This window comes from Pinus tabuliformis, chromosome J (assembly GCF_031772625.1).
Source record: "Pinus tabuliformis cultivar Carrire ecotype Pingquan chromosome J, CPIR1, whole genome shotgun sequence".
Classification (NCBI taxonomy): domain Eukaryota; kingdom Viridiplantae; phylum Streptophyta; class Pinopsida; order Pinales; family Pinaceae; genus Pinus; species Pinus tabuliformis.
In genome coordinates, this window is record NC_142295.1 from 1,272,304,579 (window position 1) to 1,272,448,757 (window position 144,179).

Sequence of the window (144,179 nt, forward strand, 5' to 3'; positions counted from 1 at the left end):
TGGCTCCACTGGCTATATGCGCTAAATGTCAAAGCCAACATTGGCTACCTGCGCTGAATGTCAAAGCCAACACTGGCTACCTGCGCTGAGCGAGAGTGGACATGTGGCAAGCTCATTTCTCAAGGTGTCAAAACCCAGGAAGCTTCCGAAATGACACTTGCCTCAGGGAATTCGACTGGTGATGAGTAAGAGGTTCCAAATCTCCAAGTGGAAGCAAGAACCTCCAAGTGGAATCAAGAAGTGACAGAGGCAGAGGACACTAGTCAGATCTCAAGCTGACTCATCCTCTCTCCAAGACATCTATAAATGGATCTCTCCTCCATGAGATCTAGAGGCTGGAATTTTGTTATTGCAAAGAATTACTGTTGGTTTGAGACTGGAATCATTGGGTGCTTAATGCTTTGAAGGGAGGTGAAGATAGGAATTCCATTTTGCTGGGAAGGAGATGCTGGATTGGAGCCCTCTGGGTTGTATCTCTTCCTGAACCTTGTTATTCATCAATAAAGCTATCTTGGTTTCTCCTATATACTGATGTATCTTTGATGTATGATTGCATTAGTATGTTTAGTTTACTTCTAATCCTGAACTAGTTATGATTATGAATCTATGTCTTTGTGTAGTGTTCTTCTCTTGTGATCTTGCAGAGACCTATTGAAGCTGGGCGAGCGAGAAGGCAAGTAGATGTGAACACCCAAAGAGAAGAGAAACCGGGTCGAGGGACAAACGGAAGACACCGGTTAGTCCATCCATCTCTCTTCATTCTTAATTCGTAAAGGAAGAATACTAGAATAGCCGTCTCTGTTTGTTGCTAAGGCACTGTCACACCTTAGGTGGATAGGATCGTCCTGCATAGGCATTTTTCCCCACAACAAATTGGTGACTCTGCTGGGGATATTTGTTTTAGTCATTTTATTTGTGTCTCTATCATTGTTTGTTTCATAGACTCAACGGCAACAATTGAACTGCTTCTGCTATTCTCAGTTGCAAAGTAGATAGTTGCTGCCTTGATCCAATCACTGAATTTGTCTATGATCTGAACAATGGACTCACAAATGATTTGATGATCCTTTGTGATAGATCTTAGTACCCCTCAAAGCATCCCTTCGATTGTACCTTGCTTGTTTCTTTTATTTGGCTTGAAACCGTTGATTAATTAGCAATCTATGACCCAGAACCCAGAGAGAAACTCTCGTTTCTCCTTCAGCGCGACCACTGTGAAGGCATTCTACATTTCAACACAGGTCACGTGAAGGCCACCTGCGCTGAATGTCAAAACCCCAGTGTTGAGGTTGCGCTGAACCAGTTTTGCCTTGTGCAGCTGGGGTTCTCTGCTCTCTGTTGCCCTGTTTTGATCTCTGTTTTTTGTAGCCTGTAACCAGCATAGGTACCAGTCTGATAACTCCTTTTCGCTGCTTAAATTCCGCCTCCTTTTGTACAAAAATACTGTGAGTGTTTTTATGTGTTTGTGGCGTCATTTACAGTTTTCCTTTGCATGAGTGAAATAATCATCCTGTAGCCCTTGATTCAGATCTGTTGATTGTGATCTTAGGAGAGAGTTCATTGGCTCTTTACAGTTGATTATACATTTACTTTTGCTTATTGGTTTGAGTTTGTCTCTTTTAAGTGTTGAAACAAGTGTTCATTTCGAAAGTTGCAAAGTGTTGTAATCTCTCCTACCCTTGTTGATTTCGAAAAAGTAAACTTGTTTGTACTTGTCATTTAAAAGCAAATTCAAAGTTGTACAAAAAGCTTTCTTTGTAGGCATCAATACTAAGGAAGTGGAAAACAAACACCTGCATTGTGCATTTGCATTTTGATAGTTTGCATGCTTGATTTAGGAAAAGTGCATTAGAGTGTGCTGATTGCTCTTTGAGAAACGATGGTGTCTTTCTTTTCCCTTAGTAGCTAGGATTTTCAAAGTTGAAAAGATATAAAGCTTGCTTATCATCTTAGACTGCATTTAGGAATTGTACCATACATCTCGTGGTGATCGAGAAAGGAAAATTTCTAAAAATATCAACTTAAAATAAACTGAATGAACTTAACAACGCTTTGCAACATAACGCACAACATAGAGGTCTAGGTTAGAGACGTGTTCTGGCGTCGTTAAGCCTGGTGACTGTCGATCTCGTGGAAGGTGGGTGATTCCTCCTGAGGGACGATAGCGCCAGTACGGATTGTGCTCCCACGTACCATCGCGTATATATTGGGAGACCCCTATAGGAATATAAAATTTATCCTTAGTAAGCCGTGTCGGCCGCTCTACTGATCGCAATGCACTGAACAAAACATTAAGGAAGATCGACCGCCCGTACCTTAAAAAGTATTATGCGGTTTTGTGAAAAGTTTGGCACACCCTCTGCCTAGAACTCCAAGGCAGTTCCTTTTGGCCTTTTTCAGACTCTATAACAGAAAAAGTCCATCCGAGAATTTGTCACTTCGGGCTCGTTAAAACATCGAAGGAGACTAGAGTCATCTTTAGCGTTTTCTCGACTCTTTAAAAGTGAAAAAGAAAGTTGTGTCTAAGGCGTCGTTAACAATTTATTTTAAACGGAACAATCACCCTTTATTCCCGCGTTGATCTTTAGGTTGAAAAGATGGAGCACACCAACCAAGGAATTCCCCTTGGTGGAAATCCTAGTCCCTTCTCCTCTTGGGGAGATGTTGATGCGCCCCACATGGCCACTTTGTCACTTCCAGGATTGACAATTGGCCTACCGATCTGGCTCTTTTCAACCAATGTCGTTCAGAACACCACTATTCCTGAACAGTCGAGTCAACAGTTAGATCAAACCAGAATTGCCCACCAGCCTTCTACTTCATCTTCCTCTCCTCCTTCCTCTTCGCTTGACGGAACTGGTAAAAAGAAAAACAGAGTTCCTAAGGAGAAGAAGGAGAAGAAGAAGAAAGAGAAGAAGAAGAAGGAGCCAAAGGCGACTGGGGGCAAACAAGCGTCGTCTGACAAAAATCCACACACAGCACTCACTAGGTCTAAATCGCCATCTTTCATATGCAAGGGAGACCACTTCCACAGAGATTGTCCCTGCATCCCTCAGATACTGAGGGACTCGTCTCCCCATTTGCACAATTCGGTAGCGTTGACCTCTGATAGCCATGTTGACTGCTCACCGTCAACTAGCGGGAGTGAAGCCCCAGGACAGAGAGGGAAAGCTAAATTTCCCTGCAGACTGTGTGAAGGCGATCATGCCATCCACCGTTGTCCCTTCTTAGACGAGGAAAAAAGAGTTTTGGAAGATCACCTGATTTTACGAGCGCAACTTCCTCCTGGATATCAAAGACTCCTGCCAAGTCCTTTCCCAGTTGAGAACCCGGCTGGCCCACTCAGGTGGTCAGCCGAAGCACCTATCATTGCAGATGAACCGTCTGAATCCATACCTGACGAAAGTCTAAAGGTTGAAATGGCAGTTGACCCGGTTTTGCCTTCAGAGGCTTTATCTTCGAATGATACCATCACAGAGGAGAATAAAGATGACACCGTCCAAATTCTCTTCATCAGCACTGACTCCGATGAACAAGGGGGAAATGCTCCCATTCCTTTATCGCAGGAAGGAAGTTCGTCAGAGCGATATCCGGCCGTCTATTCGGTCCCACTACCAAGCAACCTAGTTGTCTCGTTCGACTGGAACCAACTAGGCAGACCCCGGTTGCCAGCAAGTATACCATTCAGAATTATCGTCCAAATATACAGAATGGTAATGGCTGGCACAATCATTGATGAGGGGGCATCTGTGAGTATCCTTTCCTCTATTTCTTGGAAAGCGCTTGGTTCGCCAGCGCTTTTGCCTGAAATGAGAAATCTGTCGGGCTTCGATAAAGGAACCAGTCGACCTTTAGAGATTCTCCCCAATGTTCCCATCACATTGAAAGGGAACACCGTTCAAATGAACGTGATGGTTGTTCAAGGACCCTTGGATTATAACCTACTCCTTGGACGAGACTATATATATTGCATGGGAGCCATCGTCTCCTCACTCTTTAGAGTAATGTGTTTTCCGCATGAAGGAAGAGTGGTCAAGCTCGTGGACCAACTTTCATTTCCCAGATCACGCATCGCAAATAGTCATGTACCATCCCTAAATGGTCTCTTCACGTAAGAAGTGTCTCAACCCACGGTCCGTCCTCCTGATGAGCGCGAGTAATCCAGGAGGATATGACTGGAACCCAGGGGGCATGCGTCCTGGTCTGCTTCGGCAGGAAAACTTTGGGTATAGGGTAGGTTTCCGCGGGAGAATATGACTAGTCCGTACCCCGTCCGGCAGGGAAGAGGGGTTGTTCTAGAATAAGATTCTTTTGTCAAAGTTATGTGAGTTGACAGACGGAGTCTCTCACCTTTGTCTATTTCGGTAGACATCGCCGAAGAAGTGTTTTATTCGTAGCCGCGAACGAGACAATCTTTGGGTAACCTGAAAGAGGTAAGCCTCTCTCGTTAAAACAAATGTTTTGACGGAAGAGAAGTAGAGGTAACCTTGAAACTCTGTTTTATACCTGGGGGCATGCAAACCTTTTTGAATGCAAGCAAGGAGCGGCTATTTATTTTTTAAATTTTTAGGTCCTTCCCTTTAAACCTGTAGGTCTAACCCTTTAAACTCGTAGGATTAGTCGTTTCCGAACTTGCATAACGAAAGGATCCGGAGCAAAGCTTTGTGAGATCTAAGCTCCCTAAAAAATAGCATCTTCAATGAGACACTCTTATCATATGACTGGATAAACGAGCAGTTTTAGCACACAGTTCATGCTCGTTAAAAAATAAACGCAAGATCCGAGCAGTTTTAGCACATAGTTCATGCTCGTTAAAAAATAAACATAAGTTTGAGCAGTGTTTTTCCGCGTTCAAGCTCGTTAAAAAATGAACCTATCCCGGTAAATAACCACTGTGATTGTAACTTTATCAGCCATTAAAGCCTTGGTCGTGTTTGCACCATCACCTCCACTTTTCATTTGGCCGATCGTTCACCTCCATATGATTGTTTACCCATTTTGAGGAACAGCTGCGAAGAGTGCTTTCACCTAGCCATCCTTGTGACACTGCCGTGATTGGAAAATTCCAACCTATACCTGGAATCAGCTGCTAACCCTGTTTATCACTTGTTCCTCAAAAGACGAGTCTTCTTTAAGCTCTTTTCAACTGACTTGTAAAATATGAAAAGATTGCCGAGTTTTGGCCTTCCAGCTCGTTAAAGCGACATGAAGTGCTATCCCTCCTCTAGATTTTAATCTTTTTGGACCTGAGGGATTATTGCACAAAAAGATCGAGCACTTGTTTTGTTCGGCTCGTTAAAACTATCGAAAACTCATCCCTTCTGTATTGTTTTATACTTTTTCAGACTTAAGGGATTAGATGACGAAAAAGGACTTTTGGAGTTAACTTTATGTACCTTTTCAGACTCTCTAAAAATGAAAAGGACCGAGTTATCTTTGTCGTTAGACTCGTTAAAATCACTAAATAACGACAAACTTGTCTTTAGACGAGAACGAGTTTCACTATCGCTAGGCTCGTTAAAACATAGCGATGGGCTTGCCCGAAGGGCAGGTTATAGAACAACCATATGTTATCCTCCTCAAGTTTGACAAAAATAAAGAGGTACTGGTCAGCAATGACTGGGGAAAAATTGGGAGAAACTCAAGAAAACTTTGATGGTAGCAAGTCGCTCTTGAACATGACACTTTTCCTCCGTACCACAATCGGGTTGGGTTGTTTCATTCACCGGTCACATCACCATGGTCTCGCCATACCATCCATAATTGGGGTAATGCTACCGATCCATCACATCAGTGTCGCCATATGTTCAAGAGAAGTTGTTCAGAAAGAGTCAACCGTGTCCCATCCACTGCCATACATTATCCTTCATCCATTCATGACCGCCACCCTGAATCATATGTCACAGATAGTTTTCACCTCCATCAAAATCATTAGCTCCGTTCCGTGTCACTGATGTGGGATACATTAAGGCCCTCCTTTGACAGATCACTTCTTGTCAACATCAGCTCATTATCCAAGAAGTTGATCTAGGAACAACCCCTTCAGTACTTTGAAGCTTGCATGCCTCAATGGCAAGTTTCTCACTTCCGGCGACAGGTATACATCAATGACCTTCGACCAGAAGGTTTTGCGTGGTGTTCGACGCCAAGTCCTTTATTCACACCACGTGAATTTTACTGCAGTACCTTGAGGGTCATTATCATTATCGGTGATTCCTCTCACGCTTGTTAACGATTTACCTCATTGACCGGTAATCAAGCGATGTCCTTCCATGTTCGACTTCAGAACAATTCTCACATGGATCGACTTGTACTTAGAGTGAAGATCGAACGAGTTTGAAGACCCCAGATCTAGTTTCATCCATCCGGGCTGCGATATATATTCAGGAAAGATAAAGACATTTGACATGTACATCCTTGCAGCAGATGATCATCCTACTCAAAGGATGATAATTTCACATAAATTATCAGTCTACCATCAGACGATTGTCTGTTCTATGTACAAAAAATGAATTTATAAAGCTGAGCATGGGAATGCCCGCCTCAGCTAGATCATGAAAGCAGTATGAAAAATAATGTATTGTTTTGTATCTTATTACAGGTCTCCTCCCAGCATTGGATGAACTTCGGACCCTTCTGGATAAAGCATTTCACCCGATAAATAGCCTCATACTTTAGGGGGCAACTGTTATAGACATTTTTGTGCCTTACAAAATTGAGCATGAAATGTCCATAATCTAAGGGATCCAAAGTCCCTAAACATGTTGTTCCTACCCCTAGAGGAACAAGGCTAACAAACCACAGCAATTCAGAGAAGTTCTCCACCAGAAACTGCTCAAAAACAAGTCCATTCTGGATCATCTCAATGGCTCCACTGCCTATCTGCGCTAAATGTCAAAGCCAACACTGGCTACCTGCGCTGAATGTCAAAGCCAACACTGGCTACCTGCGCTGAGCGAGAGTGGACATGTGGCAAGCTCATTTCTCAGGGTGTCAAAACCCAGGAAGCTTCCAAAATGACACTTGCCTCAGGGAATTCGACTGGTGATGAGTAAGAGGTTCCAAATCTCCAAGTGGAAGCAAGAACCTCCAAGTGGAATCAAGAACTGACAGAGGGAGAAGACACTAGTCAGATCTCAAGATGACTCATCCTCTCTCCAAAACATCTATAAATGGATCTCTCCTCCATGAGATCTAGAGGCTGGAATTTTGTTATTGCAAAGAATTGATGTTGGTTTGAGACTGGAATCATTGGGTGCTTAATGCTTTGAAGGGAGGTGAAGATAGGAATTCCATTTTGCTGGGAAGGAGATGCTGGATTGGAGCCCTCTGGGTTGTATCTCTTCCTGAACCTTGTTATTCATCAATAAAGCTATCTTGGTTTCTCCTATATACTGATGTATCTTTGATGTATGATTGCATTAGTATGTTTAGTTTACTTCTAATCGTGAACTAGTTATGATTATGAATCTATGTCTTTGTGTAGTGTTCTTCTCTTGTGATCTTGCAGAGACCTGTTGAAGCTGGACGAACGAGAAGGCAAGTAGCTGTGAACACCCAAAGAGAAGAGAAACTGGATCGAGGGACAAACGGAAGACACCGGTTAGTCCATCCATCTCTCTTCATTCTTAATTCATAAAGGAAGAATACTAGAATAGCTGTCTCTGTTTGTTGCTAAGGCGCTGTCACACCTTAGGTGGATAGGATTGTCCTGCATAGGCATTTTTCCCCACAACACCTGTAAGATCACAGAAGAAGGAAACTATACAAAAACATGGGTTTATATTCACAAATAACTTAGGATCAGATTTAAGTTAACCATACAAATGTAACAAGCATCAATGAAACACAAGCATGGAGAAGAAACTCAAATAGTTTTATTGATATACAAGAAGATCCAGGAGGAGTTACAATCGATGATTCCTGACCCAGCATCAACCTCCCAGCAAAGAAATCCCTTCTTCAACTGCAACAAAGCATAGATCTCCCAATTCTCTGATATGTATCTCAAAACCAACAACAATTCCTTACAATGTCCAAAATTCCAGCCCTTGGATCTCTGGGATGAGGGATCCATATATAGATGTATGCAAGGAGGATGAGTCAGCCCATGATTTGATTAGCTGCTTCTCTCTGTCAGTTCTTGCTTCCACTTGGAGACTGAAAGCCTCTTACTCATCCTTGGTCGAATTCAGTGAGGCAAGTGTCATTGGAGAAGATTCTGGAAGCTTCCATTGTCCCTCCACCTCGTGGAATGACTCTGCCACTTGTCATTTCCTGCTCAACGCACCCTGGTAGTGCATTTAGGTTCGTTGCAACACACCTAGCTAGTGGACTTAGGTGCTATGCAACACACTTTGCTAGTGGAGCAGCTGAAATGATCCTGATTTGGCTTATTTTGAGCAGTTTCTGGTCGAGAACTTCGGGGAGAAGCTGTAATTTATTGACCTTGTTCCTTTAGGAGTTAGAACAACACTTTTAGGGACTTAGGAGCCCTTGGTTTATGTACATTTCATGCTTAGAGCTATAAGGCACAAAAATGTCTATAACAACAGGAGTATCAAAGATTAATGTGGATTAGGTTTGGTCTAGTAGATATAAAAATAAAGGTGAAATATGATGGTAAAACTAACCCTACGGAGAAAATTCACCAATGCACTATATTATGGGAATATATTCCACGAAAATAGTTGGTACATGGGTTTATCCACACATTAGAGACAATTCCTGTGAACTGGTACCTAGAGACAAAATTGTGACATTGTATTTAAATTGGGCAGAATTGGTTAATGGATTTATATTAACATTAAGTTTTAATATGATTTCCCATTTGTAGACTCATCTCTTCAGGTAGTCAAAACAAATATCTTTGGGAATGTAACTTTGCAGACGTGGCAGTGGTCGGATTAGACTGTGCCACTAGAACATGCACTGGAATTCTATAAATTTATTGTGGAAGAAGATGAAGATCCATGGAATATTGAGATACCATAATAAGAAGGACACCATGAAGTAACTGGACCTCATCTATAAATACCAGATATAGTGAATCTAGTAAAAACTAAGAAGGTATATATAGGATCATAGAAAGAACCGAAGTTCACAATGATTGGAGACTATTGGGATGAGGACACGATTAGTAATGTTACAGAGCTGCTACGTGAATACCAAGAGCTATTCCCTACAAAATTTTTAGAAATGAAGGGAATATTAGGGGATATTGGAGTAATGAAGATTCCATCAAAGACTGATGCAAACCTAGTTAAGAAAAGAACCTACAGATTGAACCCAAAATATAACGAAAACGTGAAAGATGAGTTAGATTTCTTTCCACTGGAAAAATCGTAATCTTTCATTAATGATTGAAAAATTACATGTTGTAGATGCCTCTTGGCATATGCTGATTAACAGATTATCAAAAATGCTGCTCTAATGATGCATAGATCCTTGCACACCACGCAGGGTGTATGGATTTCATGAATAAACTGGTATATGCAAAATATTTGTATAGTTGGGGAAAAGTCAGGCTTTTCTCCCTTTTTTCTTCTCAACCTTTCTCCAATTCCCCTGTGACTCTGTGGGAGTTATGAGTGCTAATGCATTTTCAGCCACAGGTTGTGGGTTATCAGAATCTGATGTGTCTGATGTGTGTATGCGTTTATTTCTGCCCATGTCCATTTCTGCTCTTCTTGCCAATACTGTCTCTATATTGTCCTGTGGACCTGTGTCTTCTACAACTGATTCTTTATTCATCTGATTGTTCTCATTTGGGTTGTCATATTCCATCTCTTCTTCCTCCTCATCATCCGGGGGAGGTGGTGGAATGTACCAACCTTTTGCTTGTTTTTCCGTTTTCTTTTTTCTGCGGCTGTCTTTTTTGACTGCTGGGCACGTGCTTTGTAAGTGTCCTGTTTGCCTACATGTTCGACATCTGAATGCAGTGTTTTCATAATCTAATACTTGGGTCCAGCTGCTCTGTCTATGCTTCAGCTGGATTTGGTCTGGTAGGCCTTTGCTAAGGTCTACTTCCACACATATTCGTGCAAAAGTATATATTCTTTCCTCCACTCGCTGGGTGTCCATTTTAATGTAGCGCCCAATTGTGTTTCCAATTCCAGTGAGTACTTGCTGGTTCCAGAGATGTATTGGGAGGTTGTGTAGCCTCACCCAAACTGGCATTTTCGAGACAACCATTGTGTTTGCGTCAAATCCTGGGAACCATGGTGTAATGAAGAGTCCAGTGGATCCCCAAAACCAAGGCCCTTCCTGCATTACTATATCTCTGTCTGCTGCTGATAAAAATTTCACAATAAAAAACCCCTTGGAGCATAGGTGTACTTCGCATTCCGTGGTCCAGTTCGTATAGATCCAAATGAAAAGATCCGCTGGTTTGGGCCAATAGCAGTTAAATCTGCATATTATTGCCTGACTTTCATATATGGTGCATTGCTCGTCTATTTCTGGTGTATTTATGTTGTATTCTGGAGTGTGTTCCAGCTGTTCCACTATGTATGGCCTTGCGTCCATACCTGTTTGGTTCGGTGCTGTTCCTTCTGTGTTTTTCCCCTGTAAGGCGTTTTTGAAGGAAATGTTGCCTGGTTTTTTCCCAATTGAACCAGTGCCACTTCCTCCCGCCCTGTCTGAATTCTTGTTGTTGTTAGTTGCTCCTCCTCTTAGCCTCAGATTGAGGATGATTGTTGACAGAGGTATTATTCTATATTCCCAGAGGTATTTTGTTTCTTGTAACACTTTGCCCCCATGTATCAAGCTTTGGATTCTGATGGGGTAACCCAGCTGTTGCATAATAATTTCCTGCATTTTCTCAACTGTATCTGTGCCTTTTACCCAAATTAATTTCGATTTTCCTTCTAGGTTTTTTATAAAAACTTGAAATCTGTGATCTCTTACCAGGTTTCCAGGAGTTGCTTTTTGCAGATCTAACCCTGTAGTTCTGCTCAGCTCCTTTTGCTTGCCTTGATACAGCTTAATTGGTGTGGTAGCTTCCCGATCTGACCTGTTAGAGGGTCGATCTACCACGAGAGGGTCTGAATCTATAAGTCTGGGACGCTGTCTGTTCGCCATACCGCGGATCGGTGGATTTAATGCCCCTTCGGGGTTCCACGGCATTTTGCTTTCTAGATCTGCATCATAATAAAACGGATCCACGTTTTGATAAGCCGTGATCTTGGGGTTTTCTTCATACCTTTGATAGTGTCGGCGGAGGGCTCCATTATTGCTCCAGGCCGTTCCCTTATCATGCATTTTCTCGCGAGCAGCTACGGACTTTGGGCTGTTTGTCAAGTGCTCGATCTGAATACTTTTCCTCTGCTCCTCCAAACCCTTTATGCCGCTCAGGAGCTTTCCAACTGTCTTCGCCGCCTGTGGGAGTCCTGTATTCCCCAGATCTGGGCCGGATCGCGCCTCTGATTTCCTTGAGCGCCCTGGCTTCTGCAGATAGCATAGGGGCCTTGTTCTCTGCGCGCCACTGAAGACCCACGCAGGATGCACCGCTTCCAGCTTTCTGAGCTCTCCAGAGTGTTTGCCGCTGCGTGAAAGCGCCATTGCCGTTCGTGACCTCCGCTCCAGAACCCTCGCCCTATTGTTAAACACTATCACAATCACAAAGTCGTGAAAGATGAGTTAGATAAAATCATAGTGGCTAGAATAATTGAACTTGTGGAGGAATCTGAGTGGTTAAGTCCTATCACGGTCCTAGAAAATAAGAATAAAGGAGAAATCAATATGTGTGTGGATCTAAGGAAATTAAATGATGCATGTGTACATGATCCTTTCCCTACACCTTTTATAGATGAGGTGGTAGATAATGTAGGAGGACAGGAGGCCTACACATCTAAAGATGGATTTTTTGGATATCATGAGATCAGGGTTTCACGAGAGGATAGGCATAACACAACATTTGCAATAGAGTGGGGCTCATATTAGCATACAATGATTCATTTTGGATTGAAGAATTCCCTTCTTATATTTTGAATATTTGTGATCATAACATTCAAGGAGTACATACACAAATTCACAGAGGTGTACTTTGATGATTAGACAGTATTTGGCCTGTTGAAAAAACATGTTGTGATATTAAGGCTTACATTGGACACATGTAGGTAGTACCTTATCTCATTGAACTTAAGGAAATGTATATTTTTTGTGCCTTTTGGCATACTATTGGCGCATGTGATGAGAAAACAGGGTCGGATGGTGGACCACATGAAGATAGCTATCATTGTGCACTTAACTCCACTCAAAATACTGAGACAAATGTGCACTACATTAGGAAGAACTATATATTACAAAAAAATCATTAAGCAATATGTGTAGATAAATCCACCACTTGAGAAACTATTCAAGAAAGATCTGACTTTTCAATGGAATGAGGAATACTAGAAAATTCTAGATATATTAAAATGAAATATGGTAACTTCACCTATATTGATTTTCCCGAATGGGAATAAGGAATTTCATGCTCATGTAGATGTATATTTGATAGCTTTGGGAGTGGTATTGGCACAACATGGTGGAGGATAAACTAATCACCCTATAGCTTTTGAAAGAAGGAAGTTGCCTAAAGTAGAGAAGAACTACATTACCATAGAAAGATAAGGCTTGTCTATGGTATATGCATTGCAGAAATTCATAAATTATTTGTTGGGATCACATTTTAAGATGTTCACAAATCATTTTGAATTCAAATATCTAGTGAATAAGCCTATCCTAGGAGGGAAAATTTGTAGATGGATGTTGTTATTTCAAGAGTATGATTTTGAAGTTGTTGTTAAACTAGGAAGATTCGATGTCACGCCTGATCATCTATCAAGGTTGGAAATAGGGAATAACCAATGAACATTGAAGATAATCTTTTTGACATGTAATTGTTTGCAATCATGATTACAGATGATCACTTCACATACATTACTTAGTTTTTGGCTATAAGAATGGCCCCTACAAAATACACTACATATCGAAAGATAAACTATTTTTGTAGAAGTTCATGGAGGCATAGATGGTGACAATTATGCAGGGAAGGCTACTGCGCAGAATGTTTTAAGAGTAGGGTTATGGTGGCCCAAACTAAAAAAGGGTGTGAAGGAGTATTATCAAATATGTGATGTATTCCAGCGAAATGGGAAGCCATAGAGAAGGGATGAAATTTCATTAGTACCATAAGTTAACTTGTAGGCCTTCGACAAATGGGCCATTCATTTTTTTAGACCTATCATCCCACTAGGGAAGAAGAGTGGTGCGAGGTATATAATCATAGCAATAGAGCATTTGACAAGGTGCACTAAGGCACAAGCAGTAAGGGATTATGATGCATAAGCTCCTGTGAAGTTCATTTTTTAGTATACTTTGTCCAAATTTGGGTGTCCAAAGGTATTAATGAGTGATAAAGGATCACATTTCCTATATAATACCATTCAGGTGTTGACTGAAGAATTCCATGTGCATCATTAGAAGAGAACTCCTACCACCTTCAGGAAAATTGCACAGTCGAAGCTTTTAACAATATTTTGGAAAATGCACTAATCAAAGTATGTAATGTGAATAGGGATGAATGGGATCTAAGAATTCCAACAATGTTATGGACTTATCGAATTACATGCAAGAAGATGAGAGGCCAAACACCTTTCAAGTTGGTTTATGGGCAAGAAGTTGTGATGCCCATGGAGGATATTGTGTCAAGCCTAAGGGTTGCAGCCTTTACAAATATGGTCAACTCCAGCATAATAGAGAAAATAATGGCATAGTTTCTCACATTAGATGAAGATAGATTGGAAGCAAGATTTCATTAGCAAGTATAGAAAGAAAGAGAAAAATATTGACATGATTGTCATATCAAGCAAAAGACATTCGTGGAAGGAGATCTTGTCCTTCTATATGCCGGTAAATTCGTGAATTTCCCATGAAAGTTTAAGATGCATTGGTTGGGCCACTATATGATCAATAATATCATGAATGGAGGCATAGTGTAGTTGGTGAAGTTGAATGGATAATTGATACCAGGGAGGGTGAATAGCAGCAAGTTGAAACCAAGGAAAATTTTAGGGGCTAATATTCACCCATGGGCTAATTTTCTATACTTTGTCCAAAATAAAGATTCGCTAATTTCTAGTTTTTTGTAAAAATGATTGGCCAAATTTTATAGAGTGAAATTATTTTACCCTGAAAATAGCCAAAAAACTATATATAGACTATATAAAAATATTATAAATTTGAATATTTTTACAAAAATATCTCCAAACATTTTATAGATTCCATATGATTGACTAGTGGGATTCGCCAAGGTTTCTAAACTTTGAGACAAATTTCCATCCTTATAATTTTCCCTGGTTGAAACTATATAGGGACAACCCTGCCATGGAAGCTTCGCTCTAAAAAGAAAGGAGGAAAGCCTTAGTGCCACCCGTACTTGAAAGTGAGAACTGTACCGTAAACAACGATGTAGACAAGATCATCAACAAGGTTACTTCGTGATAGACAGGAGTATATCAAAGGTCGCACGAACCACAACACAAGAAGAATTGTTCGCTACAATGAAAGGTGCATTAAATTTTGCTGGAAATATGACCGTTAAAAGGGAAACTGGCCCTTAGAGGAGCGTAAAATTGCATTTATGGAGACATGGTGGTAAAATCTAGGTATAGATCTCTAGTTAATGAACAAAATCTGAGCAATATCTAAGATAATAATGGGGTTAGAAGATTCAGAGCACTACAAAGGCTATGTTCTACAATGATTTTGTCACTTTGTTGTCTAAGAGTTCAAAACTCATTAAGTGTTAAGAAATTACAAAATTTGTGCTACTATATGAACATTGAAGAGCTCATCCATATATTGGAATTGAAAGGTATCAAGGGTGTTATGTAAACTACAACACCATCTGGTCCATTCGTAACATCACCCCTCACGCAGAGAAGGTTTCCAAGAAAGAAACCAACTCTGGAGCAGAGAACAAAGAAGAATCAATATAACAAGCTGAAAATCCAGTTGATGCACAACAAGTTGATGAGAACCAGTATTGCAGCAAGAATGCTACAACTCTTGGGGCTACCAAATTTACTTTATCAACTAGGGGTTCATAAAAACTTGGAGGTGATAGTGTTGTATACACAAGTAGATGAAATGGGTCCACTCTTTGTCACTATTAAGATGGTGATAGACCACTATGGTTTCTCAAACAAACCTTCTATTGATTCAGAAGAAGCTTGATTACCAATGAGGAAAAGGGGAATTTGCACTAAAGAAAATCTTCTCTACTGTAGTAAGGAAAAGACTGAAATCAAATGCCTAAACACACTATTCATCTAACTAACTTCTAAGAGGCTTTTCTTCAAAAGAATGATAAGTTAACCTACTATCCTAGGCATGTAATTTTAAACATCAAACATTATACTATTGTGCATGCAAATGAACAAAACAACTCCTTTCCTTTTTGCATTTTTTTTTTGAAAATGTGAATGCTAACTTCTCTTGCTAATGTGGTAGGTGGATTAGGGATGATGGTGGATGGTGGATGTCTTGCGAGGCAAGTAGGGGCTTTATCCTACCTTCCTAGGTACTCTTTCCACAATTCGGCCTCAAAACCAGCCACTACAGCTCAACCTACATGATGTCCTAATGCCTCCTACACGATGTCCTAATGCTCCTACAAGATTCCCTGTATTTCTATAGGATACAACCGAGAGCAAGAGGAGGGATTTTGAATGTGGTGTAAGGCTTAGGGAAGGTGAATGGTGAGAGAAATAAAATAGAGTTTTTGAGATGGTTGGATTTTCTCAATAAGCTTGGAGAAGTATTCTTATGGAATGATGAATTTGGTGAAGGCTTTAGTGGAAAAGGTGATGATCATGGATGGATGAGGTTAGGGTGGGGTTGTTGGTCATTGTTAAGAAACCAGCTCACAAAAAAATAGAAAAGATAGATGAACGCCTTAGAATTTAGCCTCTTCGAGGGGGAAGCCTCCTTTACATTACATAAATGAACAATTCTTTGATGATACAAATGAAAAGACCTCCTTTCTATATATAGGAGTCTAAGGGGTCATAATATAATCAAAGCCGAAATAACAATAATAATGTAAGGGCACAATAATAACAATAGTGGGCTTCTATGGGGCACAATAATAAAAATATGGGGACTACATGGGTACAAAAATATAATAAGGGGGTTGTACTAATAACAATAAGGGGTTACACTAGTAATATTGTGGCTTAACAGTCATGAAATTTCTATGTACTACTAAAAATCCTCGACTGCATCAATCATTAACATTTATCCATAAACCATGTAAACAAGAAGGATTTCAATTAACTAAGGAAACATAGAATTTCATTATCTAGCTACCTATATCATGCATGGAAAACTTGTTTAATAATTTGAAACCTTTAGGAGATCTAATTCAAGGATGAAAATATCAGAAATGACACCTAAACCCTATTCTTGAAAACTAGTAAAGTGCTGGCCTAAATAATAGAAAACCTTAAATTTCATGAGAAATCAAAATGTTGTCTTTTTGGGGCTGTATAGGAGTTATTTCCTCAAACCATTGTCCCTGAAGGGAGGAGAGAGGCCAAATCCACCTAATAACATCCTTTTATATTCCTTTATCTTCCTAAGATACTATTGAAACAATGGACAAATGTAAGCAAACTAATCAAATCCATAACTACTTGCAATTAAATAATGTTAACAACAATTCAACCATTAATCTACGAAATCAACTAAGCATATAAATACAAGAGGAGAATTTGCTGCCAGGGTTGGGTTATAACCCAAGAGATTCAATCATCTGATTCAACTCAGCACTAGATCAAGGAAATGTTCATTCTCATTATCATATCACAAAATTACATAAAAATGTCTCGCACAAGTCTTGAACTCGAAAATTGGTTAGTGCTTTTACATAAAAAAATTAAAATCCTAATGAGGCTCTAGGCCTCCTTATTTATACAACTGAAGTCTCCAATGAATTCCTTAAATCTAGGGAGGCTCAGCTCCCAAACTCAAGATGAACTGGCTCTTTAACTGTCACTGCCTTGACTACCTTTTGACCTTCATGGCTTGACTTCATGCAAATCCGATCTAGTTTGATTTGATGGAAGAATATTCAAATGAGTGAGAAGTAAATGAGGATGATCTACCTCCTACAGTCTCTTTTCCTTATCTCATTTGAGTTTCTGCCATTAATTAGCCAAAATTTCCATGATTTTCTCTCAAAAACTTGCAATCAATGCACATTATTCCACTAGGCATAATATCTCACTTTTACTCATCTCACTAAGCAAAATATAATCAAAATATGTAAAGAATTATGAGAAGAGTTGATTTAAATAAGCTAGCAGGTGCATTAAGGTCCATATAGTTACCCAATGATGAGGCTCATCATCACCTCCCTACTGAAAGTGTTGGTCATCCTCTGAGCAACTCAATCTATATCCATGTCTTTCATTGCTCTATTGGCCTCACTGACATCCCATGCTTTTGTTGTAGTTTCCTCTTCCTGTGCATAGAATCCTACCTTCTTCTATATCTCCTCCCATTGCTTTCTTTCTTCCTCTTATTTCAATCCTTCCAACATTCCTAAGATTAGTAGTGGATTGAGCCTGAAGCCAATCCAATTGACTTTTAGCCTTTGGAGAGCTTACTTGTACGTGGGTGTTCTGTTTAGTGCCTCTCTCATTCTTTGAGGAGAATGGTACTCTCTAATTTTCAGATTGTAGGGAAAAGTGTTGCATCTCCTTTAGAAATATTGCATGCTTTCATCCCCTAACAACCTAAACATGTCCTTAAAGTGTGTGATTTCTTGCTCTTGGGCAATAAGGTACCTAGGTGCAATTTTAGGATCATTTGCGATCAAGTTGTGGGAGCTAATGACAACCATTGGATTAGATTGCTCAACTCTTATCATGAGGGGTTCTATTTATTCTCTTGTCATTGCTTGCTTCATCTTTGTAGCTCTTACCTCCTCATGATTCATCGACGATGCCAAAGATATCAATTGCAAGTCCCCTAGTTTTAACTAGTGTCACACACATTCAGTTTTGTCAAGGCCAAGTTATGTAGGTAATGCTCAAACATTTTAGCATCATCCTCCAAGGTTCTTTGATCACAGAGATCAATGAATTGTATATACTATTGGAAGGGCATAGTGCCTCTTTGTGATAAAGTCTTGATTTGGAACTTTAGCCACTATTACTTAAGATACAATGCATAGGACTTTGCTGGCATCCTGCACTTGATTGCCTTTAAGGATATACTAGCCATGGATGCCAATTGACTTTCTCTCTCTTGTAACTATCCCCTTAGCCATGCATTCTCTGCATCCAACTAAGATTTCATCATTACCTCTCTGTCCCATAAGCCACTCACTTCTCTGCCCATCTCCTTTGCCTTATCCTCAATGTGGTCTATATCCTCCACTCCTTTATATTTGGTAATTTTCATCCACCTATGTGTTCTTGTGCTTTCTTTTTCAACCACAAAGAAAAAGGGGATGTCAAGTTTCTGAGGAATGACCCTACCCCCTTCAATGAACCTATAGTAAGAGCCAAGTTTGGGTTGAGGACCAGGTTCCCTCAGTTTTGGATCCTCCTTCTTTGTTTCTTACTGCATGATCCCTTCTTTGTCCATTTTCTAAGTTTCTTGTAGGATGGCCTCTACTTCCTGTAGGTCCTTCTGTGCCTCCTCTAGGATACCTTTTCCTTTGGATGAGGAAGATCTAGTGACAGACCTCCTAAGATAAGTGATAGGGGATTTGGGAGAGGCCTGTCCCAATGATCCTTCTCCTTTGATTTTTCATAAGAGGAGCTATATTTTCCTGCTCCTTTGGGGAGTCTTCAATGACAATAGGAAATTTTGTGGGTGTTTGAGGTTTTCCTTGCTTGATCCTTGTACTCTTTATTGTCCTAAATTACAATGGCGTTTTTCTCTATCTCTTCCCTTTTTACTTAATAGGGGTACTTAGGGAAGTGAGGGCATTTGGTGCCTCTTTCTCACTAGGTTCATGAGATACCCTAGGTGAGTCCTGCCCTTCTCTACCTTGAATTATAGACCTCTATTCTTCCTTGTCTTTTTTTACTATTTTCTATTTTCCTTATCATCCTTATCTTTCTCTTCTTCTTCTCCCTCAAGTTCTTCACATTGTTCATCAGTTTCTTCTTTAGCATCTTCTTCCATCTCTTCATCACTTTCATCCTCATTTTCTTCCTCTTATTCCTCCTTTATTTATTCTTCATCCCTCTTTGTTTCCTCTTCGTCCCTTTCACTAGCGGTGGGGATTTTTTCATAATCAAGAGCTTTTACATCTCTCTCTAACTGCATGTCTCTAAAAGTTTTCCATGTAATAGGGAGTCTTAGGCTTTCGAGGGCATCTTCTAGGATAAGTTTTATTTACCCATGATGGGCTAGTTGTTGATGTTTTCCTTCCTACAACTTGATGCTCATATCTATCATTCATTGAAAACGAAAGTAGGGTATGCTTAAACAATTTTGAGGAGGTGTGTCTGCTTCGAACCTCAGCTCTTGGAGAAGCCTGAAATGGTACCCATATACCACATTGTACCTACCTTCACATGATATATACATAATGAGGTGATAGCTAATTTCATTCCAAGGATATGGAAGTGTTATAGCTCTATTTGGGCACATCACTATTGATGATCAGATTAGTACAATTAGGCCTCATCAAACCCTAATTCAATTGCTACATGCCCTAGAAAAGTCACCAAATTGAATGCTTCCATCCATGAAAATCTCCTAGCTTGAAACCCTACTAAAATTCCTTTTTGGGACACCAACGCAGCTTTGGTCAAGGATAACTACATTGTAGAGTAGGTGGGCCCATTCAGGCCTGCACTACAATCCACTTAGGCCCACTTTGACCTGCGCTGAGCGAGAATGAGTGAAATTGATATAGGATTCTAGGAATATTCCTTGATTCTAGAGAATTATAGAAGGATGCCCAGGTCTTATCTCATCCTATGAGCTCAACTTTGGATAGGTTATGTATCAATTAGCCCTTTATCCTCACATCCCTTTCTTCATGGAAACTAACTCTAATTTTGGGAAACCATTCAATGCCAAATTTATGACAAAATCACCTACATTACCCTCTAAATTGACCACTCATCATAGTGATCAGGGGCTGTTATGGGGAAAAATGCCTATGCAGGACGATCCTATCCACCTAAGGTGTGACAGTGCCTTAGCAACAAACAGAGACAGCTATTCTAGTATTCTTCCTTTATGAATTAAGAATGAAGAGAAATAGATGGACTAACCGGTGTCTTCCGTTTGTCCCTCAATCTGGTTTCTCTTCTCTTTGAGAGTTCCCAGCTACTTGCCTTCTCGCTCGCCCAGCTTCAATAGGTCGCTGCAAGATCACAAGAAGAGAACACTACACAAAGACATAGATTCATATTCATAACTAGTTCAGGATTAGAAATAAACTAAACATACTAATGCAATCATACATCAAAGATACACCAATATATAGGAGAAACCAAGATAGCTTTATTGATGAATAACAAGGTTCAGGAAGAGATACAACCAAGAAGGCTCCAATCCAGCATCTCCTTCCCAGCAAATGGAATTCCTATCTTCACCTCCCTTCAAAGAATTAAGCACCCAATGATTCCAATCACAAACCAACAACAATTCTTTGCAATAACAAAATTCCAGCCTTCTAGATCTCATGGAGGAGAGATCCATATATAGATGTTTGGAGAGAGGATGAGTCAGCTTGAGATCTGACTAGTGTCCTCTCCCTCTGTCAGTTCTTGATTCCACTTGGAGGTTCTTGCTTCCACTTGGAGATTGGGAACCTCTTACTCATCACCAGTCGAATTCACTGAGGCAAGTGTCATTGAGGAAGATTCTGGAAGCTTCCTGCGTCTTGACACCTCTTGGAATGAACTTGCCATTTGTCAATTCCCACTAAGCGCACCCTGGTAGTGCTTCTACCTGCGTTGCAGTGTAGGTAGCCAATGCAGACTTTGCATTTCAGCGTGGACAGCTAGTGGAGCCACTGAATTGATCCAGAATTGACTTGTTTTTGAGCAGTTTCTGGTGGAGAACTTCTGTGAATTGTTGTGGTTTGTTAGCCTTGTTCCTCTAGGGGTAGGAAAAACATGTTTGGGGACTTTGGATCCCTTAGATTATGGACATTTCATGCTTATAGCTGTAAGGCACAAAAATGTCTATAACAGTTTCCCCCTAAAGTATGAGGGCGTTTATTGGGTGAAATGATTTATCAGGAGGATCCGAAGTTCATCCAATGCTGGGAGGAGACCTGTAATAAGATACAATACAATACATTATTTTTCATACTGCTTTCATGATCTAGCTGAGGCGGGCATTCCCATGCTCAGCTTTATAAATTCATTTTTCTGTACATAGAACAGACAATCGTCTGATGGTAGACTGATAATTTTGATGAAATTATCATCCTTTGGGTAGGATGATTATCTGCTACAATGATGTACATGTCAATGTCTTTATCTTTCCTGAATATATATCGCAGCCCGGATGGATGAAACTAGATCCAGGGTCTTCAAACTCGTTCGATCTTCACTCTAAGTACAAGTCGATCCATGTGAGAAATGTTCTGAAGTCGAACATGGAAAGACATCGCTTGATTACCGGTCAATGAGGTAAACCGTTAACAAGAGCGAGAGGAATCACCGATAATGATAATGACCCTCAAGGTACTGCAGTACAATTCACGTGGTGTGAATAAAGGACTTGGTGTCGAACACCACGCAAAATCTTTCGGTCGAAGGCCATTGATGTATACTTGTCGCCGGAAGTGAGAAACTTGCCATTGAGGCATGCAAGCTTCAAAGTACTGAAGGGGTTGTTCCTAGATCCACTTCTTGGATAATGAGCTGATGTCGACAAGAAGCGATCCGTCAAAGGAGAGCCTTTATGAATCCCACATCAGTGACACGGAACGGAGCTAATGATAGATATGGAGGTGAAAACGATTTGTGACATATGATTCAGGGTGGCGGTCATGAAAGGATGAAGGATAATGTACGACAGTGGATGGGACACGGTTGACTTCTCTGAATGACTTCTCTTGAACATATGGCGATACTTATGCGATGGATCGGTAGCATTACCCAAAATATGGATGGTATGGCGAGACCATGGTGATGTGACCGGTGAATGAAACAACCCAACCCGATTGTGGTACGGAGGAAAAGTGTCATGTTCAAGAGCGACTTGCTACCATCAAAGTTTTCTTGAGTTTCTCCCAATTTTTCCCCAGTCATTGCTGACCAGTACCTCTTTATTTTTGTCAAGCTTGAGGAGGATAACATATGCTTGTTCTATAACTTGCCCTTCGGGCAAGCCCATCGCTATGTTTTAACGAGCCTAGCAATAGTGAAACTCGTTCTCGTCTAAAGACAAGTTTGTCGCTATTTAATGATTTTAACGAGTCTAACGACAAAGATAACTCGGTCCTTTTCATTTTTAGAGAGTCTAAAAAGGTACGTAAAGTCAACTTCGAAAGTCCTTTTTCGTCATCTAATCCCTTTAGTCCGAAAAAGTATAAAACAATACAGAAGGGATGAGTTTTCGATAGTTTTAACGAGCTGAATAAAACAAGCACTCGATCTTTTTGTGCAATAATCCCTCAGGTCCAAAAAGATTAAAATCTAGAGGAGGGATAGCACTTCCAGTCGCTTTAACGAGCTGGAAGGCCAAAACTCGGCAATCTTTTCATTTTTTACGAGTCAGATCAAAAGAGCTTAAAGAAGACTCGTCTTTTGAGGAACGAGTGATAAAACGGGTTAGCAGCTGATTCCAGGTACATGTTGGAATTTTCCAATCACGACAGTGTCACAAGGATGGCTAGTGAAATCACTCTTCGCAGTTGTTCCTCAAAATGGGTAAACAATCAAATGGAGGTGAACGATCAACCAATGGAAAAGTGGAGGTGACGGTGCAAACACGACCAAGGCTTTAATGGCTGATAATGTTACATTCACAGTGGTTATTTACCGGAATAGTTCATTTCTTAACGAGCTTAAATGCAGGTTGAAACATTTTCTCGATCTTATGTTTATTTTTTAACAAGCATGAACTATGTGCTAAAACTACTTGGATCTTGCGTTTATTTTTTAACGAGCATGAACTGTGTGCTAAAACTGCTCGATGATAAGTTTGCATGCCCCCAGCATAATAACGCAACTCGAGGTGCATGCCCCCCAAGCTTCATTGCATTCAACTCGGTGGTTGGAATGAAGGTTTACCTTTGAGATTTGAAAAGGGGATTTGTTTCATTTTTTAATGAGGTTGATACAGTAAAAGAACTGTCCTCATGACTCCTTGTTTCATTTTTTAACGAGGTTGACATGAGATAAGAACCGTCCTTGGAGTCCAAATCCATTAGATATAGAAGGTTTCATATTCCACTGTGGCCACTTCCGCCAGATTACTCGGAGGCGGTGGGGCAAAAGTACCCATTAAGGCAGGGTCTTTTAGGAGACCTACTCCGATATTTTGGAGCGAATGATTGCTTCCATGGATCATCGGAATGCTTCCCGTAACTTGCGAACTGTTGGGGAGAAAAGTTTGTGGTCGATGATTGTAATTCCTCCTTGGAAGGGAAATGCAATATTCCTGAAGTAGGTCGACACAACTACGGCCATGGCATAGATCCACTGTCTTCCTAGTAGGATTTTGTAATCAAGATTCCCATCGATGACTTCAACATCTATTTCTACTGTTTTCCCTCCTAGTTCAACTTTCAAGTTACTTAGGATACCATATGGGGTATATGTCCTTCTGTCGAATGCTTTTAATGTCTTCGAAGATCGCGACAAGGTTGGAGATCCTAAAGTTTTCCAGCAACTCATCGACATAATGCATGTAGATGCCCCCTCATCAATAATTGTTCGATGAACAGTTTTGTTGAGGGCTTTCACTTGAATAAGGAAAGCTAGTTGAGCTGGTAACTGAGGGTCATATCCTTTATGATCAAAGGCCACAAGATTGGAATCCATTGGGTCAATCCCACCTATTGCTGATAATAAAGCTTGCTCTTGGGAGAAGCAATTTTGCGGTACCTCAAGTGTCGACATAGCGGACGGCGATTGGGCCAGGTCCTCTATTATATTATAATTCTGTGCTATTTTTGCACGAGGATTAAATGTCGATTTGTGCACTACTCCCTTTGGCGACTTTATCATTTGTTCAGGAATGATGGGTGGCACAACTTTGGTTAAAGTTTTTGTCGAACTACTAGGTTGTTCATTAGCCTTGTTGTTCGACAGCTTTGGATTCCTGTAATCTTTATTCCTTGTCAAAGCATCATTTTGCTGCTTTGATATAGACAACATAAGCACTTGTGATCGGGAAGAATTTTGATTAGCAACCAGTTCGGTTCCCGGGCTTGGAAACGGATCAGTCAACACAACTGAGGTTTTCGAACTCTTAAAGAATCTTTTAAGCTCAGCTTTGTATGGACAATTTGCTGTCCAATGATCCTCATCGCATATATGACACCCCACAAGGGGTTTCCTTTTTCTCCCTTTCTTTTTCTTCTTGCCCCCTGGTTGCTTCAGTTGTTTTCCCTTGTCGGTCGACACAGCATTTACTTCCGAGGCAAGAAGTTCCTCATTCGCATTTTGATCTGAAATCTTATGGGCCTTCTTGGATGTGGCCTTTGTCGATTTCGCATTTGTCGTGCCAATCACACCATCGCCAGCATGAGAGTCATTGTTTGATTTAGGAGGAGGAGGAATTGAGAATTCCGGTCTAGGGGCGTCAGGTATTTTGTCGTAGAGCGTGCCAGACTTAGTATAGACCAAGTCCAGATATTGTGCATGAGCGATAACTTGCTCTTCCGTTACGACTCCCCCCTTTGCCACATCTTCCGTGATGGAAAGAAGTAATGACTTGATAAACCATTCAGCTAATAGCTGATCGGGAACGTACGTTTTTACCATCCTACGACGACGTCGCCACTCATGTATATGATTAGATATGTGAGTGGCCGTTGTCTGTTTGAAGTTGGTAAGAAGTTCGGTTCCCATTTCGTACCTTATCGGTAACTGAAAATGGGTTAAAAAGGTTGTGGCTAGGGTACTGAAGTTGTCGAATGAAGCTCTAGGCAATTCGATATACCATTTTTCTGCCGGACCAGTTAACGTCCTCTGAAAAAGGCGAAGCCTAATCGAATCATCATTTAGGGTGTTTGATGAACACCACAGATGAAAGGTCATCACATGATTCGACAGATCTTCGCTCGGATTTCCATTAAATTTAGGAATATCTGACGGAAGTTTATGCGGAATCGCTGGCCACCAAGGGGCATAAGCAATTGGATCATTCGTAAGCCGGTTTAGATCTGGTAATTCTAGAATTGCTACAAAGGGCAACTGTTGATTCAGGTTAGGCGAAGCATACCCAGGATAAGATGGAATCGCCTGAGCAGTGGGTCTTTGCATACCAGCATAATGAAGTTGATGCTGGCAACTTTGACAAGGTTGATGGGCATAACCATTATAATATGGTGGTTGGTAACCACTTTGTAAATGCGATTGCCCATTACTTACAAAGACTTGTTGTTCAGGTCCTCGATATGATTGTTGGAATGGGGGTTGATGAGTTTGAACCAGCTCTGGTTGTTGGACCATTTGCTGTTGTCCAATACTGGATGATTGACCAAGAAGAGGAGTCATAGTACTTGTTTGAGCCTGATTCACTCCAGATAAGGAGGCACTAACCGGAGGTTGTGATTGAATTGTCGAGACAAGAGGCTGTTGTATGGCAACCTGAGAAACTTGGGGTTGACATACAACAAGTAGTGCTTGTACTTGCGACGCAATCACCATACCAGGTATAGTGGCAACATTCGACACAGGGTGGATTCAATGCAACCCTTGGTTGCTGAGGTAGTATCGGTACACATCCACTGGATGTAATTCCAGTTTGACCTGAACTTTGTTGTAAACTCCCATATGGTTGTTCTCCGTGGGGGAACAATGAAAAGGCATACTGCCCTCCATATGGTGGCAATCTAGTACTTAAAGTGTAGATTGGCCTTTGAAGACACATTGGATCAATTTGTTGAGTTTCAACATAATAAATACCAGATGATAAACTGGATGAAGAAATAGGAACTAACCATGTCGTCGAAACAGTCTCTGATTGGACTCCAGCTTGTTGTTGACAATTTGCTGGGACAGATGGTATACCAGCGAACATCATTGGAGTAGCAACAGGAGGCTCTGTCGCTGCTGTGTCGGATGACACAGTCCTGGATGTCGACGGTTGTTCAGACATATTTAGTCTATCCAAAAGATTTCCTAGCGATTCTACAAGAACTTTGTGATGAAGGTAGACTAACCTCGAAGATCAACGATGGAAAGGTGATGATTATTCCGTTTAAAATAAATTTTAACGACGCTTGGACATAACTTGATTTTTCAATTTTAAAGAGTCGAGAAAAAGCTAAAGATGACTCTAGTCTCCTTCGATGTTTTAACGAGCCCGAAGTGACAAATGCTCGGATGGACTTTTTCTGTTATAGAGTCTGAAAAAGGCCAAAAGGAACTGCTCTGGAGTTCTAGGCAGAGGGTGTGCCAAACTTTTCGCAAAACCGCAGAATACTTTTTAAGGTACGGGCGGTCGATCTTCCTGAATGCTGTGTTCAGTGCATTGCGATCAGTAGGGCGGCCGACACGGCTTCCTAAGGATAAAGGTTGTATGCATGTAGGGGTCTCCCAATATATACGCGATGGTAGATGGGAGCACAATCCATACTGGCGCTATCGTCTCTCAGGAGGAATCACCCACCATCAATGAGATCGATAGTCACCAGGCTTTACGACGCCGGAACACGTCTCTAGCCTAGACCTCTATGTTGTGGGTTATGTTGCAAAGCGTTGTTAAGTTTATTCAATTTATTTTAGGTTGATCTTTTTAGAAGTTTTCCTTTCTGGATCACCACGAGATGTATGATACACTTCCTAAATGTAGTCTAAAGATGATAAGCAAGCTTTATATCTTTTCAACTATGAAAATCCTAGCTACGAAGGGAAAAGAAAGACACCATCTTTTCTGAAAGAGCAATTAGCACACTCTAATGCACTTTTCCTAAATCAAGCATGCAAACTATCAAGATGCAAATGCACAATGCAAGTGTTTGTTTTCCGCTTTCTTAATATTGATGCCTAAAAAGAAAGCTTTTTGTACATCTTTGAATTTGATTTTAAATGACAAATACAAACAAGTTTACTTTTTCGAAATCAAAAAGGGTAGAAGAGAATGCAACACTTTACGACTTTCGAAATGAACACTTGTTTCGACACTTAAAAGAGACAAACTCAAACCAAAACCAAAAGTAAGTGTATAATCAACTGTAAATAGCCAATGAATTCTCTCCTAAGATCACAATCAACAGATCTGAATCAAGGGCTACAGGATGATTATTTCACTCTTACAAAGGAAAACTGCGAATGATGCCAAAAATACATAAAAACACTCACAGTCTTTTTGTACAAAAAGAGGTGGAATTTAAGCAGAGAAAAGGAGTTATCAGACTGGTACCTATGCTGGTTACAGGCTGCAAAAATCAGATATCAAAACAAGGCAAAACAGAGCAGAGAACCCCAGCTGCACAAGGCCTAACTGGATCAACGCACCATCAACACAGGGGTTTTGACATTCAACGCAGGTAGCCTTCATGGGACCTGCGCTGAAATGCAGAACCTCTTCATAGGGTCTGCGCTGAAGGAGAAACGAGAGTTTCTCACTGGGTTCTGGGTCACAGTTTGCTGATTAATCTACAATTTCAGGCCAAATAAAAGCAACAAGCAAGGTACAACCAAAGGGATGCTTTGAGGGAGTACTAAGATCTATCACAAAGGATCATCAAATCATTTGTGAGTCCATTGTTTAGATCATAGACAAATCCAGTGATTGGATCAAAGCAGCAGTTGTCTACTTTGCATCAGAGAATAGCAGATGCAGTTCGATTGTTGCTATTGAGTCTATGAAACAAACAATGATAGAGACACAAATAAAATGACTAAACAGATCTCCCCAGCAGATTTGCCAATTTGTTGTCGGGAAAAATGCCTATGCAGGACGATCCTATCCACCTAAGGTGTGACAGTGCCTTAGCAACAAACAGAGACAGCTATTCTAGTATTCTTCCTTTATGAATTAAGAATGAAGAGAGATGGATGGACTAACCGGTGTCTTCCGTTTGTCCCTCGATCCGGTTTCCCTTCTCTTTGAGAGTTCCCAGCTACTTGCCTTCTCACTCGCCCAACTTCAACAGGTCGCTGCAAGATCACAAGAAGAGAACACTACACAAAGACATAGATTCATATTCATAACTAGTTCAGGATTAGAAATAAACTAAACATACTAATGCAATCATACATCAAAGATACACCAGTATATAGGAGAAACCAAGATAGCTTTATTGATGAATAACAAGGTTCAGGAAGAGATACAACCAAGAAGGCTCCAATCCATCATCTCCTTCCCAGCAAATGGAATTCCTATCTTCACCTCCCTTCAAAGAATTAAGCACCCAAAGATTCCAATCTCAAACCGACAACAATTTTTTGCAATAACAACATTCCAGCCTTCTAGATCTCATGGAGGAGAGATCCATATATAGATGTTTGGAGAGAGGATGAGTCAGCTTGAGATCTGACTAGTGTCCTCTCCCTCTGTCAGTTCTTGATTCCACTTGGAGGTTCTTGCTTCCACTTGGAGATTGGGAACCTCTTACTCATCACCAGTCGAATTCACTGAGGCAAGTGTCATTGAGGAAGATTCTGGAAGCTTCCTGGGTCTTGACACCTCTTGGAATGAACTTGCCATTTGTCAATTCCTGCTCAGCGCACACTAGTAGTGCTTCTACCTGCGTTGCGGTGTAGGTAGCCAGTGCAGACTTTTCATTTCAGCGCAGATAGCTAGTGGAGCCACTGAATTGATCCAGAATTGACTTGTTTTTGAGCAGTTTCTGGTGCAGAACTTCTGTGAATTGTTGTGGTTTGTTAGCCTTGTTCCTCTAGGGGTAGGAACAACATGTTTAGGGACTTTGGATCCCTTAGATTATGGACATTTCATGCTTATAGCTGTAAGGCACAAAAATTTCTATAACAGGGGCTGGAATTTGAATATTGTAGAGAAATACTGTTGGTTTGAGATTTGAGTTCATGTCAAGTAATGTTATGCTATTGGATTGATGTGCTTTTAGTGTGATTAGATTTGGGACTAAGATGGATGAGTGACACGGGATTGAACCGCATTGGATGTAACTCTTCATTCTACATCAATAAAGTTTTTTGCTCCTTTTCCCATATTCTTGTTCATATCTATGATGTGTATATCTTTAAATGTCATCGATTCCACTTGTTTATATTAGATAGATCATGTACTTTGATCGTTGTTATCTTCTGTTTCTATTGACAGGTACCAATTGAGTGGATTCAGTTCAAGTGGGAGCAACAGGAGAAATTCAAAGGAGATCAAAAGAAGCAAAATATAACAAGTAACTTACTTCATCTCATCTATCTGTTATAGGAAAAGGTTAAACCAATTTCTTTCTATTGTTCTAAGTGTAACTACTGACTTATGGAAAATGTAATTATCCCTAGGTATAAATTCCATATAACAAATTGGTGACCATATTAGGGAAAAACTATCATTCCCGGTAGTTTATCCTCATCATATTACAGCCTAGTAGACTTTACTTGAATTAATTGATCTCTTTTTTGTCATTCTGAAGTGTTTTTTGGTCAAAAAGTGTGCTTGAATGTTTTTTGATTGGACACTTTAGCACCAATGTCGTGTTGGTCTTGACACAGTCCACTACAAAGCATCCTTAGCTTAGAGAGAGTGCACTGGAGTGCACTCTCTCCCACTCAGAGTTTGTTTTGATCCCCGTCAAGATGAAAAACCCACCTTTGGCTTGGTTTTTTCCAAATTTTCTTCTGATTTTGTTTGCTGAAAGGTCAATGTTTTCTATGGTTCTGAAATCAATTTGCATTTCTTCTCCTAGCACTACTTTGGCCTTGATTGTTTAGTGTTTCTTAAGAGATTTATTTATCATTATTAATTCGTTGTCAAAGTTAGCTTACATCAATTAGTCTTTTCTGAAAATTACGTGTCGTAAACTATTCATTTCTTTGAAAAATAAATTGTCGTAAAGTCTCCATTTCTTATGAAAAGCATTGATTGATCGTTTGTGCATTTTCTTTCCTTATGTTCATCTAAACGTTAAAGGAATGAAAATAAAAACATGCATAATGCATTTATAATTTTGTGTGTGCTTGTATGAATAGTATAGTGAAAATTACATTAGATGTGCTCTATGCTCTTTGTTTAGATATTTTGATTGTTCTATCCCATTTAGTTACAATTTTCATTGTTCAAATCAAATGAAAAGAATGTTTCTCATCTTAGTTGCCTTCTAGGAGTTTCAGAAACATCATGCGGTGAACCTGAAAGGAAAAATTTTAAACAAGACCAACTAAAATTTATCTCAATTAACCTAATGGAGCATTGTAACTTAATGCATAACATTTGGAGGTCTAGGCTAGAGATGTGTTTCAACGTCATTAAACATAGCAATTGTTGCTAATGGTCCACGATACATTCCGAGTGTGATACATCATTCCATGTACATAAGTATATCGTAGCTCGTCCATGTACTTTCAGGTATATAGGGTGGTGTTATAGTATGAAAAGTATAAAGGAATGCTCTCACTATGCGGTTTCGCATTAGACAACACTAACATAGATTGGGCCTCCACATACTTTTGGGTATATATGGGAGGACTACATTAGGTTTCTATCCATCTGTAGGTAACCGATTCAGCCACCTTGTATACTGTGATACACCGAAAACAACATTCGGGGAGATTGCCTGTATGTGTGTTAAGTCCTTGGTTTATTGAGGAAGTATATTGCAGTTCACAGTTACTTGGTAATTCTTTTGCCTAGGTTATCTGTCTTTTGTTTTGTTATGTTATTTTGATTAAAATAAAATTAATTGATCAAGGATAACATCCTCCACATCACTCCTTAGTTGATCTTAAGTTGAGACATATGGCAACAATTCTGGACTCCACTGATCAAGGAATTCCTTTTTATGGGAATCTTAGTCCTTTTCCTCCTTTTGGGAATATTAGTGCTCCTTATATGGCTACATTGTCCCTTCTGGGACTTACCATCAGCTTGCTAGTATGGTTTTTCTCAACCTCCTTGGCCCCGCAACTGAATATTCCTACAACTGGAAAAAATCAACCTCCAGTTGATCTTAAAGTTGACACTTTACCTCTTCATTGGTTGTTTCTTCCTCCCATTCTTCCTCTTCGACTGGTGAAAGGTATTGACACTAGTAACTAGGTGGATAATAAGAAGAAGAAAGGGAAGAATAAGAAAATTCAGCAAGGGGGCAACTAAGCAACCATTGCTTTGAATGAAAGTTCTGATGAGAAACCATCCAATAAGCCTCAAAAACTTCGATATCCTTACAAAATTTGTACGGAAGACAATCTTCTTCAAAATTGTTCTGGTATTCCTCAAATCTTTGAAGAATGGTCTTCCGTTCAGATTATCCTATGTCATCAACTTCTATAGATCATGCTAGTGACACACCATCAACTAGTGGTAGTAAATTTCATGGAAAGAAGGGTAAAGTTAAGTTTCCATGTAGGTTATGCGAAGGGAATCACCCCATTCACATTTCTCCCTATCCGGATGAAGCACAAAAAGTGTTGGATAACCATCCTACTTCTTCGCAGCGACTTCCATTTGGTTACATGAGACTCTCCCTTAATCCTTCACTAGTTGATGAACTGACTGACCCAAATCAACCATCAGCCAGACCCACTCTGTCTGAATGTGAATCCAATGAGTCTATACCTAAACAACCACAGGTCGAGGAAACAACTGACCTAATTTTACCTTTAGTTAATCGTACCTTTCCCATAGAGAGTGAGTATGATACCACTCAGGCTTTTTTTGTTTCTTCAGATTCCAATGAGCTTGGAGGAAACCATCTTGTTCCATCAAGACATGAGGAAAATCCTCCCATTCTCGTAACTCAAGTGGGTAATTCTCATATTATTATGGTACCCCCTCCAGGTAGTCTGGTCACTTCCTTTGATTGGAATCGATTGGCAAGATTTTGTCTTCCTTCTTATGTGCCTTTCGAGATCATACTACAAGTTTATAATACGATTGTATCTGGCACTATTATGGATAAAGGTGCATCTGTGAGAATCCTTTCCTCTACTACTTGGAAAGCGCTCATTTCGTCACCACTTGTGCCTTTTACAAAGAATCTGTTGGCTCTTAATAGAGGAACCAATCAACCATTATGGATCCTTCCTCAGTTGCCTATTACTTTGGCAAGAAAAATGTTTATGTCAATGTGATGGTAGTCCCAAGCCCTTTAGATTACAATTTACTTCTTGGGTGTGACTGTGTTTATGACATGGGAGCTATTGTTTCAACACTCTTTTGAGTGATGTGTTTCTCGCATGAAGGCAGAATTGTCATCGTTGACCAGCTTTCATTTCCCAGTCCAAATATGGCCTCCAGTCAACCATCTTCCCTAAATGGTGCTTTTGTCCCAATGGTATCTTCCTTGCCATGGGTCAATTATGTGGATACCCATTCCATGTGTACATCAACTAACAATCAATTCCATGATCTTGTGCATTATGTACTCGGGGCATTGGAACGAGATCTCTCTAATGGATTCCTTGCTATGCATCCCTTTGAGAGCATTGTTCTCCCATTTGATGAAAACCTCTTGGAAGTCATGACCTCTAATGGGTTGTGATCAAGGAATAATGAGGATAGTTCCTGGTCATTTATAAACCTCGTTAAAAAATGGAACAAGGAATATGAGCATAGTTCCTTGTCTTGTGTCAAGCTCGTTAAAAAATGAAACAAGGAATATGAGGATAGTTCCTGGTCTTGTGTCAACCTCATTAAAACATGAAACAAGGAATATGAGCATAGTTCCTTGTCTTGTGTCAAGATCATTAAAAAATGAAACAAGGAATATGAGGATAGTTCTTTTACTACGTCAACCTCATTAAAAAAATGAAACATGTCCTAGAGAATAGTTCCTTGTATTGTGTTAAGCTCGTTAAAAAATGAAACAAGGAATATGAGCATAGTTCCTTGTCTTCTGTCAAGCTCGTTAAAAAATCAAATAAGGGATATGAGGGTAGTTCTTTTACTGTGTCAACCTTGTTAAAAAATGAAACAGGTCCCATGAGCATAGTTCCTTGTCTTGTGTCAAGATTTATAAAAAATGAAACAAGGTCCCCTGGAGCAAAGTTCCAATTCGATACTTTGATTAGATCTCATAAAATCCCAATCGAGTCTTTCACTTGATATTGTAAATGAACCTTCATTCCATCCACCTGATAGCCATAGGTAGTCTACTTAGATGAATGTAAGGAAGCTTGGGGGACATGAACCTAGAATCGAGTCATCATGTTGGTGCCATGTAAACCAATCTCAAGCATAGTTTTTCGTTTCAAGCTTGTGTAAACATGAAACTGAATCCAAGCATAGTTTTTCATTTCAAGCTTGTGTAAACATGAAACTGAATCCAAGCATAGTTCTTTATGGTTCAAGCTTGTATAAAATGAACCCATCTCCATTTTAACCCTCGTGATTTCCATTCTATTAGCCTCTTCCATCAGATGAGCCTTGGTTTTTCTCCTTCCATTGTCACTATCTACCTGGCCGATGATACAATTTCACTTGGTTGTTTTACCCATTTTGAGGAATAGTTGCAACAAGTGGTCTTATTATCCAACCTCTTCACATAAATCGACATGTTTTGAGAAGATCCCACATCACCGAAACTAGTTTCTATCCTAGACACCACCTGTTCGTCGAAGTGGAGTCCTCTTTAAGTTCTCTTCAGACTCGAAATATGAAAATATTACTGAGCACTTGTCCTTCTCAGGTCATAAACGGATTGGAAATGACATTTACTCAGTATAAGTTTAACCCTTTTCCGGATTGAGATAGATTATTTACAGAAAAGGAATTCTTTGATCGAACATGGTCAATAGGTTCTTTATTGTATTATTTTATGCTTTTTCGGACTTGAGAGACAAATTTTGGAAAAATAACTCGTGGATTTTTCTTCTTGTCCCTTTTCAAACTCTCTACACATCAAAAGGAGCAAGTTATCATTGTCGTTTAACTCATTAACTCATCAAATAGTGACAAACGTGTCCATCATGGCAAGACCGAGTTTCACCTTTACTAGACTCGTTAAAGCATCACACAGTGATGGATTCACTCGAAGTGTGGAATTATACTACAAGCATATGTTATCTTCCTCAATCTTGTTTAAAAAAAAATAAAGAGGTACTGGTCAGCAATGACTAGGGAAAATGGGAAAAGGGATAAATCACCTTATGGTAGCAAGTCACTCTTGAACATGACACTTTCATTTCATCTCTGTGACTATTTGGGTTGGGTTATCTACTTGATGGTTATCATACCTATGGTCTATCACACCATCCATCACTTTCATTTTGGGTCAATGCTTCAAATTCATTCAGTGTCGTCGACATGTTCAAGGGAAGTCACTCAGTAAAATTCATCCTTTGCAATACTCATAAACCTTCATTTTCATGACCACCATTCCTGAAAATTATGTAGTCAGTCACATTCTGTATTGGAAATGATTACACTCATTTCGTGTCATTGATGGGGGATACATCAAGGCCCTCCTCCGATGAGTCGCTTCTTGTCAATATCAGCACATTATCCAGGAAGTTGACTTAGAAACACCCTTCCAGTGCCTTGAGGCTTACATACATCAATGGAAAGTTTCTTGCTTCTGATGATAGGTTCACATCATAGGCCTTCAACCAAAATACTTTGTATGGTGTTCGACATCAAAAAAACAATTCACACCATGCAGAGTGTCTTGTAGTACCTTAAGAATCATTATCATTATGAGTTATTTCTCTCATGTATGTTAACATCTTACATCATTAGCTGGTAATAAGATGGTGTCTTCCCATGTTTGACTTCATATACATTTTCACATGGTTAGACTCGTACTTGAGCAAATGATTGGATGAGATAGAAGACCTCAGATCTAGTTTCATCCATCCAAGATGTGATTTCAGGAGAGTAATAAATCATCTCTATGATGGCTTTACATAGATGGTCATCCTATCATGGGTCTATATCTTTAGACAACTATCTGATTTAAGTACATCTAATGAAAATTTTATATGCTGAGTATGGGTATGCCTTCGCTAAGAAATTCATGAAAAAATTAAAAAAATCATGATATTATGTATTGTAAATGATGCAGGTCACTGTCCGCTTCAGATCATCCTCATCACATCATAAACCATATCACTCAACATTATCATTTTCGACTTCATGCTTGAAGGGTTAGTTGTTATAGTTTTATTTGGGTACATCACTCTCGATGATCAGATCAGTACAATTAGGGCTCATAAAACCCTAATTCAGTTGCTAGATGCCCTAGACATGTCACTAAATCGAATGCTTCCATCCATAAAAGTTTCCTAGCTTGAAACCTTGCTGAAATGCCTCCTTGGGACACCAGCGCAACCTTGGTCAAGAGTAACTGTGCTTTAGCGTAGCGTGGCCCATTTAGGCCTACACTTCAGTTCACTTAGGCCCACTTTGACCTGTGCTGGGTGACAATGAGCGAAATTGACATAGGATTCTAGGAATATTCCTTTATTCTAGAGAATTCTAGAAGGATGCCCAACTCTTATGTTATCCTATGAGATCGACTTTGGATAGGATATGGATCAATTATCCCTCTATCCTCTCATCTATTTATCCATGGAAACTCACTCCAATTTTGGAAAACCATTCAATGCCCAATTTATGACAAAACCACCTACATTTCCCTATAAATTGACAACTCATCATAGTGATCAGGGGTTGGAATCTGAAGATTGTAGAGAAAACTGTTGGTTTGAGATTTGAGTTCATGTCAAGTAATGTTATGTTGTTGGATTGATGTGTTTTTGGTGTGATGAGGGTTGGGACTAAGCTATCTAACTGCATTTGGTGTAACTCTTCCTTCTACATCAATAAAGTTGTTTGTTCCTTTTCCCATATTCTTGTTCATGTCTATGATGTGTATATGTTTAAATGTTGTTGAATCCATTTTTTATAGTAGATAGATCATGTACTTTTATTGTTGTCATCTTTTGTTTATGTTGACAAGTACCAATTGAGCAGATTCAGTTCGAGTGGGAGTGAAAAGAGCAATTCAAAGGAGATCAAAGGAAGCAAAAGATCACAAGTAAGTTCCTTCATCCCATCTATCTATTATAGGAAAAGGTTAAACCACTTTCTTTCTATTGTTCTAAGTGTAACTATTAGCACTAAGAATGAACCTCAAGGTTGAGAAGAGGTAATCCCGAGGTAACCACAGAACAAGCTTTTGATCTGGAATCTAGCCCTACTAGACCAGAGAGGGCTCTCTCGTTTCCAACAAAATGTGGTTGCCATAAGCGAATCTTAGGCTAGTTATGAAGAATGATTTGGTTGAAATTTTTGGCTCGAAAATGGCAAGAGAATGGACCATTGGGCTATGGAATTGAGGCTAGTTTCTGTCGGAAAACATGGGGCAAAGTAAGTGCAATGTTTAGCCATATTAAAGACATAATGAGAGAAGAAAAGAGGAAAAAGACTACTACCTTGCAGGCATCAATTAGGGGATGGATCTATAGTGGCAACTTAAGGAGAAAGAGAAGCACATGATTAATCAATAGAGCATTTAACAGGGGATGGATTCTAAAAATATAACTACTACATTAAACAACATAATCCTTGTGAAAGGAGCATCGTGCATGGATGGATTCCTAACACTTCCCTTAGAGAATTTTGTAATGAAATTAGAAGAAAAAACAAAGCATGGAAATGAATTTACAAGAAAAACATGTTGCACATTAAACACCGTGATGGATCCCAAATCTAAAGGGCAGAAACTACTCCATTAAAAATAATATTCAGAAAAAAATTTACACAGTCCAAAGAAACATTCCTCTACTAAAAAATTCAAACCCTTTACACTCTGAAATTCATAAAAAATATACAATTATCTTATCCCTATACTAAGGGAGTTGAGCTCAACCATCTCCCTCAAGATAGAATTGGTTACATTAGATTTGGACCGAAGTTATGAAAATAGGGCTCAAAGATGAACTTGTATCTTTTGAACCATAATACCTATTTCCAAACTGAAAGAGATTCTTATAGATGAGGTCATGTTTGAGAAAAATGTCTCTCAAATTTTGGAAATTCGTTTCCAGTTTCTCAGAATCTGTGCCACAAAATAATCTCTAAAAGAGGAAATCATTAAATATTTAAATATGTAACAATAGGCTGTAAATATCTATTCAAATATTCCAATTCACGACACCTGTAAATAAATGAAATGAGGTTCTTTTTATATGGATTGTGGTTGAGAAAAACCTCCTTGGGTTTCTCGAAATTACTTTCCATATGTTGTAAAATGGTGCCGCACTACAATGACAAAAATAGTAAAACAAATGCAAAATTTGTTTTGTTTTAATGTAGGCTTCGAATATCACTACATATCTCCAACATAGTAACACCTGTGTGTAAACTGAAGGAGGTTTTTGTTATTTGGTATGTGGTTGACAAAAATATCTTTCACATTTGTAAAATTTATGTCCATTACTTCAGAAATTGATTTTGTAGTAAACTTGTCTCTGTGTGCAGCAAATGACCTCAAAACATGCATAACCAAGAATCAATCATTCATTTCGATCATATCTTGTGATCCAAAAATTGGTTATGGGAGTGTGATATACCATTGGAAATATTGTCTAAGATGATTATAATGGACATAATTAAGATATGATTTGCATTGAAACTCATGTGCAAAACATCTCTGAAAACCAAACATAGTAAGAGCTCATTTTGATCCCTGGTGATAGGCTGCGAAGACTGGAACTAACATTGGCCTTATTGGGGATGGAAACTCCTTGGAGGTGTCAAGAACACCATAGAAAAATGCCTCATCCATTGGGAAATATGCTCACAAACAACTGTAAACCCAAAAAACTCATACCAATCCAAAAACATATACATACTGCAATATGTACATAAACAAATACCAAAAACTGATATGCTACTCTGGGTAGCTTATTTATTTACAAATCTACCCTACTCTGATGCAAAATTGATAGATCAATTAATGCTATAATGCTAGACCAACCAAACAAGTAGTTGTGGCAATGATGATTCTAGGGAGTGCTTGAACCAAGACACAATTGGAAATGTTGACAACCATACATGCACAAAATGAGTCTAGCTATGTAAGAGACAATCTGGTTTGTCATTCAAACTAAAAAGATACTCCATATATGCAACAAAAAGATCATAGAAACTAGACCATTTCTGCTGCCCTAACTCCTCAATATATGCTTCTAGCTGAAAACTATCAATGCAAACTTCCAAGTGCAGCCTTACCTTTGCTTCCTTCTGCTGGAAAAGGTACCCAAAGAATGGGACTTCACAATCCAGATCCCGGGATTGTATTTGGGTCTCCAATTAAGTTATATATTCTTCAATTTTGATGGTAAACTCTTGAAAAAAATTGATCTTAACTTCATGGCTACATCGACAAGACTTCAAGTAAGAACAAAGAAATGAAGCAGAGTTCTCATCTACCTCATCATCCATGCACATATCTTCCCATTCTCTAAAGCCTTGAATAGAGGCCGCCTCTATTTCGAATTCTTCCTCTTTCTCGATTAGGGTCCAACCTTAACCCCCTTATTTATTGAATGGGGTTGATTCATAGTTATAGTTAGCTAAAGAGTCAATAAATCCCATATTAATAATTGTAAGTGGTTGACCCACATTTAAAGAAGAGACCACAATTAGCTGCAAATGGGCCATGTAATTAGATAGATGCTATTAATAAGAACCATAGTATTGACCCATGGTATTGCATGTACGAATCCTATATAAAGGATAGAGACTCCCCTCGAGGAGCACCGTGTCTTATTTTGTACTTGAGCCTAGCTTTATTGGAGGTTGCCCCCTCGAAGAGGTAAGTAAATATTACTTTCCTTTTTTAATAATAAAATACATGTCGTTATTTCTTATTATTCTGTGTTCTGGGTATATTTCTTCACATATTTGGTATTTTGATATCTTCTCATAGTTCAAGAGCATAAAAAATGGTATCAGAGAACTCTCTAGGGCCAGTGGGATCTCCATTTTTAGCAAACAAAATTTTGGCTAGAGACATGTTTCGACGTCTTTAAACCACGAGATCTATCATTGAGTGCATAAACCTGCGGATTTGGGGAGACATGCACACAAGAAATACAAGAGGTGGTCATGCTTGTTGGACTCCCTTGTAACCCCTGTGGTACCCCTTCGAGTAGTAGCACATTAGACAAAACCACACACGGACTGTCTTCCAAGTACCTTCTCAGTATATGGGAAGCCCCCTAGGCTCTCTTGAAACCTCACCATAGATAAACCGTTGGCCACCTTGCTGCTACAGTACACCGATAACAATACTCAGGGAGATTACCCGCGCATTAGATAGGGTAGTTGCGTTGTATGGCTAAGGCTATGGTTGATCCTCCTTGGTTAGTGCCCTAAGAGATTGGGCCAAGTACTACTATGGGACCCTTATGTATATTGTGATCTGTAGCACTTGACACTCATTGAGACCATAGTTCCCTTGTCTCTCTCTAGATCATGCATCATCTTTGCAAGATGAGATCAAGTAGGTTGGGTTCTATCGCAACTACAACAATCAATCCACTATTTAGATCTATTAGATCCACCATTCAGATCTATGAGATCTGCCAATCAGATCTACTAGATCTGCCATTCAAATCTAGCAGTTTGGGTTCTATAACAGTCCCAACAATTAGATTAACCATTCAGATCTAATAGCTAGGGTTCGATCCTTGCGACATTCCCACTCATACTCTGCAGTTGAGGGTTTCACCGACAGATCTGACTATTTGTGTGGCTCCTATACCTGGGTGTGATTCTTGTAGGACATTGGGTAGAATTAAATTTTTTGGGAATCGGCTACTGCAACATTCCTAAGCGAGGAGTAAAACTCCTTTTGGAAAAAGAAATAAATAAATAAATAAAAAATAAATAAAATAAAAAATTTTGAGACCCTCCTAGGACGCTTATAGGAGACAGCCCATAAGAATCAGGTCGACAAGCTGAGTAAGGTGCTACCATTCACTTGTAAGCATAAAACATTTTGGGTGGTGCCAAATATTTTTTCAGTAACGATAAAGTGCATCGTATCTACGCATGGTGGAAACCAGAGCTCAAGCGATGGCCAATGAGAAGATAGAAACCTTTGAACACAAATTGGAGGCATTAATGAAGCAGATCCAGAACTTATAGGACACACTCACAAAGGGAAAATCATGGGAATAATCAGACGCTTATGATTTTAATGAAAACTTTGAGGTCGAGTGTAGCCATTCTCTTCACTTCTATGGAAACCACCAAGAGTCCGAGCCTCGACTACCCAATCTGGACCTACATAAATTTGATGGCTCTCATTCGGCCACATGGCTATCACAAATGGAGAAATATTTCACATTGAATCACATCATAGATGATGCAACTAAGCTAAGTGTGGGAAGCTTGTACTTGGACCAAGAATGATGGCAATGGTGGTAGTGGCATCAACCCTACTATGTAAGGCCAGTGACTTGGTCGATATTCTCAAAATCCCTTTCTGATTGCTTTGACCATGAATCTAACTTTTTGGGTTGTCTTACTAAGCTTTGATAGATAGGCATAGTGCAAGAATATATTAAATCTTTTGAATCATTAGCCTTCCACACGGGAGGTCTAGGAGATTAATTCTACTTGGAATGTTTGGTCAGTGGCCTCAAAGATGCCATATAAACCCATGTCCAACTACAATACCCAATCTCATGGCTGGCAGATTGCATGATAGCTCATGAAGTAGAACGCACATTAGTGGCCCAATCGACTCGTCCAAATTTCATAGCCAAGGGTAGCCCCACCCAGGCTCTGATCACTACCCAACCACTTAATGTTCAAAAGGTGTCACCAGCGGAAATGGCAGAAAGAAGAATGCAAGGATTGTGTTACTACTGTGATGACAAATACTCCATGGGGCATAAATGCAAGGAACCAAAATTCTTTCAAATTGATGCTACTAATCACAGCTCATCTGAGGAAACCCCACCATTTGAGGGACCAAAGGAGGAAGATGAGGACAAGTAGCTGGACAATGAGCTCCCAGCTACACCTGAAGAACCAGTTATCTTGCTTCATGCTTTGGTAGGGATTTCTTCTGCCCTATAGTAGTCTTGATTGATAGTGGTAGTACGCATAACTTTATCCATCAAAGAGTTGCTAAAGCAGTGCATTGTTGTTTTAGAGCCATCTCTAACTTCCAGGTCCAGATTGATGATGGGGTGACAATGAAATGTGAAGGCCGCTGTGAAAATGTCAAACTTCAAATGGATGAATTATCACTTAAAGACCCACATGTTTTCCATCAACATGGGTGGATGTGACATTGTCTTGGGCGCTGAATGGCTCCGCACACTCAGCCCAACCACAATGGATTTCTAGGAGTTATATATGAGCTTTAAGTAGAGTAACCACACACATACCCTCTATGGACTCCAGGTAGGTGCTTCCTCTATCATCAGCTTTCATAGAATGGAAAAATTGTTAAAAAGGACCACCATGGAGTTATAGCTGAATTTAATGCCATCCGGGCCTTCGAACCCACTTCTCTTCATATTCATCATGAGATGCAAGAGGTCTTAAACAAGCATCTACTAGCCTTTGACAAACCTCGAGAGCTTCCACCCTCGAGAGGGGAACATGATCATAGCATTACTTTGGTCCTAGGGGAACAACCACCAAATTTGCACCCATATAGATATCCTTTCCCCCAAAAGAATGAAATTGAAAAAATCATCAAGGAACTCCTGGAAGCAGGTGTCATTCATCCTAGTATTAGTCCTTATTCATCGCCTATGGTCATGGTGCTCAAGAAAGATGAGGAATGGCATATGTGTCTGGACTTAAGGGCCCTCAACAAGCTGACAGAAAAAGATAAATTTCCCATCCCAGTTGTTGATGATTTGCTGGATGAACTAAATGGTGCTTAATTCTTTACTAAGCTCAACCTTCACTCGGGCTATCACCAAATTCACATGAAAGAAGTAGACATTCCAAATACTACTTTCCGAACTCATGAAGGCCATTATGAATTCCTGGTCATGCCATTTGGTCCCTCTAATGCCCCATCCACTTTTTAGAGCCTCATGAATCACTTGCTCAAACCATATCTCAGAAAATTTGTCCTTGTTTTCTTTGATCACATCCTCATCTATAGCCTCACCTGGGAAAAATATCTTCATCATGTAGATCTGCTCTTGCAACTGCTACAGAAGCTTAAATTATTTGTCAAGATGTCCAAGTGTTCTTTTGGAATGGAAGAAGTTGAGTATTTGGGCCAAATTCTGGGGCGTGAAGGTGTTAGGGTGGACCCCAAAAAGATCCAGGCAATGCAAGATTAGCCTCAACCAAAGACCTTTAAGAGCTTAAGAGAATTTTTGGGTCTCGCCGGCTACTATCACAAATTTGTCTGCAATTATGGTCGCATTGCTAGACCCCTCACTCACCTTCTCAAGAAAAATTCATTCCTCTGGAATGATGAAGTGCAACAAACATTTATATCTCTCAAACATGCCATGTGTTCCACTCCAGTATTGGAACTACCAGACTTCACCAAATGTTTTGTGATTGAATGTGATGCTTCAAGTACGGGTATTGGGGCTGTCTTAATGCAGGAAGGTTGACCCTTGGCCTTCACTAGACAATAACTAAGTGGGACAAATCTGGGACAATCTACCTATGAGAAGGAGATGATGGCTATCTTACATGAAGTGGATACCTCACGACCACACTTATTAGGGCAGTGTTTCCAAATCTGCATAGACCATCAAAGCCTTAAATATTTTTTGGAGCAACGCCTATCCTTGCCACAACAAAATAAATGGCTAGTAAAAATGTTGGGATATGATTATGAGATAATTTACAAGAAAGGGCATGACAATGTCTTAGCGGACGCTTTATCATGCCAATTTGAGGAGGAAAGCACCCTGCTAGCAATCTCTCTTCCAATTCCAGAGTGGATTGAAGAGGCTCGCAAGGAATGGTTTTCACATCCTGTGCTCTCCCAACTCATTAATAAATTGCAGGCGGATCCAAATTCCACAGCGGGCTACTCTTGGCAGGATTATATTCTTCACTACAAGGAAAAAATAGTGATATAACCAACATCCACCCTCAAAAGTCACATTTTGGTGGAGTTCCACTCATCTCCCACTGTAGGCCATTCCAGCTTTCAGAAGACTTATGCTCGCACTCGACGTTCATTCTTTTGGACAGGAATGGAAAATGACATTCTTACTTTTGTAGTTGACTGTGATGTGTGTCAGTGCCACAAAGGAGAAACAGTCAAATCCCCAGGCACATTATAGCTATTGCCCATCTCGGCCTCAATCTAGATGGAGGTTTCTATGGATTTCATTACGGGTCTTCTGAAGTCAGGCAACAAGTTAATCATCATGGTGGTTGTGGAAAAACTTTATAAGTATTCTCATTTTTGCACCATACACCACCCTTTTACACTAGCTTTGGTTTCTCAATCTTTCATGGACTAGACCTTCAAATTACATGGCATGCCCACTTCCATTATGTTTGATCATGACCCGATCTTCACCAATAACTTTTGGCAGGAACTCTTCAGGCTACAAGGTACCCAACTACAACTCAATACTTCCTATCTTCCCCAAACTAATGGTCAAACTGAAGCAGTCAACAAATTTCTGGAGACCTACCTTAGGTGTTTCACTTTAGAAAAGAAACAGCTATGGGTACAGTGGTTACCTCTAGCCTAATGGTCGTATAATACTAACTATCATGCCACCACCAAAATGACTCCATATGAAGAAGTTTATGGTTAACTCCCTCCTTTAGCTATCTTTCATATCCAAGGATGCTGTAAGGTACAAGCAGTGGATCAACTCCTACAAAACCGTGCAACCATGCTAGCGCACCTCAAAAAAAATCTCCATCAAGCTCAAAATGGAATGAAGCAATAGGAAAACCAACATCGTTCAGAGTGAAAATTTCAAGAAGGGGATCAGTTATTCTTGAGGCTGAAACCATATAAGCAAACATCACTCAAAGACAAGGGTTGTCAGAAATTATCTCCAAAATTCTACGGACCGTATCAAATACTTCAGCGCATCAGAGAAGTAGCCTACAAGCTAGACTTGCCACCCACTACAAAAATCCATCCTGTCTTCCATCTCTCATGCCTCAAGAAAGTGGTGGGGAACCATTGCAGAATTTAGACCAGTCTACAGGAATTGGATGAAGAAGGTTCAATCTGGCTCCAACTGGAATAGGTTCTTGACACACGAGAAAGGCACCTGTGTGACCACACGATCAAGGAAACCCTCATCAAATGGAAAGACACTTCTCCAAAAGATGCGATTTGGGAACCAGCCACTATTCTTCAGTAGTTTCAGCAACTTCAGCCTTGAGGACAAGGCTATTTTTATGGGGGAGGGCATGTTAGGGTCCAAACCTAACCCCCTTATTTATGTAATAGGGTTTATCCCATATTAATAATTGTAAGTGGTTGACCCGCATTTAAAGAAGGGACCACAATTAGCTGCAAATGGGCCATGGTATTAGATAGATGGTATTAATAAGAACCATGGTACTAACCCATGGTATTGCATGTACGAATCTTATATAAAGGATAGAGGCTCCCCTCTAGGAGCATCGTGTCTTACTTTGTAATTGATCCCATCTCTATTCCAGGTTGCCCCCTCGAAGAGGTAAGTGAACATTGCTTTCCTTTCTGAATAATAAAATACATGTTGTTATTTCTTATTTTTTTGTGTTCTAGGTATACTTCTTTGCATATTTGGTATTTTGGTATCTTCTCACAAGTCCAGAGCATAACATTCTCCATCCATGTTTCAAGAAATATATGCCAAAAATCTGCAAATGATTTAATATATATGATGGGAAAACTTTTGATCCATTGTCTACATTTCCCTTGAAATGAATCATAGAACAATTTTATAAAAATCCTCTTTTTTGACTCTAAGAGTTTCTCTAAATGTTTTGAAATTTGCTACATGTTCAAGATTCAAAGTTAGATCTTCCCCATTGAATTTAGGTCCATTGCTAAAAAAATATGCATCTTTTGGTAATTGATTAAGAAAACTAGGAAGATTAGAAAAAATGATGCGTGAATACCTTGAACAAATAGAATGAGCATCTAAGTCCTTCATTTAGCCAGTGGAGCCACCATCAATACTTTGAAACTCGTGATTTCAAACAATGGATTCATCAGGTAGATGATTTCAGCCTTCATCTATGTCTAACTGCTATCCACCATCAGCACTCAGATCTAGAACATGAACGATCTTTCCTGGACAAGATTTGTCACCTCGTCCCCAGCAACAACACCAACATGTTAGCACTCAAAATGAACCTCAAGGCTGAGAAGAGGCAATTTCAAGGTAACCATAGACCACACTTTTGATCTGGCATCTAGCCTTGCTAGATCAAAGAGGGCTCTACCTTTTCCAACAAAAATTGGTTGCCATAACTAAATCTTAGGCTAGCTATGAAGTACGGGGATTTGGTTGAAATTTGTGGGTCGAAAAAAACAAGAGAAGGGACCATTGGGCTCTGGAATCAAGGCTAGTTTATGCTGGCAAAAGTGGGGCAAAGAAAGTGCAATGTTCAGCCAGATTAAAGATATAATGAGAGAAGAAAAGAGGAAAGATATTGCTGCCTTTCAGGCATCAGTAAGGGGATGGATCTACAGTGGCAACTTTAGGAGAAAGAGAAGCACAAGATTACTCAACAAAGCATCCAACAGGGGATGGATTCTAAGAAGATAAACACTACATTAAGCAACATAATCATTGTGAAAGGAGCATCATGCATGGATGGATTCCTAACACATCCCTTAGAGAATGTTGTAACAAAGTTGGCAGAAAAAACAAAGCATGTAAATGAATTTACAAGAAAAACATGCTACACATTAAACACCGTGATGGATCCCAAATCTAAAGCACAGAAACTACTCCATTAAAAATAATATTCAGAAAAAGGTTTACACATTCTAAAGCAACTTCCTCTGCTGAAAATTTTGAACCCTTTACACTCTAAAATTCATAAAATATATACAATTAGCTCATCCCTATACTAAGGGAGTTGATCTCAACCACCTCCCTCAAGATGGAATCAATTACATTAGATTTGGACCGAATTTCTGAAAATATGGCTCAAAGATGAACTCACATCTCTTGAACCATAACAGCTGTTACAAAAATGAAAGAGGTAGAAAAGGTCATTTTTAAGAAAAACCTCTCTCAAAGTTTGGAAATTTGTTTCTAGTTGCTCGGAATCTACGCCACAAAATAATCTCTAAAACAAAAAAAATCATTAAATATTTAAATTTGTAACAATAGACTATAAAGATCTAGTCAAATATTCCAATTCATGACACTTGTGAATAAACTGAAAGATGTTTTTGTTATATGGCTCGTGTTTGACAAAAAAATACTTGGGTTTCTCAAAATTACTTTCTTGATGTTGTAAAATGGTGCCGCACTACAATGACTAAAACAGTAAAACAAATGCAAAATTTGTTTTGTTTTAATGTAGGCTTCAAATATCACTTCATATCTCCCACATAGTAACATCTATGCATAAACTGAAGGAGTCTTTTCTTATTTTTTATGTGATGGACAAACACTTCTTTCACTTTTGTAAAATTCATGTCCATTACTTCAGAAACTGATTTTTTTTGTAAACTTTTCCCTGTGTGCAACAAATGACCTCAAAACATGCATAACCAAGAATGAATCATTCATTTTGATCATATCTTCTGATCTAGAAACTGGTTACGGGAGTGTGATATAGAGTTGGAAATATTTTTTTGAGCTTCTTCTGATGGACATACTTAGGATATGATTTTCACTAAAACTCATTTGCAAAACATCTCTGAAAACCGGACATAGTAAGAGCCCATTTTGATCCGTGGTGACAGGCTATGAGGACTGGAACTAACAGTAACTACCCACTTATGGAAAATGTAGTTATCCGTAGGTATAAATCCAATATAATAGGGAGACTTTCTCTTATGACCCCATTTTTCTCTTCCATTGCCTCCCCTTCTTCCAAAACGAATTTCTTATTTTCAAATTGGCTCTTACCCTTATCTTCCTTTCTCCAAGGCAACCCTAAAGGAAGTGTGTTGATTCTGCCTATGACCTCATGGGTTAGTTCTACTAAGAGGCCTTTCACCAAAATAGTGGCATGGGTCCTAGTTAGTGTTATGAGTGAAATAACAAAGTCTCTAGCCACCTCATCATCATGTCCCCTCATTTTTTCAAAGAAACCCATATGATTGTGTCTTTTGAAGATCTCTACAATAGGAGGGTGTTGATGAATTCTCATTGCGTTGGTGGGCTCCCTCTTGTTAAACCCCCTTGTCATTTTATGTCGTGAATGTGGAGACTTGTGTGGCTTTAATTGCAAATTATAATGGGTAAGAGATTTTAAGTGACAATTCAGTATATAATTTCCCTAGACTACAATCTCATTAACACAATAGAAGGTTTTTTAATATATTTTTAACTTGGAAAATGTGGAAAGGTATAGCTCTGTTGTGCCTAGCAAAAACCCCCATTCTTATTTGGTGTTATTTAAATAAGTGGGGAACCTTATTCAATAATTTAAAAAATCAATTAGTGCTTGTATTTCCTTTTTAATAAAACTTACCATCATAAACTTAAGAAAATACCCTTGAAAAATATAAAAAAGCTTAAGTTTTATGACAAAGTAGAATTATTCCTTAGGAAATATCGCATCGCAAAAGGATAATAGGATACCTCCTTGCAAGCCGAATTCTAAGACTACGAGATCACGATACAGGACTACAAACATATATCACATCGCATGCATTAAAGACCGCTTACGTTGAAAAACTTTAAACTACCGATATGCGATGGCACATATCGTAAATCGCATTTTGCATAAAACAAATTAATGAAAATTGTCATATGTCACATTCCCGCGATATTGCGATATTGCGATATTGCATCAGAGTGGCAAAGCGATAATGTGATAATGCGATATAGCGAGATAGCAACCTTGCAATGTTGCAATTCTACGATGTTGCAATCTGCGATATTACGAAGCAAATCACAAAATCACTTCATCACAGATCTTTCAGGCTCGTTGTTCAAAAAGAAGTATTTTCCATAAACCGACACCTGGTTATGCGCTTCAATGCTAATTAATGAGTTAGTTGTCAGTTATTAATGGAATATGGTGTCGTGCTTATCGAAAAGTCATTTCATGTAAGGTGGTATATTTTATACGTATGCAACATTTAAGACTTTCCCATCACCTTCTCCATATCATTATTCTCACTTCACTTGTAAATTGCAGGAACAAAGAGTAGAGAAATATATGAAGTAATACGCAAGATATCACGGGAAAGAAAGGCAAAGCCCCGAGCTCTGAAGAGAAGGAAATGGTGCCCTTGTATACAAACACCGCCCGTAATAGAGATGATGGTATTTCTACATGGGAAGGCATGTATAATCTACTTGAGGAAGAGAATCTGAGAGTAATGGAGGTTGAGGCTGCTGCAGGCTCACATAGTTTTCTGAGGCGTCCATTACAGATCTAGCTTGTTCATTTTCACACCAGATAGCGGCGAGGCCCAATATTCTTCCATACACAGACCTGATTAAATGGATACTGGACAACACAGATATCAGAGATAGACACTTTAATACTTAGGGTCAAGAGCTTATGGATTCATTATTTTCACAAAATTTGAGCTTTATATTCGCTAAAAGAAAACGTGCAAAGGGTAAAAAAATGCATCAAGGAAGCCCGGATCAAGAAATAGAGGCAGTTTCTGATGCGTGATTAGCGCTAATCATGCATTACTGGGAAAAAATTATTGAAAAGGAAAGCTTCTAAGTGCTCAGTCACCTGTAAGCCCAGAAATTTGTAAAAAAGAACACTAGAGGTAAAGCAAGTAAAACTTAAATCCTAAAACCAGTGATATTTATCAAAAATATCTTCAATGTAGTATGTATCTTTGCACAACAACTGTAGGCAGGCTGGAGACAAAAGGCTCAAGAAAAGGCAGAAGCAATCCAAGGGTTAACCAAGTTGAATTAGGATTATTACTGGGCATACTTGGTAAAGCCGCACAGCCAGTGGATGACTCTCAAGTGTATCATCAATTCTGTTGAGAAGATGGTGCTAGCTCTTGTCTATTCTATTTTCGCAGCACAACTAAAATTGAAATTCAGCCAGCCAACTCTTCTCAAACAGATTCTAAATGCGTGCGACTTCAAGGAGCAGATACAGAAATAGTTAGTAATTTTAGTCTTAGATTTAGTTTTAGTTTTAAATTTTGTTTTATTTTTGGCCAAAATGAGGACGGTCATTTAAACTGTATCCTACATTTTTGTAATAAGTTATTTTTAGATTTATTTAGTACTATTTAAACCCTTCTCATGCATTTAGAGAAGGGTCCTGAAATTTATCAAAAACTTATCCCCAGAACATGCACTTTTGTACCCTCTAAGGAGGTTTTGATGAATGAATGGAACAAGATTTATTGACATCTGTATTTAATATATGCTATTGATGTTGCACTTCTATACTCTTAGTGGATATTGGATTACGAAGAGATAAATCATTATCGCTTGAAACTTATGAGTAGGACTAGCTATAAATGGTACTTCTATCTCTTAACTATTTCTACCTTTGTGTTAAAAGTGATATTCAATTTTAGTTGTTTATATATTGATGTGCGAATGCTTGAGTTATCATTTGGCACTTTTGTACAGTGATAACTATTTATTTATGCTTAATGTATGAATAGCTTATTATGTGATATGCCTTTCATGACTGTTTCGTCTAACTTTTTATATGAAGTGATTTATCTGTATTAATTTATTTTCTCATAACAATTGAATGATCTTCATTACCAATTGTTATCTGAAATCATTTTAGATCGCATAAAAGAAAAATTAAACCCTGGGTTAGTGTAGACCTAGATATTTTTTCTTATTAGAATACAATTTACATGTTATTAGATTAGAGTTAGAATTAGAGCATCTCACTTAGGAACTTTTAGAAGAAAAATATCAATTTTTCACATAGACCCAATCTTCGGGGCTTCAACGTATTTGGTGCTAGAAGGAGGGCCTCGAACTATGAATGGCAAGTAAATCCAAATCTAAATACCATTCTGAGAGTAAATCACCCTCACCATCTCCCTTGGCTTCTCCATCACATTTAGAATCTTTAAATCCAGAGCAAGAAGTCGTAGGAGCAACAGCTGCTGCTACAAACCCTGACATTTCAGAACAATCTATTATTGAACCTCCCGAAGTTGAATCTTTGATTCATAAAATTCAGCAATTTTCTATATCTCCTTAAAAAACTGATAAATATCAAGGCAGCATGACTTCGCAATATAACCTTGTTCATCCTCTTACCAGATTAAAGAGCGAAAAATTTGGCGTTCAGCGAACCGAATTACCTCTACCTACAAGGAAGAGAGCAAGGAAATCTCCTAAAGGGTCCGTTAGTGAGACTCTTTCATCATCATCATCCATCTCAACCTCTTCACCGTGAAGTCAACCAGCCACTCCTCCACTTCATATCATTGTCCATCAGTCCACCGGTACTCCCACATCTCCTTCTCAATCATCTCGAGTCATAATATCCTCATCTTCTCAACCGCGGGGATCATCTTCTCCACTTTCCTCTGTTAGTAGTTCAACGATGGCCCAATCTCCAGGGAATAAACTAGGGGTAGTCTTAATGCCTACACCCTTGAGTCAGTTACGAGCCCATCCTAAAAAATGGTTGCCTAAGTTTAATCCTGAGGCAGGCATGCCAGTGGAAGAACATATAAATAACTTTATGCTGTCCATAAATCTCAATGGAGTTACCAATGAAGATGTTGTTGTTCGACCTTTTCCTTATACTCTACAAGGAACGGACGGATCATGGTATTTCGCATTACCATATGGATCTATTACTAGTTGGGAGATTTTCCAAGAATAATTCCTGACTAAGTTTGGTGATGATAGGTCTACGGCAACATTGATCAACGACGTGTCTAACCTTAGGGCTGAGTCAAAAGAACCTATCAAAGATCTCAATTTACGTTTCAATAAAATCTTAAACAAAATTCCTACTGCTTCCAAGCCTAGTGAAGAAGTGCGAAGTGAATGGTACATTATTGCTTTACCATCAAACATAGCAATCTTTGTTGATAGGGCTAACAAAACAACTTTAGTTCAAAATATGAAAGAAGCAATAGTAGTAGAGAAACGTATTATGGCCTTAGAAAAGAAAAATGCGATAGAAGAACAAAAATTGAAGAAGGTTACTTTCAAGGAATATCCCAAGAAAAAACAATCGAAAGATCCATTCGATTTAGAAGGATTACAAAAAATTTTGAAGACCATGTCTAACGAGATGGTCAACATTAAAAAACAAGTGGCAGAAAATTCTTCTAAAAAGCCATACAGACCTTTTAAAAGGAACCCTTCATCGATTCCAAACCCCCTAACGCTATTACAAGTGACGAATCCGAAGAAGAAGAGGAAATCACTACTGAAGAACATATCGATGAAGAAGAAGTTGTAGAGTAACAAGGTATGTGGGATTTCATCCTCCCAGATGAAGAGGATCAAGAGGCATCCCCTGTCAGTACTCGCAATAGAAATCAACTTGATCCTCCTCAGCCTATACCTAAGCCAAAGAGCGCAAGATCGATGACGAAGGATAAAGTCGCAGTCAAGAAAATGACACCTAAAGCGACTCAAACTAGCCCAGTGCAAACAGACTCATCAATTCCATCTAAAACGTTGATCATTTTGGATGAAATGGAGTATAACATCATCGAAGACATGAAAAAGACTAGGGCCAATATCAGTTTTTATGGATTGATCAAGTTAAAAGACCAGCAAAAGATACTTTTGAAAGAATTACATGTTGTACCAGTTGCACCTTTACTCGTCATTGTAATCTCTCAAGCTTCCCATGACATGGGAAGACCTCTAACTAATGTGATCAATAAAGTAGATCCAAATGATATCGCCTTAATTGGAGGAAGATCAAGATCTCATACTCCCCCATTTCTTCTTACCTATGAAATTTTCAATAAAAATGTTCACAATTGCTTAGTGGATTCTGGAGCTTCATCGAATATCTTGCCAAAGTCAATATGTGAAAAATTGAATGTTCAACCATAAAAATCTGTTGTGCTCATTGTCCAATTAGAGCAATCGCAAGTCGAAGTGATCGGTGAATTGAATCAAGTTACCATAAGGCTGTCATCCAACCCAAAGGTATGTCAAGTTATTGACATTTTAGTTGCCAATATTCCATAATTTTATGGCTTAATTCTTAGCAGGTATTGGTCAGAAAAACTTCATGGACATTTTGCAACTGACTGGTCACACATGTGGCTCCCGTACAATGGTAAGCCAAATCAAATAAAATTTGAGCGGGAAAGACATCATAAATACATAGTAACAGAACTGGAGGGAGAAAATGAACCAGTAGCATACATCAATAACATCATTGGCAACTACTCAGTAGATTCTTTCCTAGGAAATTTTAGTGCTCATACCTCACCTTACTTAGAACATTTTGTTTTATCTCAATTAGAAAATTTCTCCCAAACAGATAGTTCTAAATGTATTAGTTTTATAGATAGTCCAGTAAATAAAAATTTATTTTGGAAATTATTTTTTGACCGTTCTAAGTCTAACAAAGGAGCAGGAGCAGGATGCATGTTAATAATTCCAAAGGGAGATAAAAATATGCTAACTTGCAGACTCGAATTTGATTTCACCAACAATAACGTAGAATATGAGGCTTTAGTCCAAGGGTTATACAAAGCAATCAAATTACACTTCAAATACCTTCAAGTTTTCGAAGATTCTGAAATTGTAATCAGACAGGTACGTAATACTATACATTTTTTATCAAGTCATTTAAAACATTACCAATCTTTAGTTCAAGATCTGACTGAATACTTTATAGCATTTAATATTTCATCAATTCCTAGACTCGAGAATTCTAGTGCAGACCTCTTAGCCAACGTAGCTTCCAAGCTCATTCCTTTAGAAGATTTTAGCCCTGATCGACTTTCAATTGAATTAATTTTTAGATCATCTATTCCTAATAACATTACCAATTAGAGGATTTTCAACGAAGATCCTGATATTGTGAGTTTCCCCACATCTAAAGGATCTTATACCAATCAAATAATTGACGAAGACAAACATGACCAACAATTGCAACAAGATAGCACTAATAATGCTATACCAAAATTTGTAGTCAAGTTAGAAGATCTTTATGATTTGAATGATCGGCTTAAAAGATCTACCAATTAAAAACCCCAAAGTTCAGCTTCGAACTATGAATTAGTAAATCTAGGAACTGATACCAAACCACATAATATCGATCTAGGCCTTGGTCTAGCTCCTGAAGACAAATTAGCGTATATTCGTCTCTTGAGACAATACAAAAGTGTCTTTGCTTAGAATTACGATGAAATCAAAATGTACAACACCTCCATCATCCATCATACTATTCCAATGATAGACAATGAAAAACATGTCCAACAAAAGTTGAGAAAGATCCATCCCAATCTAGAAAACTAGATCAAATTTGAACTCAATAAGTTATTGAAAGCCAAAATTATTTTTCCCGTTCGACATTCCAAATGGGTTTCCAATATGGTCCCTGTTAGAAAGAAAAATGGAGACATTAGAATCTGCATTGACTTTAGAAATCTTAACAGAGCCTACCAAAAGGATAATTTTCCTTTGCCTCCCATGGAACAAATATTGTAGGCGGTCATGGGCTCAAAATTTATGTCCTTCTTGGATGGATTTTTAGGATACAATCAAGTGTTGGTACATTCCGATGATCAATTAAAAACCACATTTACAACTAAATGGGGCACATACGCATATCAAAAGATGCCATTTGGTCTGATTAACGCTGGTGCCACATTTCAGAGAGCCATGGACATCGCATTCAAAGGGTTAGTTAATAAATAAGTGGTACTCTATTTGGATGATATAACTGTATATTCCAAGAAACGAAACAATCATCTTAAAGATTTAAAATAAATCTTCCAACGTTGTCAAAGGTATGGAATTTCACTTAACCCGAAAAAATCCTTTTTCGCATTAAGTGAAGGAAAACTTCTTGGATTCATAGTGTCAAAATCTGGAATTCACATTGATCTTGATAGAATAAAGGAGATCTCCGGAGTTCCTCTACCGCACAACAAGAAAGCCATGCAATCTTTTCTTGGGAAGATTAACTTTGTAAAGAGATTTGTTCCAGATATTTCAAGAATTGTGGCTCCTTTACAAGCAATGATTAAAAAGAACTCAAACTTTAAATGGGACCAAGATGAACATGAGGCATTCAATCTGATCAAACAAGCAATTGTTAATGCTCCATCTTTAACAACTCCAAATTTTTTTGATCCTTTTATTTTATGTACATTTTCCTCTGATAGATCATATGCTACGATACTCACTCAAGCAAATCAAGAAAATGAAGAAGCCCCAATTCCTTTTTCTAGTTCCAATTTACAAGGGGTTGATTGAATTATTCAGATGTTTAGAAACAAGCTTATGCTGTTTTCAAAGAAATTAAGTATTTCAGACCTTTTTTACTCAAAACACATACAAAAATCATGTACCATTTCCAGCGGTAAGAAATCTTCTAGTACAGAAGGATGTGGGTGAGAAAAGAGCCAATTGGGTTACTGCGTTATAGGAATATGACGTAAAAACCAAACCAACAAGTATTGTAAAAGTTCAAGGCTTTTGCAAAATGCTGGTCGGCGCATTGCTTATATCTGAAATTCCATCTGTAGAGATACAAATGTACGACGTAAGCCTAAAAAATGCTGAGTCATTATATGCTGATATCATTTATTATCTAAAGAATGGATATGCTCCTTCAAACCTCGATCATACCAACAAAAGAGCTCTAAGGTTGAAAGCCAAACAATATCAGCTCGTAAATGATGTTCTTTTTAGAATAAATTATTATTTTGTTCTCCTTAGACGTCTTGAGAAATATGAAGATGAAAAAGTCTTGCAGGAGCTCCATGATGGGCCAACAGGCGAACACTATGCTGGAGATGCTACTGCTCATAAAATCTTACGCGCAGGCTATTACTGGCCCACATTATTCAAAGACTCACATAACTACGTGGGGAAATGTCAAGTCTGTCAAACTGCTGCTGGGAGACAAAAGAAACCATCCTTGCCACTACAACCAGTTAATATTGAGCAGCCTTTTGACCAATGGGGTTTGGACGTAATAGGTGAGATCGTTACTCACTCTTCTAAACAGCATAGATATATTATTACAGCAATAGATTACTTTACTAAATGGGTACAAGCAATTCTACTCAAGATGGCTAATGCTAAAAATATCATCGAATTCATAGATCAGTTCATCATCACCAGGTTTGGGTTTCCTTCTGCTTTAATGTTTGATAATGCATCATATTTTTCTGGTAATGCAATGGCTGAATTTGCACTCAAAAGGGGTTTCAAGCTTAAATACTCTGCCAATTATTACCCACAGGGGAATAGATTAGCTAAATCTACAAATAAAAACTTAATCAGAATTATTAAGCGAACCATTGACAAAAATCATAAAAAATGGCACAAGTATTTAATATATGCTTTATGGGTAGACTGGATAACGCAAAAAGCCTCCATCGACACTTCTCCCTTCAATTTAGTTTATGGGAAAGAAGTGGTTCTTCCAACTCATTTGGCAATTCCCTCTTTAGCCTTAGTTCAATATATCGATGAAGCACCAACTTCTTCCTTACAACTAAGGCAGCTGGAAATAATTAAGTTAGAAGAACAACGAGAACAGGCTAAAATAACTCATGCTCATCACCAAGCATTAGTGAAGGCTTCTTTTGATTCAAACATGATATTCAGAAAATATTTTTAGATGGGAGATATAGTTTTAAAATGCGACAAGGCTCATGAGTAAAAGGGGAAACATACAAAATCTCAAAGAATGTGGCTTGGCCCTTTTCAAATCATAGAAGTCATAGGTCCATCTAATTTTATGTTACAGGATTTAACAGGAAAAAGAGATTCTTTACCTATTAATGGACAAATCCTCAAAAATATTTTCCATAGGAGATCATTCCTCTATTTTGTAGAGTAGTTGTTTTAGTTTCCTAATAAAACCGGTTGTAAATGGTTACATTTGAGATTTACAAAAAAGACACAAATTCTCTTTTAGATTTTGTTTTTTTCACTTGTATAAATAGAATTCTTTTAGAAAATTGATCGTTATTATTGAACGATACAGTTAAAGTCTCTAGGTGTAGAAATGATACTAGTTTCGACTTTGTAAATTTTGATTAAAAAATGACTTTTAGTGGGAAATTGTTTTGTATCAGTCCAATGAAAGGTATCAATAACAAAAATGAAGATTCTCTGTAGAAAATCTCTTTCCAAAAACTCTACTATTGTCGTCCAGAGCTATCTTAAGGAAACAATGACTTCCTCCCCACCTAGGAAACTACAATGTTCATAGAATGATCCAAAGGTACGCTTTAACTTAAAGAGTAAGAGGTCTCATCACGAGCTGACTTATCATGATCATAGATATTATAGCTTGCTGACTTTGCCAATACTACATACCACAACAGGGCAATGACTCAAGATTGTTACAATCAAAAGACGAGGGGTCTCATCACGAGCCAGATTGTTCAGCAAAGCTATAAATTAGTGAATGACTGTGTCATAAATTGGCTACCAAACGAAGACATTGTTCTTTAAAGGTAAAAAGAAAATGAAATCAATAAGTGTGTATATGGATTTCTCTTTGAAAATCGTAAATTTCTCTAAGTAGGATACAGGATCATTGTTGGGTAACAGGTAACCCTGTCGATGCTATAAATGCTTACTGGTAGCAGAGGATTTACCTAGAACAAATGAGCATATTCAAAACTGATTTGCAGAGAAGGCTTTGTTTTTATCTTTATAAACCAAGTAATGACTGATGTAGATACAAGCAATAGCTCAAGGGAGTAAATAATCAAAGTTGAAAAATATAAGAAACAAAATATCATTGATAGGTAAAAGCATGATGTACTTTGTCTTTCTATAATAAAGTTTAATTTTTTGGAAAAATTTTTGTTTTAAAAGTTTAGAAAATTCAAAAGAAAATCAGACATAACTAGGTCTTCCAAGTGAATCACCAATTGTTGTGGCCAGTAACAACCCTCCTTCTTATTTGGTGTTATTACTAATACTAAATAAGTGGGGACCCTTAGTCAAAAATTTAAAAAATCAACTAGTGCTTCTATTTCCTTTTTAATAAAACTTACCATCATACAATTAAGAAAATACCCTTGAAAAATCTAAAAAAGCTTAAGCTTTATGATAAAGTAGAATTATTCCTTAGGAAATATCACATCGCAAAAGGATAATAGGGTACCTCCTTGCAAGCCGAATTCTAAGACTGCGAGATCACGATATGGGACTACAAACATATATCGCATCGAATGCATCAAAGACCGCTTACGTTGAAAAAATTTAAACTTCTGATATGCGATGGCGCATATCGCAAATCGCATTTCGTCGAAAACCGATTAATGAAAATTGTCATATGTCACGTTCCTACGATATTGTGATATTGCGATAGAGTGGCAAAGCAATATTGCGATAATGTGATATAGCAAGCTAGCAACCTTGCAATGTTGCAATTCTGCAATGTTGCGATCTGCGATATTGAAAAGCAAATCACAAAATTGCTTCATCGCAGATCTTTCGGGCTCGTTGTTCAAAAAGAACTATTTTCCATAAACTGACACCTGGTTATGCGCTTTAATGCTAATTAATGAGTTAGTTGCCAGTTATTAATGGAATATGTTTTCGTGCTTATCGAGAAGTCATTTCATGTAAGGTGGTATATTTTATACATCTGCAGCATTTAAGACTTTCCTGTCACCTTTTCGATATCATTATTCTCACTTCACTTGTATATTGCAGGAATGAAGAGCAGAGAAATATACGAAGCAGTACACAGGATATCATGGGAAAGAAAGGCAAAGCCCCAAGCTCTGAAGGGAAGGAAATGGAGCCCTTGTATACAGGCACTTCCTGTAACAGAGATGCTGGTATTTCTACTTGGGAAGGCATGTATAATCTACTTGATGAAGAGAATCCAAGAGTAATGGAGTTTGAGGCTATTGCAGGCTCACATAGTTCTTCTGAGGCATCCATTACAGAGATGGCTTGTTTTTTTTCACACTGGATAGCAGCGAGGCCCAAAATGCTTCCATACGCTGACCTGGTTAAATAGAAACTGGATAGGACGGATATCAGAGATGGATAGTTTAAGACTCAGGGTCAAGAGCTTATGGATTCGTTATTTTCACAAAATTTGAGCTTTATATCTGCTAAAAGAAAACGCGCAAAGGGTAAAAAATCGCATCAAGGAAGCCCGAATCAAGAAATGGAGGAAGTTTCTGATGCACGATTGGCACCTAATCGTGCATCGCTAGGCAAAACTTCTTGAAAACGAAAGCTTCTAAGTGCTCAATCACCTGTAAGCCCAGAAATTTGTAAAAAAGAACGCTAGAGGTAAAGCAAGTAAAACTTAAATCCTAAAACAAGTGGTATTTATCATAAATATCTTCAAAGTAGTACGTATCTATGCATAGAAACTACATGGAGGCTGGAGACAAAAGACTCAAGAAAAGGCAGAATGAATCCAAAGGTTAACCAAGTTGAATTGGGACTATTATTGGGCATACTTGGTAAATCCACACAACCAATGGATGACTCCCAAGTGTATCATCACTTCTACCGAGAAGATGGCGCCAGCTCTTGCCGATTCAGTTTTCGTAGCACAACTAAAATCGGAAGTCATCCAACCAACTCTTCTCAAACAGATGCTGAATGCGTGCTACTTCAAGGAGCAGATACAGAAATAGTTAGTAATTTTAGTGTTAGATTCAATTTTAGTTTTAAATTTTGTTTTATTTTTACCCAAAATGAGGACGGTCATTTAAACTGTATCCTAAATTTTTGTAATAAGTTATTTTTATATCTAGTTAGTAGTATTTAAACCCTTCTCACGCATTTAGAGAAGGGTCCTGAAATTTATCAAAAACTTATCCCAAGAACATGCACTTTTGTACCCCTTGAGGAGGTTTTGATGAATGAATGGAATAGGATTTATTGACATCTGTATTTAATATCTGCTACTGATGTTGCACTTCTGTACTCTTACTGGATATTGGATTATGAAGAGATAAATCATTATCGCTTGAAGCTCATGAGTAGGACTAGTTATAAATGGTACTTCTATCCTTAACTATTTCTGCCTTTGTGTTAAAAGTGATATTCAAGTTTAGTTGTTTATATATTGATGCGCAAATGCTTGAGTTACCATTTGGCACTTTTGTACGATGATAGCTATTTATTTATGCTTAATGTTTGAATAGCTTATTATGCAATATGCCTTTCACAATTGTTTCGTCTAACTTTTTATACGAAGCGGTTTATCTATATTGAATTCTTTTCTCATAATAGTTGAATGATCTTTATTACGAATTGCTATCTGAAATCATTTTAGATCGCATAACAGTAGAATTACACCCTGGGTTAGTGTAGACTTAGATATTTCTGCTTATTAGAATACAATTTACATGTTATTAGATTAGAGTTAGAATTAGAGCATCGCACTTAGGAACTTTTAGAAGGGAAATATCAATTTTTCACACAGACACACATAAATTGGGAAACTTGTCCCATATCCCCAGTCGAACCCACTATACCAAATGAAAGGAGCTGCTAACCAAGGTCCGAACTGGGTGGGTATCCCCTTTGTTGCAGACCCAATTTTTGGGGCTTCAACAAGCTCCTACCTCCTTGTCACTACCTGATGAAGCCAAGATTTAGTTCTTTCCTTCCAAAATTCTCACTGTCAATCCTGTAGATGACTGTTTTGTATCCTATAGGATCTCCTATAGGATCCTATAGGTTGTTCTAGTAGGATCCCGTAGGTGTTGCTGCGCTGAAAAAACTTCTCACTGTCTTTCTTGTAGACTTCTTTAGGGGATGAAAGCAAGCTAGCTTTGATGTATCCTCGAGATTGAGAATTCCTCCTACGCATGGGAATCGGCAATTTATTTCCTCATATGGGTTATTGAGTGGGATGGTGTGCTGGAAACCGAAGTACGAGCTCCCACTTTTGGACCATTGGTCCCACTACCACATCATCATTCCTACCTTCCTCATAATCATCTCACACTTCGGGCATCCGTAACTTAATCAATTTTGGCAATCCTCTTTCTCCTAATTTGATTGCTACCACGTGTGTAGTGAACTAAATTTATTCTCCTCATTGACTGATTGAAGGTGGCCAAGTTAACTCGCCACCTTTTGCTTATAAAACCAACTCTTTAAGAAATCAACATTATTTATCATATTATTCTAATGAGAGAGTTGAAGCGAGATAACATACCTCTGGTAAGATGCCTTGATGATTCTTGTTGGAGAGTGATGTCCTTGATGTGTATTTGTTGCATGTGTTTTTCTCTTTTTTGATTGTCCTCCTTTGATGTTTTTTCTTTGGTGTGTAGGTACTTGATGGTGATGCTGATGATCCTGTTGCTACTGCTAATCTCTGGAGGAGCTTCTTTGACATTTGGATTTCCATGCTGAAGATAACTGCAAGTTGTGAATTTTGTTTTGTGGGATAGGTTGCTACAAGATGTCTCATAGCTACCTCTCCCCAAAATTTTTATTCATTCCTTAACTTCTGGAGCATGAGGATGGTTGTCACGGGTAGAGAATTTAGGATTGTTGGATGAGAGAGCCTTCAGATGTTGTCCCCTTCTTCTTTGTTCTTATCCTTTTTTTTATTTTTTCTAAAAACTATATTTTTTTGAAACTAACTTATTGCATGAATGTTGGGGTAATCATGGTGGAGAGAGGCACGACGATGAGGTGGTGAGGTAAAAAAAATAATTTTTTTGACATAAGCAGGCCATCACCTTGCTCTAGGGTCACTTTCCTTGGGATTCCCAAGCCACTGTAATTCGTACAGGATCATCCTGTAGGTTTTCAGGGAATCTTGTAGGTTTATAGGGAATTCTGGAGAAAACACAGAACCCTTGCAAACTAAGCTATATGAGTCCATAAATGGGAGGAACGATGGGATGATGAATGATATGGAATGGAGGAATTAAAATATGAACTATATAGGTCATTTTGATCCTCTTAGTGATCTAATCCTCCTCCTGTTGACCTGTAAACAACATTTTCAAACTTTTATTTTCTCTCCTTTTTTTTATCTTTTTTTTTTCTCTTTTTTTGAAAACATCTAGTCTACCTCCACGAGTTTTTCATCCTATTTGCTTGCCCTCGGTGCCTCAGAAGAGGTTTCTGCCCAGAGATATTTTTGTTCTTTTTTTTTACACCATTGAGCTACCTTAAGAGGTTTTCAACTCAACAATGGGAGTCAAGTGCTTCGTGGAAGTTTTCGCCTGAGTCTCTTTATTTTTTCTCTTTTTTTATTTTTCTTTTTTTTCACTTTTTGTATCTATTTTATTTTTCAGTGACGTGATGGGTTAGAAGTTGAGACTTGGTCCACTACCATCACTATCTTGCTGATACCATTAAATAATTCTTGATTTGACAAGGGATTCTTGTATACCTTGAATTTGTGCCCATTGACAAGTAAAATAATAGCCTATGCATCAATGGTTCTTATCTACATTGAATAATTATCATGAAATTTCTCTATGACATAAGTTCCTAACCATCTAGTCCTTAACTTTCCTTTAAAATCCTTATATTTGGAATCATACAATAAATCCCAATCACCTTCTTGAAATTGTTTGTCCTTTATGTTCTTGTCACGCCAGAACTTTATTTGAACTTGAGTCACCTCTGTGTGTAGGAGGGCCTACATTCTAAACTCATCTAACCCATTCAGCTAGAGCAACCTCTCTTGTTGTGCCCTGGTGATATCTAGATCTAGTTGTGTTGCCATTCTTAATGTGTTGTACTCAAATTTAGTGGACAACAAGGCCTTCTTCCCATAAACCATATCATAAGGATTGAATCTAGTGGTGGTCTTCCAGGTGATGTTGTAGGCCCAAGTGGCCCCAACTAATCTATCTACCAAGCCCTTTCTGCTATTGTTAATCACTTTGGTCAAAATGCCCTCCAGTGCTCTATTGGTAACCTCCACTTGTGCATTAACTTGTTGGCGGTAAGGAGTGGATGTTTTATGCTTAATCTTGTCTTCACTTAACAAATTTTCAATCATGTGAGATGTAAACTGCATGCCTTGATCAACAAATAGCTCTTTAGGGTACCCAAATTTATAAAATACTTTTTCCCTTAAGAACTCAGCCACTTTCTCCTCTATTGCTGCCTTGATTGCCTTGGTGTTAGCCCACTTGGTCAAATATTCAGTGCACACAATGATGTAATGCCTTTTGCTAGATGGAGGGTCAATGGGTACAATGAAATCCATGACCCACTTGTTAAATGGCTCGAAAGTCACTTGAGGTTGTAGAGGCATTTCATCCCTTGGAGTAGGTTTTCCCATCCTTTGGCATCGATCACACTGACTAGTACAACTCCTCACATCCTGGTGAAGACTGGACCAGTAATAACCAGCTTGTAACACCTTCAATGTTGTCCTCTTGGCTACAAAGTGACCTCTGTAAGGCCCATCATGACAAGTCAGAAGGATGTCAAAAAATTCCTCCTCCTTGACACATCTTCTCAGAATTTGATCCAGGCCTAGTTTGAAGAGGTTGCCCCCAAACCAAGTGAATGGGGCACTCTTCTTCACAATCTTTCTTTTCTCTTTGGATGACAGGTTCAGTGGAAACTGTGCAGACACCAAGTAGTTTGCTATGTCAGCAAACCATGGAGAGAGAACTAAAATGGCAAATAAGTGTTCATCTAGTAATTTATCATCAACCATTCGTTCCTTCCCTGTAGGAAAAGTTAATCTCGATAAAAAATATGCAACAACATTCTCCTTGCTAGGCGTATCAATAATAGTGAGATCAAACTATTGTAATAAACGTAACCATATAATAATCTGGGCATTCACATCAAGCTTATTCATTAAGTATCTGATTGCAGCATGGTTAATATGTACAAATGTTTGGTATCCTGTAATGTAATGCCTAAATTCGTTCAATGAATGTACAACATCTAAGAGCTCCTCTTCAGTGACTATGTAGTTTAGTTTGGCCTTTGATAGATTCTTACTGATGAAGTAAATGGAATAAGGTAACTTGTCATCTATCTGGCCTAGAGCTGCTTCTATGGCTTTATGAGAGGCATCAACATGTATATGTAAAGGAAGGGCCCAATTTGGGCCTTGGAGGATAGGTGTAGTGGTCAAATTGTCCTTCAGGATGTCTAAGGCTTCTTGACAACTTTTTGACCCTAAAAATTTAGTCTTTAGCCAATAACCCAAATAAAGGAGAAGCTAACTTGCCGGAATCGTTTAAAAACCTCCAATAGTATCCATGTAAATGTAGAAAACTTCAGACATCCCTCTATTTTTGCCAAGGTGGGACCCTATGTATGATGGCAATCATATTTGGGTCCACTTCCATTCTTTTCTGGGATATTCAATGACCTAGAACAGTCCCTGTAGTCATCAAGAACTCACATTTTTTGGGACTGTTGGATACCTATACCAATAGGTTTCATATTTCATGATTGGCAAGAGAAAGTCCAAATATGCTCTGCTTTGATATCACAAAGATCCCATATTTCCTAGAGAGCAAGAGGTGTGTAAAATGTTTCAATGTTGATGACCTTATTTCAATTTTGATGGATGATCCAACAGTTTAATCTGGGTCATGCCATGTTTTCAATTTTCTGTTATAGAATAGAGAAAGAAGTCTGTCCAAACTGCTTAATCTTGGCAGACAACTAGTTTAGGTAGAGAAGAAAAGGTTCCCAACAGCTTAATCTGGGGCCTTGGAAGAGACAAGGGTAGAAGTAGATAGAAAAAGCAAAAGAAAAAGCCAAAGAAAAGAAAAGGCAAGTAAGGGTTTGCAAGTCAAAATGCACCCTCCAAGAAGAAATAAAAATGCTAGGTAAGTAGCTGGGTAGGTAGTTGAGGTTGCAGAAAGGTTATCCCTATCATTGCAAGAATGGTGATGGTGGGCATCAAAGCAAAAGATACAGCAGGAAGCATGACTAATTTCCCTCATTCCCCTCCAATTTCATTTCTAACATTCCCCCATCAGCTTAGATTCATGGAAAAGACTAAGGTTTCATGGTGGTTCTTAATCTTTAGAAGCCACATTTCTTGGCTAAACATCTTTTCATTTTGATCTACTCTCAAAACCAAGTTTGTTTCACATAAAGTTAATGGTTTCCCCTCCACTTACCCTCTCATCCATGCTAACACTAACCCTATTGTATAAATACCTTATAACACCTTTTTCCCTATTATTACTAACACCACGGTGTATAAACCCCAAAATCTTATAAATACCCACCCCATTGGCATTATAGCCAATAAAGTCTCGAGTCAGGGATCAAATGACACCAGGTCATGTTGATGAACCTATGCCAGCTACCCCTTCCCCTTCATGAGCTAATTCCTCTATTTTAACCCCTTTTGCACATAAAAAACCCCTAAAAGGCCTAAATTCCCACCTTCACCCGCTTCAAAGAGCAAAAAACATGAGAAACCCACTTTCTGCTATATAACCAAGGTTAGCACATGCAAATTGTTTTTTTTGAAATACATTGGAAATTCGTTCAAAACATGTTTATATGCCTCCGCCCGATTCCGTATACACTGCCCATGTCACCTCCCCGATGACCGTTAGATCAGGCCCTCCAGATCCGACGGCCCTGAACGCGTCGGAGTCCTTCCGACGTCCGACAGTTATGTGTACTATCCCCCTGTCACGTCAGTCATCCGACCACCGTCCGATTAACCTCTGCAGATCCAACGGCCGCCATGACGTCGGAGCTCATCCAATGCCCGAAACTTACCTCCCGACGGCCGTATTTTGAGTACGTCACTCCGCTGCCACGCGCCCTCACTACAGCGCGTCGGAGGTACAACTACGGCAAACCACCACCGTACCGTAAGCGGTGCGATACGAAACCACTGCCGGTTTCTGGTTTCCTCATCCCGCTCGCTTACGCCCTCGCCACGTCAGCAACCTGTCAGCGCTCCGTCACCCAGGTACGCTGTCTCGTCATTCCCTTGTCCTGCCATTGGTCCACCTGTCCTGCCATCTCACTGCCCCTGTGGACCAACCAGACTCCGCCACGTCACCCGATGACGTCAGCATGACGTCATCCGACCTTGACCCCACCAATGACGTCATGCTGACGTCATCGCAAAAAGGCGCCAAAGTATTAAAAATCTATATTATGGCCAAAAGTCGCGTTTTTACATTCTTTTTCACTCATTCGTCGTTATTTCTGCCTCATGCGCTCGCGTCCAAGTTTGCTGTCAACCTGCTAAATCGACCAGGAGACCTCCGGAGTACGAGTTCAACCTGTATATACGACCTTTTGCTCACTATTTTACCAGGTATTCTTCATCGTTTGTCCTCTGTGCGCCTGCAATTCTCTGAACTCACTCTGAAAGTTTAAAGAAAGTTAAAACTTAGAAATTCACCAGTGAATTCCTCGGCAGAGCCTTAAATTTCCAACTACCACCTCGAAAAACACCAGCCGAGCTTTGTTCTACCTACATTCTGTTGAAAAACTAGGTTCTGTCTGCGCAATCGCGGCAGGCTCAGTTAAACCAAATTTCACCATTGAGAGAGACAAGGAAAAGCCAAACATTGGTCCTAGTTGCTATAATTAGTGTTTAAACTGTTGTAGACTCTGCATTCACCCTTTTCCTCAGACATTTTCATTCTTTGCAAAGAGAACTCTGGTTGTGTTACTCTGCATAGTAACACAGTCCTTGAAGAAACAGAAATCCTAAAGGAGAACGATGGACCCCCCTGTAGCTCCTATAGCTCTCAATGTAGCTCCCCTGAATGCCCCTAATAGAACATTGGACACAAGAGCATTAGCAGACCTGGACTACAAGATATCAGAGGAAATGTTGGACAAAAGTAGGTTCCATTTACAAATCCTAAATGAAATAAAGATCAAACATGAGAGGGGGACAGACATCCTGGGAATTTGGGATTCATTTCTCCCAATATTCAAGCTTCCTCAGGTTAATCAATTCCCTGAGCTTATCCACTTAGTTGCTGACCACTATGATGCATCCCAGAGGGCAGTGCTGGACTCTTCAGGCTCAATTCTGTTCCTCATTACCCCTGAAGCCATCAGGGAGATGTTGCAGTTCGAGACAGATCAAAAGTTGGTTCCTCTATCATTAGCTGATTTAATAGTACAGGGAGCCAGGATAACAGAGGCACAAATCACAAAGCTTAATCAGATTTTCATCAAAGCTGATACTGTGCAAATTCCTCCCATCCATTATGTCTACCTCAACCAGTTGGGCTTAGACCTTGTTGACATGATCAGTCCCATCTTGGGATATGATTCAGTGGAGTATGTGGATGAAACTGTTCTACAGATGATGCTTATGTTTTCCCCAGGAAAGAAACCAATCTACTATGATTATGCCACATACATATCAGATAAGATGCATGAGCAGTTGATGAATCTGTCAAGAGAAAGGGTATTTAAATACACCTCTTACCTATATCATCTGCTCCTATACTTCCAGCACGATAAGTTCTCCTTCCCAAAGAAGAGAGAAGATGCACAGGGTAATCTGAGATCAGTAGTGTATTGGACATCCGTTTTTCACATAGTAAGCTGCTCTCCATACACCTACTGCGAGTTTATTGATCTTTTCATCCATCCAGCCTTGACTCTACTGTTGGGTTCACCTCCTCCCAGATTGACAGATGAAATGCAAAGACTCCTGCATTTATCAAAAGTATACAATATTGGGGATTGGTATTTCTACCAACACCACACCATCATCAGACTATATGGGTGTGAGTTGCCCCCATTTAAACTACCTAGATTTGTGCCTATGAGGTTACTTGCCTTGGAATACTTCAGGCAGTTTGGTTATGTGGATATGCTCCACTTTTCAGGAAAAGGTAAGAAGGCACAGTTAAAAATCAGAAATCAACTTGGCCATTTACTTCTCAATGAGAGGGATGAAGGGTGGAGAGAGGCAGATAGAATACTTGGGTGCCTTGGTCTCAAATACAGCTTCATATGGAAACCCTATGACCCCAACAACTTCATTACAATGAGGAGGCTCAAATACAAATTATCTGCTTATGGTCATTATAGCCTTCCTAACTTAGAAAAATATGCCAACCAAAGCAAGTGGAGAAGAGGAACTTTAGAAGAAGATGTGACCCAAGAAGATCTTAATCAAAGAGCTCTAAGAAACCTCAAGAAGATGGCTGACCTTGAGTTTTATTCACAGGTCGCCTCACTGCCAAGCACACAAACTGGAGCAGCAGTGTCCTCCTCAACTGCCCAACATCAAGCTACAAGAACTGGTGAAAACATCGCAGAAAAAGGCAAAGAGATGGAGCAGGAACAGCAGGAACAGCAACTAAAACAACAGCAGCAAGCAGAAGGGCTGCAGCAAGGGCAGCAAGAAGAATCAGAACAGCAAGAGCGTCAACATCAAGAAGAACAAAGGCAGGAGCAGTCTGCCCAGCAAAAGGAAACAGTGGAGACTCCTCAGACCACTGAAAGAACGGTGCCTACAAGACAAGACACTACCTTTGATGCCTCGGTCCTCCAAACCCCTCAAAAGGAGGATACATTTGTCTTCAGAAAAAGGGACAGAGAAACTCCCCTGACATCCTCTATAAACCAGGGAGAGAAAAGGCAGAGACTAAATGATTTTCCAGAGGAGGATATAGCAATAAGAGAGGCATTGGGCATGGGCCCACCCAGCAGAGAAGCTTCAGCAAGTTCCTTCCAGCAGGAACAGGACATGACCATGGGAGGGGAGGTCAGCTCCTCCAGCCAGCAGAAAGAAGGACAAGTAAGCATCAAGCAGCAATTTATAGACATCAAGAGGAGGAGTGATCCTATCAAAGTACAACTGTACAATCACCTGCTAAACATGGCTCCTTCCAATCAGCAGAGACTTATGTCTGCTTTTGATGTAAGTGAAGGCAAAATGATAATGAGTCACTTTATGCCTACGGCGCTCCAGCCACAATCTACTGCTGACTATCTTAGGACTAACCTAGAGGTCCTCGCCAAGGACATACACCCTATGGACAAAATTGAGCTGCATAAGCAAACTGGCGAAATGGTGTATGCTTCATTGGCTGACAAAACTTTGGAGAATTATAAATTAACAAGCAGTCTGAATGCCACAGCTTCCCAGCTAGAATTGGAGAGGGCCTCTTCTCAGGCCAAAGACAACAGGATAAAATCCCTGGAGGAAATCATTATAGAAATTGGGCACAATCCCAATGACATCAAAGGGATACAAGAGATCCTGAAACTTAGAGATGCTGACATGGCTGCACTAAGAAAGAAGATCAAAATTCCAGCCACTATCCATCCACAGACTGATGAGGTAGCAAAGCAAAGGCATGAGCAGGATTCTACTGCCCTGCTAGTTTCCATTTACAAAGAGCTTGTGAAAGCACAAGAAAAATTGGGGCAATATGAAGCTACACAAGCAGCTCAACAAGCACCATTAAAACAAGCACAAGAAGGGCAGACATCTCAGCCCCCTCCTCAAGTCATCAATCTTGAGGAGACTGCTCCTACTACGGTGCCCCCACCTCAGCAAGCTGAACAAACAGCCACATCTACTTCAGCAGCACCCATCAGCACAGATCAGAGCCTAGATATGCAGAAGCTAAAGAATGAAATACAAATTTTGGAAGCACAGATGACAGAGCTGAATGAAACTAAGGAAAAGCTGGCCAAGGTAAATGAAAGGCATGATAAGACAAAAAGAGAGGTGGGAGAAAAGGCCAGGGAAATCAAAGCCCTTAAAGACAGGATCAAGGAGCTTGAGAATGAGCTCAAGTTAGACAAAATCATATCTGAGATTAGAGCAATGATATGGTCCAATATTGGTCAATCCATCAACAACCAATGGCCATACATCGAGACAATCCATGAGCAACTAGAGCTCATCCCAAAGGCACTGAAGGAAATCCAAACATCAAGGGCCTTATTAGGAAATATGCCTGAAGTTGCTACAAGAATGATCAATGTGCTTAACCACAAAACAAGTTCTCAGTTAGCCACCATTGGAATCACAAATAGAACTGAGACCATTCAAATGATCGAGAGGGTTCTTACTCTTAGAAATCTGGTGCAGACATTGGACAGAAGAACCCAGGATATGCAGACAGAGGTAAATAGGTTCATGGAGAAGTTTCAGGTGTTGCAGAGTAGAGGACTCCCTAGCTTACTGAACAGCGGAGGGAGATTATTCACCCATGAACAGTATGCTAAAAGAATAAATGTTTTTGCCTCAGCACAGGTCAATGAGAAGGCCAGCACTTCAGAAGACACAGGGCCTATTACAGGACAGATTTTCTATAGTAAGATAGAAAATCTACTTTTTATAATGAATGAAATTAATCATTTGTTTGATGTAGCCCCAAATTTTTTCAAATATACAGAAGCTGAAGAGACAATGGAGGCCATCCTCAAGCATCAGCTCCCTACACAGGAATGGTGGACAGATGCAATCCAGAGAATATGGTAAACAGTAACTCATGCACCAACTTCTATTTTTCCTACAAATTTTGATGAAAAGAAAAGTCAACAAAGTCAGCAGGCATCATAAAATCAAAGCTGAGCCAACTCAGCGGATGTAGCGGCCAACAAAGCAAAAAAGAGAACCACAGCTGGCAAATCCGAAAACTCACTGCACAGGCAAAAGTAAATGCGTACCTCCAGAATTAATACAGAGTAATGCAACCGACTCAGTGACTCCTAAAAGTCAAAACAATCCTCTGACAGACATGAAGGGCATTTACGCTGCATTTAACATTGTAATAACTTCTTGCCTACTTTCTGAACACTACTGAAGATATTTTCTCTCTCTCAGATGACTCAATACCTGAGATATTTTGTATACATATTTCTATATAAACCCCTTCGCATGATATAGCAAGGGTTGTTGTGATTTTCTCCTGAAGAGTCTCTTATGCTGTAATTGTTTTCTGAAAGTTAATAAAGGAAGCAATGGAATTTCGTGGATGCTTGATGTGTTGAAGATGTTCTGTGCCTGCTCATGACTACTGGATCCCTGCGTATCTTACCATGCAATAAGTCTCTGTAACTTTCTCCATGTTTAGTTTGTTTTGTTATAAATCCATATACGCTATCTGATTTCCAATATTAAGCAACAGAGAAAAAGAATAACTCCCAGGATTTGCTCACTGAGCACCCTGAGTTCAGTCTGTGTTGTTTATAAATGTTTTCTTCGGGTGTAATCTATATAAAGTGTGATTCTTAAGCTGCTGCACTTTCAGAATACATCTTTCACATTGACCACTGTCACAGGAATTCATACTTTGCTCCTGTGCTCTGCGTTCATTTTCATTTCACCAACATAACAGAAAATTCTTAACAGATTTCTGCTGGTTGACATATATCATCACTTAAGTCTAAACTTGTCTGTTAAATACACAATAGGCCTTGCAGTTAGAACACTACTCAACATATAAGATCATCTCACAGCATCTAGACTCCATTGCCCAATGGAAACTCACCATCAAAGTATTACATCATAAGACCTGAAGGAGATCCTTCAACCAAAACATAAACAAAATCTAAGCATCATAGCTAGCCTAAAAACACAACTATAACAAAGATAAATCATAAAGAGAGAGCCCTCTCTGGTTGCAGTTGGGCTAGGAACTGTAACCCAAAGATTGGTTAGTGGTTACCCCGGCCGTATTCCCTTGGGAGTCATAGGGAACAACCTGGGTGTTAACATAATTGGCGACTCCACTGGGGAACTTTAGATTTTGTTATTACTATCTATCTTCCAAAGCCATCATCAAGCCCGAAACCAGCCAAGAGGCCTTAGAACTGTTTCTGTACCACAGTCACAGCTTTAGGGAAGAGCTAGATAGGGAATCTTCATCTTAACTTTGAAACATATATAGCCATTTCAAAATCTTTATCCAGTCCTTGCATACATAAAAAACTTCCTATAAAATTCCTGAAAAAATAGTTGGAAACTGGCTCCTAAGAAAAATCCTCGGCACACTAGGGCAAATCCTGACCCTAATCCACCCATCGTTGTTGATAACCCAAATACCATCCGAAAAAACATCAGGAAGCAACAAAAACAGGACCAGCCTGCCATTTCCACCTCGATTGCAGACTTTCCTAACCTTTCTACTCCACTTAAAGTCCTCTTTAGGTCTGTCCCAGGTTCTCCTAGTTCACCATCAACATCTCAAAGTCCTCCTCATTCACCTTCATCCACTGCACATACTCCTTTAACCACTTTCCCACTAGCCATTCATCCCCTTAATCCTGTTATACCAGTGATCCCTGTTGTCCCGCTTGTTCCTATCAACCCTCTAAATCCCATAAACATGGCCAACAGGTATGCACCTCTGCAGATACCAGCTAATGCTGCAACTTTACCTCAAGATTATCAAAGTAAAATCTCATATTTTGACTCAAATGGCTCTCTAACAGCTATCCAGCATGCCAAGAAGATGCAAGACCACTTTGAGACCTATGAAATAGATGATGACACTGTCAGAATGAGAATTTTTGTTCAAAGTTTAACTGGGGATGTTAGAACTTGGTTCAGATCCCTCAATGCAAACTCCATTACAACACCTGATCAGCTTTACGAAGCTTTTACTGAGAGATGGGAGAAGAAGAAAGATCCTCTCCACGTACTTGGTGAATATGACACTATTAAGAGAGGTCCTCAGGAGACAGTTTTGGAATATTGTGCTAGGTTTAACAATGTATATAATGCTATTCCACAGAACTTAAGGCCCCCTCCTGATTTAGCCCTATATAAATTCCCTGACGGTTTTGACCCTGATATGGCCTATCAGTTGAAAGAAAGAGATCCTCCAACCCTTGCAGAAGCTCAAAGAGTTGCTGTCACAGTAGAGGCTAACCTAATTGCCAAAAGAAACAGGGCAAAGTTGGAGAAAAGGACTACCTTCAAAGAAGAACCCTCGGGCTTTGATCAGAAGTTAGATGCAATACTAAATAGCATGAAGAGATTGGGTGAAAGAGTGGAATCAGTTGAGAGAAAGTCATCATGGGAAGCATCACAAAGCAACCCTCCTAGAAATCCGAATTTTAGGAGAACTCAGAACCCAAATATTGGCAAGGCCAGTGCTGACCAAGACATTAGACCCCCTTTTCAAGAAAATTATGCAGAAACTTCCACATCTAATGAACTTAACGAAGATCCGGAGATTAACTTAATGGGTCTGGATGGTAAAAGCCATGTTTTCTTAACACAAGAGGACCATGAGGAGGATGAAATCAAAACATTCCAAACCAAGTCAGGAGAATCTTTTGATTTTAAACAAGGATATGATACTGCTGTCTATGAAGTCCATAAACAGTACAAACTAAGGAGTAGGACTGTAAATGTAAATCAACCTAAAAAGATAAAAGATAGACAGCAGTCTAAAGAAACCACAGTCACAGAACCTAATGACAAAACAAACTTGCCTACAAAAGAAGTAGTGGTTGAAGAGGTTACTGAACTACTGTCACCACTACAACAGCCCATGGCAACTTCGTCCTCTCACCCTGATTTAAATACTACCCCTCAAAACATGGGTGAAAAGGGCAGGTCTCGAAGTCAAGATGAAATCCAACAAGAAGATTTAATGAACAAAGAAAGGACTGCTATCCGTGACTCCAAAGCCCAAGCTGACAAACCTTTTGACCTAGGCACAGAGATTGGTAAGCTAAAAATAGCAATTCCCCTCTCAGAGCTAGCCAAGCATGACATATACAAGCAACAGATCAAGAAATCCCTTCAACTCACTAATAGCAAAGATGATGTAAATGTGCTAGATGACACTCCGGAATTACTGTTTGGCCCAGAGGTAGATGGAAAAACAGTAGTCACAGGGATATTACCTTTTTATGTCAGCCTGCATGTTCATGATAAAATACTGCATAATGCAATGTTCGACTCAGGCGCCTCTCACAACCTTATGCCAAAAGCAGTCATGGAAAGATTGAACTTGGATATAACAAGACCATACAAAGACCTGTTTTCCTTTGATTCTAGCCAAGTCAAATGTTTAGGCCTAATAAAAGATTTATGTGTGTCTCTGGTTCAATATCCCAACAAAACCATTCTAATGGATGTTGTAGTCACTGATATCCCACCCAAGTATGGGATGCTGTTATCAAGATCATGGGGAGCTAAACTCCAAGGTTCTCTGCAATTAGACATGTCATATGCCACCATCTCTGTCTTTGGGCAACCAAAAAGACTTTACAGGGAAACACTCATGAAGTACATGGTCAGCAGTGAAGAAAAGCCTCAAAATTTCCCAATATATGCTGTCCATTCAGACATAGACTCATTCATTCTCTTCAATGACAGCGCAAGCCTCTCAAACAATGATATTAGGACTAACAAATTCTTGCAAGAACAAAACATTAATCAAGCAAGTAGCACCCACAAAACATCAATCAGTTCAACAATAGACATCATCCCTCCTCTAGTTGTCAAAGATTGTCAAACAAGTGATGAAACTGTCCTAGAAAACAAGCTGGAAAAGAAACCCCAACTCCTGCTTACATTGCCATCCCATGAACAGATTTTTAAACCCCCTTTTCAGCAAGATATCCTGTGGGTCCTAGAATTTGATGGCTCAGTTAACAAGTTAGGGGCAGGAGCTGGAGTTTGGATACATAACAAAGGGAAAAACCATGCAGAAGGCAGGGCCTATAGATTAAATTTTAGATGCACTAATAACATGGCAGAATATGAAGCTCTGTTACTAGGTCTCAAGCTAGCAAAATCATTACAAGCTCCTAGGCTCTCCATCATGGGAGATTCTGATCTAGTGATTCAACAAGTGAAAGGAAGCTTTGTCACCAATGACAGAAGATTGAGGTCCTACAGGTCTGCTGTAATTGAAATATTGGAGACCTTCTCGGAGTTCTTTATCACAAAAATTTCAAGGGGCCACAATCTCCACGCACACAGTTTGGCAACATTTGCCAGCACCTTCAAATTCCCACTAGAACCCAACAACTGTTTCACAGCCGAGGTCAGATACAGACCTTCCATCCCAAACAATGTTAAGGATTGGCAAGTATTTGAGAATGACAAGCAAATAAACCATTTCTTGACCTTGCAACACGAATTTGCAGGATTAAATATTGACATTGAAACAGCAAGTCAATCACAAATACTTGAAACAGCAAGTCAATCACAAATACTGTTTCAGGAAACCAATCATCCAATATCACCTAGAACAGCAAAGCAAATGTTAAATCCAACTATCTTCAACAAGGAAACCATTCAGCGAATTCACCAAATCAGTGGTGAAGAGGTAGCTAATGTTGAAGAGGAAATCATTGAATTAAAAGACAACTTTCTCCCAACAGGCCTTACTCCATTAGAAGACATCTTTGATTCGAATGATATCCCCAGAAAACCAAAAATGCAGCCCTTGAATGCAGCCATTGAAGAATGCAACATAGGTACATCTGACAAACCCAAAATAATCAAATTATCTGCATCTCTACCGCCTCACCAAAAGCCTAAATACATTGACCTCTTTAAAGAGTTCCAAGATGTCTTCGCATGGAGTTATGAGGACCTAAAGTCCTATGACACCTCTGTTATCCAGCATACCATCCCTCTCAAGCCTGATCACAAGCCCTTTAAACAAAAATTGAGGAGAATCAATCCTATGCTTCTCCCAGCAATGGAACAAGAAGTACAAAAAATGTTTAAGGCAGGCATCATAGCACCAATCAGATTCTCTGAATGGATATCCAATTTAGTCCCCACAAGAAAGAAGACCGGTGAAATTAGGCTGTGCGTGGACTTAAGGAATCTGAACCAAGTATCCCTCAAAGACAACTATCCCTTACCTAAGATGGATCATATTCTCCAAAGAGTGGTAGGAGCCTCAAGGATTTCATTACTTGATGGCTTCTCAGGGTTCAATCAAATCCTAGTACACCCTGAGGATCAAGACAAAACTGCATTCACAACCCCATGGGGGACTTTCAAGTATGTTAAAATGCCTTTTGGGTTGAAGAATGCCGGGGCAACATTTCAAAGAGCAATGGATATTGCTTTCGCAAAGGAAATTCATGATTTCCTTGTCATTTATTTGGATGACCTCACACCTTTTTCCAAGTCTGACCAAGAACATTTGAGACATTTGAGACAGATCTTCCTTACATGTAGGAAATATGGAATTTCGTTGAATCCCAAAAAATCCCTGTTTGGCCTAGAGGAAGGTAAACTATTGGGCCACATCATCTCTAAAGATGGCATAAGAATTGATCCAGATAGGATACAAGCTATCCTACAAATGCCCCACCCAAGAAATATAAAAGAATTGCAAGGATTCTTGGGAAAAATCAACTTCTTAAGGAGATTTATTCCAAATCTGGCCGAGTTGATTAGATTGCTTAACAACATGTTAAAGAAAGATTCAAAGGTCAAATGGACTGTTGAATCCAAGCAAGCCTTTGAAGGAATAAAACTGGCCCTTACCCAAACTCCGGTGCTGACCAATCCTCAGTTTGACAGAGAATTCATTATCTTCTCTTTTGCCTCCCAGCATACTATTGCTGCTGTTTTATTACAGAAAGATGACCAAGGGAATGAAAAGCCTATTGCCTTCTTCAGCAGGGCTCTTAGAGATGCCCCTCTAAAATATCAAATTATGGAAAAACAAGCCTATGCTTTGGTCAAAGCTATTAAAGACTTTAGGATTTACATCCTTTATTCCCATGTTGTGGCTTATGTGCCAAGTCCTATTGTCAAAGACATTCTCACCCAAGAAAACTTAGAGGGCAGAAGAGGAAAATGGATTGCCAGCATACTAGAATTTGACATTGAAATAAAAACTACAAAGCTAATAAAAGGGCAAGGCTTGGCCAAATTAATGACAGAAACAAATTTCCAAGCCCTAGATATCAATCAGCTGGACAGTGAAACAGAGCTGGCGACTCCAAAGATCAATGTAGCCTTTGAACAATCTCCTTGGTACTCTGACATCTTTTATGTATTACAAAACCTGTGTGCTCCCCCAGGACTGTCCAGAACTAAGTGTAGGTTCTTAAAAATGAAAACATCAAGATTTTGTGTGATGGATGGAAATCTGCTCTGGAAAAACCATGAAGGCATATTGCTGCACTGTTTAATTGAAAATGAAACTAACAAAATCATGGAAGAATTTCATGCAGGTCACTGTGGTGGACACTTGTATTGGAAGTCCACTGTGGATAAAATACTAAGGGCAGGGTATTACTGGCCCACCATGTTCTCAGATGTTAAGAGATTCACCACCTCATGTCATCAATGTCAAGTATTTGAGGGCAAAAGACAGTTGCTGCCACTTCCCTTAAGGCCCATTGCAACAGAGAGACCTTTCCAACAATGGGGTTTGGATTTCATTGGGGAAATTCATCCCTCATCTTCAGGCCAACACAGATGGATTCTAACTGCAACAGACTACTTCACCAAGTTGATTGAAGCCGCCCCATGCAGACAAGCAAATGATTCAGTAATCATTCAGTTTTTGGAAAACAATATACTGGCTAGATTTGGCTGTCCAGACAAGATAATAACAGAGAATGCTGCTGCCTTCAAATCCAAGAAGATGGTGAACTTCTGCCATAAATTTCATATTACTCTGGGCCATTCTACTGCATACTATCCCCAAGGAAACGGCCTTGCTGAATCATCAAACAAGAGTTTAATAAGCATCATAAAGAAGGTGCTGGAAGAGAACAAAAAGAACTGGCATAAGAAACTAGTCAATGCTTTATGGGCAGACAGACTAACAACAAAAAGATCAATTGGGACCAGCCCATATGAGTTAGTCTATGGATTAGAAGCCAAATTTCCTTCATCACTAGGAGTGCCGGTTATGAAGCTTCTCCAAGAGAGTCAAGCAAAGCCAAATGATATGCAAAGGAGGATCAACCAGATAATTTGCCTACAGCAAACTAGAGAACAAGTTTTCAGCAGAGTGCAGATATTACAAGAAAAATTGAAAAAGGCCTTTGATAGAAGAACCAAAGCAGAAGATTTCAGGGTGGGAGACAAAGTCTTAAAGTGGGATGCAAGAAGAGAAGAGAAAGGAAAACATGGAAAATTTGATTCTTTATGGAGAGGACCATTTGCTGTCCAAGCAGTACAAGGTAACAACACTTACTTCCTTAAAAGTCTGACTGAAACTGACTTGGATGAAGGTCCTGTCAATGGCAGGATGCTGAAGCACTATTTTGACTATTCCCCATGAGTGGAATCTAAGGATCCCTTGTATATATGCAGATGTACATATTATTTTCTGTTTAGATTGTAAAATGCAGTTTTCTAAGTGATTCATCAACCAGCAAAAGGCAAATAGAATCAGAGGTCTTCCAAGAAAGAAGCACACAATTTTGATACATCAAAACAACAAATTTCAAGATTGGTATGGGTAGTCAAAGAGCAAGGCAATCTGACCTGCTGTTCTTGGTCTTTCAAAAGAAAAACCATCCCCATGTGGAGCCACTGTTGGATACCTATACCAATAGGTTTCATATTTCATGATTGGCAAGAGAAAGTCCAAATATGCTCTGCTTTGATATCACAAAGATCCCATATTTCCTAGAGAGCAAGAGGTGTGTAAAATGTTTCAATGTTGATGACCTTATTTCAATTTTGATGGATGATCCAACAGTTTAATCTGGGTCATGCCATGTTTTCAATTTTCTGTTATAGAATAGAGAAAGAAGTCTGTCCAAACTGCTTAATCTTGGCAGACAACTAGTTTAGGTAGAGAAGAAAAGGTTCCCAACAGCTTAATCTGGGGCCTTGGAAGAGACAAGGGTAGAAGTAGATAGAAAAAGCAAAAGAAAAAGCCAAAGAAAAGAAAAGGCAAGTAAGGGTTTGCAAGTCCAAATGCACCCTCCAAGAAGAAATAAAAATGCTAGGTAAGTAGCTGGGTAGGTAGTTGAGGTTGCAGAAAGGTTATCCCTATCATTGCAAGAATGGTGATGGTGGGCATCAAAGCAAAAGATACAGCAGGAAGCATGACTAATTTCCCTCATTCCCCTCCAATTTCATTTCTAACATTCCCCCATCAGCTTAGATTCATGGAAAAGACTAAGGTTTCATGGTGGTTCTTAATCTTTAGAAGCCACATTTCTTGGCTAAACATCTTTTCATTTTGATCTACTCTCAAAACCAAGTTTGTTTCACATAAACTTAATGGTTTCCCCTCCACTTACCCTCTCATCCATGCTAACACTAACCCTATTGTATAAATCCCTTATAACACCTTTTTCCCTATTATTACTAACACCACGGTGTATAAACCCCAAAATCTTATAAATACCCACCCCATTGGCATTATAGCCAATAAAGTCTCGAGTCAGGGATCAAATGACACCAGGTCATGTTGATGAACCTATGCCAGCTACCCCTTCCCCTTCATGAGCTAATTCCTCTATTTTAACCCCTTTTACACATAAAAAACCCCTAAAAGGCCTAAATTCCCACCTTCACCCGCTTCAAAGAGCAAAAAACATGAGAAACCCACTTTCTGCTATATAACCAAGGTTAGCGCATGCAAATTGTTTTTTTTGAAATACATTGGAAATTCGTTCAAAACATGTTTATATGCCTCCGCCCGATTCCGTATACACTGCCCATGTCACCTCCCCGATGACCGTTAGATCAGGCCCTCCAGATCCGACGGCCCTGAACGCGTCGGAGTCCTTCCGACGTCCGACAGTTATGTGTACTATCCCCCTGTCACGTCAGTCATCCGACCACCGTCCGATTAACCTCTGCAGATCCAACGGCCGCCATGACGTCGGAGCTCATCCAATGCCCGAAACTTACCTCCCGACGGCCGTATTTTGAGTACGTCACTCCGCTGCCACGCGCCCTCACTACAGCGCGTCGGAGGTACAACTACGGCAAACCACCACCGTACCGTAAGCGGTGCGATACGAAACCACTACCGGTTTCTGGTTTCCTCATCCCGCTCGCTTACGCCCTCGCCACGTCAGCAACCTGTCAGCGCTCCGTCACCCAGGTACGCTGTCTCGTCATTCCCTTGTCCTGCTATTGGTCCACCTGTCCTGCCATCTCACTGCCCCTGTGGACCAACCAGACTCCGCCACGTCACCCGATGACGTCAGCATGACGTCATCCGACCTTGACCCCACCAATGACGTCATGCTGATGTCATCGCAAAAAGGCGCCAAAGTATTAAAAATCTATATTATGGCCAAAAGTCGCATTTTTACGTTCTTTTTCACTCATTCGTTGTTATTTCTGCCTCATGCGCTCGCGTCCAAGTTTGCTGTCAACCTGCTAAATCGACCAGGAGACCTCCGGAGTACAAGTTCAACCTGCATATACGACCTTTTGCTCACTATTTTACCAGGTATTCTTCATCGTTTGTCCTCTGTGCGCCTGCAATTCTCTGAACTCACTCTGAAAGTTTAAAGAAAGTTAAAACTTAGAAATTCACCAGTGAATTCCTCGGCAGAGCCTTAAATTTCGAACTACCACCTCGAAAAACACCAGTCGAGCTTTGTTCTACCTACATTCTGTTGAAAAACTAGGTTCTGTCTGCGCAATCGCGGCAGGCTCAGTTAAACCAAATTTCACCATTGAGAGAGACAAGGAAAAGCCAAACATTGGTCCTAGTTGCTATAAATAGTGTTTAAACTGCTGTAGACTCTGCATTCACCCTTTTCCTCAGACATTTTCATTCTTTGCAAAGAGAACTCTGGTTGTGTTACTCTGCATAGTAACACAGTCCTTGAAGAAACATAAATCCTAAAGGAGAACGATGGACCCCCCTGTAGCTCCTATAGCTCTCAATGTAGCTCCCCTGAATGCCCCTAATAGAACATTGGACACAAGAGCATTAGCAGACCTGGACTACAAGATATCAGAGGAAATGTTGGACAAAAGCAGGTTCCATTTACAAATCCTAAATGAAATAAAGATCAAACATGAGAGGGGGACAGACATCCTGGGAATTTGGGATTCATTTCTCCCAATATTCAAACTTCCTCAGGTTAATCAATTCCCTGAGCTTATCCACTTAGTTGTTGACCACTATGATGCATCCCAGAGGGCAGTGCTGGACTCTTCAGGCTCAATTCTGTTCCTCATTACCTCTGAAGCCATCAGGGAGATGTTGCAGTTCGAGACAGATCAAAAGTTGGTTCCTCTATCATTAGCTGATTTAATAGTACAGGGAGCCAGGATAACAGAGGCACAAATCACAAAGCTTAATCAGATTTTCATCAAAGCTGATACTGTGCAAATTCCTCCCATCCATTATGTCTACCTCAACCAGTTGGGCTTAGACCTTGTTGACATGATCAGTCCCATCTTGGGATATGATTCAGTGGAGTATGTGGATGAAACTGTTCTACCGATGATGCTTATGTTTTCCCCAGGAAAGAAACCAATCTACTATGATTATGCCACATACATATCAGATAAGATGCATGAGCAGTTGATGAATCTGTCAAGAGAAAGGGTATTTAAATACACCTCTTACCTATATCATCTGCTCCTATACCTCCAGCACGATAAGTTCTCCTTCCCAAAGAAGAGAGAAGATGCACAGGGTAATCTGAGATCAGTAGTGTATTGGACATCCGTTTTTCACATAGTAAGCTGCTCTCCATACACCTACTGCGAGTTTATTGATCTTTTCATCCATCCAGCCTTGACTCTACTGTTGGGTTCACCTCCTCCCAGATTGACAGATGAAATGCAAAGACTCCTGCATTTATCAAAAGTATACAGTATTGGGGATTGGTATTTCTACCAACACCACACCGTCATCAGACTATATGGGTGTGAGTTGCCCCCATTTAAACTACCTAGATTTGTGCCTATGAGGTTACTTGCCTTGGAATACTTCAGGCAGTTTGGTTATGTGGATATGCTCCACTTTTCAGGAAAAGGTAAGAAGGCACAGTTAAAAATCAGAAATCAACTTGGCCATTTACTTCTCAATGAGAGGGATGAAGGGTGGAGAGAGGCAGATAGAATACTTGGGTGCCTTGGTCTCAAATACAGCTTCATATGGAAACCCTATGACCCCAACAACTTCATTACAATGAGGAGGCTCAAATACAAATTATCTGCTTATGGTCATTATAGCCTTCCTAACTTAGAAAAATATGCCAACCAAAGCAAGTGGAGAAGAGGAACTTTAGAAGAAGATGTGACCCAAGAAGAGCTTAATCAAAGAGCTCTAAGAAACCTCAAGAAGATGGCTGACCTTGAGTTTTATTCACAGGTCACCTCACTGCCAAGCACACAAACTGGAGCAGCAGCGTCCTCCTCAACTGCCCAACATCAAGCTACAAGAACTGGTGAAAACATCGCAGAAAAAGGCAAAGAGATGGAGCAGGAACAGCAACTAAAACAACAGCAGCAAGCAGAAGGGCTGCAGCAAGGGCAGCAAGAAGAATCAGAACAGCAAGAGCGTCAACATCAAGAAGAACAAAGGCAGGAGCAGTTTGCCCAGCAAAAGGAAACAATGGAGACTCCTCAGACCACTGAAAGAATGGTGCCTACAAGACAAGACACTACCTTTGATGCCTCGGTCCTCCAAACCCCTCAAAAGGAGGATACATTTGTCTTCAGAAAAAGGGACAGAGAAACTCCCCTGACATCCTCTATAAACCAGGGAGAGAAAAGGCAGAGACTAAATGATTTTCTAGAGGAGGATATAGCAATAAGAGAGGCATTGGGCATGGGCCCACCCAGCAGAGAAGCTTCAGCAAGTTCCTTCCAGCAGGAACAGGACAGGACCATGGGAGGGGAGGTCAGCTCCTCCAGCCAGCAGAAAGAAGGACAAGTAAGCATCAAGCAGCAATTTATAGACATCAAGAGGAGGAGTGATCCTATCAAAGTACAACTGTACAATCACCTGCTAAACATGGCTCCTGCCAATCAGCAGAGACTTATGTCTGCTTTTGATGTAAGTGAAGGCAAAATGATAATGAGTCACTTTATGCCTACGGCGCTCCAGCCACAATCTACTGCTGACTATCTTAGGACTAACCTAGAGGTCCTCGCCAAGGACATACACCCTATGGACAAAATTGAGCTGCATAAGCAAACTGGTGAAATGGTGTATGCTTCATTGGCTGACAAAACTTTGGAGAATTATAAATTAACAAGCAGTCTGAATGCCACAGCTTCCCAGCTAGAACTGGAGAGGGCCTCTTCTCAGGCCAAAGACAACAGGATAAAATCCCTGGAGGAAATCATTAAAGAAATCGGGCACAATCCCAATGACATCAAAGGGATACAAGAGATCCTGAAACTTAGAGATGCTGACATGGCTGCACTAAGAAAGAAGATCAAAATTCCAGCCACTATCCATCCACAGACTGATGAGGTAGCAAAGCAAAGGCATGAGCAGGATTCCACTTCCCTGCTAGTTTCCATTTACAAAGAGCTTGTGAAAGCACAAGAAAAATTGGGGCAATATGAAGCTACACAAGCAGCTCAACAAGCACCATTAAAACAAGAACAAGAAGGGCAGACATCTCAGCCCCCTCCTCAAGTCATCAATCTTGAGGAGACTGCTCCTACTACGGTGCCCCCACCTCAGCAAGCTGAACAAACAGCCACATCTACTTCAGCAGCACCCATCAGCATAGATCAGAGCCTAGATATGCAGAAGCTAAAGAATGAAATACAAATTTTGGAAGCACAGATGACAGAGCTGAATGAAACTAAGGAAAAGCTGGCCAAGGTAAATGAAAGGCATGATAAGACAAAAAGAGAGGTGGGAGAAAAGGCCAGGGAAATCAAAGCCCTTAAAGACAGGATCAAGGAGCTTGAGAATGAGCTCAAGTTAGACAAAATCATATCTGAGATCAGATCAATGATATGGTCCAATATTGGTCAATCCATCAACAACCAATGGCCATACATCGAGACAATCCATGAGCAACTAGAGCTCATCCCAAAGGCACTGAAGGAAATCCGAACATCAAGGGCCTTATTAGGAAATATGCCTGAAGTTGCTACAAGAATGATCAATGTGCTTAACCACAAAACAAGTTCTCAGTTAGCCACCATTGGAATCACAAATAGAACTGAGACCATTCAAATGATCAAGAGGGTTCTTACTCTTAGAAATCTGGTGCAGACATTGGACAGAAGAACCCGGGATATGCAGACAGAGGTAAATAGGTTCATGGAGAAGTTTCAGGTGTTGCAGAGTAGAGGACTCCCTAGCTTACTGAACAGCGGAGGGAGATTATTCACCCATGAACAGTATGCTAAAAGAATAAATGTTTTTGCCTCAGCACAGGTCAATGAGAAGGCCAGCACTTCAGAAGACACAGGGCCTATTACAGGACAAATTTTCTATAGTAAGATAGAAAATCTACTTTTTATAATGAATGAAATTAATCATTTGTTTGATGTAGCCCCAAATTTTTTCAAATATACAGAAGCTGAAGAGACAATGGAGGCCATCCTCAAGCATCAGCTCCCTACACAGGAATGGTGGACAGATGCAATCCAGAGAATATGGTAAACAGTAACTCATGCACCAACTTCTGTTTTTCCTACAAATTTTGATGAAAAGAAAAGTCAACAAAGTCAGCAGGCATCATAAAATCAAAGCTGAGCCAACTCAGCGGATGTAGCGGCCAACAAAGCAGAAAAGAGAACCACAGCTGGCAAATTCGAAAACTCACTGCGCAGGCAAAATTAAATGCGTACCTCCAGAATTAATACAGAGTAATGCAACCGACTCAGTGAATCCTAAAAGTCAAAACAATCCTCTGACAGACATGAAGGGCATTTACGCTGCATTTAACATTGTAATAACTTCTTGCCTACTTTCTGAATACTACTGAAGATATTTTCTCTCTCTCAGATGACTCAATACCTGAGATATTTTGTATACATATTTCTATATAAACCCCTTCGCATGATATAGCAAGGGTTGTTGTGAATTTCTCCTGAAGAGTCTCTTATGCTGTAATTGTTTTCTGAAAGTTAATAAAGGAAGCAATGGAATTTCGTGGATGCTTGATGTGTTGAAGATGTTCTGTGCCTGTTCATGACTGCTGGATCCCTGCGTATCTTACCATGCAATAAGTCTCTGTAACTTTCTCCATGTTTAGTTTGTTTTGTTATAAATCCATATACGCTATCTGATTTCCAATATTAAGCAACAGAGAAAAAGAATAACTCCCAGGATTTGCTCACTGAGCACCCTGAGTTCAGTCTGTGTTGTTTATAAATGTTTTCTTTGGGTGTAATCTATATAAAGTGTGATTCTTAAGCTGCTGCACTTTCAGAATACATCTTTCACATTGACCACTGTCACAGGAATTCATACTTTGCTCCTGTGCTCTGCGTTCATTTTCATTTCACCAACATAACAGAAAATTCTTAACAGATTTCTGCTGGTTGACATATATCATCACTTAAGTCTAAAATTGTCTGTTAAATACACAATAGGCCTTGCAGTTAGAACACTACTCAACATATAAGATCATCTCACAGCATCTAGACTCCATTGCCCAATGGAAACTCACCATCAAATTATTACATCATAAGACCTGAAGGAGATCCTTCAACCAAAACATAAACAAAATCTAAGCATCATAGCTAGCCTAAAAACACAACTATAACAAAGATAAATCATAAAGAGAGAGCCCTCTCTGGTTGCAGTTGGGCTAGGAACTGTAACCCAAAGATTGGTTAGTGGTTACCCCGGCCGTATTCCCTTGGGAGTCATAGGGAACAACCTGGGTGTTAACAGGGACTAAGGGACAAGTTCATTTCAATGCATTTGTTCAACACATTACCCAAGTTAGATAGAGCCTCCTGGAATTCACACCCATAGGGTGTAAAATCATACATATAAAATTCTACTGCATCATGGACTAGCTCGACAAAGATACTCAGGACTGCTCTCTAGAAAGTGACAGGGGCATTGGATAGGTCAAAAGGAGGGAACCTATAAGTGAAAGTACCCCAAGGAAAAGTGAAGGTGGTTTTATCCTGGTCTTCTAGGATGATATATATTTGATTGTACATGCTGAGCCCATCTACGAAAGAGAAAAAAATTCTCCCTGCCAAGCCATCTAGCACTTGGTCCATGAAAGGTAAAGGGAAATGGTTCTGCTTTCTTGCTTTGTTTAACTCTCTGTAATTGACACAAATCCTCCACTTCTGATTTTTCTTTGCAACCAACACCAAAGGGGAAACCCACTCACTACCCAAGATAGGGTATACGAATCCCGCATCGAGCAGATTTTGCAGTTATTCTTTAACTATATCCTTGAGAGATGGATTCATTTTCCTTTGGGGTTGTCAAACTGGCTTGTAACCATATTTAATATAAATGTGGTGAGTACAGACCGAGGGGTGCACTACATTCATTTCCTTGTAACTCCAAGCAAAGGAATCCAAATGTTCCCTTAGCATGTTGCACAACTTCTCTTCTTCATGCACACAGAGAGAGGTTGATTTTCAAAGTTCTTTCAGGGCCAAATTCTATGGTTTTGACACAGGTAGGGCTTGAATCAGCTAAGCATCGATCAATCTTATGGTTTCTCTCAGTTTCCTTTACTACTTCCTCTAAGAACAAGGTGTTGGGAGTTGGACTTTGGAGTATGTGTTCAATCAAATCATCTTCATCCAATTGTCCTCCTCCCACAGTTGTTCCTAAGGTATAAATTTGGGTTGAGTAGACTTCATCTTCTTCCTCCTCTTCTAGCCATAAAGGTAAGTCATGTTCTAGAGATGGTTGAGCAGGAGGGTAACTAACTGCTTGGATAGATGATCATTCTTTATAGTCATATTTCCATCCCTACAGCCGATGTATCCATCCGTAGTGGCTAACAAAGGCCTTCCAAGGATGAGAGGGTAACCATTAACCTTGGCCTTAGGGTGGAGAACTATGAAGTCTGTAGGGTACTCCCAAAAGTCAATGGAGACCATCACATCCTCAACGATCCCCTCAGGGGTTACTGTGGAACATTCTGCAAGTTGGAAGACTTTTGTGGTATTTCTTAATGAACCCTCTAGATTATGTTTGAGCATGGTGTCTTAGTCATTACATTAATGATAGCCCCAAGATCGATCAAATTGTGTCGGACAATGGTGCCATTGATGTGCACATCCACTATAGGGCTTCCATTGTCCAAATAATTTGGGAAAATTACCGCCCCAACATTAAGTCGGATAGTTATCCAATGACATTAATGGTAGGGGTGTCTCAATTTTGCCTCCTTGGATGTTTCAAACACTTATCTTTAATAAACTTGTTGTAAATACGTACATCCTTGATGGCTTGGAGAAGTTGAATTTTGACACATAGATTTTTAAATTCACCCAGAAGTTCATTATCTTCTGAAGTAGGATGGACTGAATGAGTTAATCTCTTAGGAAAGGGTGATGGATTTACTCTAGGCATCCTTTCCTCTCTTTCCTCCTCACTCTCCCTAGGTGGAGGTGGAGGTTGGTTGTTCAAGAGTACTCTCCTAGATCTCAGGTTGATTTCCTGAATCTCCACAATGTAAGCAGGGTATGATGTTTTTCCATTGTACACTTGTTGTGCTTGTCTATTGATCGGGTTCAGATTTGGATGGGCCTGCACATGAGTTTGTTTAGGATGAGAAGGGTTTAAAAGTTGTGGTTGAGTAGAAGGTGAAGGCAATAAACCTGGAGCATTCTTATGTGGAGGCCTCCACCCCTGGGGTGGTGCATTCCACTGAGGCTATCGTAGAACATATGGCTAAAATGATTGGCTAGTCAGCTGGGAATGGTACTGATGGGAAAAAGACCAAGGAGGAGTTGTCGACCAGAGGGATGAGCAGGGGGGCCCAAAAGGGAATGTGTTATGAAACCAACTCAAGAAAAGATAGAAAAGATAGATCAACGCCTTAGACTTCAGCCTCTTCGAGGGGGAAACCTCCTTTACATTACATAAATGAACAATTCTTGGATGATTCAAATGACAAAACCTCCTTTCTATATATAGGAGTATAAGGAGTCACAATATAATCCAGCTGACCTAACAATAATAATATAAAGCCACAAAAATAACAATAGAGGGATTCTATGGGGCACAAAAATAACAATAAGGGGGTAATAGGGGCACAACATTATAAATAAGGGGTATAACTATAATAGTAATGGGGTAATCACTAGTATTATAGGGACCCAACATGCCCCTCTCCTTCAAAAAAGTGTTTTCCTCAATGCTTGAGTAATTTTGGATACTTCTGCATAAAATTCTCATCCTCCCATGTGGAATCTTCAGCGGATAAGTTCTTCCACTTGATAAGATACTCTGAAATTGATCGATTTCGTAGCTTTCGAGTTCTTGTTTCTGTGACTGCTTCTGGTTCCAATATAATTTTTCCTTCCTCATCAAGTTCTTGCAATATTGTTTGAATTGGGAGCTTGTTGCCTATAACCTTCTTTAAACATGAAAAATGGAAAATTGGGTGCAATCGAGAAGCTACAGGAAGCTCCAATTTGTATGCCATAGTACCAATCTTTTGGAACACCTTGTACATACCATAATATTTTGGTGATAGTTTATTATCCTTCTTATCTTGCTCTAGGGACATTTGCTTATATGGTTGTAGCTGTAGGAATACCCAATCACCTACATCAAAACTTCTTTCACTGCGATGTTGATCTGCCTGTTGTTTCATTCTATTTTGTGCCAACACGAGGTTATCCTTTAAGAGTTGGAGGAATTGTTGTTGATGTTCGATGTGATGTTCCACTGCCTGAACCTTAGAATTTTCTCTTAAATATGATGTGATGGATGGTGGTTGATACCCATAAAGTTCCATAAATGGGGTCATTTTTGTTGCTGTATGGAAGGAAGTGTTATACCACCATTCAGCCAGAGGCAACCATTTGACCCATTGTGTCTGTTTATCAGATACAAAGCAACGAAGATATCCTTCCAAACATTTGTTTACTATCTCAGTTTTCCCATCAGATTGAGGATGATAAGATGAGCTATGAGCTAACTGAGTACCAAGAAAAGAAAATAATTCTGTCCAAAAATTTCCAGTGAAAATGGGATCTCTGTCACTTACAATAATCTTTGGGTTTCAATGTAGCTTTTGAACTGTTTCCATAAATGCAGTAGAAACTGTACTGGCTTTAAATGGCTGTGATAATGCACAAAAGTGTGCATACTTGGTAAGTCTGTCAACTACCACCATGATGACACTCTTTCCCTCAGACTTGGGTAAACCTGTGATAAAATCCATTGAAACCTCCTCTCAATGTTGGCTTGGAATGGATAAAGGTTGTAATAGACCCGTTGTCTTAATTGTTTCAACTTTATTTTGTTAGAAAACCAAACATTCCGCCACAAACTTTTGAATATCTGATTTAAGGCCATCCCAAAAAAATTCCTTCTTAACCCTGTGGTAAGTTTTTAAAAATCTTGAGTTCCCTCCTAAGGGAGAAGTGTGCAATTCCATAAGAATCTTTTGTTTTAGCTGGGAATTCTTACAAAGGTATAAGTGATCTTTGTACCATAACGAATCATTTTTCCAGCTAAATGTATCAGAAGTACTGGAATCTTGTTGTAGCTTTCGAATAAGTGCCCACACTTCTTCGTCATTCTTCCATTCATCCCTTGCTTCGTTTATCCAATCTAGTTGGATAATAGAAATGGCACACAACAATGCTTCCACATCCTCATCCTTTCTTGAGAGTGCATCTGCCACCACATTTTGCTTCCCTTTTTTGTAGATGATTTCAAAGTCATAACCCAACATCTTTGTGACCCACTTTTGTTGCTCTTCAAAGGATAATCTTTTTTCTAAAAAGTATTTAAGGCTATCATGATTCGTTTTTACCTTGAAGTGTCTTCCCATTAGGTAGGGTCGCCATTTCTTAAGTGCATGGAGTATTTCCAACATTTCCTTCTCATAAATAGCTTTGCTTAAAAACTTTCCCTTGATTGGACGACTTTCAAAAGCAATGGGTCTTTCATCTTGCATTAGAATAGCACCAATTCCATTTCTTGAAGCATCACATTCCACAATAAAGGTTTTTGTGAAGTCCGGTGTAGCTAAGACTGGTGTTTGGCACATTGCCTCTTTAAGATGTTCAAAGGACTTTGCTGCTTCTGGAGTCCATAAAAATGAATCTTTCTTCAATAATGTTGTTAGAGGTGCTGTTATTCTCCCATAATTCTTAACAAACTTGCGATAATACCCTGTCAACCCAAGAAATCCTCGCAGATGCTCTATGGATGTGCGGATTTTCCATTCCTTAATGGCTTTAATTTTGCTAGGGTCTACCTTAACTCCTTCATGAGATACAATATGACCCAAATATTCCACCTCCTGGACTCCAAAGAAACATTTGGATTTTTTTGTATATAATTGTTTCTCCTCCAATAGTTGTAGCACCCTGTCAACATGTTCAACATGATCCTTCCAAGACTTGATGTAGATTAGTATATCATCAAAAAATACGAACACAAATTTTCTAAGGAATGGTTTGAAAATTGAATTCATCAAACCTTGAAATGTTGAAGGTGCATTGGTTAGGCCAAAAGGCATGACCAAAAATTCATAATGACCCTCATGAGTTCTAAATGTCGTTTTAGGAATGTCTTCAATCTTAATTCTGATTTGATGATATCACGAACGAAGATACAACTTGGTGAAGTAAATTGATCCATGCAATTCATCTAGTAATTCATCAATGACAAGAATGGGGAACTTATCTTTAATAGTGAGCTTGTTGAGCTCCCTATAATCTGGACACATGCGCCATGATCCATCCTTCTTGTGCACCAATACTACTGGAGCTGAGAAAGAACTTTGACTCGGTTGAATTATACGAGCCTCTAGCATTTCTGCAACCATACGTTCAATTTCACATTTTTGGACATAGGGATATCTACACGGCCTTATGTTTGGAGGAACACTTCCTGGAATTAGATGAGTAACATGATCATGATCACACATAGCTGGGAGACCTTTGGGAGTCTCAAATACCTTGGAATGATTTTCCAGGACTTTTTGGAGGTCTGGAGCAATAGATGATTCCAATGTGGAAACATCTAGCGAACATAATTGTGCAATTACACCTCTTTGCTCCCTTTTCAGAAGCTTAGTCATGCCATTAGAGCTGATTATCTTTCTTGGTTTCCCTGCAATACCCCTTAATTCAACTTCCTTTCCTTCCACAGAAAATTTCATGAAAAATTCTTGAAAATTAAAAGCTATTTTACCCAAGGATTGTAGCCATTGGACTCCTAGTACAACATCGGCACCTCCCATTGGAATGGAAAGCATTGGGCTAGTCAATACATATTCTCCCATGGATAGCTTGATATTATGGCACTTTCCAGAGCAATTTATTGTTCCTCCATTTGCAATCATCACTTGACAGTCTGGTGTTGGATATAGGAAGCAATTCAATTCTTTTGCTACCCTACAATGAATAAAATTGTGGGTGCTTCCTGAATCAATCAACACTATTACCTTTTTCTTCTTGATTTGTCCTTCTATCTTGATGGTTTGAGGAGTGGTAATTCCCACCAATGCATTACAAGATATGGTCAGATTTATTTGTTCTTCATCTAGGCTTTGTTCCTGGAATATATCCTCTTCTTTTGACCTTTCTTGCTCCTTTTCTTCTTCCTCTTCACAATCTATGTAGAATAATTTCTTCTCAGCACACTTATGACCTTTCATGTATTTGCTATCACAATTGTAACAAAGTCCTTTTGCTCTTTTTTCTTCCAATTGTTGTGCTGTCAACCTTGTAGGTTGTCGAAGACTAGGGGCAACAACATTTCCGTCTTTATAGTTGTGAGTGGTATGCTTCCTAGTTGCCATAATTTTGCTTTCCATTTTTCTTGCTAACCTGAATGCCTTCTCTAATGAATCAGGTTCCCAAAGGCGAACACCATGTTGGATATTATCCTTTAAAGACCCTATGAACACATCAATCCTATGCTCCTCTGGAATATCTTTTACCCTTATGTTCAATTTTTGGAACTCCTCAATGTGTTCCATTATTGAACCATTTAGTTTGAGACTTATCAATTGGCTAAAAAAAGTGTTGCTTTTTGTGTCCTCATAATGTGTTATCAATTCTTCCGTAAAAATTGCCCAAGTGATAAATTGTTTATGATAACAAAGCCATTGATACCATACAAACTGATTTGGTTCCAAATATACAGTTGCCATACGTACCTTTTGTGCGTTTTGCACATTATTGAGATCGAAGAATTGCTCCATCTGTAATATCCATGTGGTGGGATCCTTGCCATCAAACTTCCTCATATCGATTTTTGGAATATGGTGATTCTTCGATCCAACATTAGTGTCTATGGAATCATGATTAACATTTATTTTGTTCTCATCATGAGTTTCCTTTACTACCTTTTCACCATTAGTAAGTATTTCTTGTAGAAAATTTGTCAAATCTGTCTCCAAATCTGCCATGCCTGTCTTCAAATTTGTGTTCAAATCTATCTTAAAATTTTCCATCTTAGCTTCCACGCCATTTATCTTAGCATCTGTTAACTTTTGTGAGTGTGACATTTGTTGCACTTGTTCTTGTAATTTTGATATATCATGTAGCATTTCTTCCTCTTCTTCATGAGTCATGCTAGAGCTTTCAGGTTCCTTACTAGGTTTTTGCATTTTCTTTCCTCGGGGCATTACTTATTGATAATAATTCTCTACTCTACCCTTTGAATTCCTTCAAAATAAATTTTCAAACCAAGCTTAAGCAAAAATTTAAAAAAATCTACACACCTTTTTTCACTTTGTAGGAGCTCGATATTACCTCTGATGTATCTCTGTACTTTCCAATCATCTAGTTCTGAATTTGTGACCTGTAGTAGCTCTCTATGTCCTCTTTTCAATGCCACCAGTCTGATCCAAATTGGATTCTCCAAGAAAGAGTTATGCACAATCTCCCAAGATGACCTGACTATAGACCTTTCTAGAAGAGCGAAGTTTTATGAAGTGCCACATGTACAATTTTCGATATTTGGTTCTGAAAATGATATACAAGAAACTACAATCCGTCCTCTTTCTGTACCTTCTTATGAAATTTCAATATGATTCCCAGAGAGAAAGTTATGACAATTTTTCCCAGGTCACCTGTTTTGAATGTAATTCAGGAGTCTGTAACAATACCAACTTCCTCAGATCATATCTCCGACAATATCGCGAAAAAAGCTTTGAAATTGGGACCCAAGGTTCAGCGTGATTTCTTCTCGAATGGGTTGTTTTTTCAACTTCTCAAACGCCACAAAAAAAAAGTTATAGCGAAAATTCCACGATGACTTGTTTGGAGCAGCGAAACCCTCGAATCCAAAGCTCTGATACCAAATGTTATGAAACCAGCTCAAGAAAAGATAGAAAAGATAGATCAGCGCCTTAGAATTCAGCCTCTGCGAGGGGGCAACCTCCTTTACATTACATAAATGAACAATTCTTGGATGATTCAAATGACAAAACCTCCTTTCTATATATAGGAGTCTAAGGAGTCACAATATAATCCAATCGACCTAACAATAATAATATAAAGCCACAAAAATAACAATAGAGGGATTCTATGGGGCATAGAAATAAAAATAAGGGGTTAATAGGGGCACAAAAATATAAATAAGGGGTATAACTATAATAGTAATGGGGTAATCACTAGTATTATAGGGACCCAACATAATGGATGTGTTCTAGTTAGGGTTGTAATATGAATGGGATGGCCCTTGCATGCCCTATTGGTATAGTCAAGGCCCATGAGGTCCCATTTTATTTATGCAATAGAGCTATTTATTTACCCCTTCAGTTCCTTGATACACAAATTTTAGTCCAGGTAGAGAAGGGCAGATGTCTGTGGAGTGGTTTTCTTCACAGACCGAGCATATTTCAATTATATTCAATGGACATTCATTCCTAGGGTGCCTCCTTGTGCATCTTGGGTAGAAAATTGCTAAGGCTCTCTCTGCTTGCTCCTGCTTTCTCTTGATGTGCATAGTGTCCAAATGTAGGGAAAGGGTTTGCAACTTTCACTTTTGAAATCTTCGAGCATATTCCCAATTTCACCTTTGACGGCTGTATTGGAAGAGGATGGGTTGGCGATTGGTTGACTACCCCTACCCCTACCCTTTTTCCTAGCTGCCCTAGAATGGTTCCTAAAGATAGTCTTGATATCTTCATAGGGTATCTCGTAATGTCCCCTCCTACTAGTAGGTTTAGGGCATCCAAAAGATCTTCCCTTACTCCTATGAGTAGCACTAGCTTCAGTGATTGAGGATCAAATGTGCACCCGACCCTTTTGTTGATAAGCTATAATATTTCTTTATAATCCTCTAGGGATTCATCATGCCACAAGGCCATCCTGAAAGTTTCTTCTTTCATGTCTTTAGACTTGTAGTAGTCCTGATACTTGTTGTTGAAGGCTTGCTACATCTGATCCCAGGTTGTGATGTTATTCCCAGGTAAACCCATGAACCAACGTAAAGTTTCATCCTTGAGAGTGGATGGGAATATTTTCAACTTCTTCTCATCAATAGTGTAATCATAATTTCAGTATGTGACAACAAACTCAAACAAGAAAGTGTTTAGATCTTCTAAGGCTAGGCCATGGAAATGAGGAAGAGAAGAGGGATTTATGTTTTTCATCTTGGTGTCCCCATTAGTTTCTTTAATGGGAAAGGCACCCTCAATTCTTTCTCTATATTACCTATCATTTCTATTTTCAGCCATTAGGTCAGTTGGAATGGGTTCTCCTTCTTGTCCTCCCCCTGTAGGCTCTTCAAATATCTCTGGTTGTTCACCTAAGGGGTCCTCCAATTCACAACCATCAAACAAGAGGGAAGGTTGGTTGTTTGAAGTGGTGGGGGTATTTGGTAGAAATTTTCCTAAGTTATCCCTCTTCCTAAGAGGCATGAAAGAAGTGTTTTTGTTTTGTTTTGTGTTTTTTTTCAAGCTTTGAGACTATTTGCAGAATTGAAATCACAAACTGAATGGACACTAACTGCTTAAATGAAATCTCACTTGCAGAATGGAAAATAAAGAAAACTACCTTACAATTACTTCTTCAGAAATGAAGTTAATAATAGAATGTCAGAGATAAGAAATGGAAGAAAGAAAGAAGAAATCACATCTTACTCATACACCTCCTTGGAAATGGTGCCAAAAAGTGATGAGAACTAGTATTGTAGCAAGAATCCTGCAACTCTTGGGGCTACCAACTTTACTTTATGAACAAAGGGTTCATACAAACTTGGAAGTGATAGTGTTGTATACACAAGTAGATGCAACGGGTCTGCTCTTTGTCACTGCTAAGCTAGCGATAGACCACTATGGTTTCTCAAACCATCCTTCTATTGATTCAAAATAAGCTTGATTACCAATGAGAAAAAAGGTAATTTGCACTAAATAAAAACTTGTCTACTATAGTAAGGAAAATAGTGAAATCAAATGCTTAAACAAACTATTCATCTAACTAACTTCTAAGAGGTTTTTCTTAAAAAGAATGCTAAGTTAACATGTGTGTAATCCTATTGTCCCAAGCATTCAATTGGAAACATCAAACATTCTACTGTTGTGCATGTAAATGAACAAAATAACTCCTTTCCTTTTTGTCATTTTTTTGTGTGAAAATGGGAATGATAACTTGTCGTGGTGATGTAGTAGGTGGATTAGGGATGATGGTGGATCTTCAGATGGATTGGGAGGAAAGTAGACACCTTATGCTATCTGCGTAGGTGTTTTTTCCACAATTCAGCCTCAAATCAGGACACTACAGGTCAACCTACAGGATGTCCTAATTCTCGTACAGGATCCCCTGTATTCTTACAGGATACAACTGAGGGAAAGAGTAGGGATTTTGAAGGTGGTGTAAGGCTTAGGGAAGATGAATGGTGAGAGAAATAAGGCAAAGGATTGGCTTGGACTCCTTCAGATCTAAAAATAGAGTTTGGGAGATGGTTGGATTTGCTCAACAAGCTTGGAGAAGTATTCTTATGGAATGATGAATTTGGTGAAGGATTTAGTGCAAAAAGTGATGATCATTGATGGATGAGGGTAGGGTCGGGTTGTTGGTCATGAAATATCTCCATACTATTGAAACTCCTACACTGCATCAATCATTGACATTTATCCATAAACCATGTAAACAAGAAGGATTTCAATTAACTAAGGAAAAACATAATTTTATTATCTAGTTGCCTATCGCATGCATGGGAAAACTTGTAGAATAATGTGAAACCTTTAGGAGATCTAATGCAAGACTAAAGATATTAGAAATGACACTTGGATCCTATTCTTGAAAACTAGTAAAGTGCTGGCCTAAATAACAAAAAACCATAAATTTCATGAGAAATCAGAATGTTGTATTTTTGGGGATGTATAAAGTTCTTTCCTCAAACCATCATCCCTGAAGGGAGGAGTGAGGTGAAATCCACCTACTAACATCTTTTTTGATATTCCTTTATCTTCCTAAGCTACTGCTGAAGTAATAAAGAAATGGAAGCAAACTAATGAAGTCCACAACTACTTGCAATGAAATAATGCTAAGAACAATTCAACCATTAATCTACAAAATCAACTAAGAATATAAATACAAGAAGAGGAGCCTTTGCTGCTACGGTTGGACCCTAACCCGAGAGCTTCAGCCCTTTGAGTCAATTCAATGTTGGATCAAGGAGATTCTCATTCTCATTATCAAATCAGAAAATTACATAACAATGTCTACTACAAGTGTTGAACTCAAAAATTTCTTAGTGCTTTTACATAAAAAAATTAGAATCCTAATGTCTCTAGGCCTCCTTATTTATGTAACTGAATTCAAGAACAACTTCCTTAAATCTAGGGAGGCTCAACTCTAAAAATCAAGATGAACTGACTCTTTAACTATCACTGGCTCAACTGCCTTTTTATTTTCATGGTGCACCCTTGTGGCATCAACTAGCTACATGAACTTGTTGCTCAACTATGACTACATGAGACTGGGGGAAACTAGCCTTGTTGTAATAGCCTGAATCGTCGTAACTATACTATACACTCTTGCTTTAATTAGTAGCCATACTACTACTGGCACTCAATACTATTTAGTGTAGTCTTATTAGCTGTAGTAGTTATTATTTGAATAAGTGACAAGTAAATGAGGAGTATCTACCTCCTACAACCTCTCCTCCTTGTCTCATTCGAGTTTTGGTCCTTAATTAGCCAAAATTGCCATGATTTTCTATCAAAACCCTACAATCAAAGCACATTAGTCCACTAGGCATAATATCTCACTTTTATTCATCTCATTAAGTTAAAATATAATCAAAATATGTAAGGAATTATGGGAAGAGTTCATCTAAATAAGATAAAAGGTGTATTAAGGTCCATATAGTTACCCAATGATGAGGCTCATCATGAGTACCCCATCTCCTAATAGACAACAATGAAGAAGAAGAATAATAGTAGATTGAACTAGAAATCAAAGCAATTCTGTCCCTTCTGCAACAATACTTGCCACCCAGAAAATCTAATCTTAAACTAGTCAAATATTCCAAGGACACGAAGTTTGGCATATTTACACCACTGCTACCAGAAGAAATACCATTTGAGGGAGAATTTCTAGGAAAAATCCAACAATTTAAGTTTGAGGACAATGACTTCAATGACCGCGTCAAATACTCATAGTTCACGTGAACTGCATACTTGAACCAAGTCAATTACACTGAGATCAGAGTAACCAGATTGGAGCCAAATTAGTGGGTGAAATGGTTGGAGATATCAGGCTTATTGAACATGCTAAATGTGTTGCACTTCAACAAAAGTACATCAAACATAGCCTTTGTAAGAAAACTTCTTGTGTTCATGCATAATGTATGCCTTTGGATGGGAAAGGGGATCCTTATTGATGAAATGTTTATCTCACAGATTACGAGATTTCCATACCAAGGAAGGGAGCCCACAAAAAGGGTTTGTGGGAAAAGATGAGGACAAAAAAATTGTGTAAAACATGAAGGATAAGTTTGGCTTGGGAGGCTATGACATCAATTCCATCAGTTACTAAGGATAGACATATCTTACCAGGGAAGATCATCCTGAAATTTTGGGCCAACGAAGTCCCTACAATAGTTGTTGCCTTAGTTTTGCAGTGCAATAACGTGATACAATACAACTGGGTCAAATACTTATGTAGAGATTTCTTCGAATATTTCTACAAAGACCAGGAGGAAGGAAATACATTTCACTTTGCATGGCTCATTTCAATCATCATTTTCTCAGCATGGAAGGAACCAAAGGATTCACAGTTCGCTCTGGTAGAAGCAGATGTATTTGAAGTTGCACGATATGCATCACTCTAGTATACCAAGCATCCATCATGAGAAAACAAGAATAGAGTGTTCTTCGTTTTATTTCACATGGATTTACACATGTTGGCAAATTAGTACCCCAAATTATCACCAAGTTTATACCAATAGTATAAGTCTATTGCGAAGTTCAAAGAAAACTTGCACAAGATTTGTATACAAGCGTGATAGGATATAATGAATACATGGCATCCTCTACCATACTTTGTCACGAAAGATGATCTTATGGCAACAATACAACAATGGAATACATAATGGATGACTATGTAGGAGAAAGATGTAGGAGTAACTGAAAGAAAGAACGGCACTTTGTAGCATGGATAACCAAGTGGAAGGGACAAAGAGAAGGATGAACAAAATAAAGAAAAGGAGCATGAGCATGAGGAAGAGCATGCAAAGACAAAAAAAGGAACGGGAACGTGGAGAGTGGAAATTCACCATAGAGTAGAAAGAAGAAAAAAGTAGATAAGTCCAAGGCCATAAAGCCATTGGTCCTTACTCATGGGGACCTAGATGAAATTGGGGAAATTTTCAAGAGGTCACAATAGAGTTGTGGAACAAAATCGAGAACCGATATGACACACTCCTAACAAGTGTTCAAAATAGTATCACAAAGTTGAAGATTTTAGTGAAAAAATCGAGACCACCGGCACATATAGACAAATGAATCTCACCAGAAACACTGATAGGGCCCACATTTGGGATAAGGATAATGCAAACACCTGTTGGGGTGCTACATTTTTATTCTACCAAAGTCAAGTAGCACGAAAAAGGTTGGGACCATGTCAATATGAACATGGCAGCGCTTCCCACTCTAGCATTACATGACTTGCACCTGGGAATCACAAATGAGCTCAAAGACTGTGAACAATGCACCTCACATTTGAATGTTTACATAGGAAAATAGCACATTTTGCTGAAGAAACATCTTGACAAAGATCTCAAGGACAAGGAACATGAACAGATACAACAACAAAGTCTATGTTATGAGAATAAGTACCTTAGGGATTTGGTTTGGAAACCCAACAGATCAGGAGCAAACTACAGTAAAAAAACACTCATACAACTCAGACAAAATGCTTATATAAACCAACTATGTGAGAGAGAGCATACCCATATGTCCTTCATTTGGGTAGATCCCACAGGGTTCAGACCCTCTGCAACACTCGATGTTCTTCAAACCTGAAAATCATTCAATTCGAACATACATAGTAGTATAGAGGTAAAGAATTTTTATGAAACTAACTTTGTATCATATAAGAAAATGATTAATCATACATTGAAATAACATTCATATATGAATTACAACACTATCTGATAAATAAACATAGTTAATCTCGGAAACTAGACAATGCTTCCTTTTATTGTAGTAAGCTATAACTAACATGGAGAGAATTCACCTGAGTCTTCTTCTTCCGGCTCCAAGTGGAACCATCCTCCGGATCCATCCAGTCCCAGTCTTCAACAACCTTCTTCCATAACCAATACCATGATATCTCAAGCAAGAGGGAGAATATCTATAATCAAGGAAACAAGCATTTCCTAAAACATGGGGAAGTGCGTGAAGCACACGGATACTTCAAACTCAGTCAGGGATAATCTCAATATAATAACTCTATCTCTTCTCCTCCTTAAGGCCTTCCCATAGAAGTCTATTTATACTTCTCCCAATTAGCTTTTTAGTTGGGAAACAGTTCGGCCACGGGCAATAGGAGGTAATCAACAGGTAAAACTCGTGAAATCTTCCCACAATTAAGGAAATTAAATTTTTTTAGTGTTTTAACACATATATGCAAGTTCAGTATTGACTAACATGCGTGTACACACTTTTATCTCATGACAAAGTAGCGTATAGGGAATAAAACATTGTTTTTAAAATATTTGGACCAAGTGTGGAAGGAGGGGTTGCCTTAGGCCATAAACCAAGCATCACAAATACCAAGGGTGGTAAATGGTGCTATAACAGATGCCCCCTAATATATGAGGTTAGAAGGAGTACATGATGGCTGAAATGTATTAAGTATACGGAAATAACCCTCTCAAAGCTAAGAAGGACTTCACCAGAATTCAGCCTGCCAAGCCATCAAAAGGGATTAGAAAGAAATTATTGCCTGAGGTGGGCATACCCATGCTCAGAAGAAGTAAAGCATGTCCACATATCAAGTACAATTGGATCCAATATGTATACAAGTAAAAAAGAAACTGAAAATACATAATGGATCATCTGATCGTGATTGAAAAAGTACATGTCTGAATATCACATATAATAAGATGATCAATGAAGCTGAAAGATGAGGCTGATCACTGATGTCAAAAACTGATCCCAATAGTACCAAATGAACATGACAGAATGAAATGATACTCATCACAACTCAAATGCCAGCATATAAGATGTCGTTGTGAAGAAATTTAACATATATGGTGGATGGTGTCAACTAGCAGTAACAGGAAAAATGACAAGTGAACCAACACATGATGATGCAACTTGAGGTCTTCAACAACCGCTGTGGTACATTTCTACACAATGGGAATAAATGATCTGAGGTTGACCACATGAGAAATCATTTGATTACTGGTCATTGATGTATACCATTAACAAATGTTAGACTACTCACTGATAATGATAATGAGAGTCAAGGTACCCACTATAATCTAAAAAGTGGAAATGAATGAGCTGAAGTCGAACACATGGAAGAATCTATCAATCATGGGACATTTCTGGTTTCCCACTATCGATAGCGAAGGAATTTTCCACTGATGACTGCAAACCCCAAGGTAGTGCCAAATGGACTCTAGATATTTGTCCTAGAGAAAATAAGCCATAGTTGATAGGAAAAGATCCACTAGAAGGAAGGCATTAAGGCATGCTTCACCAATCGAGCACGAGTGTAACCCATAGGCCTATAATGTGGAAGGAAATGGATGAAAAAGATGTAGTAACCCAACCAAAGCATGTTTTCTATGTAGACAAGATGTAGCTACCGCACGATAGAAACCCTTCGAACCAACCAATAACGAAAGCTGACACAGAGGTGAGGAATCCACCAATAAGGTCAAATGGAAACCAAGGAACTGCATGAATCCAAATGTGTGATAACGAAAGCTACTGTCGAACACAAGGGAAACCACTCATTCAAAGACCCATAATATTGATTGATGCTTATACAGAGTTATCATATGCTGCGATGTGGTCATCATTGAGTCATGCTTTTGTTCAAGGGAGGTAAGCTTGAGTCAGCCTCTCTGCGATGTCTCTTTACCTATTTTTTAGTTGGCCATCCCTGGTTGTCAGTGTCATGTCTATCATCACATCAGTTATATTGGTCCTTTACTGGTGCCAGTTTGAGAAGGTCTTCAATTACTTCTTGATGATGGGTCTTGTCCTTATCGATGACGACATATTGCTCTAAGGACAGGCTTAGAGCTGCACCCTAGCCCTATTTTCATTATTGATAGGTCACCTTGTGCTCAAAATCGATCAGTATCATGGGTCTTTGACTGTGTGGTTTCCCTTCTATTCAACATCAAATTTCATTATCACACATTGGGATTCGTGTAATTCCTTGGTTTCCATTTGACCCTATTGGTGGATTCCTCACCTCTATGTTAGCTTTCATTATTGGTTGGTTCAGAGGGTTTCTATTATGCGCTAGCTACATCTTGTGTATGTTAAAAATGTGCTTCAGTCAGGTTACTACAATAGTATTTCGTTTGATTCCTTCCACATTATTGCCTATAGGTTACGCTCATGCTAGATTGATGAAGGATGCCTTAATGTCTTCCTTCTAGCAGATAATTTCCCATCGAATATGACTCATTTCTCTGGGGCAAAGGTCTAGAGTCCATTTGGCAGCACCTTGGGGTTTGCAGTCATCAGTGGCAGATCTTTCGCTATCGACAGTGGGAAACCATCATTCTCTCCTGGTTGATAGATTCTTCCAAGTGTTCGACTTCAACTCATCTCTTCGCTCTTGTTAGATTGTACTAGGTACCTTGACTCTCATTTTCATTATCGGTGAGTAGTCTCATGTTTGTTAACAGTATACATCAATGATTGGTAATCAAACGATTTCTCACATGATCCACTTCATATGATTTATTTCCATTGTGTAGAAATGTACCACGATGGTCGGCGCAGACCTCGGGTTGCATCAACATTCTTTGGTTCACTTGTCAGTTGCTCCTATTGCTACTAGTTGACACCATTTCACATTATATGTTGCAGTCCTTCACAGTGACATCCTATGTGCTGGCATCTGAGTTGCGATGTAGTATAATCTTATTCCATCATGTTCATTTGGTAATATTGGGATCATTTTTTGACATCAGTGATCAGCTTCATCTTTCAGCATCATTGGTTATCTTCTTATATGTGATATTCAGACATGTACTTGTTCGATCATGATCAGACGATCCATTATGTACTTTCAATTCCTTATAGATGTATACATAGTGGATCCGCTTGTACTTGATACACGGACATGCTTTACTTTCTCTGAGCATGGATATGCCCACCTCAGACAATTTTTTCTTTCTGATCTTCTTTTGCTGGCTTTGCAGGCTAAAATCTCATGAAGTCCTTCTCAATTTTTGACAGGTTTCCTTTCCATATACTTAATACATTTTGGCCATCATGTACCCCTTCTGACCTCATATATTAGGGGGCATCTGTTATAGCTCCAAATATCACCCTTTTTATTTGTGATGCTTGCTTTATGGCCTAGGGCAACCCCTCCTTCTGGACTTGGTCCAAATATTTTAAAAATAGTGTTTTACTCCCTATACACTACTTTTCTCTGTGTTAAAAGCATGTACATGCGGGTCAGTCTATACCCAAAAGCGTATATGTGTTAAAACACTTAAAAAAATACCTTAATTATGGGTGTAGATCATGAGTTTTACTTGATGATTACCTATTAGTGCCCATGGCCCAACTGTTTCCCAACTAAAAACCTACTTTGTGAGAAGTATAAAAAAACTTCAATGGGAAGGCCTTAAAGAGGAGAGAAAGGATATAATTATTATACTGTGATTATCCCATTATCAAGTCTGAAGAATCCCTATGCTTCATGCACTTCCCCAAGTTTAGGAAACGCTTGTTTCCTTGAGTTTTGATGTTCTCTCATATGCTTGGAGATATCATGGTATTGGTTATGGAAGGAGGTTGTTGGCGGCTGGGACTAGATGGACCTAGAGGATAGTTCGACTTGGAGCCGGAAGAGGAAGACTCAAGTGAAATCTTTCCATGTTTTATTATAATTTTCTACAATAAAAAGAAACATTGTCTTCTTCCTGATATCAACTTTGTTTATGCATCTGATGTTATTGTTATGGTTTATATATGAATGACTATTTCAATGTATAACTAACCATCTACTTATATGATATAAAGTTTATTTCACTATAATTCTTTATCTATATGCTGCTATGTGTATTCAAATTGCTTGATTTCTAGGTTTGAAGATCATAGGCGTTGCAGAGGGTTTGAACCTTGGTTGGAACTACCCAAATGAAGGACATCTGGGTATGTTCATCCTCACATAGCTTTTTTTTTAAGCATGTTGCCTGAGAGTTATGCTTGATTCTTGTTGTAGATTACTCATGCTCTACTAGGGTTCTGACCCAAAGCCCTAGGGGACTTACTCCCTCAACGCTCTTCTTTAAGTTGATACTTGACTAAGGTTTCTTCGGCAACAAAGAGCTATGAATTCAACTCATGCATCCTTTTCAGGTTCATATTTGCAATATGAAGTTGCCTCTCCACTTCTTGCAGTTTATCAGAAAGCATTTGCTTCTCTTCCTCCATGGAATTCAACTTCTCTCTAAGTATGCTACGCTTTATTCCATCCTCATACATTTCTCTCACCATATCCATCATGGTGGACAATTCTTGCTTCATGTCTTGATCAAAGAATCTTGTGAAAAAAGCAAAATTTGAGGACCCACTTCTAGATGTTGTCCTTATGCCAATGGACAAAAGAACTTCAAAGAGGAATAATAAAGAGCTTATTTAAGCAACCTTTTACAACAAACCTCTTGTGCTCCAAGGATTTCCTTGAGGTCCTTTGGGATAGAAGAATGCCTTCAGCTCCCTTTCCTTCTTTTCCTTCCTGGACTGAGCTATCAATAGCTTTCCCTTCACTTCTGCAAACTCAAAAAACAGTCAGTCTGCAAAACAAGCATACAATTAGCCTCTTGTTGTTCAAACACCTTTCAGACAAGCAGTCTTTGCTTTTCCAATCAAACATTCTAATATCACCTTCTTTGAAGGTGGGTTTAGCCAAACTTAACCTCTAATACCACTTGATCTAAAAATGGGGCACTTAGGCTTCTTGTCTAATTTACAAGAACCTCTCCCACTTCCAAAGCTTTAAATATTCACAAGTCTTATTGATTAACCAATGCAGAATTAGAAAAGCTTGAAAATATAGGTGTATGTTGGTATTTGTTTTCTTAACTGATTATATGCCTTAAATTCTATTGTTGTGCTCAAAGTAATATATAAATACATATAACAGTAAATAAAGCAACAGAGACAATGCAATTACAAAATTGACACATGAACAATAATATTAATTTAGAGTTCACTTAAAACTCTTGGGCTACATCTCTTCGATCTCTAGTCAATTTGAATAGGCCCTTTGGGATTATGGCATAAGTCATTTTTACAAGCTCTTGGCACAACTCCTACTGTTTTACATAGAAACAGTGGGTTCAGAAATAATTTTTCCCTGGCTCTTGAATCTCTCGGCTTTGTGGGTCTCAGCTCTTGCTCTAGCTCTTGGCACAGGCTCTTAGCTTTGGCTCTAACTCTCACTCTTTGGCTCTGGCTCTTCGGCTCTGGCTTCTCTGGCTGTCTATCAATTTATAGCCCTCTTGCTTTCCACTTGAACTCCAAGTGACTCCCTTGGTTGCGTGCGCTTTAGCTTTGGCTTTTTGTGCTCTCTTTTTGTTGTTGCCTTTTTGCGCTGTTGTCTTTCGCCTTAGCCTCCTACTTTGGCTTTTCTTTCTTATTATCCTCAATTTTAGCAACAGCTCCCACAACTTCATCCCCCTCCCTATCTCTAACATTCATGTATTTTTAATGCAACTGGTGCTATCTGTTTGTTTTCCCTTTTCTTCAGATTTCTGACTTCAGCCTCTATCAGCTTGAATCCCTTCTGAGCATTAACAATCATTACTAAATTCCTTCAGGGTCAATGGCCACCTGTGCTATAACAGAAGGGACCATTGGCCTTTGAGATCCCCAACAATAGTGTTCTTTGTTTACACATAGAAACACTATAAAAGGACGTGAAATTTCCGCCAAATCATTGTTTTTCAGACTTCAAAAGTCACTAATTCTACTTTAAACTCCTATCAGGTCTGCATGAAATTGCTTATTGCGAGTCATAATGCCAATTCCATGGATTCCCTTTGTATTTTAAAAATACGTTAAAAATATTGAAAATACACATAAGACTATCATTGGGCAGATCTCAAAACATATGGAATACCATTTATAATTTCATCAGGTTCAACTATCGCATCACACACACACACACACACACACATATGTATATACATACATATCTGCACTCCTCTATGTAGCTCCGATGCAATTTTGTGATGCGATTTGTTGCAATCGCAAATCACATAAGCCCTGGGGCCTGCCCACATAGCATGGCCTATGCTGACACGATCATCCAACACCAATACCAACGATTGTGATATCACTTGACCTAGGGTCCCACCTCTGCCTTATGGCATCACCGATTTTGATCCACCGATTTAGGTGATCACACCAACGCATCGGCCGGGTCCTGTCATGCGTCTGCCTCCAATATCCTTCGACTGCCTTCACCAATTGTGATATGCCGATCAGATCTAGACTGTTGATTGGCCAAATCTAATGGCACCTATGCATATTTGGTTTAAGCCTTTGATAGGCCTTATTTCACTATTTTCCTCAATTTTTTGCCTCTTTTTCAAATAACAAAGCGAAACTTATTTTTATGATAACTTCTTAATCTGAATTCCATTTTTTCCCATTCAAGCTGCATTGGATTCAGAATGAGGAGATCTCTGCAATGAGACTATTTTTGAGAGCAACCTATGATTTTCATTTTCCTCTGATTTACAAAGAATTTGTGCCATTTGGCACCTTTTACCACTTATATGAATCCTTTTAGACTTAGGGGTTTATTCAGGATCCATTTTTGGATCATCCCTGTAAGTGGCTTTGACCACCTCCTTTAGTCAATGTTGTTCTAGCTCTGCCTGTCCCTTTTCCTTGAAGGCCTAGTCAAGTTGTTTCTTCAGTGCAACGCACTCTTGTTCTATGTTAATATTCAAAAGTGAGATGCATTTTTCATGCAACTTGAACTCATTTGTGCCTCCCTGGTGCAAGTCTTATAATATTGGAGTGGGAAGCACTGCCATGTTCATATTGAAAAGGTACCAACCTTTTTCCTGCTACTTGACTCCAACGAAATTGAACTGTAGAGCTCTGATAGGGATTTACATTATCCTCATCCTAAATTTTGTTTCTATTAATATTTATGGTTGGAATTTATGGCCTGTCTATGCTAGGGGTCTAGATGTTTGTGCTAAAATACCCAACTCTGTGATAATCTTCCCAACACTTTTTAGGAGTGCACTATAGAAATCCTGTATTTGTGTTCCATGATTCTACTATGAATTCTTGAATATTCTCATTGATTTCATCTAGGTCCCCATCAGTAAAGACTATTGGAATTGTTCCCTTGGATTTATCTGCTTTTTTCTTCTTTCTTCTCCTCGGTGAAGTTCCACTCTCCACCCTCCTCTTTCCTTCTTTCTTCTTTCTCTGTTCTTCATTATGATGCTACTCATTTTCCTTCTCCTATTAATCCTTGTCTTCATCCTTTCCATTTGGTTCCCCATGCTGCGAAGTTTCTATTGGGCGTGGCCCAACTTGGTCCAAACTTTCATAAAATATGCGCAGAAGGAGATGATTGCACAAAGTTAGCAAAGATATATTTAGCACATGGTCTATTAGGGCTTTGGGGATGGAATAAAACCCTTATTTTGTAATGGGTATCAGTTAGTAGTCCTAGTTTTGTGGATCCATGGTATATGGACCATGATTTTTGTAAGAATGTAATGTATTTAAGAATATGTAATACCTTAGTGAAGATAGAAAATTCATAATTCAAAATAGAAGAGCTATTTAGGCTTGTATCTTTCTGTATTTTAGGTGAAGGCTCCACAAATGAGTGTGTAGAGGCCTCGAAGAGTCTACAATTCAGTGCGCAGACCACCTAAAGTTTGGAACGTAGGTCAAAGAAGTGCTTGTAATTGAAGATTCTCTTAATAAAGAAGGAAGCTTTGACAAAGTATTACAACTCTTATGTGTTTACTATCTATATTATGTATATGTTTATGTATGTTTTCCACTGATTTATGTGAATAAATGTGAATTATAGTATTAAATTTTAAGGTTTATAAGTTCACTACAAATCTGTTAAGTTAATAATTTTCACGAAGTTCTTATGCATGTGAATTTATAGGTCAATATAAAGAAGAAGTAAATACATGGTGCAACTATGTGAATATCCCTTCAATTATAGTAGCCTGGTTCTATAGCCTCCCATAACTGCTTTAGAGGGGAGTGCGATCTACTTAAGGGATATGTTTCGGCATCCGACAAAGTAGGAACTCCAGGAGTGGATATAATTTATGGAAGAAAAGAGAACATAATCCCTTGTTTGTAAACTGAAGATTAGGTTCAGAGATATATATTCAAAAAAAAAATGGCATCTTATTTGGATCATTCCACATTGAATTGTTCAAGTGCATATCCAAGTTAGTTGAGGATAAGAGTTGTTTAAAAGGAAACAAACCTAAGGATTGGAACCTTGATTTGATATAACAATTTGATAGAATCAATAACAATATCTCAAGGGTTGTTGATTTCTAGATCAATCTCTTTTTGAGAGGATTTATCAACAAGTTCACAATCAACAAGATCATGTCCTATAACGAAGTTGAATGAAGATTCTTCAAAGGACTGTGAGGTAAGTTATTGAACTCTCTGAAACTCTCGATTAATAATTCATTATGTGAAAAGGGGATTCTGTGAGTGTAGTCAGATTAATACTTGGGAAAACATGAAATAAACCAGAAGTAGGAGCTACATGAAGAAGAAAGTGATATGAAATAGAGAAGAGGAACTATATTGATACTCACTATATCCCTCTATTAGGATCTGAGATTGAAGAATAAAAGAGTAACCATACAACCCCGTGACAGTCCCCTCCCCATTCTCAAGGTGCATCAAAGTTAGGAGTTGAGATGAATTAGGGCACTTTTCAGATCCCCCATGAGTCCACACCCCTCACACCCCATCCCCCTCCTCATAATTCTCCTACACCTCCACCTCCACCTCCACATCCACATCCACCTACCCCCCCAAGAACAAGAAGAATGGTTGATCACATTAAGATACTTGTCTTTAGAAGAATAAGAATAGAGGACCCTGACCAGTTTTGGTTCATAGCTGATGCATTATGGAAATCTAGATAGAGTTATAATGATGATGTAATGAAGGCACATGTCATCACGTTACTTCAAGGGAGATCACTGACATGGTATATGAAATACTCTACGAGTAACCTGAATGCTACTGTTGTAGCAGCTACAACTAGTGTCCAAAATTTTTCCATAGCCTCGTTTTCGAGCCACCCTTCTAACCTTCCCAATAGCTTGCCTTGCTCATCAAATTCATAACATTCAGTGTCTTTCTATGCAAAGGAAGCCTGTCGGTCATATCTTGATCCATTCCCCTCATAGTTTATTCACTCAGACTTGGTCCATTTGCAGGATTAGCAACTTCCCCTTGAAAATTGCGCATTTCTGGAGGGAAACTAACCTTCCCTCTAGAAATTGTGCAACCCTCCTTAGCAGCCTACTGGGCTCCATGATTGTGCAATCATGCTTTCCAACACTCCCAGTAGGATTTATGAAAAATTCCCCAGCAAGGCTGCTCAACCCAGAATTTATGTGAATCTGTGCAGCAACGAGTTGCTCTGCCCAAAAATTGCACATATATCCTAGGGAGTCAGCCTAGCTCCTAGCTAGAAATGCGCATTTTATTCAAGCAGTTGAACAACCTCTTGCACATGCAGCTAGGTTGACTAGCTCCCTCTAAGACCGAGAGAAATAGACTTGCATGCATAGGTTTCTTCTTCGAAGGGAGCATGCAAAGGCATCCCTTGTATTAGGGATCCATGTTTAGCAGTTGGAGGTTACATGTAAGGAGAAATTCAGAAATCTCCCAGCAAGTGACAATTCCCCTATATTTGTGACATGCGCATTACAACCTTGATGTTATCAAAACTCATCATCCAGATGCTAGATATCTCATTCCTCTCATCAACCTTGTAACTCTGACATCCCACATCGAATCTAGAAGCAGTTGGCACATTCAGCTCAGTTGTTTTGGGGTAAACCCACTTCCCATTCCTTGTGTTGCATTTCTGATCCCTTTTTGTGTTTTCTCTTGTGTGAGTATTGTTTGCTTGATTTCATTAAATACTTAATGTCATTTACATGTATTCCAACTTGTCCTAGCATTGTTTTAGTTTTTGTTGCTACCTCAGTGTTTTCGCATGCATGAAATTATTGCACAGACATTCACCCAATCAGAAAACTTCCTTAGCCACATATGTTTTGATCCATTTGATAAATCTTTCATTCATGTTTTTCATGCACTATAAATCACTTCTTCTATCACTTAGTGTCTCCATCAATTTTTTGTCTTAGTTTCTTTCAGTTGCCTGTCGACGATTCAGGCCAACCTTAGCCCAGACTCTACCTTCCCCAAGGGTGCATTACAAAATCTTCGGAAGGAAGGCTCACCTTCCTCTCCATATTTGTGAATTCCTCCCCAACACTAGACTCCATGATTGTTTTGCGCATTTCGGGAGGATAGTGGCTACTTGGGCCAAGAAATTGTGCAACTATGTCCTTGGGCCAGTAGTCCTTCCCTGATGGAATTCCACATTATGCAATCCCAACAATTAGTAGCCACACTGGACTATGCATTATGCAGTTCCAATAGTCAATTAGTCTCCTAGTAGCCCAGACTATGCCTTATGCAGTCTTGGCAGATGGTCTCCCAACCTCCCGACTGAAATTGTGCAACCTTCATGATCATTCACCCAGATATGTTGCATGTCAGCTCTCATGCTCATTTTGGTTTTAAACTAACAGATTGCTTGCCATGAGTTTTTCTATCTCTCTAGGTATCGTAAGTGTTCATCTACCTCTCAGCAGTACAAGTACAATGGTTTCCAGGAGAGGAGAGATGAAGACACCTTTCAGAGCACACATAGGGATGCAATCGATCAAGTGTCTATGGACTTGCCTACCCACAAAGAGATCAAGTTGTTAGTAGACAAGGACATCAAGATATGACAGAAGAAACATCACAACAAGCAATATAATGAACAACATCTAAATATAGCATACCAAATGCAACGAATGGAAGGGGAGGGTTGTTGACCACATGGAGGCGAAACAAGGTGGCAAGCTCAAGTAGATCCATTGATGATGAAATAAACTTTGGAGACTCTGGCTATGAAGTGATGACGTGACATGATGATTGTGATAGGAAATAGAATGGAACAAAGGAGGATTTTCATGTGTTGAAGCAACAACTTAGGGAAGAACATGAAGCTACATAAATAGACGAACGAGTTGCAGCATGATCATGAACAACAGTTGGCGCATCATGCACTCAAGGATGAAATTATGTCCATACAAGTTAAAGATTCATCTAAATAGCTGACATGGAGTAGACATGGTGAGCAATGTTGGTTATCGCATGTATGGGTTTCAGAATCATGCATGTCATTGTGCACATGCATGCAATCCAACCCATTCAAAAAACTCACCAAGGAGAAGACAAGAAGCAAGTCCAACTGGAGCTAAACATGTACTTTAGAAACTTGATGTGCATGACCACCAACACACACTTGAAGATCAACACCAAAACTATGCATCAGTGTGTTTTCAGTTCACCTGCACCCAAGAAGACCATGCCCATGTTAGTAGATGAGTTATATGAAAGTGTTGAACTAGCACTGGCTACAATCGATGCAAGACTTTGCTTCAACAAGATGTCACCATGAGGTGCATACACACCATCACAAATCACCAAGCATGGCATCTACTCACCAGCTTCACCATCACAAGAATGTCAAAGATTTGGTTTCACCAAAGCAAACTGAGTGTTAGTGATGTCACTCAAGGCTTGCTTAAGCCATGTTGTCTCAGATGAGTACATGTGAATTGTAATGTTGAGTCATGTCAAGTGTAAGTCAACTGTGAACAGTTGGATGTAATAGTCATAGAATAGGTGAAGAGTCATGAGGGTAGTTGAACTATCACAAAGGGTAATCTCAAGGGTTACCCCACCCTGTGCTATAAATAATCACGCAGAACTCATTATATAGGCTTTTGGTCAGTCAAGCTTCTGATAAGACTATTGTGGATAAAGCTTGGACAATATTGTAACGCACCTTAGCTTCTCCACTACACGGAGCTAGTTCATCTCTTTGGAGGAGCATGAGGATGTAGCTATAACATTCCACTGTTGGGGCTAGCACATTTACATGGTGTATTTTATGATTGTGACTTACACTTATTTATATAATAAGAGGCACGATATTTTCATGCATATGTTGTTATTGTAGTTGGACTACTCTAGTTTCCTTAATGATATCTGTTTTTTAACTTATGTACTTGTGTATGAACTGATTGGTATGAAATTACTTGAATCTTGTTGTTAATGTGTTGCATATGTTGTTAATGTGGTCACTGTCTATATCGACTGTTCTGTCAGACAATAGACAGATGTTTCACATGAACCTTGTTGTAACAACTGTCGCACTCATTTCAGACTGATTCGTGAGTGTCGTGTGTGTTATCTTACCTTGTATGATGTGACTTCCGCATATGAGTGGACTACTCTGCTAGAAGTTGTGCATGTCCTTTTGTGTTGAGTGTTCCTTGCCATGTTAGGACTGATCCCTCTCAACCTGGAACTCACCTTCACATTCTTCTCTCTTTGAAGTGTTAGAACCTCTCATACGCCTTCCTTGACTCACTGCATCAGTCACACCCTCGATACTAAAAGCTTTATCTTGCTTTCCTGTGTGAAACATCGCAGTCAAGGCATTAGCTTACGACCCACTTTTGGGACTCCTACACCAAATTGTCTGAGGTCTAATTGGGACTTATTGCTATAGAGATCCCCTTGACATGTTGGTGGGTCCAACACCATCAAAATTTATGGTGCTAGGAGGGATTGATGACAAGTTTGTCCCTCTCATCCAGTTTTGAGCATTTGCATATCTTTCATTGAGTCTTGTGATCTTATTCCCCCAAGGTGTTTTTCGAATCGTGAAGATGTCTCCATCTTAGGGAAGCTTTTTGATCTCTTTTCCACTCACACGTATGATGGTGAAGGTGAAGTTTCCTAGCATGAGCACTTAGATAACTTTATTTCTGTGATTCATGCAAAAGATGAGTTTACTGATGAATAGGCTAGTTTGCTACTTGCATGCACACTTCATGAATCATTATTTCGTTGGGTTCTTAACCTACCGACTCACACCTTGCACTCATTTTAACACTTCTGTGATCTTTTTGAAGACACGTTCTATAATTTTGATCCAAACCATCTCACTAGAAATTGTTACAACAATGGAGGGCTCTGGATGAATTCGTTATTGATTTTTCGTAGCGCTTCCGTGATTTGCAGTTTCAAGCTTCGAGGAGCCAGATGAAATTTTCTTATATTTGCGACCAGTTTGAGTACTTCCTTAATAAATATGTCCATCCCAAGAGAAATTTTGATATAAGTCCTCTCTCAACATTCTTCTTTGACGGAGCTATCCAATCTCATGTGGAAGCGGGCACTCTATCAATTAATTTTCCATGTTCCTCTTATTCAACAACTCCACCACTACCCACTGGTGTTGAGGATCATGTTCACATACATGTTCATCCTTCACACCCTCCCAACATCACTTCAATCAATTTTCATGCAAATTTTGGTTGTGATTCCTTCAAGTCCTCATATGCATTCTTTTCTATGAACTCCGTCTTTGCACCCAGGTGTTCCTCCAGATAATGTTGTCTTCTATTTGCCAATTCCAGACTCTTCACTTGTTGTGAATGAGGAATAACCCACTGACAGAGTTGGTGTTTCACAACCAACATGCACTGTAATTCGTGAAGAGTATGAGTGGGAGATTGAGCATCAACACTCGATGAAGGATGACCCCCTTCCATCCAAGCCCCCTCCATTGTTGCTAACATCATTAGTGAACCTGCCATCCATGATTTTGCATGTGTGTCTTCATCCACAGATGCAACTATTCTTGATATTTCACAGGAAACACCATATGTGAGCCCATCATCCAAAAATTGAGAGGACCAATCATTCATTGGAAATCCACTTGATCTTTCATCATCCTTTTCAGAAAATGTAGACAATTAACATCCTTCCTCCTCATATACCCCTTTATGTGATTCATCAAACCATGAGGATGTCGATCGACATCCTAAATTTTCTGATCTTGGTTATCATGATCTCTTCACCTCATCATCTGATCACGATGCTGATTGACTCATTGTTAATCCATCTAAGCCACTTGTCTACGAAGATCCATCAGTCAACGATGTTGAAACCCCATAGACTATCAACGCACTTTAGCCCGAGCTGATGGTTATGCCAGGCCCTTGCCCTCCTGAGGTTGGTTTGGCTTCCAATCAAGAAATTTCTCAAACACTCAAGGCTCCTCATCACTCATTTGTATGCACTCAAGATCAATCTAACACTCAAATTTTACTTCCTCAACTTGAACTACATGATCCCATTGCTCATGCATTGGAGGAGTCTTACATTGCATGCACTCATGCATGACGCAAGTTATCTTTGTTTCTTTCGTTTTCTTTCATGTCACAGTCAAGAATGTTCTTATGCTTCAATGTTGCATGTAATGTCACGCAACACCATGATAAGTCGGCGGACTGCTCATCATGCACATGCACTCACTTATGTCTCATGGGCACTTTGAATCATGAGGTGTGGTTGTATTCATTGTTATATCTTTCTTGTTTGCTAGTTCACAAAACTAGGTTGCTCATGGAACAAGCCTTAACCAACATAGGTCTACTAATGCAGTGGAGGTCGCATTAGAAGTATCACTTCACATGATCAGGCCCATGTACCATTAGTGTAGGAGTAGGAGTAGTGTTTTCTTTTAGTTGTTTTCTTACATGCGTGTTTACTTACGTGATTTGTTTTCTTGTTTGTTTTATTGCATGTTTGTTTACTTTCTTTGCTTTGATTTTTGCTTCTACTCTTACTTTTCTTTGTTGATTGTTACTTCATTCACTTGTTTTGTTCACAGGTTAATTTTGCACAAAACCATGTATGACCCTTGAAGCGAGCTGGGTAAAGTACAAAAGGTCTTGTACATCTATCACTACTTGGTTATTTGTCATCTTGCCACTGTATGATGAGCTTGTTACTTTTAGTCCATGATATGTCAAAGGAAAATATGTACGGTTCAAAGTGAACCTTGGTGTAAACACAATGCTTGTACGCTAGCTAGTGTCACCTTCTATAGTCAATTGTTTTTGGGTTAACCATTGTCAGATCAGTCAAGTGGAGTAAGGTAAAGGGGGAAAACCTTAATAGGCACGTTAGAGTTACAATAAAATACTTCTACTCTCAATAAGTCGAGACCACTCTTCCACCGATGAAATGAATAAGTGTTATGAACAGTGAAAAATGAAAAAAAATTAAAAGTCAAAAATGAAAAATAAAAATGAATAAGGTGAAAGAAGAGGAAGTCTTACTGTGTAGAGAGGTGATGGAAGTAACTCTACTGAGTAATGACTAGGCTCACTAGCAGCAGATCGATGCTTGTGTTCCTATGTGACTCCATCATGGTACTATCTAGGCCTACTGGCAGTGGAGCAAGACTAGAGATGAAACTAAGACTCTGACGACTATACTGCTTACGCACCTATATGCGCCTGAACCTCAAATGAAACAATTGTGTTGCCTTGGCTTGGAATGTGTGTCAGTCGACCAAGGGTTTGGAAAGTGCTACATATTACAATCAAGTTAGTGTGAAACCAAGATGAGCTGAAAACTGAACAATACTTCCGAAGGTGTTAGAATTTATTTTCACAAACATGGTCCATTTATAGAGCTGGAGTTCTGCCAGTGTGTCACCAAGTATTTTAGGGGATACAACCACCCTCCAAAATTTTTCCTTAGCCTCATTTTTTAGTCTCCCTTCCAACCTTCACAAGCTTTAGTGTCACAAGTTGATCCATTCCCCTCAAAATCTATTCACCCAGACATGGACTAGCTGCAAGCTGAGAAACATCCCCTTGAAAATTGTGCATTTCTGGAGGGAAACCATCCTTCCCTTTAGAAATTGTGAAATCCTCCCTAACAGCTTGCTAGGCTCCAGGATTACGTAATCCTACCAGCTAACACTCCTAGAAGGATTTGCACAAATTTACCCAACAAAGCTACTCACCCAAAAATTTTCACAAATCAGGGCAGCAGTCAGCTCCTCTGACTAGAAATTGTGCAAATCTCTTGGGCAGTTAGCCCAACTCCCATCCAAAAATGTGCATTTCCTTCAAGCAGTCAAACAACCTCTTGCATGTGCAGTTGAGTTGACCAGTTCCCTCAGGGATTGGGAAAAAAATACCTTCATGCATCGGATTCTTCTCTCAAGGCATCATGCAAAGGCATCCCTTATCTTAGGGATCTATGTTTAGTAGTTGGAGGTTACATGCAAGGAGAAATTCAGAAACCTGCCACCAAGTGTCGCTTCCCCTAGATTTGTGGCATGCGTGTCACAACCTCGATGTTATCAAAACTCATGAGCTGGACATTGTAGAGCTCATTCCTCACATCAACATTACATCTTTGACATCCCACATCAAATCTAGGAGCAGTCAGCACATTCAACTTAGTTGTTTTGGGGTAAGCCCGCTTCCCATGCCTTGTGATACATTTCAGTCACCTTTTGCATTTTTACTTGTGTGAGTGTTGTTTACTTGATTTCTTTGAACACTTGTTGTTGTTTAAACGTATTCCATCTTTTCCTAGCTCTATTTCAGTTTTCATTGCTATCTCATTGTTGTCGCATGCATGAAACTGTTGCATGGATGTTTGCCCAACTAGTGAACTGCCTCACCCATAGGCATGTCAATCCGTTTGCTGAATATTTCATTCATGTTTTGCATGCACTGTCAATCAATTCCACTATGACTTAGTGTCACCATGCATTTACTGTCTTAGTTTCTTTTATTTTCTCAATGGTGAGTCAGTCCAACCATGGCTCGTTCTCTACCTTCACCGAGGATGAATTGCACAATTTGGGGAAGGATGGCTCAACTTCCTCTCCAGATTTATGCTTTCATGCCCAACACTAGCCTCCAGGATTTTTTTGCACATTTCCGAAGGACAGTGGCTACTTGGCCTAATAAATTGCACAAATGTGTCCCTTGTCCAGCAATCAGTAGCCATACACGACTATGCATTGTACAGTTCCAACAATCAGCCAGTCTCCAAGTAGCCCAGATTGTGCCTTGTGCAGTCTTGGAAGTTGGTCTCCCGACCTCTCTGCCAAAATTACACAAAATTCATGATCATTCACCCAGGTATGTTGTAAGTCAACGCTCATGCTCATTTTGGTTTTTAACTGACAGATTGCTCCCCATGAGTGTTGCCACGTCTCCAAGTATCCCAGGTGTTCATCTACCTATTAGTAGTACAGGTACAATGGTTTCCAAGAGAGTGTTGGGTTGTGTTATATTCTTTCCACATAGTTAATAGGGGGTTTGAAGGGCACCCATAACCCCACTTTATGGGGTCCGGGGCAGCGCCGCGGAAAATTTTGGTTTTGGACCATATGTTAGGTTGGGTGGACCCACCTATGGTTTTGTGCATGATTTTCGCACATGTTTTTTGGATGTGATGGTTTTCGGTCCATGGTATTGGATGCAATGGTTTTCGGTCCATGGTATTGGATGCTTCGACATGTATAAATATGTATTGTAACATTGAAAGGAACATAATAAAAAAATCAAGCTGGTAGTCCCGGTTTTGGGATCCAGGGAAAAATCTCCGTGCATATGTGTTTTATGGGTTATGCTATCGCATTGTTTATTTTCTTTGTTTAAGAATTCATGTGCAAGTAATTTCTGTATAGGGTTAAAACCTACATTTGGTATCAAAGCTGTTTTGGCTTCAAGGGGATGCCTTTGTTGCTGAGGGGTTTCGCTCGGGCCTGTGGTAGACCCTGTTCAGTGGGAGATCTGCGAGATCGATTCTGGTGGTGAAAGAAGATGGCGAGCAGTGGAAACATAGAGATTGAAAAGTTCAATGGTCAGAATTTTGAGTTGTGGAAACTCAAGATGGAGGATCTGTTGGTGGATAAATATTAGTGGATCGCGGTAGATCCAGGTACTAAACCATCGGGAGTGACCGATGAAGAATGGAAAAAGTTGGACCGGAAGGCAAAGAGCACAATACGATTGTGTGTCTCAGATTCAGTATTGCTGAATGTATCAGGGGAAGCTACGGCAAAGGCTTTGTGGGTCAAGCTAGGGACTTTGTACCAATCTAAGTCTCTGGTGAATAAACTATTCCTGCGGAAAAAGCTGTATAACCTGAGGATGAAAGATGGAGACTTGGTGACAGAGCATCTGAATGCGTTTAATACTGTGGTAAGTCAGTTATTATCTGTTGATATTAAAATTTCAGATGAAGATAAGTGCATCAGTCTGTTATGTTCTCTACCAGATTTATCGGATAGTCTGGTTATTGCAATAGGTAGCAATGCAACTGCTTTGCAGTTTGATGAAATAGTCTCAGCCTTGCTGACGGAGGAGATGAGACGGAAAAATATGGACAAACAGAATGGTGATGCCTTGTCTGTACGAGGACGGTCCCAGAACAGAAACAAAAATAAGTCATCGAGTGGGAGATCTAAATCTAGAGGGAGATCTAAATCTCCAGGAAAACCTACAAAGGTGGTGTGCTGGAAATGTGGAAAGGAAGGGCACTTCAGAAGGGATTGTAAATCTAAAGCTCCTGATAAAGGAAAGGGATCTGATGATGCTCCTTCTACACAGGCAAAAACCACCTCAGATGAATGTGGGGATGTGTACTTGGCTTCTTCAAGTACACATGTAGATCATGAGGCATGGTTGATTGACTTAGGTGCATCCTTTCACTTCACTCCCCATAGAGAGTGGTTCTGCGAGTATGAGAAATACGATGGTGGTGATGTCTTCTTAGGAGATGATAGGAAGGCTAGAATCATTGGTCGGGGAAAAGTAAAGTTGAAGTTGCAAGGTGGAAGGGTTAGAACACTTCTGGGTGTTCTACATATTCCTGCATTGGCCAAAAATCTGATTTCTATAAGCAAGTAGGATGATGCAGGTGTAAAGACAGTGTTCGAGAAAGATACTTGCAAGATGGTTTGAGGAGCACTAATATTAATGCGGGCAGTTCGGATTGGAACTCTGTACAAGCTGCAAGGTAGCACTGTTGTTGATGGGTGCAATAGTTCTATGGTTCCTGAAAATGGAGTAGAGAATCTAGTGGTCTCTGGAGAGAAGACCATGTTGTGGCATCAAAGGCTTGGACATATTGGAGAGAAGGGCCTTCGAATACTTCATGGTAAAGGTATGGTAGAAGGTATGAATAATAGCTCTCTGGATTTTGATTTCTATGAAAATTGTGTATATGGGAAGCAGAATCGGGTGAGTTTCCCCTCTGGTGGTAAGAGGACGAAACAAATATTAGAGCTTGTGCACAGTGATGTGTTTGGAACTATGAAGGTTCCATCACTGGGTAAGTCTGTGTACTATGTATCATTCATAGATGACTTCTCAAGGAATACATGGATATATTTCCTTAAGAAGAAATTTGAAGTCTTTGACAAGTTTAAAGAATTTAAGGCTCTGGTGGAAAATCATACAGTGAAGAAGATAAAGGTGCTGAGGACAGATAATGGTGGAGAATTTTGTAGCAAGGAATTTGAAGAATTTTGTAAGAAACGTGGTATAGCACGGAAAACGACTACTCCATATACACCTCAGCAAAATGGAGTCACAGAAAGAATGAACAAGACGTTGATGGAAAGGGCAAGAAGCATGCTCAATGGTGTCGGGTTTGGACAGGAATTATGGGCAGAGGCGGTGGATACTGCATGTTACCTGATCAACAGATCACCTTCATCAGCGTTGGAGGATAAGACTCCACAAGAAGTATGGACTGGTAAGAAACCCTCTCTTCCACATCTAAGGGTATTTGGATGTGATGCATATGTACATGTTCCAAAGGAGAAACGAACCAGGTTGGATAGTAAATCTGAAAAGTGCATCTTTATTGGGTATAAGGATGGTTTAAAGGGTTATAAGATTTGGAACCCAGTCACATGGAAGGTTGTGTACAGCCGAGATTTATTGTTCAGAGAGGTAAAAGATGTTATTCAACATGAAGTCCAACCAAAGGAAACTGAGAAGATAGAGTTTGAGCCAAAGGAGGAAGAATAAAACTCTGCAGCAGAGGAGGAATCAGAAGATGAAGAGCCACAAACTCCGGCTGTGAGAAGATCAGTTAGAGAAAGAAGGTAGCCAGAAAGGTATAGTCCATCTACTTTCAGTTCAAATTCTGCTTTGTCTGTTACTGATGATGATCCCAGAACTGTGAAGGAAGCAGTGGATTTAGAGGATGGAAAACTCTGGAAAGAGGCCATGGTTGATGAAATGGCATATTTGCACAAAAATGAGGGTTGGGATCTGGTGGAGTTTCCGGCTGGAAGGAAACCCATTGGCAGCAAATGGGTGTTCAAGAAGAAGACAAATGCAGAAGGAAAGGTGGAGAAATACAAAGCTCGGTTGGTAGCAAAAGGTTATTCCCAGGTGCCGGGAATTGATTTTGGTGATATTTTTTCTCCTGTTGCCAAGGTAACTTCTATTAGATTACTTTTATCTATTACTGCTGCTTTTGATTTTGAGGTAGAACAGATGGATGTGAAGACAACATTTCTTCACGGGGATTTGGAAGAGGAAATCTACATGAAGCAACCTGAAGGCTTTGCGATGAAGGGTAAGAAAGAACTGGTATGTAAGTTAAAGAAGTCTCTGTATGGGTTAAAACAGTCACCAAGGATGTGGTATCAGAAATTTGATGCATTTATATGGGGACTTGGCTTCAACAGAAGCAAATCAGATCATTGTGTGTATTTTAAATTAATTGGTGACCGTATTATTTATCTAGTCTTGTATGTGGATGATATGTTGCTGGTTGGAAATGACAAAGAAATTATCCAGGATTTGAAGATCCAATTGTCCTCCAAATTCGACATCAAAGATCTTGGTGCTGCAAACTATATTTTGGGCATGGAAATTAAAAGAGATCGGTCAAAGAGGAAGCTTTGGTTAAACTAGAGGAAGTATGTCGAGACAATACTCCAGAGGTTTAATATGCAGGATAGTAAACCGGTGAAGGTTCCTATTCCTGTAGGTGTGAGGTTATCTGCTGAACAGTGTCCCAAGACACAAGAAGAGGAAGAGGACATGTCCCGTGTTCCACATGCAAGTGCAGTGGGTAGCCTGATGTATGCAATGGTATGTACTAGACCATACATTGCACATGTAGTGGGAGTATTGAGCAGGTTTATGTCAAAACCTGGGAAGGAGCACTAGATAGCAGTGAAGCGGGTTTTCAGGTATTTGCGTGGCACTACTGATTATGGTTTGTGCTACCAAGGAAGACCAGGATTGGACAGAGTGTTGGATATTCATGTATTCGGTTATGTAGACTGGGTTGGAGATCTGGATCAGAGAAGATCTACAAGTGGGTATGTGTTTAACCTATTTGGAGGTGTAGTCAGTTGGATGAGTAAGAAACAATCTGTAGTGGCACTATCAACTACAGAGGTAGAATACATGGCAGCCACTCATGCAAGCAAGGAAGCAGTTTGGTTGTAGAGATTGTGTTCAAGTATGGGGTTAGTACAGGGAGCTATAAGAATAGACTGTGACAGCCAAAGTGCAATTTTCTTGGCAAAGAACCCTGCTTATCATTCAAATACAAAGCACATTGACGTTCAATATCACTTTGTGAGGGATATGATAGAAGACAGAAAGGTGTTGCTGGTAAAGGTGGACACTTTGAAGAATACTGCAGATGCATTGACAAAATCTGTGAGCTCTGAGAGGTTCTCTTGGTGTAGAGAAGCAATGGGAATCTCAGGGCTGAAAAAATGACTAAGCTCTCCTGTGGCCCCCTGTGGAAAGAAAACAACAAGTGGGAGATTGTTGGGTTGTGTTATATTCTTTCCACGTAGTTAATAGGGGGTTTGAAGGGCACCCATAACCCCACTTTATGGGGTCCAAGGCAGTGCCCCGGAAAATTTTGGTTTTGGACCATATGTTAGGTTGGGCGGACCCACCTATGGTTTTGTGCATGATTTTCGCACATGTTTTTTGGACGCGATGGTTTTCAGTCCATGGTATTGGATGCGATGGTTTTCAGTCCATGGTATTGGATGCTTCGGCATGTATAAATATGTATTGTAATATTGAAAGGAACATAATAAAAAAATCAAGCTGGTAGTCCCGATTTTGGGATCCAGGGAAAAATCTCAGTGCATATGTGTTTTATGGGTTATGCTCTCGCATTGTTTATTTTCTTTGTTTAAGAATTCGTGTGCAGGTAATTTCTGTATAGGGTTAAAACCTACAGAGATCATAGACAAAGACACTGTTGAGAGTACACTTGATGATTTAGTCAATCAAGTTTATATGGACTTGCCTACCCATGAAGACATCACGTTTTTTGTAGAAAAGGACATCAAGATATGACAATAGGAGCATCAGAGTGAGCAACATCTTGAACAATAGTTGAAGAGATCATACCAAATGCAATGAATGAAAGAGGAGGGATGTTAACAACATGAAGGCGGAACAAGGTTGCAAGTTCAAGTAGATTCATTGATGATGAAAGAAACTTTGGAGACTCCAGCTATGAGGTGATGATGCAACATGGAGATCATGAAAAGATAGAGAAAGGAACAAAGAACGAGTTTCATTTGCTAAAGAAGCAACTCAAGGAAGAACATGAAGCTCCACAGATAGATGAATGATTTGTAGCAGGATCATGAATAGCAGCGGGTGAATCGTGCGCTCACGGATGAAACTACACCCGTACAACTTAAATATCCATCGCAATAGCTAACACAAAGGAGAGATGGTTTGCTGTATTGTTGATCACATGCAAGGGTTTCAACAGCATGCATGTCATTGTGTGGACACATACAATCCAACCCATTCAACACAATCAGAAGATAATAACCAATTCCAACTGGAGCTAAACATGTAGTTCGGCAACTTGATGTGCATAACCACCATCACACACTTGAAGATTAGCATGGACACTATGCATAAGTGTGTTTCCGGATAGGTTGCACCCAAGAAGATCATGTGTGTGTTAGCAGACGAGTTGGATGAAAGGGTTGAAAAAATGCACCGGTTGCAACGGAGGTAAGAGTTCACTTCAACAATATATCACCATGAGGTGCATACATACCATCACGGATAACCAAGTTTGGCATCAACTCACCATCATAAGCATGTAAAATAGTTACTCTCACCACAGTGGACCAAGTGTCAGTGATGTCTTGCAAGGCTTTCTCAAGCCATGTTGTCTCACATCAGTACATGTGGATTGTAATGTTGAGTCATGTCAACTGTAATTCAACTGTCAATAGTTGGATGTAATAGTCATAGAGTAAGCGAAGAGTCATGAGGGTAGTTGAATTGTCACAAAGGGGAATGTCAAGGTTTATGCCACCCTTTACTATAATTTTTCCCTCATAACTCATTGCATAGTCTTTTGGTCAGCCAAGCTTTTGATAAGACTAACTTGGATAAAGCTTGGAAATTATTGTAACGTGCCTTGGCTTCTCGACTTCATGGAGCTAGTTCATCTCTTTGGAGGAGGAGGCGAATGTGGCTATAATGTTCCACTATTGGGGCTAGAAGGTTTACATGGTGTACTATATGACTATTACTTGCACTTATTTATATAATAAGAACTAGCACATTTTCATGCATATGTTGTTATTGTAGCTAGACTGCTTCGGTTACCTTAATTATATATGCTTTTTAACTCATGTACTTTTGTATGAACTGATTTGTATTTAATTATATGAATCTTGTTGTTAATGTGTTACATATGTTGTTAATGATGTCACCGTCCATGTCAATTGCTCTGCCAGACATCAGACGGACCTTTCACATGAACCTTTCTCCAACAACCATTTCACTTGTCCTATACTGATCCATGAGTTTTGTATGTGTTATCTTACCTTGTATCATCTGACTGCCGCATATTAGTGGACTTCTTTGCTGGAAGTTGTGCATGTCCTTTTGTTTTGTGTGCTCCTATCCAAGTTAGGACTGATCCCTTTCAACCTAGAACTAACCTTCACCTTCTTCTCCCTCCAAAGTCGTAGAACCTCTCATACACCTTCCTTGACTCACAGCATTAGTCACACCCTTGCTACTAACAGCGTTATCTTAAATGTGTCTATCTAACATCACGGTCAAGGCATTACCTTATGAACCACTCCTCAGACTCATACAACAAATATTCTTAGGTCTAATTGGGACATCGTACCAGGGAGATACCCTTGACATGTTGGCAGGTCCAGCACTGTCAATAGCTACATTTGATGAAATTAAGCAAGCATTGGTAGCAGAGTTCAAGAAGCCAAAATCAGAATCACAGTGTATCATGGAGCTAAAATAGATCAAGCAAGCATCGAATGAATCTATATGGGAGTTATGTTAGTGGTTCAAATTATTGATGGGATAAGTCAACTTTACGTGACCTCCAGAAGAACACAAAAAATGGTTTATAGCCGCTTTGTTTCCACATATTAGATTACTCTTGACACAACAAAACATCGAGACACAAGCTGAAGAATTAGAGATGAAATTGGCAGCTTCGCCAGTTTGGGATACTCATGCAGTATTACAATAGATATAGACTCATCTAGCTAACTTGACCTTGGAGTTGCAGGATCTTAAGAAAGGCAAAGATGTCAGATCAGAGGTATGGTGTACGAAATGCAAACCATAAGGTAATTATAAGGATCAGTGCGTTGTGTTTAGAGACTATATGTTGAGTGGAGAACCTGATCTAATGAACCAAGGACTGTACTATGAGATCTGTAGACAAAGAGGACAACGTCACCCTGAGAATTGATACATTTTAGAGAAGTATGTGTAGACTCTGAAGCAACTAGTTTGAAACTTTTGTAGATTAGTGGGCCATGATGAGAAGAATTGTCAAAGTTATGATTTAATGATGGAGCACACTATTGATTTCTATCGATTGCAAGGTAAAGGATAGGCACACACACATGAAGAACTAGGCTAGCACACTGGTTGAGGAGGTTTCCAAAGACACGGTCAAGGATGAGGACGACGAGCTAGTCGAGGATGTGGCAAGATAATTTTTTATAATTTTGGTCAAGCAAGACACTTCAAAAGATATTTTCAGAATCCTACCATGACCTGGAGTTACTGTAAGTATTTTGATCATTTTATATCAGAATTTTCTATCCTTATTGTGAATATGAAGGAGAAAAGAAACCAAAAACCTACAGGGAATATTCAAATGATGACCATTGAACCAAGAGAAGATGAACCACGGGTTAGTATTGTGACAAGGAGTGGACTTGTGACTGATGATGATAAGAAGAAAGGGAAAAAGGAAGCTAAAGCTATGTGGGTAAGGAAGACCACTGAAAAGGAACCTACCTTCGACATTGAGAAGAAAAGGTAGTTATTTATGGAGGAAAGGTGATGGAAGTTTGAAATCCACCATGCAGACATATTAAAACAACAACTCTGAGATAATATCAGTTGAGACCCAAGATGTGGATCTGAATATTTTGAAGTCTTTTCTACGGACCTGCATGAATTTATTAGGAAAGCAGATGGTTTCGGAAAGACTACATGAATTGATAGACTTCTATGCCTCTAAAGAGGCACTACAGACTGAGATGCACATAGTAAATAATGTATATAGACATAAGAAGAGAACAAGAAAATAAATGAGGCTTACATTGTAGGTTGGAGAGTATGACATCGACCAGGTAATCTTGGATTTAGGATTTCACGCCAATGTCTTTCCAAAATACTTTGGAATTGATGGATAAGATGAAGTTTCAATGTTAAACTATTCAGATGAATATGGTGAATCAAAAAAAAAAATTACCCTTAGGAAGGTTATCAGATGTCACAGTGGACATCGAAAGAGTAAGCACTACTACCAATTTTGAAGTAATTGAGATAGTGGATTATAGTAATCCTTACCCTGCTTTCATTGGAATGGATTGGGAATTTCCTAACATGGCTATAATTAATCTAAAGAAAAGGGAAATGATATTTGAGAGAAATAATATGAGGTTTATTGTGCCATTAGACCCATCGGAAGGAGCAAGGTATATAGAGCTTGTCAAAGAAGAGTATTGCGTGGATGATGTGGATAATATCTATAAGATCACAACGAATCAATAAAAGTGGACCAATCATATGACATATGGAAGGCTGACTTTGGAGAAATATAGTACTCACACCTCAGATTTAGAAGAGAAATTGGAGAATCAGAAAAATTGATTGCATGAAGTGTCAACAATGCCATGTGCGTGGATCACCAAGGCATTGCGTTGTATGACAGCTGAGGTATGTGATTTTCTTTGATATGAAGGAATAAGTGACATAAATATTTTCTTTAAAGAGTATGGGAGATGGGTACTAGAATATTAGAGATTTTTAGCCCTTTATTAAATGCTAAGAGCTATAGTTGCTAGGTGGTGGGGCACTCAGAAGAAAAATATGGGAGATTAGCAAAAATGTAGAAGATTGATGTGGGTAAGATTTGGTCAAGTAGAGATGGAGCTCGCAGATCTATATGATGGTCAAAATGATCTGAGGGATCACATATAGCTATGTATGGCAACCTTCCAAGACATTTTGTAAGAAGAATGGGTGCATGGGTTCATCCATACCCTTGAGACAATCACTTAGAATTGGTATTTGGAAACTGAACTCCGACATGGCATGGTGAGCTGGATGGAAATGGATGATGGATTTGTGATGAAATTGACGTTTGAAGATGAATTTCCATACATAGATGTGGCTTTGTATGTGGTTAATAATAATATTTTTTAGAGTGAAGTTCCATCTATCTAGCAACCTAATTGGACGACATGAATACAAAATCTGATAGAATGCTATAATTTTACTAAAGAAAAGGATGACAATCCTCACAATATTGATATCAAAGAATCTGAAGGACATCATGAAGTAAATGGAATTGAAATAGAGATTATAGATATAACATAGCCACTAAAAACGTAGAAGGAAAATATAGGGACAAAAGCTAAACTGAAGTATGTAGCCATAGGATATTACCGGCATGGACACACTATGAGTAAAATAAAAAGCAATTGTTGCATGAATACCAGAAATTGCTTCCCACTAAATTCTCACACATGAAAGGAATCATAGGGTATTTGGGAGTTATGGGGATTCGTTTCAAGCCTAATACAAAGCCTATTAAGTAGAGGCCTTATAGACTAAATCTAAAGTATAAGGAGAAGGTAAAAGAAGAATTGGATAAGATGTTAGTAGTGGGGATAATTGAACCCGTCAAAGAGTATGAATGGATAATTCCTACAGTAGTTTAGGTGAAGAAGGTGAAAGGAGAAATCAGAATCTACATATATTTGAGGAAGTTGAATGATTCATTCCTGCATGATCTTTTCCTTACACCATTTATAGACAAAGTGTTGGAAAATGTAGAAGGACAAGAGCTCAGCTCTTTTATGGATGGTTTCTAAGGGTATCACCAAATCATAATTGTGCCAGAAGATAGGAATAAGACAACTTCTTCCATAGACTAGGGCTCTATTCAGTATAAAATTACATTATTTGGATTGAATAATTCACCTTCTATCTTCTGAAGAGTTCTCATTGTAGCCTTTAAGGAATATATACACAAATTTCTAGAAGTTTACTTCGCCGACTGGACAATCCTTGGGCTTTTCAAGAACCATGTGGTGAGCTTAAGATTAACGTTCAACACATTGTTGTGCCCTACAACAACCCCCCATTTCATAACATTTTTATCACAAACAATTAACATATGAAATGGGTCCCTTTTAAAATTTTAATTGGCATTAATAAATTTGTTCGAAAAAGGTATGATAATCGAATGAATTTGGGAATAAAAGCCTTTTTGAACAAATAATAATCAATTTTTGGTTAAGTCCGAAAAAGCAATCGCAAGATCGCTTGTTACCTTGGTTCTTTCCGATGCGATATCGCTATTGGCCATTGGCGATAGCCAATGCACACACAGAAAAAGCACATGTCTTTTCCCCGATGCGACACGATATCGGTGATCAACTATCGGTGCTGCTTCTTATGAAAAGCGTTTTAAGCCTCGACCCGATGCGATATCGCTATCGGTAGTTGGCAGAATCCCATAAATTTTCATAAGACGTTCAGATCTTTTCCCGATGCGATGTGATATCGCTATCGGTAGTCGGTAAATCATTTGATATACATCTAGGGATTATGTTCGCACGCTAATATGATGCAATGTCGCAATCGGCATTCGCCAAGATCTCTCCCAAATGATAATGTCACTCACACCCCCGATGCGATGCGATGACGCTTAATGATGACCAGAATTCCTAAAAGGTGATTATTTCAAAGCTTTAAAGTTATATTTAAATCCGATTTGACAAAAGCACAGATTTCAAAATGCCGTTAAATAAAGGGATAAGGTAATGCATGCGTATTTAAAGCTTTGCCCCTTCGATTTAACGAACAATTACGATTAGACCTTTGAAAAAATCTGTTGCACGCTTTAAGGGGTCATTCGGTTTAATAACTTAAGTAATGGTCATTTATGGAGCTGCAGGCTGTAAAATCACCATCATTGCATCTGCGGTGCCTTCTCAAATCATTAGATCCGCAGCCACTTTTAGAATTAATCTCACCACGCTTCAAGTAATATATCTATCCCGTTATGGATTGTCATTGTTATTTCCTTGTTACGATTTCTCTTGTATTTGTGTAGAATTCAACCGTCGAGAGAAGTCTGAACATGATGGGAAAGAAATTCAAGAAGGTGGCAGGTTCTACTGCGACACCTGTCCCAGGCCAAGCTGCTATAGTTTCAAAGAAAGGCTTAATCTCAGATACTACATGCACTGGTCTTCCTAGCACTACATGGCAAGGTACATATAATTTGTTAGAGGCTGAGCAACCAGAAAAAACGGTAACTGAGGCTAGTGTGGATGAACTAAGGAAGTCCGAGGCAACTCTCAAAGACTTGGCCGACTCCTTTCTGCACAGAATAGCATCCAGAGAGAAAGTCCTGCCTTATACTGATGTGGTATGCTGGGCAATTGAGGAAATTACCCTCACTGATAGAACCTTTCATACAAAGGATGGAAGGATTTTCGGTTCCTTCAAGCCTGATGACTTGAGATGGATGTATCATTTACCTGAACCTGAGCTAGTCTATAACAGAGCCTTTGTGGAGAAGTTCGCGAAAGAGAATGAATCACCATCCGAACCTCTCCGAGATTGGAGGCAGAATCCAGCTAAACACAAGCATGATATTTCGGGTAAGTACTCCAATGCTTCTTTGGCTTCTCCCTATTGCTATGCTGGGATTATGATGTGTAGATTGTGGGGATTACATGACTCTGCTAATATCCATATTGATATGGTTCCCTTAATGGAAGCGGCCGTCAATAGTACAATCATGGATTGGGCCACTATTCTATCTGATAAATTGGTCATAGCTATTCGTGAGTTTAGGGCCAAAACCAGAGTCACCGAGAGGAAAATCCCACCCTTTTATTACTCTGCTTACATTATGGATACCCTGTGTTTTAATTCTGAGTTTCCTATCCTTGGTTGGAGATGGACCACCCATGACCCAACACCCATTCACTTGTACCATCGGAAATTATGAAAACCCTCTCACAAAGACCATTTGTATCAAATTTGCAATGGTTTCATGGTGCCCGTCCACTATTCTATTTTCGACAGACCTATCCCAAGAATTTCCTATGAAGCTTCTTTTGACCTACCAGTCGTAGCCCATTGGTTCGGGGAAGAGCATTTTACCTATATTAGAGTTTTTGGAAGCAAGGCTAGGCCACATGTTCTCCCCCTGTACATCCCAGATAAATTGTTAGCCCGGGAAATCTCCTACCAGATTATGTCTGAGGGTGTCACACAAACTCTCAAAGAGGAGAAAAAGAGAGGATGGCCCTCTTTTCCTTTAAGAATTGGAGTTTATACGCTGCTGAATTACAAGCATGCAGAAAAGGAAGCAGCAAAACTCCAAATGATATCCCTGGCTTCTATTCCAAATAGACTCTATGATCCAAAAAAGACTGCTTTCATTGCCTTGGAACAGGCCAAACTGTCAAAGGTTGTCCATCAGGAGGATCAGTTTGATGACCTGTTCATGAGTGCCGATTCAATAAGCCAAATCAAACAACTTGCTGCAATGAGATACGAAGATGTGGAGTTAACTGAATTTAATAAACTTAGAAAGCAAAGGTTGCAAACTTTGCCTCTAGATTTATTATCCACAACCCCAACATCATCCTCAAGCGAGCCTGGTCAGCAGAAAATAAATTCACCTCCTGTTGCAATTAAAGAGTATGATAAACAACAGGAGGAAAGGCAAAACAAGCTGCAGGCAGAGAAGCATAAAAGGGAGCAGATAGAAAGGCAGCAAAAGGCACAAAAGGATCAAGAGCAAAGAAAACAAAAGGAGTTAGAACAACAGAGGAAGAGGGAAGAAGAAGAGAAAGCAAAGAAAGAACTGGAAGATAGGCAGAAAAAGGAATTGGAGGAACAACAGCAAAGAGCACAAGAAGAGCAACAGCGGAAGGCATTCGAGGAACAGCAGAGGATTGAACAAGAGAAAGAACAGAGTAAATCCCACACAGAACAAAGTGAGCAAATCTCTACTGATCCTGAATTGATTAAAGAATGGAACCAATTCGATTCCATTATCAGTGGTAAGGAAGCCTCCAAAGACTCAGACGCCTCTAAAACAAGTAATGCTCCCGATACTACTTCTTCTCAGGTTCTAGAAGGAACCAGCGGCCCACCCATGGTACAGAATGTTGAGGTAATCACTCAAGACCCATCCGATCAAATCGATCTTCAGGTGGAGGAAATTCCTCCCCTAGACATTTTCTACAGCCCAAAGCATAGAGCCGTTATTAGGCGCTCTAGGAAAAGACGAAGGCTTGATCAACCTTCTATTTCACCCGAGCAAACAGTCACAGGCAATGTGGTCTGGAAGGGAGAATTAGATTGCGGGAGCTTATTCGGCGGCAACTATTGACAAAGCCTCAGAAGTAAGTCTTCTGTTGAAGACTAAAGATCATGAGATATATGCATTGCAAGCAGAAGTAATTGAGGCAAGAAATAAGGCAGCGCAGGTAGAGGAACAATTGCTGGCCCAACAGCAAGAAAATAATTTGTTAACCCAGCAAATCGAAAAACAGAAGATAGACCAAAGTGACATTCAGAAAGCAAAAGAATTATCAGAGGCATTATCCCAGTTAAAAGCATCGAATGAGCTGATGACAAAGTCTAAAGACGAGCAAATAATTCAGCTATCAGCACAGCTCGAAGGTATCAAGGGCGCCCAGAGTATTGATGATTTCAGAGCAGAGGAAACTCAAATAAATAACGCATTGATATCTCAGATCAGGCTCTTGTGCCGACAACTTGTTGACGCTGAATCACTTTGTGAAACATCTACAGCAGTGTGTGAGCAAATAGAGAAGGCCAGGAATAAGCTAGATCAGGCTGAAGATGATATAACAGAATATATTGAATGGCAAGACACTCCAGAAGGGAAAGCGGCAAATTTTTCCCGAATCCATGTAACATACAAGGACATACTCTTCATGGAATGGAACACGCAGGTGATGAAAGCAGAAAGGGCAGCCTCAAGATGAAAAATGATTGCCAGCAACATGATCAATCTAGTCAACGATACATTGTATCTGGCAAACATGATTTCCCAATGCACACCTGGAAACATAACAACAGCAAACATGCTGGAGCACAGAAATTACCCTGATCTGGAGAAACAAGGGCGGTTAATCGCCGGAGTAAATACCTTGACCGCCGACGCATACTGGCTCTTTCTGATTAAACCACATTCTCAAAGGTCGGCTCTTAACTGTCTAACAGATGCCCTCCGATATCTGATTGCCGACATTCAAGATGCCACATATGATGCCCAGCTAACTTCACGCCTCAATACTCCACCAGAAGTAGAGCCAATGCTGGCGATATGTCAGCGAAAGAGTAAAGGCAAAGAGACCTCTAAATGAAGCATCGCCGCCGACTGCCAGATCACCAGGAAACAAGATGATGTTTGTTAATGCCAATTTAGTAGCTTTTTAGTTTTTAGATATTTAGATATTTAGATTAGCATAGTATTTATAGATCCTTTCATTGTTTTGGAAAGGGTCGTAAAATTTTGTAAAAGACTTAAAGGCTGAAGTTTGCACTATTGTGCTTCAGTCTATATTCTTTTTGAAACTCGACCACTGGTTCTTAATTTTGCGTAGAAGGCTGTTTTATGCGAATTGTGCACTATTGTCATTTGCTTGGAATGCTTTCTGGTTTGAAGGAAGGACCGCGACATAGTGATTAATATACTGGATTGATCAAACAGCTTACATGGTACTATTATCTGTATCTGTTCTCTTTTCTATTATATGAATTGTTGTGTTATTATCTTTGCTATTGTTGAATACATGTATGCAATATAACAGCAAGTCTTCATTTCATATCACTATTGAATGTTTTGTGATTTGTTATCTCTCTTACTCATGCGTGTAACAACAATATAAATGACTAAGTGTAGTAATTCGCTATTATCGCTCTGCATAACTAATTATGCAGAGCAATCTTAAATGATTTAAACATCTATGCTTTAGTGTTAGTGTCATCTATATGCCTGCCATTAAGCACAGATTATCAAACGCTGCATTCTACGAATCAATAAGTCCCGGGATTAGATTATAGTTATTATATTTCTCTTGTAGTTTAGCTATTCACTTATTATCACCTTATATCGTAAATCATTCATCCATCTCGTTTACTTATAATCTTTGGGAAACTGGTCCCATTATCCCTAGTCGGAGCCACTATCCCAAACGGAAAAGGAGTTGCACTAAGTTCCGGACCGGGTGGTTTCCCCGATGTTGTTGCAACGAATTTCGGGGCATCAACATTTTTGGCACTAGAAGGAGGGCCATCGACTGTGAATGGCAAGTAGGTCCAAATCTGCAAACCATTCTAAGAGTAATTCTCCCTCCAAATCCTCTCCCCATTCTCAATCACATGCTGGTTCTCCGGCACACGATCGAGAAAAAGAGGAATCAATCACCACTGCTCATACCCATCATATTTCAGAACAATTAAGTCTTGAATCCCCTGAAGTTCAGTCTCTTATCCATAAACTTCAGAGCTTCTCGATTTCGCCTCAGAAATATGAAGTATCACAAAGCAGTGTGACCTCGCAGTTCAACTTATCCCATCCACTTACCAGACTTCAGAGCGAAAAACTCGGTATTGAACCTACTGAGTTCCCTTTACCAAAAAGGAAAAAGGCTAAGAAGATTACTGAAGAATCTGGTAGTGAAGATCTTTCTTCCATATCCTCCATCTCAACTCCTAATCTGCGAAGTCAACCATCCACTCCTCCGTTACACACTGTTGTTCATCAGGGAATAAGTACTACAGCATCTCAAACTACTCACTCTTCAACAACCTCTTCTCCTCAGTCATCTGGAATCCCAACAGTAGTAACAACTATTGTCGCCAGCATAATGGCAGATCCATGGACTACACCAGGTGCAGTCAATATGCCCGCACCATTGCATGATTTACCTGATGCTCCCGAAAAATGGTTGCCTAAATTTAATCCAGATAACGGAACACAAGCTGAAGAACATATTAACAATTTCATGTTAGCAGTTAATTTAAAAGGAGTGACAGAGCAAGATGTTGTTGTCAGGCTTTTCCCTTATACCCTACAAGGATCGGCAGGATCCTGGTACTTCTCCTTACCTTCTGGTTCTATTACCAGCTGGACCACATGCCAAGAGCAGTTCCTTACCAAATATGGAGATGACAGGTCTCTAGCCACTTTAATAAATGACCTCTCCAATTTGAGAACAGAGCATAGGGAACCAATAAAGGAGTTTAATGCCCGATTCAACAAACTCCTAAATAAAATCCCCATCGCTTCGAAACCAAGTGAACAAATTAGGAGCGAATGGTATATTACTGCCCTCCCTTCCAACATAGCTATTTTTGTTGACAGGGCTGGCAAACCTACCTTAGCTGAAAATATGAAGGAAGCACTTGCCGTTGAAAAGCGCATTAATGCTCTAGAGAAGAAAGCAGCCTTGGAGGATAGAAAAACTAAAAAAGTTTCATTTAAAGAAGATTCTAAAAAAAAAACCCCAAAGGACCCATACGACATGGAAGGTTTACAAAAAGTCCTTAAAACATTGTCTAATGAAATGGTTGAGATTAAAAAACAGGTGGCTGAGACTTCAAACAAAAGACCATTTAGAACTTTCAAGAAAACTGAAACAAAACCACCCAATGTTATATCTAATGCAGACTCAGAACAGGAAGAAGAGGAAGAGGAATCAACCTCTCAAACAGATGATGAAGAAGAAGTAGTTGAGTGCCACGGCATGTGGGATTTTATACTCCCAAATTCTGACACCGAGAATCAAGAAGAAGCCTTTCCTGTTACTACAAGAAGTAAAATCGCTTCTGAACCTACTCAAACAACTACAAAAAAGAGGAGTGCAGGTGCTGCCACACCAAAAGAAAAAGTTCTCCCAAAAAAGTCTCCGGTAGCAGCCCCTCAAAACCAGCCTCCAATTTCTAATTCTCCTTCGACATCTAAGACACTAGTGGTATCTGACTCCATGGAGTATAATATTGTTGATGATATGAAAAAGACTAAGGCAAACATAACCATGTTTGAACTAAGTAAATTAAAACATCAGCAGAAATTGCTCCTAAGAGAATTTAACGCTGTCCCCTCTTCTCCTCTTCCCAGTTCAAAAGCTGCTAATGATTCAGGACAACCCCCTCCAGATATGGTCGAAGCTACCGATTCGGTTCTGATCGGAGATAGATCCAATTCTCATACCCCACCTTTCTTGCTCACCTATGAAATCTGTAATCGAAATCTGCATAACTGTTTAATTGATTCAGGGGCTTCATCTAATATTATGCCAGCTTCAGTTTGTTCTAAACTGAACATAGAACCCCAGAAGTCCGCTATTCACATTGTACAGTTAGACAGAACCAAAGTACAGGTTATAGGAGAAATTAATTCCGTGACTATCAGGTTGTCTGCTGATCCCAGAATAGTACAAAGAATAGATATTTTGATAGCTGACATACCTGAATTCTATGGCTTAATTTTGAGCAGAGATTGGTCTGAAAAACTGCACGGATACATTTCCACGGATTGGTCACATATGTGGCTCCCCTACAAGGGTAAGCCAAATCAAATAAGGATCGACTGTGAGAAACACATGACCCACACAGTAACCGATTTCGAACAAGAAAACCAGCCTGTGGCCTTCAACAACAAAATTTTGTGAAATTATTCCTCAGAATCATTCTTTGGCAACTTTGTTGCCCAACCTTCCCCATTTTCAGTTAACCATTGTACATCTCAGGTAGAAAATTTTTCACAAACCAATTTATCCAAATGCTTCAATGAAAATCAAAAGGATGTAAATATTTTTGTTAATTTTCCTTTATTTTGGTCTTTGTATTTTGATGGCTCTAAGTCCAGCGAGGGCTCAGGAGCAGGTTTCATTTTGGTTAGTCCGCAAGGCGAAAAGACGATGCTTTCCTGTAGATTAGAATTTGAATGCACCAATAACACGGCCGAATACGAAGCTCTAGTGCAGGGATTATATAAGGCAATTGGCCTTAAAGTCCAATATATTAAAGTATTCGGCGATAGTGAGATCATTGTTAAGCAGGTAAGAAATGCAATTCATTGCCTTTCAAGCCACCTTAAGCATTATCAATCGCTAGTGCAAGATCTTACTTCGCATTTCTCAGCATTCAACATTTCCTCAATTCCTAGATCACAGAACTCAGCAGCCGATTTACTAGCCAACGTAGCTTCCAAACTCCTGCCTTCTGAAGACTATAGCCTTGATAGATTTTCTATAGAATTAATCTTTAGACCTTCAGTTCCTGATAACATCACCAACTGGAGGGTTTTCAACCATGACGAGGACATCTTGCAATTCTTAACCTCTGAAAAGTCCTATGACAATCAAATCATTGAAGAAGATGAGCATGATTCTCAAATGAAAGAAACATCTCAAGATAACGTGATTCCTAAGCCCGTAGTAAAGCTCGAAGACCTTTATGACATTAAAGACAGGTTCAAACCTGTAATTAATACAAAACTCCAAAGCTCTACTCTTAGGTTTGAATTGATTAATTTGGGAACAGATCAAGCTGCTCAAAATATCAACTTAGGATTAGGACTTTCTCTAGAAGAAAAGGAAGCATTTATCAAACTCTTAAGGAAAAACAAACAAGGTTTTGCTTGGAAGTATGACGACCTCAAGACATATGATACATCTATCATACAACATACTATTCCTATGCTTCCCAATCAAAAACCGATCCAGCAGAAGTTAAGAAAAATACATCCGAATTTGGAGAGCCAGATAAAGTCGGAACTTAATAAGCTCTTAAAGGCTAAGATTATCTTCCCTGTCCGACACTCAAACTGGGTTTCTAATATGGTACCAGTCAGGAAGAAAAACGGCGACATCCGAATCTGTATTGATTTCAGAAACTTGAATAAGGCAAGCTTGAAGGATAATTTCCCACTGCCTACCATGGAGCAAATCCTCCAATCGGTAGCAGGATCTGAATTGATGTCCTTTCTCGACGGTTTCTCAGGATATAATCAAGTGCTGGTTCATCCTGATGACCAACTAAAAACCACATTCAGAACAAAATGGGGGACTTATGCATATCAAAAGATGCCTTTTGGACTCATAAATGCAGGGGCGACATTCCAAAGAGCCATGGATACAGCTTTTAGAGGGTTAATTAACCGGACAGTAGTCGTCTACATCGATGATATTACTGTATATTCTAAAAAGAGATATAATCACTTGCATGATTTAAATCAGATTTTTCAACGATGCAAAATATATGGTATCTCTCTTAACCCGAAAAAGTCTTTCTTTGCTCTTAACCAGGGTAAGCTTTTAGGGTTTATTGTATCTAAGAATGACATTTATGTAGATCCTGATCGAATTAAGGAAATTTCTGAAATTCCTTTTCCACACAACAAAAAATCGATGCAGTCGTTTCTAGGACAAATTAATTTCGTTAAACGATTTGTTCCAGATTTTTCACAGATTGTACTACCACTACAAACGATGATGAAAAAGAATTCAACCTTCAGATGGGGATTAGAAGAAAAGCAAGCTTTTAATGACATTAAACAATCGATAATCAATGTCCCAGCTCTGAATACTCCAAATCTTTCTAATCATTTTACATTATATACTATTGCATCCGACTTATCTTACGCAGCAGTGCTCACCCAGTTGAATGATGACAATTTGGAAGCGCCCATCTCGTTCTTTAGTTCAAACTTTCAAGGCACCGAACTGAACTATTCCGATATTGACAAACAAGATTTTGCTGTCTTTAAAGCAGTCAAACATTATCGACCCTTTCTTTTAAAAGCCCATACTAAAGTAATAGTCCCTTTCTCGGCAGTTAGGCAACTATTAATTCAAAAAGAATTGGGCGAAAAAAGGGCAAATTGGGTCGCAGCTCTCCAAGAATATGACCTAGAAATAAAGCCAGCAAAGTTTGTTAAAGGTCAAGGTTTTTGCAGGATATTAGCAGGAGCATCAAACATTCCGGAATCAAGTGATACAGAGCAAACTCAAGAAGTTAATCAGCTAAGTATTCCCGATTCCGAATCTCAATATGCAGATCTGATCTTTTATTTAAAGAATGGTTATGCACCTACCAATTTGTCCTACAAGAACAAAAGGGCCATTAGATTGAAAGCTAAGAGTCTTTCCATTATTGATGATGTGCTCTTCAAAAGAAATTATGATTCTGTCCTATTAAGATGCCTTGAGAAACCTGAAGCTCAAAAGGTGTTGCAGGAGCTACACGACGGACCAACAGGAGGACATTTTGGAGCTAATAAAACAGCTCATAAAGTCATTCATGCTGGATACTATTGGCCTACTTTGTTTAAGGACACTCACGAATATGTAAGGAAATGTCTCAAATGCCAAACTGCCAGTGGAAGACAACAAAAACCAGCTTTCCCTTTGCAACCAGTCAACATTGAACAGCCTTTTGAACAATGGGGATTGGACATCATTGGAGAAATTAATCCATCTTCTTCCAAGCAGCACAAATATATCCTTACAGCAACTGATTACTTTACAAAGTGGGTAGAAGCAGTTCCGTTAAAGACAACAAACTCTGAGGCGATCATTGAATTTATAGATCAGTTCATCATTACCAGGTTTGGTGTTCCAAACGCTCTTGTCTTTGATAATGCTTCTTACTTCTCAGGCAATGCAATGATTGATTTCGCTATCAAAAGAGGGTTTAAATTAAAGTATTCTGCTAATTACTACCCTCAGGGTAATGGCCTAGCAGAATCAACTAATAAAAATCTAATCAAAATCATTAAGCGAACAATCGAAGAGAATCATAAGAACTGGCACAAATCCTTGGTGTTTGCATTATGGGCCGATAGGATAACACAGAAAGCCTCCATAGGAACCTCTCCGTTTAATCTTGTCTACGGAAAGGAAGCAATCGTACCAACCAATCTTCTTCTTCCGTCTCTAGCCATAGTGCAATTTATTGACGAAACTCCTTCTTCCTCTATCCAGTTTAGATATGATCAAATTCTCAAACTTGAAGAAGAAAGGGAAAAAGCCAAGGTTATACACGCAAAACATCAGCAAGTCATTAAAGCAGCTTTTGATCTAGCTTCATCTAGTCCTAAACAATTGGACCATTTCAGATCTATGAAAAAGTAGGCCATTCCACTTTTATACTGCAAAATCTATCAGGGGTGAGAGATTCCACTGTATGGTCTTGTTATGTCTAGATTCAATCTTTCCATGACTGCTTTTGGCATGAGATTGTGAGAGGCACCTGAGTCAAACATTGCATTATGTAATATTTTATCATGAATATGTAAACTGACATAGAAAGGTAATACCCCTGTGACTACCATTTTTCCATCCACTTCTGGGCCAAACAGGAGTTCTGGGGTGTCATCCAGCACATTGACATCATCTTTGTTGCTAGTGAGTTGAAGGGACTTCTTAATTTGTAGTTTATAGATGTCATGCTTGGCTAGTTCTGAGAGAGGGATTGCTATTTTTAGTTTGCCAATTTCAGTTTCTAGGTCAAAAGGTTTTTCAGATTGGGTCTTGGGGTTATGGATAACAGTCCTTTCCTTGTTCATTAAATCTTCTTCTTGATTTTTATCTTGACTTTGGGACTTGCCTCTTTTACTCATCTCTTGGGGAGTAACATTCAAATTAGGCTGAGAAGGTGAAGTGGCCACAGGCTGCTGTTTTGAGGACAGTGGTTCAGTGATCTCTACAATAATCACTTCTTCTGCAGGTGAATTTGTTTTGTCATTAGGCTCTGTGACTATGACTCTTTCAGGCTGCTGATTATCCTTTATCTTTTCAGGCTGGTTTACATTCACAGTTCTGCTCCTTAGCTTGTATTGTTTATGGACCTCATAAACAGCAGTGTCATAGCCTTGCTTAAAGTCAAAGGATTCACCTGATTTAGTTTGGAACAGTTTGGTTTCATCATCCTCATGATCTTCTTGTGTTAAGAAAACTTGACTTTCACCATCTAGACCCATTAAATTAATCTCAGGATCTTCATTGGGCTCTGTTGATGTGGAAGTTTCTGCATAATTTTCTTGGAAAGGGGGTCTTATGTCTTGATCAGCACTGGGTTTGCCAATGCCTGGGTTTTGAGTTCTCCTAAAATTTGGATTCCTAGGAGGATTGTTTTGTGGTGCTTCCCATGATGATTTTCTTTCAACCGATTCCACTCTATCACCCAATCTTTTCATTCCAGTGAGAATTGCATCTAGCTTTTGATCAAAGGCAGAGGGTTCCTCTTTGAAAGCAGTCCTCTTTTCCAACCTTGCCCTGTTTCTTTTGGCAATTAGGTTGGCTTCCACTGTAACAGCAACCCTTTGGGCCTCTGCAAGGGATTGAGTATCTCTTTCCTTCAAATGATAGGCCATGTCAGGGTCAAAACCATCAGGGAATTTGTACAAGGCTAAATCAGGAGGAGGTCTTAAATTTTGTGGAATCGTGTTATATACATTGTTAAATCTTGCACAATACTCCAAAACAGTCTCTTGGGGACCTCTTTTGATAGTGTCATATTCCCCAAGTATGTGCAGAGGATCTTTATTCTTCTCCCATCTACTAGTAAAGGCTTGATACAGTTCATCAGGAGTTGTGATGGAGTTTGCATTCAGGGATCTAAACCAAGTTCTTACATCCCCAGTTAGGCTTTGAACAAACATCCTCATCCTCACACTGTCATCATCTATTTCATAAGTCTCAAAATGGTCTTGCATCCTTTTGGCATGCTGGACAGCTGTCAGAGGGCCATTGGAGTCAAAATACGAGATTTTGGTCTGGTAATCTTGGGGTAGAGCTGCAGCATTAGCTGGTATCTGCAAGGGTGCATACCTGTTAGCCATATTTACAAGGTTTAGAGGATTAACAGGGGCAGCTGGGATAATAGGAACAGTGGGTATCACTGGGGTGATAAGTAGGGGTGAACCTAGAGTGTTGGTCAAGGGGATATGTGCAGTGGATGAAGATGTGAGAGGAGGACTTTGAGATGTGGATGGTGAACTAGGGGAACTAGGGGTAGACCAGAAAAGGACCTTGCATGGGGTAGAGATAAGGCTGGGATGATCTGAATCTGAGGTTAAATCAGCAGGTTGCTCTTGCCTTTGCTGCCTCTTAAGGTTTCTAGGGATGGTATTTGGATTATCAACAATAATGGGTGGATTAGGGTCAGGATTTGCCCTAGTATGCCATGGATTTTTCTTGGGAGCCAGCTTCTAACTGTTTTTTAGGATTTTATAGGAAGTTTTTATATCTGCAAGGACTGGATAAATATTTTGGAATGGCTATATATATTTCAAAACTGAGATGAAGACTTACTGAAAGAGCTCTTCCCTAAAGCTGTCAATGTGACACAAAAACAGCTTTGAGGCCTCCTGACTGATTCCAGGCTTGATTTACAGCTTTGAGAGATGTATAGAAATGGGAAAATCCTAAGAAGTCCCCAGTTGAGTCGCCATTTATGTTAGCACCCAGGTTGTTCCCTATGACTCCCAAGGGAATACGGCCGGGGTAACCACTAACCAATCTTTGGATTACAGTGCCTAGCCACACTGTAATCAGAGAGGGCTCTCTCTTTATAATTTGTCTCTGTTTTGTGGAGATTTTAGGCTAGCTATGAAATGAGGGTGTTTAGTTTTATGCTTTGGTTGAGGGATATCTTTCTGTACTTGAAGTGTGCAATCTGCAGATGAGTTTATTTCATTGGGCAATGGAGTCTGTGGCTACAAATGTTTAGAAACCTTGAGATGATTTACTGAAATTACAGGGCCATTTAAATACTTCATATAACAAAGTTAGATTATGATGGTGACATGTGAACAACCAGTGAAAAGCATTCAAGAATTTTCCACTGAGCTGGGGTGTGGGAAAGAGATAGATGCCTCAGGAGCAAACTTGAATTCCTGAAAATATTTATCACAGTGAAAGATATAGCTTGAAAGTGTAGCAATTAAGAATTACACCTTATTTACTCTATCTGAAGAAAACATTTATAACAGCTTAGATTGAGTTCAGGGTAATCTGTGATTAAATCCTGGAACTATTCTTTTACTTTGCCATTAAGTGTAAGACTCACAAACATGAAAGAAGATGAAAGACTAGAAAACATATAACACAGAGTTTTAAAGAAGACTTATTGTGCTATGAAACATGCAGGAATCCTGTAACATTCAGCCAGCCACAACAGTGCATCAAGGAACACAGAGCTTTGGAAATTCCATCCACCTTTTGTATTATTTCTCTGAGAGTTGTACAGCAACGGAAATATAGAAATGAAATCAACAACAACCCCTTGCAAACTCATGCGAAGGGGACTTTATAGAAATGTTTATACAAAATATCTCAGGCATTGAGTCATCTGAGAGAGAAATATCTTCATTACTTCGTACAGAAAAGTAGAAAAGAAGTTATTGCAGCTTTGAATACAGCATAACTGCTCTTTAAGTCTGTCAGAGGATATTTTGACCTTTGGAGGTCACTGAGTCGATTGGAATGCTTTGCTTTAATGCTGGAAAATGTGCCTTTACATTTGCTGCACTGTATCTTCTCGGCCCTGCCACCTGTGACTGTGCTTGCTGCTGTGGTGACCAAATGGCCCTGCTGAGTTGGCTCAGCCTTTCATCCTTCCTTTGTATGCTTATCTACCAAAATTTTCCCTATGTATGATCACTTATAAATTTGAAAAAACTTGACATTACAGGTTCTGGCTTGATAATATTTGTTGTGTCAATCTATTCCAGACTTCCTGTGTGGGCAATTGGTACTTCACAATTGCCTCTATGGTTTCATCTGATTCTGTATATTTATAGAAATTTGGAGGCACATCGAACAGATGATTGATTTCGTTCATGATGAAGAACAGGTTTTCCACCCTATTGTAGAGAGTTTGCCCTGATGCTGGCCCTAATTCTGCTGAAGTGTTGGGCTGTCCTGCATTTTGACTTGCAGCAAAGGCATTGACCCTTTTAGCATAATTTTCATGGGTAAGCAGTCTTCCCACACTGCTTAGTATGCTGGGGAGGCCTCTGTTTTGTAATACCTAAAACCTGTCCATGAACCTGTTGATTTCGGTCTGCATATCTTGGGTTCTCCTTTCTAATGCTCCAACTAGGTTTCTTAATGTTAGGACCCTTTTAACCATTGAGATTGTCTCAGTTCTGTTAGCAATTCCCATGGTGGTCAGTTGAGAGCTTGTCCTGTTATTTAATATGTTGATCATCCTATTGGCAGCATCAGGCATGTTGCCAAGGCTTGCTCTTGCTCTGTGTATCTCCCTATTTGCCTTTGTAATGAGCACTGACTGCTCATCTATGGTCTCAATGAATTGCCACTGATCAGTGATGGACTGGCCAATATTGGCCCATAGGACTGTTTTGAGCTCGGCTGTCACCTTATCAAGTGTGAGCTCTTTCTCAAGCTCAATTATTCTCTTTTTGAGAGCTTTTATATCTCTTTCTTTCTCAGCCACATTCTGTTTTCTCTTATCATACCTTTCATTTACTTTAGCCAAAGATTCTTTGGCTTGATTAAGCTCTAACATTTGAGCTTCCAGGACTTGAATCTCATTTTGAAGCTTCTGCATATCCAGACTATGAGTCTGCTCTGTTGTTGGTGCAGCTGTCGTAGAAGGTGCTGTTTGATCAGTCTATTGAGGAGGAGGAGTAATAATGGGAGCAGTTTCCTCAAGATTAATGATTTGAGGAGGAGGCTGAGAGGTCTGGCCTTCTTCTCTTTGTTTCAAGGTTGCCTGTAATGCTGCCTGTGCAGCCTCTGATTCTCCCAGCTTCTCTTGTGTCTTGATAAGTTGTTTATAGAGCGTCACCAGCAGAGTTGTGGCATCTTTATCATGCCTTTGTTGAGCTACTTCATCTGTTTGGGGGTGAATTGTAGCTGGGAGTTTGATCTTTCTTCTTAGAGCTTCCATGTCAGCATCCCTTAATTTCAATATTTCCTGTATTCCCTTGATATCTTTGGGATCATGCCCAATCTCAATAATTATATCCTCTAAGGACCTTATTCTGTTGTCCTTTTCCTGGGATGATGCTCTCTCCAACTCTAGCTGAGAGGCTGTATTGTTAAGGCTACTTTGTAGCCTATAGTTATCCAATGTTTGGTCTGCCAGGGAAGCATAGACCATCTCACCTGTTTGCTTGTGCAATTCAATCTTATCCATTAGGTGGATGTCTTTGGCAAGGACCTCAAGATTGGTCCTTATATAATCTGCATGAGAATGGGGCTGTGCTACAGTTGGCAAGAAATGGCTCATGATCATCTTGCCCTCGCTAACATCAAATGCAGACATTAAGCGCTACTGATTGGTGGGAGCCATTTTCAGCAGATGGTTATATAGCTGTATTTTTATCGGCTCACTCCTCTTCTTAATTTCAATGAACTGTTGCTTAATGCTCAGTTCTCCCTCTCTCTGCTGGCTAGACGAGCTGACTTCTCCCCCTATTGTTCTGTCTTGTTCCTGCTGAAAGGAACTGGCGGATGCTTCTCTGCTGGGTGGGCCCATGCCTAATGCCTGCCTTATTGTCACATCCTCCTCAGAAAAATCATTCAATCTTTGCCTTTTTTCTCCCTGATTTATAGAAGATGTTAGGGGAGTCTCTCTGTCTCTCTTTCTGCTTACATCCTCCTTTTGTGGAGTTTGGAGGATTGATGCTCCAACTGATATTTCTTGCCTTGGAGGCACAGTTTGTTGTGGCTGTTGCTCAGTGGATTTTGGGGCTTCCACTATTCGTTCTGGCTGCACAGGCTGTTCCTGCCTTTGTTCTTCCTGTTGTTGCTGTTGTTCTTGCTGCTGCTCCATGTCTTTATCTCTTTGTTCTTGAGTTATAGGAGGTAACTGTTCCTATTGCACATGCTTTCCTTTGTCTTTGCTGGATACTTGCTGAGTTTTCATGACCGCTTGCTGATGTGTTGTTGAAGATGAGGCAGCTTCTCCAAGTTGCCTTTGGTATGAGGAAGAGACCTGTTCACAAGTTTCCAAGTCAGCCTCCTTTTGTAGATTTCTAGCTTCATTCTCTAGCATCTGCTCTTTAGTAATTGGTTCTTCTAGAGTGCCTTCTTTCCAGCTCAAGGCATTAGCATACTTCTCAATATGAGGCAACTTCAGATGTGAATATGTGCCTAATTTGTGTTTTATTCTCCTGAGGGAAATA